Below are 121,896 nucleotides of genomic sequence, written 5' to 3'. Positions count from 1 at the left end.
CACTAAAATATCATTCTCAGTCAGTTATTTATTATGTGTTTACAGCGCCCTCTGTGGTTGCTTCAAGTAATGCACTTTAGAAACGGCTTTATTTTGAAACAACTTTATTGAACAGGAAGTCGGCTCAAGGAAAGCAAGTGAGCAAAAAGAAGGGAAACATATCGGCACACAGTTTATGGTGTCCTGTTGGAAAAAATACTGTCCACTTCTTCGGTTTATGGTTGTATCGCCGGTATGTACTTAAAGTATAAATTGCATCTTTGTTTTTTGTACAATATGTTGCCGCTAATGCAGTATTTGGCTGTAAAGCTAGTCCTTTTGTTAAGCTAGTTACCCGCGATTTTGGAGGTCGTCTGGGATAGCATCAGTAGTAGTTTAAAAAGTTTACATAATTAGACATATGCTATGTAGTAGCATTGTGGTATATAAATGCATATTATGCTGCACATATGTATGTCATGACTGTATTTTTTGTCTTGTTTTTAGTTTTACCCTTTTGAATATCAGTAAACCTGTTGACAACGCTCATCGGTCTTCAGAGTGGTGATATAAGAAAGGTGTTAACGCCCCTGCATCAGACATGCACCCATAACGGCACAAACATAATGTCAACCACATACAAAACGTAGATATAGTGTTACTGTTTGGTTTGAGATCAGCTACTACACATAATATAAATAATATCTTTAATTTGAGCGTTATAATAATAAAATAATTGCCAAACCTGTATAAAGATTGGTAATCCTGGTTCCTCAGGGAGTTCATACAGCAAATGTCATCCAGATTGATTAACATCTTGAGGAGGGTTTAAGGAACAGACACCCACACACACACTTTCATCATTCTAGTAAGCTGTATAATATACAGGCGCAGGCTACATCTGAGGAAAGCCATGATGTTCCTCCAGTATGCAGGATCATCACTGCGCATACATACATCTCTCTGTGTTGAACATGTTGGACTTCATGAGCACATTCAGGGCAAAATTCGAACTTTTATACAGAACATGTTAAACTTGAGCATTGGACCAAAATGTAGTGAACGTCTTCATGCTCAAACAGTAATTAGTACTTTAAAAATACCACAACCTGGGGTTTCCCAGGAGAACACTGAACTGTAACAAGATGAATAACAAGTCACTTGAATGAGTGAGGAAACGTTTCCCCCACTGAAAACGCTGCGTCCCGATGAACAGAATCAACCTTTGGAGATTTACTTACCTGGATGATTGAGCGAGCATCCAGACGTACCTTACTGATGTTTTTAGACTGAGCGGCCTCCTGCCTTACCTCTCTGTTTTAATAAGCATTATTAACACTACAGTTTGGTTCAGAACTTGTTGTACAAGTAGAAACACTTTGGACAACAAAGCACCAGAAGAAAGACCTTAAACAATATTAATATTTAATGAATATTAAATTGACTATTACTTACATAGTGCTTTTCTATTCTAGCTGAGTACTTAAGGCATTTTTTCCATAGCCTCAATTCATTCACAGGGCACTTTGTTTTATGCCTTAAGCATTATTTACCCAAGAATACTTCTGCACGTGGAATGGAGGAACATCACTGAGTGCTCCGATTACCACTGGGACCACTGTTACCTTCAGCTTCCACATCTTCTCGAGCTCTTCTCTGAGCCCTTGGTACATCTCCAGCTTCTCATGTTTCTTCGTGCTGATGTTGCTGTTATTCAGAATCACTACGGCCGTCTTCTTCTGCTTGTCTGTCACTACTATGTCCGGTTGGTTAGCCACCACTATTTTGTCCGTCTGTATCTGGAAGTCCCACAGGATCTTAGCTCATTCATGCTCCGTCACCTATTTTGACCTGGGGACTTCCAGGCCATATTCGGCACAGATGTTCCTGTACACTATGCCGGTCACTTGGTTATGGCGTTCCATGTATGCCCTGCCTGCTAGCATCTTGCACCCTGCAGTTATGTGCTGGATTGTCTCCGGGGCATCTTTACACAGCCTGCACCTGGGGTCTTACCTGGTGTGATAGACCCCAGCCTCTATGGATCTTGTGCTCAGAGCTTGTTCCTGTGCTGCCATGATTAGTGCCTCTGTGCTGTCTTTTAGTTCAGCTTTGTCCAGCCACTGGTAGGACTTCTGGATATCAGCCACTTCCTCTATCTGCTGGTGGTACATACCGTGCAGGGGCCTGTCCTTCCATGATGGTTCCTCCTCTTCCTCCTCTTTCCTGGTTTCTGCTGCCTGAGGTATTCAGTGAGCACGCGGACGGTTATGTGGATATTCGTTGTCTTATCCTGGACTGTAGTACTGACACTCACTAGTCCCGGCCTCCTTCCTTCCACTTAGCGTACAGCTTCAGGGTGCTGGACTTGGGTTGAAACCCTCCATCAGTGGTCAGGAGCTTCCTGGTCTTGATGTCAGTGGCTTCCTGTAGAACTGTACCTCTGTAGTTACTTGGTGGTTGCAGCTTTCCTCGCAGCGTCTTCGTGGCTTCCATTTGCCTGTGGGATTCCCAGATGCTTGTGGATTCAGGCCTATGCAGAACAGCAATCAGGAATCGATAAGGGATTTGTTTGCAAAAATGGCAAACAATTCCAAGGAATTGAAACAGTGGGAACCGGTTCTCAACAAGAACCGGTTTTCGATACCCATCCCTAGTCCTGTTGATCTTGTACAGTTCTAGGCATTCCAGGATCCAGGGGCATCGAGTCATAGGCCGTCTTGTAATCAATCCAGGTAGTGCACAGGTTGGTCAGCCTAGTCTTGCAGTCTCAGGTGACTGGTTTGTCTACCAGTAGCTGGTGTATATGTCTATTCATATTCATCCATTCGCTATGATGCCTGACAGGAGTTTACATGTGGTACTAAGGCACGTTAATGGTCAGGTAGTTGGATGGGATTGGTCTCTTCTGGGGGTCCTTTGGATCAGGACTGTCCGCCCTTAGGTTAGCCATTCTTGTCAATTAGCAGCTGGTTCATTTGTGCTGCCAGACGCTCATGGAGTGCAGTCAGCTTCTTCAGCCGGTAGGCGTGAACCACGTGGGGCCCTGGTGCTGTCCAACTCTTCATACTGGAGACCCTTTCTTGGATATTTGCCACTGTGATGGTTACTGGACCGTGTTCAGGGAGGTCGCTGTGGTCTGTCTTGGATGTAGACATCCAGTATTGCTCAGTCTCCAGCCTTGGTGGTGCTGTTCTCATATTGTTCCCCTGCCACTGAGAGTACACCCTGGCTGGTTCTGTGGAGACTGCTTGGCAGTTTCCAAAGCCTCAGGTATGGACAGCTTCCTGTACTCCTTAGGCACCTCCTTCATTGCACTTTTCTGCAGCTCTGATAGTTGGCTAACCTCCCTCCATGCTAACTTGATCTTGGCCTCTAGTCGTCTTCTCCATGTTGTTCCTGCTCCTTGTGGCTCCTTGTGGCTTTTCAACTGATTTCTTCTGCTGTAGTGTAGATCAGCTGGTTATTCTCTGTATTGGTCACGGTAGGTATCACCCGTAGTGCTGCATTCACATAATCTAGTAGATCTTCTGAGGGCACTTCACGTAGTCTTGGTAACCGGTTACGGAGGATCCAGGTTTCAAGCTTCGCCATGATCCTATCTTTCAGGTCAGTTCCTCTCACACTCAATGATCCTTCTTCCATCACACTTGGGGCTTGGTACCCAATCTCTGGTGGGGGTGATGAAATCTCCCCCCTGACCTGCTTCCCTTGCCGGAGCATTTGTGTTGTACCGTGTCAGTCTCTAGCTGTGAGAGCTGTTCCTTCTTCCAAATGTTGAAACACTGAGCCACTTGTTGTTACGTCCAGCACGGCCAAATTCATCCACCACACCACATCATCACCGGCCATTTTCCAGGCCATTAACCTGCTTCACCTGCGCTGCCGCCGCCTTCCACTTGGCCGGCCTCCTGAAATGTTCTGTCACCTTTGGCGCTGCTGCTTTTCACGCAGTCGGCCCCCTGAACTGTTTCTTCCTGGACTCCTGTGCTGTCAACCTCCGGGTTGGCCCCCTGAGCAACTCTGTTATAGACTGTTGTGCCGTCAGCCTGCAGTCCTGCCCCATGAACTGTTTGTAAACTGTTTCCTGAGCTCCAGTGTTTTTTGTGAATATTCTGTTTTGGGCTATTTCATGAGCTCCAATGCTCCTTGTGGATTTTTTTTTTTAAATTTTAGACTCTAATACTTGTTTAAGTGTTGTTATTTTCCTCTGAGTTACTGATTTGACTGAAACACCAACCTTCCAGCCATTGCTATAAGCTTACGTTTGGACTCTTCAGTTATTAAATCGTCACTTTTGTTTCACCCTTGGTGTCTTACGTTTGCACCTACACACTCAGTCCTGACACTACATATGAACGTTTGGTGCCTAACTGTGGAAATCTGAGATATGCATTATTGAAATTGTACTTGTTTTTTCTTAAGACAGTCCGGGGTGTTCACTTGTTTGGAATATGTGTGATTCATTGAATGTAAACCTTTTCAGAATGCACTTGTACTTCTTTACACCTAAAGACATACAAATTATGTTGTTTTTCATTTAGGTTGCTAAGTATTTCACTTAAGTTTGACATTATTGGCCAATTCTGTGTTAGAAGTAGCAGGATTTTAGCTAGCTAGTTTCTACCTAAAGTCTTTCTAATAAACTAAAATGTACAGCTCTGTACTTTGGACGTAAACAGAAGTGGAAAACTAAATAACAGCAATGTTTTGAGAGTTAGTGAAGTTAGTCTACCATATGATCTGCAACCTGGTTGGTAGTTATAGATAATAATATTACAACTCCACTATTCATTCACTCTCACATTCACACACTGGTGGAGGCAGCTACAGTTGTAGCCACAGCTGCCCTGGGGCAGACTGACAGAAGCGAGGCTGCCATATCGCGCCATCGGCCCCTCTGGCCAACACCAGTAGGCGGTAGGTAAAGTGTCTTGCCCAAGGACACAACGACCAGGACAGAGAGCCCGGGGATCGAACTGGCGACCTTCCGGTTACAGATGTGCTTCCCAACCCCCTGAGCCACAGTCGCCCATGAGAGCTTTGTTTAGGTTAATATTGTCATGATCCAGTGTTTTTATCCAGTGGTTTGGGTTTTCATTTCTGTTATTCAGTGTTTTGTTTGATGCTTAGTTTGTAACAGTGTGGATTATTTGACTCTGTTTTCATCTGCCTTATGTATTTGCTGCTTCTACCTAAATGAAGATCAGTTTTCAGTCTGCTTAATCTGAGTCTGCATCTTTTTATGTAAATTAGCACAGAGAAGATGGCAGATGAGGGTGTAACGTCCTCATCATTCTAGGGCAGAAATAATATAACAAAAATGAACCAACCTTCAGCCAGCACATAGTATGAGATAAGCCCATTCAGAACACAAGGCCATTGATATGTTGCTGCATGGTTCGGATTGCTTGCTGTGACAAAGCCTTAATGTCCACACCAACATCTTAGTTGGCCCAGGAGTGAATGTTCCCTGAAGTGTGCAGCTATAGTTATACCACGACACTCTAAAACTGATTTTATTCATGCTGCACATCAATAGTGAAAAAGCTCAGGAGGATTTTTCATTATTATTAAGTAAAACAAGATAGTGTGCAGGCAAACATAGTGTTTGCTTCTGAAACACATTTTCTAGTGTCCCAAATTGAAAAGGCCTCTATGCCTACAGCAGATCATGCGTCTTTCATTTGCTTTTCATGCCTTTGAGTTTGTACCATGTTTACACTTGGATCACAGCTTCAGGCTTCATTACACTTACCTGCTTTAGCAGCTGTGAGCATGTAACAATGTAGCGTTTCTCCCAGCTGAAGACACAAGCTCACAGGAGGTGTAGTGAAGCACCTCCTCGGTGTTGTGGGGATCCAAGATGAATGGGAGGTTTGACCCAGTGAAGCTTCATTGACCTCCACCCACGAAGAACAATGCAATCAATATGCTGAGTCTGAGAAAATGCACAGTGACATCATGTTTTGACCAGGAAAGCCCCACCCCCCAATCCCCCACCCTGGAGTTATGACAAGAAGTAAATGGCATAATGATTCTTTAGACAAGGCCAGCAGTGTTGTGAAATATTTCCACGCTTGCACTCATCAGTTCCCACTGGAATCCTTTCAGAGGGGGGATTCCTCAGGCAGAGGGGGGGAAAATGTCACACAGGCCCATATCAAACAGTAAGCAATTGTGGACACTCTCAGCTTTTCCAGATCTAATCTGTTCCAGTTCTGCAACAAATGTAGACGTTTTGCAGAACTACAAACCATACGAAGTGAATCAAAGCAAAATGGTTTCAGAAACATTCGTCTAATTTAAATATTTGAAACAGCTGAGAGGAAAAGGTTCCTGGAAACGTCTCCTGTAAAACAGCTGCATAGGCCCAGAGTTGCATCACGGACCTGGAATTTTGGTGTCAAAACCTTTTGTGGGAGTGCGTGTTTGGTGACAAGTCTAGACGAGCCCTCGGGGTGTTTGATTGACCCAACAGTGTCTGTGACGGCATTTAAGTGCCAAAAACAGGGGCAGCATAAACCATGTGTGCGTTTTGGTGCCTTTTAGATGATTTTATTGACGTAAATGACAAATGATATGACCCCGTGTGTGCTTGGTGATCTTGTAAATTTGTGCTTCAGTTTTGGACAGTAAAATTTGAATATTTTATTGTGTAAAATTATTACTACTCTATTGAGCCTTCCCAAACCAAAGAAATCAGTCCAGTGAGAGAGCAAGGAAAATATTCAGAAAAATAACAGCAGTTGTTTAATTTTCTAGTAAACATGGTATGGTAAAAATCCCACAAGTTATTTTCATTTCTAACAAGAGACTATTGTAATCATAAGAACTACACCAAAGTGTTTGCAGTCCCTCTGTGCTCTAACAACAGTAAAATCAGCTTCATGTGAATTACCAGCCAACCCTTTGGGTGGATGTACGGCAGGTTTTACAGCAACATGTACTCACTGCCAACTTTTACTCCATTGTAGAACTGGAAGTGTAGAAGCCTGATGGCTGTGGACACACGTGCTTCTTTGGTATTAACAACCAGGGTGTGAACACACATTGTTTTGGACATCAGAGAGTGTTGCCAGGGTTAACATGTGGATTAAATCTCAATAGCATCGTGTGTCAGTGCATTTACGGTCGATTTATCTGCAGTTCTGACTCAAAGCAGCCCTACAGTATTAGCAGTGTGGTCAAAATGCCTCCATTTCTTTCCCACCACAGGAGACAGCCATTCACACTTCCACATCCTTACATCTATAGTCAGTTTAGATGTATTCATTAACCTGTTGGATTGCATGTTGGACTGTAAGAGGAAACCCACACACAGAACGGTTTGGTGGTCGGGGTTTTCTCTGGGTTATACTTTTATGTCACAGTATCAAGCACCTTGTTGCTGTGAATTGACTTGATATAAATGAAACAGAATTTGGCCTTCTCTTAGGTTTGCGTCTGGGTATACAAAGCACCTAACTGTAACCCAATTTGAAATCAAAGTGCCACAGAACCGGGCAGATGTGAAGAAGTTAACAACATTTGTAGGCAACTACTAGAAGGATGCTCATGCTTCCTTTAGGATGAATCGTAGTAACTTTGGGAGCTAAACCTATGGTTAACTTTGGTTTACAACTAAATGCATGAATGTCATGTCCAGAGATGGTAACGCGTTACTGTAATCCGATTACTTTTTTCAAGTAACGAGTAAAGTAAGGGATTACTATTGCAAAAACGGTAATTAGATTACCGTTACTTTCCCGTAGGAACGCTGCGTTACTGCGTTACTAAAACCGTGATTTTTTTGCGAGAATGTCTCATGACAGTGACGTAAGCGAGTGCGACGTTCGTGACAACAGCTGTGTGCAGATCAACAATGGATCATATATCGAGTGCAGAGAGAGTATGAGCGTGCAGCGTTTAAAGCGTGGAAGTACTGACCTTACTTTGAGTTTGATTCCATAAAAAGTGACAAAAACATTAGTGTCCGTTGTGCGTGGGAAGAAAACTTCTTTTTACAGCTAAAAAAACCCCTAAACTTCCGAGCAAGCACCGAGTAGCTACGACGTAATGGGAAACTCACAGAGAAACTCGCGGATTCTTCCACTGACCGCTGCACACCTGCACCAGGATAAACCTCCGCCTACCCCACTCCTGCTTTACAGGTGAAAATAGAGCAACAGGACCGCTAGTCTTTGACTTTATTTATTTTCTGCTGTGTTTTACTTGCATCTATTTGAAAGACTGAGTGTAAACACACAAAATATTTTATTTTATGTGCTGGAATGTGCAGAAAATAGGTTTAAATGTTAAACTAATTTCTTCCAGTCAGAGAATGTTGCAGATAATTAAATGTTTGCTTGATGCATAAAGTTAAAAGATTAAAACTAATAAAACAAGTTTTAAAAAGAGACTTTTCCATTTGATTACATTTTGTATGATGATTATGCAGAAAAAGTAGAATTGGGCTGAAAGATCTATCACTTTATCACCTATTCAGGTTGTAAATCGTGTTTTTAAAAAGTAACTAAGTAATTAATTACTTTTGAAAATAAGTAATCAGTAAAGTAACGGGATTACTTTTTGGGGAAGTAATCAGTAATTAGTTACTGATTACTTTTTTCAAGTAACTTGACCAACACTGGTCATGTCAGGTCCCATTTATCTGCATAGCACTATTCAGATCAAGGCGCTTTACAATGTGCTGGAAAGAGACAGTTAACACATTTAAAATATATTAATGTGCATATACATATATACAAATATATAAACAAGACTAGAGTTATATATTGTGGTCACGGATACATTTTTATTTTCAATTTAATTGCATCAATGGGGAAACTGATAAAGTGGATAAAGATGTGAAGCATTTAGTGGAGACTGAAGGGGCGAGCTGGAGGGAGGGAGACGAAAGAAGGAAAACTATTTCATACAGTTTATTATTGCTGCAACACAATTTCCCCACAGGGATCATTTGTTTCCTCTTGCATCAACAGATTAAACTGTGGTCCCAGAAAGAAGCAGATGATTGATGTCCTTTCATTGCTCAGTGTTCTTGAGCTGTCTTTACCGCAGATCAGTAGAGCTGCTCAACATCCAGCTGCCTTAAATAGCTAATGGCAGGTGAAAAACACTGCAGCGCTTTTTTCCTGTGGTGGTGAGAGGTCATGTGAAACACTGTCCCCAGGGCCTGTGGGAAGCACTCACATGTTTTCCAATATAATCTTGTAGATGAGGCGGATCTTCCAATGTGCTAAACATAAACATCCTCATTGAATGGATTCCAAAACTGCACACACTCTGTCTTTTGAAGAGTCTGATGACATATTCAAGGCCATGAAATTACATTGTTTACTGTACTGTGTAATAACATCTGTGTATGGACACGTTTTTTGGACAAAGACAAGTGAAAACTTACAAAAACCAAGCCGGACAGTGTGTTTCAATTCAGCTGTATTTATGTAGCACCAACTCACTACAGTTGTCTCAAGGTGCTTTATATTGTATTATACAGTAAGGTAAAGAATTACAAGTATTGCAGTCAAGGCTCTGTGTGTCTGGGCAGCACGGTGGCACGGTGGTTAGCACTGTTGACCCCTCCTTTTTGATCTCTGTTTAATTTTCCTTATCCTCCTGATCTGCTCTCCAAGTGGCAATGTACTAATTACCTACGATCGGCAAACACTTTTGAATTTTCGATCTTTTCACCACTATGGACCGGATCCATGTTGGAATATAGCTGATTCAATTCAATTCAATTCAATTCAATTTTATTTATATAGCGCCAAATCACAACAAAAGTCACCTCAAGGTGCTTCATAGATACAGAGAAAAACCCAACAATCATATGACCCCCTATGAGCAGCACTTTGGCGACAGTGGGAAGGAAAAACTCCCTTTTAACAGGAAGAAACCTCCGGCAGAACCAGGCTCAGGGAGGGGCGGGGCCATCTGCTGCGACCGGTTGGGGTGAGAGAAGGAAGACAGGATAAAGACATGCTGTGGAAGAGAGACAGAGGTTAATAACAGAGGTGAGAGAGATGCCACTTCGCCCCGGATGGATTTTTCCACCAGCACACATGTCTTGCCTCTACCCTTCCCGTACAAGAAACGCTTCAGGAAGTGGGGTAAACAGAGTGGTATTCGTGTACGTTTTAAGGCTTACCTTAAAGCACGGGCCGTGGCTAATCTACATGCTACCATGGAAATCCTGCAACATCCTCCCACTTGCCGGGACCGATTCTTTGTTAGATTGGTCACCCATCAATGGATCCGCCTGTCAGACTACAGGTTAACTCCGCCTTCCCTGTGGCCTGTCTGCCTATCCGGACCTGGATAAGGACTTTTTGGGGTGGCGTACACTGCAGCAACCTAAGCTGATTGAGCCGTGCTCCAAGTAAAAACACGGCGCCCTTGACCTGGATGGCGCAACTAAACATGAGGTTGCTGGTGAATAAGACTTTAGTTCTGAAGGATTTTTTCCTCACCTCTGGGCTGGATGCGTTGTTTCTGACGGAGACCTCGATGCGCCCTGTTGAGTCGCTCTCCTTCTCTGAGCTCCTGACTGTGTCTTTTTTTAGTTCACCCAGACCCACTGGTAAAGGTGGAGGTCTAGCCTCGGTTATTAAACATAAACTTAAAGTTTATGTTCTCTGTGAACAATTTTTAAATAACTTCACAGATAAAATTTGATCTTTAAAAGCCTTAAACCCCTTAGTGAGGAGCCCTGCCCCTACCTTAGGATGCCCATCGACTTTTCATCAGTTTGAGCTGGTGTCACTTCCCACACTTAAGCGTATAATCGATCAACTGAGAAATACTAACTCTGTCCATGATATCCTCCCATCTCGCTTTGTCAGGAATGAACTTATCACTGTCCTCCGGCTGCGTCCCGACAGTCTTTAAACATGCGGTAGTACGGAGGATCTGATATCCTCGTGTTGGTGTTGTTCCCAGATCATCATGAAAATGTTGTTCCAGGTTCAACATTGCAAGTGACCAATCACATTATTGTGACGTTATTCTTTTGCGCGCCAACCCATTCGTGCATTTATGAAATTCCAATGTTGCAAGGACAATATCAATTCTGCTTAGCGTTTATTAAAGGGTCAGGGTTAGGGTCAGGGTTAGGGTCCGTTGATCGGCGGACAAAGGCGGTTTCTCGCAGCTTAAGTACAGTTTTTTGTTTTACGCCGGTTTTTCCCGAAGTCGCAAAAGTATGACATCACAACATTCTGATTGGTCACTTGCAATGTTGATCCTGGAACAACCTTTAGTGTGATGATCTGGGAACAATACCAACACGAGGATATCAGATCGTGCCGGTAGTACAGCCTGTTCTAAAAAAAGTAATCTTGATCATAACGACCTTCTAAATTACCGGCCGATTTCCAAACTTCCATTCTTGTCTAAAGCATTGGAGAAAATAGTCCTCTCACAGATGCAGGCCTACTTGGATCCAAATAATAAACCATGCCATAGCACTGAAACTGTGCTGCCTAAACCTAAGTCCTAAACGACCTTCTCTTATTTGCTGACTCAGGGTGCTCTACAGTCTTAGTTTTATTGGACTTGACTTCTGCGTTTGATATGGTGGACCATAATATCCTCCTATCGAGGCTTGGACATACACCAGACATAAGGGGTAGTGCCCTTAACTGGTTTAGATCGTATGTATCGGATAGGTCTTACTCCGTCACCATCGGTGGCTGCTCTTCCTCTATTGCTGTGGTGTCCCCCAGGGATCTGTGTTGGGCCCTATGTTGTTTTCATTGTGTGTGCTGCCCTTAGGCTCTATCTTTGAGAAGTGTAATATCTCTTATCACTTTTATGCTGATGATATTCAGATTTACTTTCGGATGACTAATGGCATTTCGTCGTCATTACACTGTCTATTAGAGTGCTTGAGAGAGGTCAAAGATTGGCTCTCCGATAACTCTCTTATATTGAACGAGTAGAAATTGTGCTGTTCGACAACCATACTTCACGGGGCCAATTTGCTGACACTCTTGGACCCCTTGCCGCCTTTCTTTCTGGCACTTAGGTGTTCTCTTTGACAGCTCCTTTAAGTTTGACAAGCAAGTATCCTCTGTAGTTAAATCTAGTTTCTACCAACTGCGTCAAATCTCCAAGGCCAAGCACTACATACCACACAAGGACCTTGAGAAACGTATCCATGCTTTTGTGGCCTCTAGATTAGACGACTGTAATTCCCTTTACTTTGGTCTCCACCCTTCTTATAGATTGCAGCTTGTCCACAACACTGTGGCACATCTTCTGACTGGAACCACAAGGTTTGCCTCTATCAGCCCAGTCCTTGCTGACCTGCACTGCCTCCCTGTCAAATACCGAATTGAGTTTAAAATTTTGTGGCTTACCTTTAAAATCATTTACAATACTGCGCCGTGCTACCTCACTGAACTCCTTAGTCCATATACCCCTGGGAGAGCCCTAAGATCATCAGGACAATTACTCTTGGTTCAGCCTGGATCCCGGTAAAGACCAGAGGCGACCGTGCTTTTGCCCCGGCAGCCTTGAGCCTCTGGAACAATCTTCCTGCTGCTATTCGCGCCTCTGATTCTGTCTAATTATTTAAATCTCAGTTAAAAACTTACCTGTTTGACCGAGTGTTTTCAGTTAGTTAGTGCACATCCCCTATATTTTACACTTATGTTATTTATCTTCTACTAATGTTTCACTGTATAAATACCCCACCTTATATTTATGAATACCTATTAATGTTATCTTCTAAACTTTAATGTTTTATTTCTCATTTTGTCTGTACTTTTTGGGGGGTTTTTGTACTCTGTTATAGCCTTTTATCTTATATCTTATGTTTTAACCTTGTAGTGAAGCACTTTGGTGTACCTTCGGTTTTAAATGTGCTATATAAATAAAGTTGTATTGTATAATCCAGTGGTATTTCATGGGTGAAATACCAGCGCTTGTCCACTGAGATCTAAAGATTTACATGAATTAAAATATTCCAAAGGGATCTCTTCTTTCTTTTCAAGCAGCATTCTGCTGTAAAGCTTCTCGCCTGTGGGAATCAGTCTGTCCAAAGTACTGCTTATGGCTGTCCTCTGTGTGACTAGGATTTCACTGGTATCTGTAGCATGATGTTGATCATGGGTGAGTATGTGCCAGAAAACTAAATGTGGTAGCTTTGCTTTGACTCTGACTCAAGCGCTTCCTCTCTCCCTACTTTCCTGTTTCCTCTTCAGATCTAATAAAGGTGGAAGCCCCTCCCCCCAACAAGAAAGGATGAAAGCACAGACCTAAGAGGCTGTGAGGCAGGCAGCCTCTTATTAATATTTGATATACTTCATCTCAGCTTGCCTTTCTGTAAGTCACCGTCCACCAATAACATAACCTGTGTACAGAGTATTTCTGTTGTTTCACAACTCCAGTTAAGACTGTTTTTATTACTTGGATGTGAGATCCAATCTTTAGATTTAAAACTATGTAAATATGTATGATTCCTGGTGAGACTCTAAGATGTAGGAATGTGTATAAAATGAGTTTCCACGATACTTTTGGACTATTGAACAAGTCTGAACTTCCTACAAATCATGTTCGGTCTTTGGTGCTGTACAGAAGCAACATTACAAAACATAGAAACTCCCAGTGACGGTGTTTTGTTCAGCTAAATGCTATGTTGTGCATTTAGCCATATCATCAGCTCAGCTTCAGTTTTCTTTACCAGATATAAATGTTACCAAACAGCTCTGTATATAATCTGTATGCAAATGAAAAGTAACATGTGCTCCTGAGGGCCACAAACTCTCCTCTGCTCTATCAGGTCCCAAGCGAAGGTGAAAGTGAAGCCAGATGCAGTGCAGACTTTATGAATTCCTTCTCCACCTGCACTCTGTTCAGGTTAAATCAGTATGATGTGGTGATAAAAGCACCTTAAATCCACTGAGTAATGTCGAGCTGACTTCTCACGCATGACTTTAGTTTTAGTAACTTACCTTTTGAATTATTATCTTAGCTGATAACAGCTAGGGGTATACTGCCTCATGTTGCTGCCTGCAGGACATCTCTGATTGCACCATTATAAAATAAAAAATAAAAATGAAATCCTGTCGATGTCCTGTCCAGACATCTTTGCATGCACTTCCTCTTGTCTCTGCAGTGCTCACATAAAGTCTCTGAATCTTTGGTATAATCTTGTGTAGGTCGACCTCATGCTATCAAAAGAACTGTGAGTCACTACAGGATTAACACAAGACCTCTGCATGCATTTGGATGCCATAGTCTCTTTTGTACAAGCCAACTCTGAGTAGGTTTTGTGGTGCATTATCCTGCAGGGGGGGGGGGGGCTTCTGATTTCAGGAAGTGCTGTTTCCATAGAGGAAGGTTTGTTTGTTCTCTCTCGGTGTGTGATATGTGTCCACATGATTGCTAGGAAACAATGTTTCCAAGCAGAGCATTTTAACAAGATGATCTGTATCGTTCGCTCTCAGTGGGTTTAATATTGTGTCTGAATGCTTCACTCGTATCAGAGTAAAAGGAAGCAGCCTCTTGGTGACTAGCAAAACATGTGCTAGTCTCTCAGACAGATTAGCAAACTTTCTCAAATAATGGCTCAAATGCTTCGCAGCTGCTCATATTTTGGTGATGTTTTGCACATAAATCACTATCTTGCAGAGAAAGTACGTCACTATTTGTGGAGGATTTCTGAATTTCAAATCTATCAGGTTCTTGCTGGAAGCTTAATGTAAATAGTTACTGTGAATTTCTGTGACAGTGGCACGTTTGAGGTTTTTGCCAGTTTATCAGAGTTAATTGCTGTATTACTGTAACTGCCAGCTCAGTGCCATGCTAATATGAGTGATAGCCAACTGTCATTTTATTGCCATCTCGATTGACCAAAGTTGCTCTGAAGATGTTACCTGCCTGTGAGTAGCTGCCCACCTGGTCCTCTCCCCACCTTCTCAGCAACCAAAGGCAATAAGTAATTTTGGTCGTCCATTAATCTCCAACTGCTGTTTTACCTTTTTGCTGCAGTAAAAACAGCTCACAGCCAAAAAAAAAAATACTTAAAGTAAAAGTAAAATATAAGTTCTAAACTACAGAGAAAAGTAGACACTCCCAAAACAACCATAACCACATACTGGAGGATATATGTGTCTGTCTGCCTACGTTTACTTTACTGTTGACATTTTAAAAAATCCATATTGAATAACTTTATTCCCCAACCCGAATCTATGAAGCTTGGAACAAAAGATAAGACATGAAGCCTTCAACAGTGAGACTAAAAATACTATACACATACTGTATATACATATATCTACATCCATATATACACCCAATCATAAAATCACAGAACACAGAAACCACATAGGGTAAATGGTCAGTATTTGTAAAGTGCTTTACTTGATCCTAAGGACTCCAAAGCGCTTTACACAATCATCCACACATTCACACACTGGTGATGGCAGCTACATTGTAGCCACAGCCACCCTGGGGCGCACTGACAGAGGCGAGGCTGCCGGACACTGGCGCCACCGGGCCCTCTGACCACCACCAGTAGGCAACGGGTGAAGTGTCTTGCCCAAGGACACAACGACCGAGACTGTCGGAGCCGGGGCTCGAACCGGCAACCTTCCGATTACAAGACGAACTCCCAACTCTTGAGCCACGATCGCCCCATGGTGCAATAAAGTGCTGCAAGTGCAAGTCCGGGCTCAAGTGTGTCGCTCATAATGAATGTTAACTTTTAAAGGATAACAAATAACATTAAAGTTACTGCATGGTACAGTTAAAATCACACTGTTCAGCCCCTCAGTTCATCCTCTCTCTGACACAAAGTGCTTTAGTTCCCTCCCCTCTCCCATTAAGCCTTCTTTCTTCTGATTTGTTATCTCTCTTAAACAGGTGGTTTGATCAGCAGGTGGGCTAATGTGCTCTGTCTACCTGAGAGCACCAGGTTAGGAACCTGCTCTGAAGTTATACAGAGAGAGAGAAAAACAAATAGTCTGAGACGCGCTACAGAGAGGAGTCTGTAGCTCACAGAAATTCCCTGTACATCCACTGAGCTTGTTATTTGGAAGTTTTAGCCATGCTTAATATTGTGGCACACAGAGAAATCAGAAGCTTGTAGCCTGCTGTTCAACCCCAAGCCAACAGGGGGAGCTCTGTATTAAACACTTAGTGGCGTTACAATGTGCTTCAAGTGTCAATAACAGCATAACAGAACTCACTTATGGTACTGCATTTCTATAAAACAATAACTGTCAGTGACTTTGTATCGTAGTATAAACACAACATTGAAGATATCAGTTAAAAGTAACGTGACCATAAACAATCAAACAAGAACATCTAAACAGCAGCACGTGTCCCAAGTCATGATGGGAGAGAACTAGCTGCTCCCCCAACACGCCACAATATGAATATTCACAACAGTATGTATGTAAGAGTTTACTACAGTAGATAAGGAGAAGCACAAAAGGTTCATTTAATTTGTAAATGTGTCGTTACAAGCTCTAACTTGGAATAATGTTGGTATCCTGTGGCGATTTCAGACAGTCCTGATTCAAAGTGTTCACATCTATAATAATGAGCATCATTTCAGATTTTTATGTCTATGTTACCCATAAACTCTTGTACTTTGGGATAGTTTACAACACTTGGTTTGGATTTCATTTTCACGCTTTAACAGCTTGAACCACAGCTCTGTTGGCGCAGGACTAACAGGCCTCTCGATGCTGCTGCCATGTTCCAGCAGCCCTGTTCCCACCAATTAACCCAGTGGAAAGGAGGAAAAACACCACAGGGTCAAATCATGAACATGCTGCGCGTGATCATATAAACTCCATCAGCTGTTTTCAGCCCATTGTTGAGCTTCAGACCTTCAACATGGTAACCAGACAGCAGTCATATCAACTATAATGCCATTGTAACATACAAACCAAGGCTCGTAACTATGACAGAAGAAAAACACGTCACCCCACCTCTCCAGCCCCCCTACCAACCACAAACACACCCAGAGAGCAGCGCTCGGCTCCTTAGCAACAGTGGAGTAGGACTACAGCAACACGCCTGCTCCTAAAATCAGCGTTTGGGTGTGGATGCATACTCAGAGGAACATTACAAAATGGGATTTCATTCAACACTGCAGTATGTGGTTCCTCAGGGAGACGTGCTGAAAGGCTTGAATTAGAGCAGGTAAGAGCAGAACTTTTATCATAGTTAGAAAGTTGCTGAAAGACAGTCTAATGAACTGTAACTCTAACCACACACACATGCTTCTTGTTAAAATGCTGTAGATAACCCCGCAAGTCCAAGTCACTGAAACCAAAGGGCCAAATCTGTTCCAGAGGTGCATGCCGTCTGTTTTATTTTAAAATCCAAGAGGCTGTTAAAGCAGGCTTGAACAGCTGGCCAGGATTGTCCCAGGTTAGAAACAAACGTTTGTCAGGTCTCCTTATATAAATGGTTATTCTCTAATCAGTCTGCTGCTGACCACAAAATGCAGCGTTATCTAGATAGTGTCAGCTCACAGTCTTTTCACGATTCTTTATTTTGCGAGATAAAGACTCCACATTATTAAAGAGAGGATCATCCACTATTAGCAAGCACCTGGGAAAAGTGGGGAGGGAGAACAGGAAGTCTGCATGACCTAGGGTGAGGGAGGGGCACCCAACTGTTACATGTGGTTGTGATTAGTAATATTTTATTTCTCTTAGGACCAGAGTTAGATACAGAAACAGAAGGGTTACACACTGAACAACACGACAAAGAGGACAGAAAGTACTGAAGCTTTATTTCTTCGTCTCGGCTTCTTCCATCGAAGCCTGGCCTCCTCCTCTGTCACACCAACTCTCTGAATGTCCTCCTTCATTCATGAACCTTTGCTGAGGTCTTCCTCTTCTCCTCCTGCCTCGCTGCTCCATATTCAACATGTACATGGAGTATTGTCTACTTTATCCTCCATCCCTCTTCTGCACATGTCCAAACCATCTCAACCTTACCTCTCTAACTTGACCTTGACATCTTTAAATCTGCAACCTCCAGCTGTCTCCTGTCACTGCAGCCTTGTAAAGCTTACTTTCATTCCTTTTTCTTTCACTTCTGCTGCTTTTGCTGTCACAAATCATCCCTAACGCTTGTTTTCACCCACTCCACCATCCCTGCACTGTCTGTCACTTGTCTTGTCCATTGCTTTGACACCGGGCATTAAGCTGATCTGAAACAAACAAACATGCACAAAATGAACTAAATACCACATTGGATTTTAATTACAAGAACAATCACAAAAACAGTCCAAATGTGATTTAAAGACTCAGTTTAATTCAGTTTAATTCATTTGGATTCATGCAGTGCCAAATCACAACTGTTGCCTAAACGTGGTTTATATTGGAGGGTAAAGACCGTGCAGTAATACAGAGAAGCACAATGGCCAGAGCCAGCAGCTGGTTTTGATACGGGCGACATGGGCAGTTGCTCAGGGCGGCGTCGTGGTGGGGGCGGCATCCAACAAACACCCAAACAAAGACAGATACATCCATCGAGCCCTCCCTGTTTAGAATTATTTTTATCCCAGAGGTTGTGGGTTGACCCTGAGGTGATGCACACTCCTGAGTGTATTTTTGTATTCGCTCCTCTCAGTCATGAGGTTTGAATGGATGTAGGCTGACTCTAGGAGAACAGACCTCTGATTAACTGCCACCAGAGATGGGCAGTAACGCGTTACTTGTAACGCGTTACTGTAATCCGATTACTTTTTTCAAGTAACGAGTAAAGTAAGGGATTACTATTGCAAAAACGGTAATTAGATTACCGTTACTTTCCCGTAGGAACGCTGCGTTACTGCGTTACTAAAACCGTGATTTTTTTGCGAGAATGTCTCATGACAGTGACGTAAGCGAGTGCGACGTGCGTGACAACAGCTGTGTGCAGATCAACAATGGATCATATATCGAGTGCAGAGAGAGTATGAGCGTGCAGCGTTTAAAGCGTGGAAGTACTGACCTTACTTTGAGTTTGATTCCATAAAAAGTGACAAAAACATTAGTGTCCGTTGTGCGTGGGAAGAAAACTTCTTTTTACAGCGAAAAAACCCCTAAACTTCCAAACAAGCACCGAGTAGCTACGACGTAATGGGAAACTCACAGAGAAACTCGCGGATTCTTCCACTGACCGCTGCACACCTGCACCAGGGTAAACCTCCGCCTACCCCACTCCTGCTTTACAGGTGAAAATAGAGCAACAGGACCGCTAGTCTTTGACTTTATTTATTTTCTGCTGTGTTTTACTTGCATCTATTTGAAAAACTGAGTGTAAACACACAAAATATTTTATTTTATGAGCTGGAATGTGCAGAAAATAGGTTTAAATGTTAAACTAATTTCTTCCAGTCAGAGAATGTTGCAGATAATTAAATTTTTGCTTGATGCATAAAGTTAAAAGATTAAAACTAATAAAACAAGTTTTAAAAAGAGACTTTTCCATTTGATTACATTTTGTATGATGATTATGCAGAAAAAGTAGAATTGGGCTGAAAGATCTATCACTTTATCACCTATTCAGGTTGTAAATCGTGTTTTTAAAAAGTAACTAAGTAATTAATTACTTTTGAAAATAAGTAATCAGTAAAGTAACGGGATTACTTTTTGGGGGAAGTAATCAGTAATTAGTTACTGATTACTTTTTTCAAGTAACTTGACCAACACTGACTACCACACTAGCTAAAGGTTTTGATTTTAATTCTTTCTTCAGTCTGAGAAAACATACCAGGCGCATATATCCATATGCAAGCAAATTGATATCATGACAAAAAGCAACACTGTGAATTAGTGAAGGAGTAAAAGACTTTGCATTCTTTAAAAGAAGCATAAGAGTAACTAAACTGATAATCAGCCATTAGAAAATAAATCAGTATCTATTTGTATTTTCCATTTAGATCCTATAGTGAACATAAAAACTGCTGAATTTGCTGTTGTGTTGTCAGTCATGTGTTATGATACATTTCATATTTTGGTTCACAGACTGTTGAATTTCATATATCAACACGTCATCTTGGCTGATTTTGGAAATTTTTACAGTTTTGTGGGAATTTTACACAAATGTTTTGTTACCAAAAAATTAAGTTTATTTGAAAATAATGTGCAGGTGGAGCAGTAATGGTTGCAGTCTCGATTTTATACTAGTACTCACCACCAAATAAAGAAACAAACACACAAAAACGAGTTGTTTAGTGTGCACAGGAAACCAAAATAAAATGTTTTTTTTATTTTATTTATGACTTTCTGCATTGCTGAGACTTTAGATGAATAATTAAAAAAATATTAATTAATGTGGTACAGATGTCCCAGGCCCTGTGCACCGCCTACAGACTTCCTGTATGCAGAGTAAGAAATATCCAGGCCAGGCCATGTGGTTGACACATTATGTTGTAACATGTAAACCATGGTTTTACTCTGAGAATGCAGATTTTTTATATATATCTTTATAGATATATGTATATATATGTTTCAGCTCCTACTAAGTTCAGTGCAGATTCTTAGAAGTTTTTTTTTCATGTAACTCCTTAATTTCATGAGAATTGCAAGGCCCATAAAAGTGCTTAATGTAATAGTGTTCAAAAACAGACCCAGTGAAGGTACATTTGATGCTTACTTCCAGTGTCCTGTCTGTCTTTGCGTGTTTGCTGACAGATGAATGACAGCAGCACTGTGACAGAGGTGAAAGCATGAACGACCACAGTGAGCAAAGAAGAAACTTTAAGTCCAAATCCTTTCAAGCGGGTACAGGACTCCACCTCCTTCCACCAAGACTGAGGACGTCTACTGGCACGTGGCTTTCGTCCAGAGACTCTGAGCGTTTGGGCCTCCAAGGTGTGTAGTATCAGTTTTAAAATATTGTGGATCATATACAAGCGCTCACATGGCCTCACTCCATGGTATCTAGCAGTTCTGCGTCCCATGCTGCTAACTTTATTTCTCAGTACCTTCCAGTAATTATAAATTCCTGCTTGGCTTGTACATTCTCAGTCACAGCCCCAAAACTCTGGAAGCTCCTCCCTCTTCAGATTAGCCCCTCCCTCTTCAGATTAGCCACTCCCTCTTCAGATTAGCCACTCCCTCTTCATATTAGCTCCTCCCTCTTCAGATTAGCTCCTCCCTCTTCAGATTAGCTACCTCACTATCAGTCTTCAGTTCCCAACTGAAAACATACTTCTCTTCATTAGGTTGTTCAGCTTCAGACCAGCTTTAACGTAACGTGTCATTTTCTGCAGTGCTTATCTTTTACTTTTATTATTTTGTTATTATTGACTATCATTTATATATTATATTAGTTACTATATTTTTATTCAATTTTTATTTTTATTCCATTTTCTTTGTAAATTATTTATATTGGGGTTTTTTTGTTTTGTTTTTTTTACTCATGGTGCAGGACCTTGGTCCAGTCTTGACAACATGCTGTGATTGCAGTCAGTGTTACACAGACCAGTCCCAGTGGAAAGATAAATATTCCTGTGAAATCATATTCCATACGTCACATGTTGTAATGTTTTATCACAGTGTTTTATTTGACTTCAAGGAACAAAGCTGATCCACGAAAGTTCCACCTGTTACAGACTTAACTGGCAACATTGTTGCTGCCTGATACCACAGCACACCTTCAGTTGTGATTAACAGTAAAGTTTTCTTTCTTTTCACTTTAGTTCACTTTTTAAAAGTTGGAGCTTCCACTTAAGAAGGCACTCACAAGATATTTATGTCAATGTGGAATATGATGCTGCCATCTCCAGGGTCTCCCTTTTCATTAACATGCCTATAAAGCCTGTATTGGTGGTGCATGCAAGGAAAAGACAAGTGTAAATGTCAGGAGAATAAAAACTGTCTTGTTTTGTGATGTATGGAGTTATTCCCATTTGTTTTTATAAATATTGTATATAATATGATGAAGATTAATTTTCCAATTTTCTGTGACAGTGCAGGGGTACTGCTGCCCCCTCCTGCAGAGGCCCAGCAGTGGAAGGGTGCTCCCACAGAGCAGAGGGGGAGGAGATGAGAAACTGTTCAGCAGCATCAGGCTGAGGCTGGAAAGCAGAGCAAAACCAGCATCGAGGTCCAAAACTGGGAGCAGACCTGAGATGACCTCACAAAGTGGAGCTCCCACTGTGGGCCAAAGCAACGATCCAGTCGATGGAAGAACAGGTGAATGAATCCAAAAGCACGTCCAGTGTTAATGACACTAACAATGTGTTTTCAGCTTTCACTCCACAGCAGGCACACAGCCTTCATTACATTTGCTTAATTCTAGTGATTCTACACTAGATCCACAAATATGTTTGTTTAACAGGCCACAAAGATGAAAAATGCTCCACACAACTCGATTTATTCTCACTTACACTTTGGTTTGAATATAAATATTTTTGAAAAGTTATTATTTCTTTAATTTTGCCTTGGCTCCATCATTATAAGATAACATGGGCCTATGTCCTGCAGTATGTGCTGCTGTTTATTTATTTTTCTAATAGGAAAAGTGAAATCAGTTCTTATGTTTTTAGTACAAAAGGACGACTGACTAATTAATCATCCGTGATGCAAACCAATACAATGCATAATGCAAATATAGAAAGCCAAGGTGAAGCCACACGTGTAACATGGTCATTGGCACTAAAAGCACAGTGAATATAAAGATGGGAAAATGTTGTTTTTCCACTGAATTGCTTGGAAGTTACACACAGCTTAAAATGACTTGCAGTCCTATTTGTGTGTACTTTCCTTTTAAATGCAGACATGTTGCACAGCTTAACATCACACTATTTAAAATGACTTATATTACAGTTATTTCTTCTTTCCTGTAAGATAAATATGAAATATGAAAATTTCACTGTTGTTTCAAATAAAACACATTAAAATCCCTTTAAATTCTCGGGGAGTTTGTATCATTTGGTCATGTGACATATTACAAAGCGCAATCCTATAGTTCAGTCACACTAAAGTACAAATAGGATTGCAACCAGCAAAAATGTGTGATACATTCAAGTGTTCATATTCAGTATTTAAGTGCAGTGAGCGCCACAGTCAGACGGCGATCGCTGTCCTGCCTTGCTACTGATGCTAAAAATTTCTGTTTCAACTTATGCTGAACTGAATTTAAGTAGTTAAGGGATCTCTGTGTTTGCAGAAATAAAAATAAGATATGTTTAGTTTTTTTTCCATATCATTAAAAACATTATTAAAAACATCTCATTCACAGCTTGAGTCCATTCAGTCCCACATCAACAGCAGACTGATTCTGTCTCATTGATACCAATCAAGACAGAAACAGCCTCTTCAAATTCATCCATCCCATAGGCTCAGGCTTCAGTTAACCTCCCTCTGTTCGTAACAATGTTACCATTTGGATCAATCAATTATAAAAGTTCTTAAACGAAAATGTCAAAATGAATCATTTGAAATGTAACCTCATGGTTTTAAAAATGTGATTTTTAAGCAAACTCAAGCTCGACCCCAGTAAATGCTCTTTGAAGTAAGACGTAGATGTCATTCAGATTCATGTAGAGGTATTTAAGAAACGTCTTTGATGTTCAGCTTTGACAAATTCTGTAGTTTGATGAAAATCAAGCAGATGTGATTTGGGGATTTGATAAAACAAACACAATATCGTCTTTATTATTGAGAACTATCTTCATGTGTACGTTTAGTAATGATGGCTGAAGCTGCTGTTTTTCACACTGCTAACCACTTAAAAGAGCTTTTTGATCAACACACATGCACACAAACACAACAGCTTCCATCTGCCTGTAAATCTCTATAATCATATCCAGACAACATGAATTCTTCTTCTGGCTTTGGAGAGAAACAGATGTTTGTGGTGACTTAAGTAAATAATCTCATTTCATTTCCAGCTGACATGAAAGTCTCTGTTTTGCATTCTTTCTCTATTATTCTATTGGCGTTGCTGTATTTGGATTAATGGATGTTTTTGCTGCAGTTTGGGTAATTGCCTTTTGGATATCCTCTAGTGATGAGCAGACACAGTTGTTCAGATGTAGTCATGCCCAATCTATCACCCAGATCAAGCGCTAAATGACATCTGCAGTGTAGATGTGTCTAAGTTCAAAGCTGCGTGTCTTAGAGTGATAAACTCTTTGAAACATACTCTGCAGAGAGCTCGAGCACCCACTGCGACAGCGAGAGGCCGGCTCGACACACGCGTCCTGCTTCCACAAAGGTTTCAGAGCTCCATCTATACCTGCCGTCATCACTGTGTGAAGATGAGAAGCAGGACGCAGACGGACGGGAGATGAGGTAAGAGCACAGAGGCTGTTCTAGGAAACGATGAATCTGCATCACTTTCAGCTTTGTTTGGGATAAACAATTTGTAGTTTTCACCCTCCTTTCCCAAACAGGTCTCAGAAGTGATGTCAGCACGAGGGTGGGGAGACGAAAACTATTTTCCCAAGCAATTAGAGCAACTGCAGTGCATGGAAACTCATGTCCGCTGGGCCTGAATGGGATTTGTTACATGGCATTATTCCATGCAACAAAGAAGGGAAAAGGATGAAGTTACAGGATGTTTTATAAAAAGAAGCTCTGTAAAATACCAGTGCAGTGACAGAGGGAGACCCTGGGATTCACTGGGACTGTGTTTATCAAGCATGTACAACTTTGTCTTGTTTCTCAGAGCCAACAGCAGTAATCCCACACAGCCGGGTGTAAGCAGGACGACTGCATATTATTCCCATCAGTGTGTTCAGGAGAGCTGATAATGGACCACGACAGAGCTGTGCTTATATAACATGAAGCTGCATCACAGGAGGGTGTACGCAGAATTTAACCATTAAGAACATCTTATTTATTTCAGTTTCTTCTTATTTATATTCTTGTTCTTGAGGAAGGAAAATCTCAACCCAGTGGCTGGTAACATGCTGCCCCCTGCTGCCCCCTGCTGCTGGGAATGTTTATTACAATTCTCAAAGGATCATCAGTAAAAAACAAAAACTTCCGAAAGTAACGATGTACCATTACATCCTAGCTAGAGACGTTTTATTCCCGGTGTGGTGAAGATCAGTGACAAACTAGAAAACAAAACATTAGTTAGCTTTTAAAAATAGTCTAAAACATCTCGTAGGAACAGCTCAGGTACTCCAGCATACGCACAAAAACATATGTACCACGCACACTTATCATACTGGTTCAAACTGGGACATATTCGTTGTGTTTCCTTGCAGGAATTTATCAGAGGAGACCAGCGGTGAAGAACGTGAGGTCAAACTAACCATCTCACACATGTCACACACCAGTGAAGACGAGTCGAATCCAGGACTCAGCAGCATCACAGACACCAACTGATCACAGCCTCCTGAGCCAGTTTAACCCCGAAAGAATCACCACATGACCAGCACACACAAACACACAAACACACCTAATGAGGTGGTGCAGTTTCTCCTCAGAATATATATCAACGCTCTGCTCTGAGCCGGACGACCTCTGATGGACGACGGCGTTGATGCAGCGACACTTGAGAAAACGTCAGACTAATGAGATCTCTGTGGACAGCTGACATGCCAGATGTTAGTGGAGCAGGAGTGTTGTTTCAAAATAAAACCTGGACAAATGACAGCTGTAGCAACAAACTAGAAAAACAAACCACAACCAAAGACTTGAGTTTATTAGAGCGACAGAAACACAGAGTTCACTGAAGTCATGTGACGAGCTGATCAAGCACTCCCAGACTGCAAACAGTCAGTTTGAAGGCCGTGTTGCTCAGGTGTGTTCACCTGTAACTACACCTACATACGTTTGTCAGTGACTTTTGTTACGCTCCACATTCAGCTTTTCTTCCATCCACACGGATGTTGGACTTTTATCAGTTTTAGGATTCATGATTATTCAGTTCACCTGATTATGTGTTTTGTGTTGTAAGAACTGAGAATCAATGAATAGAAAGAAGAATTTGTGTATTATTTTGTTAAAGACGTTTGTTTCTTAGTATATAAAACAAATAACTCATTTATTTTACTTATATTTATATATTTATAATAACTATGTGTGATTTTTCTGCGTCAGCTGTCCTTCTGGAAACAAATGATCCAAAGGCACCAGTACACAGTCCATAGCTGTCTGCTGACAGGCAGTCCACTATCAGCTGCAGCTGCTGCTGTTGGTTATTGTTGTCACTGTTCTAACTTTAAGGCTTTATAAACCCAAGTGGCCAAGTTACAGGTTATTGCTGTACTTTAGTCTTAACATGAGAGCCAATAGGGACTCAGTGATGTGTCAGAAAACAATGAAAACAATGCTTCTCTGAAGCAGCAGCCTTCTGTCAGGACCAGCAGGATGTTCGATGCCTGATCATTCATTACCCACATAACCTCAAAGTCATTTCTTTCATTACAGCTGAAACAGCGTCTGTCAAGTTTCTTGACTGTTTGCATCCATCCTGTACATTACTGCCATCTCGTGGCTCAATAAAAAGGCATTTTCACATCATATTTACAAATCTCTCGATTGACTGAATATTCTCCGTTTAAAGTCCCAGTTATTCCAGCAGCAGTGGAACATGAACGAGCTGGAGTTACTTTTCTTTTTCGTTTGATTTGTTAATTGTACAAAGAAAAGCTTCTTGGTTAAAGTTAAAGTTCTTTTAAGGTGACAGTGTGTTATTGCTATCGTCACTGCTGGTTGTTAGTTAGTGTTTTTATTAAGGATTGAACAAATCAACTGTAGAGTCTGACTTGTTCTGTAAGAGCTGTGTGATTGTTCTCGTTGTGCTCTAAGCACACTGCAGAAACGAGCCAGGCTGAGGCGAGCTGCAGTGTCCGTCGTCCTGCGTGCAATCTGTCGCATCTGTGTCGTGTCTTCCTGCCGGCCTCCTGTCGGCAAACAGGTAGCAGATGATGCACCACACACTGTGCTCTGGAGAGATCTGGGCACCGCTGCTGCTGCGAAAGGGTCTCAGTGCACAGGAGCCTGTGAGCAGAAGAAGAACAGCTGGGAGCGACTCACGTCAAGTATTTAGAGCAGACGAGAGCCTGAGCTCTGGGCTCACGGGGATTACTGGAAACTTGTTTATATGAACATCTACGTTCCCCTCTCTCCGACAGAAGATGGGAAGAAACTATTAACTTTTTTCAAACAAAACTTTGCACATTAAATGAAAATTAAATGAGCATGGCCTGATGTTTGGACTGTTACTTGTATACAGTCTCACTATCTGCTTTGCATCACTTTGAAGAGTATTTAAAAGTAGAATGGGAGGCAGAGCCTTCAGTTTTCAGGCCCCTCTTCTGTGGAACCAGCTTCCAGTTTGGATTCAGGAGACAGACACTATCTCTACTTTCAAGATTAGGCTTCAAACTTTCCTTTTTGCTAAAGCATATAGTTAGGGCTGGACCAGGTGACCCTGAATCCTCCCTTAGTTATGCTGCAATAGATGTAGGCTGCCGGGGATTCCCATGATGCATTGAATCATATCTGTTATTAACCTCTGTCTCTCTTCCACAGCATGTCTTTATCCTGTCTTCCTTCTCTCACACCAACCAATCACAGCAGATGGCCCCGCCCCTCCCTGAGCCTGGTTCTGCTGGAGGTTTCTTCCTGTTAAAAGGGAGTTTTTCCTTCCCACTGTCGCCAAAGTGCTTGCTCATAGAGGGTCATATGATTGTTGGGTTTTTCTCTGTATCTATGAAGCGCCTTGAGGCGACTTTTGTTGTGATTTGGCGCTATATAAATAAAACTGAATTGAATTGAACTTTCATCTTGAACAGTCGTGGACTTTGTGACATCATCACTAAATGATGTTGTTTTGAATCCGAGCAACACTTTCATGCTTCTGCTGAGGACATGATGATAAAATGTAACAACATACTTCATTTTGTTGCATTTTATAAGTTGTTAGGTTTGGATTACTTATTGGACTTAAACCATTACCAAGGAGGAAGTATGCAGCTGCACTGAAGGAGAGGATGATGAGGAAGATGGTGCCTACACCCAGGTCTCCCACGGCACAGGCATTTGGACAAGCACAGAGGCTCTCCACCCAGATCTGCAGGGGCTCCCTGCTGCTCAGGCTCTGCTCTTGTTTGACAGACGTGGACTGATTTGGATTACAGTGGTAATGCACGACTGTCATTGGGACCTTGTTGTGAGCTGAGACAGAAGCTGAGACAGAGAAGAAGAGGAGGAGGAGGTTGGCTGTATGGCAGCACAGTAACAAACGTCTGTATATGTTGGATTAGTGTGTTAGTGAGGCTCACCAAAGTAGGAGACAGACAGCAGCTTGAGTGTGTCGTTGTAGTAGAACTCGTTCCCTTCATGGTTTCCATAGTTGATATACCGGCTGATGTGTCCGAGCCTGAGATCCCTGTTCACAGAGACAGCAGAGGGAGTGAGGTGACTGTACATTTGTAAAGCAGAAAAACTGGGATTGTTTTCTTCTAGTGATAAAATAATCTCAAATTCTCTGTTTTAAAAGCATATTTAATAAAATGAATGTTTTCAGGATCACAGTTTTAGATTCTGAGCATCCTCACACTCTTTGCTGGTGTTTTGTTTAAGTATGAATTCAGTTGGAGGAGTTTAAACGTGTCGTGCATGAATTATGATTTTAAAACTTCATTTTTTTAAACATGTACTTTTCAAAGAGTTTACTACATGTTGGACACTGATGTGTATGGAGTGACACATCAGTGTCCAATGTAGTGGTAGCGCTGCAGAGATGATATCTCTCGACAGGCCGGGAACGCCTTGGTGTTCCCCGGACAAGCCGGAGGAGGTGTGGAGAGGGAAGTCTGGGCTTCTCTGCTTAGGCTGCAACCTGCAGCCCTGCTCTGGATAAGAGGAAGAAGATGAGATTTCACTGTGGTTTTCATTCTTTATTAGTGTTTTCAAAGATTTTACCATTTTTAGATACTAACTTTAACTGCTTGTCATATAACATGTTAGTGAGTAAAGTAAAGAACTACTTTCACCTCTCATTGTTAGTACTTTGAGCTTCTGCACTTTACAACTTTACACAACACTCACAGCAATCGACTGAAACACTTCACCTCTAACCTGACAACATTTATTTATAACCCACTTACCTTCATCACAAATGACCAAACATCACTTTAGAGGATTTAGAGGAAACAGGTTGTTTAAATGATCAGATGGAGACTTTTGTGAATTCAGTAAAAAAAAGAAAATGACGCTGTCACATCAAACCCAAAGAGGCAACAATTAGTCTACAACTGCATATTTTCAGTGGCGAGAAAAACACATCCCATCAGAGCTGCGGGTTCAAAGGGGCTAAGATATAAAGAAACGAGGGGTGGTGAGAATTTTGCACAGTATTGTACATTCATCCCCCGACTGAAGGAAAGAGATGACTTCTATAAGAAACATCACTCAGTAAATTCCTCTAACTGGGCTGGTTCTTCAGCCACGGGCCTTTTTACTCCCAAACACCAAGAACACACACAGCGCTGTGATCTCAGTCAGCAGCTGCACAGCCTCTCGAGTCACGACGTGGTGTAGATGTCAGGCGGAGCGCTGGGGACACACTCCCCCAATATTTAGAACACATGCATATACAACAGTCCTCAGTGAGGAACAGGAGGATGTGATGAGCAGTGTTTGGAGAGTTTTGCAAGGTTCTTTCAGCTATTAAAACACATTTACTATAGCTGAACATTCAGAGTCAGCTCAATGCGTAACCATCTCTGGAAGGATGAAAACACAAAACAGCACAACAGAGTCAAACATGTTTACAAAATAGGACAATCAGGATAAAATTACCAAGAAGCCTGCAGAGATTTTTTAAAGCAATCCAGAACAGAAGCCTCACAGCAGTATTTTCCAGTTTATGTCAGCCAGTGCTCATTTTGTTTGAGCTTTAAAGACATCGATACTGATGTTGGAAAAGGTCAAATGGTGCATTAACAACTAGAATCTGGGAAACTTGGTGTCTTACAGTTAAAATATCCCGTGCAAGACGTGTAAGGCATCCTTGAGTGCTCCAGAGAAAACCTACGCTCACATTCACAAAGCAGGTCTACAAACTATGGAAGAAAGATGTTTAGTAGGGATGCAACGATACCAATTTTTTCAAACTGATACGATACCGATACAGCACGGTGGCACGGTGGCACGGTGGGGCAGCACGGTGGCACGGTGGTTAGCACTGTTGCCGCACAGCAAGAAGGTCCTGAGTTCAATTCCAACATCAGGCCGGGGTCTTTCTGTGTGGAGTTTGCATGTTCTCCCCGTGTTTGCGTGGGTTCTCTCCGGGTACTCCGGCTTCCTCCCACCGTCCAAAGACATGCAGCTTGTGGGGATAGGTTAATTGGAAAATCCAAATTGTCACTAGGTGTGAACGTGCGAATGAATGTGAGTGCGAATGGTTGTCTGTCCCTGTGTGTTAGCCCTGCGACAGACTGGCGACCTGTCCAGGGTGTACCCCGCCTCTCGCCCTATGACAGCTGGGATAGGCTCCAGCGCCCCCCGCGACCCTGAAAAAGGAGAAGCGGAAGCGAATGGATGGATGGACGATACCGATACTTGGATCTGAGTACTTGCCGATACAGAGTACAAAACCGATACTTCTACCACACACACACACAAATGCAATGAATTGGAAGACAGGTTTTATTTTATTCTCTGCCGATAAAAAATAATATCTTAATAAAAATGACCACAAAAAAATGTCAAGTGAAAAATAAGCACTTCTGTTAAATTATTGCAGAGTCTCCACATTGTAATTTAACAAAATATCACTGAACTATTGTCTCGAGCTTTTAGAATAATAAATAAACACTTCTGTTTGGAATAAAATAAATACAAATTAGGTTTGAGAATAAAATAAACTTTTAAATTGTTGCAGAGTGTCCATATTATAAACAAACAAACAAAATAATTAAAGTATTTGGCATTGACGAACGAACTCCTCATCAGTGCACTGTGCCGTTAAACCGAGGACTGACATCGCGCACACTGCTTGTCTTTACCTCTTCAGAAAGTTTTGACACCATTATCTCCCTGATGTGTGGGCGGCTGAGAAGTATCCAAATAAAAAATCCAAAAAAAAAATGTTTTCCATGACCGGCATTGGCTGGTCATCCAGAGCGATAAAATGAGTCGAGCCTCTGTTATTTTAACTGCCCGTGGATTTTCTCTTGACATTTTTCTTCGCTTTTCCAAAACCTGAGTTAAAGTTGGCTGTTCCACACTGCTGACATTTTGTTTAGCCTAGCTACAGCAGCCTCCAGTTTCTCTTTTATATCTGGAGCCGCCAGTCTCACTCGTCTAACCCTGTGAGTGTTTAGCGCGGGATGTCCCCCTAGTGGCCAATCTAAAAAACTACAACAGAAATGACAAGCCACCCTCTGACTAATGAAATAAGTTGGTATTGGTTCATGGTATCGGTTAACTTTTACGAGTATGAGTACACACACATTTTACAGTATCGGCCCCGAGGTTAATTATGGAGTTCCACAGGGTTCAGTGCTAGGACCAATTCTGTTTACATTATACATGCTTCCCCTAGGCAGCATCATTAGAAGACATAGCATACATTTTCACTGCTATGCAGATGACACCCAGCTCTATCTGTCCATAAAGCCAGATAACACACACCAATTAGTTAAACTGCAGGAATGTCTTAAAGACATAAAGACTTGGATGGCCACTAACTTTCTGCTTCTTAACTCAGATAAAACTGAGGTCATTGTACTCGGCGCTGAAAAGCTTAGAAATATGGTATCTAACCAGATTCTTACTCTGGATGGCATTACCTTGGCCTCCAGTAACACTGTGAGGAACCTTGGAGTCATTTTTGACCAGGATATGTCCTTCAACGCACATATTAAACAAATATGTAAGACTGCATTCTTCCATTTGCGCAACATCTCTAAAATTAGAAATATCCTGTCTCAGAGTGACGCTGAAAAACTAGTTCATGCATTTATTACTTCCAGGCTGGACTACTGCAATTCATTATTATCAGGAAGTCCAAAAAACTCACTGAAAAGCCTTCAGTTAATCCAAAATGCTGCAGCAAGAGTCCTGACAGGGACTAGAAAGAGAGAGCATATTTCTCCTGTTTTGGCTTCCTGTTAAATCCAGAATTGAATTCAAAATCCTGCTCCTCACATACAAGGTCTTAAATAATCAGGCCCCATCTTATCTTAATGACCTTGTAGTACCATATCACCCTATTAGAGCACTTCGCTCCCGCTCTGCAGGCCTACTTGTTGTTCCTAGAGTATTTAAAAGTAGAATGGGAGGCAGAGCCTTCAGTTTTCAGGCCCCTCTTCTGTGGAACCAGCTTCCAGTTTGGATTCAGGAGACAGACACTATCTCTACTTTTAAGATTAGGCTTCAAACTTTCCTTTTTGCTAAAGCATATAGTTAGGGCTGGACCAGGTGACCCTGAATCCTCCCTTAGTTATGCTGCAATAGATGTAGGCTGCCGGGGATTCCCATGATGCATTGAGTTTTTCCTTTCCAGTCACCTTTCTCACTCACTATGTGTTAATAGACCTCTCTGTATTGAATCATATCTGTTATTAATCTCTGTCTCTCTTCCACAGCATGTCTTTTATCCTGTCTTCCTTCTCTCACCCCAACCGGTCGCAGCAGATGGCCCCGCCCCTCCCTGAGCCTGGTTCTGCCGGAGGTTTCTTCCTGTTAAAAGGGAGTTTTTCCTTCCCACTGTCGCCAAAGTGCTGCTCATAGGGGGTCATATGATTGTTGGGTTTTTCTCTGTATCTATGAAGCGCCTTGAGGCGACTTTTGTTGTGATTTGGCGCTATATAAATAAAATTGAATTGAATTGATACCCCATACCAGTATCGGTATCAGTGCATCCCTATGTTTAACATTTAATGTTTTTCTTAAAAAGTCTGAAAACTCAACAAGCTGTGAGCCACGGCCTTGTTTTTGTGTTTCCTTTACATAAATCAAGAAGTTTCCTTCAAAAATGACTGCAGAGTAAAGGAAACGAAGTGTCTACAGTTCAACATTTCCTGGGATCGGATGCCAACACAGAGTACAAAGAGCCTTAATCAATGGTGGAAACACTGGAGTTTATCGAAATGTTCACCACAGGTTAAAACAGTCAGGTGAGAACTGTTCACAGCTCAGATTCACAGAGAGACGTGCTGAGGCAAATACAGTCTCTACAGTTGGTGTGACATAAATCTACATGCTCGTTATAGCAATGCGTCTGTTCTACCTGACAATGAGGCATGCTGCGACACCAGTGCAGTCACTTCCTGTGAAGTCATCCGGCAGAGAGAAATGCTGGCAGGGGCTGAAGGACAGGAGGACCTCTGTGTCCACACCGCCTGCTGCCACGGGCTTCAAACGACCCAGGAAGCCGTCTGCGTCTTCCATAGCCTTCAGGTTTATAACTCCGCTGCCGTTCTCCATGATGCATTTGCAGCTGTTGACTCTGAAGCAGCCTGCCTTCTTAGCAGATCTCCCGTGAGAGGAGGCAGTCGGGCAAAACAGGCCCAAACAAACAGATAGTGTGAGGAAGACGGCGTTAGGGATCATACTGGCGGTGTGAGCTGCAGCAGTGGACAGCGGCGAGTTATGTGCTGTGAGGCACCTCAAGTGTAGCTGACAGTATGGTGAGGGTAGAAAAGTAATTAGAGTAAAGGTGATTACCATTCCTCACATTCTCTCTAAGCTCAGATTAATGCCCCTCATACACAGACAAGCCTGGAGTCCTCATGAGGAATCCCATCATCACACATTAAAACCATTTATGTAGACCAGCACTGATACAACGTGTACTTTACAGGACCTGTGAAGGTGTCCTGGCTTCAGGAGATTAGCACCAATTAGTACTATTACAGGTGATAATTATTAATATTGTGGGCTCTTTACGGTATAAAGCGTGATTTGGTTCTATATACATACGATTTAACTGAATTAAACTGAACCTGTGAACAAGGTGGAGCTTCTATAGAGGTACAGTTTGGATCTGTCAATCAAACACATCCAACAGATGCTGAGATCGATATGAAGAGCTCGTCTTCATGTTCCTCAAACCCTTCCCGAATGTTTTCAGTACAGCAGGGTGTGTTATCCTCCTGAAAGAGGCTGCTTGCAAAGGGAACATCACTGCCATCGTGAGATAGTTGTTTAGATAAGCTGTACGTGTAAAGTCACATCAGCATGAAAGACAGAACCCAAAGTACATGAAGCAGGCGGTCCAGGAGCTGCATGTCATCATTTTTGCCTTTTGTATTAATTCTGTACTTCAGTCTGATATGAGTTGGTGATTGACTTTTCAGATCTATTTAAATGTGCGTGTGTGTTTGTTTGTACCAGAAATCATCACGTTGCCCTAAAAAACACAAAGTTAAATGGTTGTATAACTTTAAATAGTTTAAGTTCATATATTGAGGCACTGTTTGCTGACTAATGGTTTACATGTATGTCCCCAAACATCGTGTACCAGCTCCTGTTGTGAAAAACATGTTATTGGCTGCAGTGAGACTTCCAGCGTTGTGCCAGTTAACCCAGCACCACCACTGAGCTGCTGTTGGCAGACATGATCTGATATTAAGCAGATGTTGACTAAGTTGTTCGTAGTTGCCACAGTGCCTTTGAAATAAAGACAAATTCACAGCACGAGTCATTCAGTATTTGGGTGTTACTGCCCTGACTGTGCTGCCCTCTAGTGGTGTTTTTGGCTATACACAGGTCATTAGATTGATACACACAAAATGTCCCTTTGAATTGCTGCTGAAATTAACTTCAGGTATCTCCTTTTTGAAGCCCCCCCCCCCCCCCCCCCCCCCAAAAAAAAAACCCCATTGGGTTCAAAATCAGATCCCCCACCCCCCCATTTAAACAAGCCCACTATGCAAGTCCTTAGAACTTAGTCCTTAGAGCTCCACAGCAGAGTTCAAATGAGGAGCAGAGCCTACTTTTATTTTTAAGAGGCTCCAGACAAAACCTGATCCCTCTGACTGTAACTGACACTAAAGAGCAACGTTACTGTAACACAGAAACATGGTTCATGTATGTGTTTACGTGTTTAAGGAGAAACAACACAAACAGTACGTTCCACAGATTTTATTTTGCTACTAGAAAATGCCTCTAAGCTTTGACAGCATATTTGCGGACTGAGTAGAGGAGGTCTTTCTTCTGCTGTTTCTTGGTGCGCAGGCTCTCTTCGTGCTTGTTGAGCCGGCGGCGCAGAGCTCTGGTCTTCTTGGGTCTCAGATCCAGAGGCTTGTACTTCTTGCCCTGCAAAAACAGTTATGTTTCAGTCAAGCTAAAAAGCAGAAATCACAATCAAAAATGAATCTGCAAGCATGGATGTGTCACGTTTTAGAGAGCAAAGTGTTTTGTGTGAGGGTTCACTGCAAACACAAGAACTCAGCATGGCTGCATTAATGCATCAGAGCATCACACTGTGATTACACTAAAACCTTACAACATGTAACAGTGAACAAAGACTGACACAGGAGAAGTTTCTAAATGTTATTCTGGCTCATGTCAGCTTTTATACCCTGTGCTTAAAACAAACAAACAAAGACCCACTATTACACACCTCTTTTATCTTAAAGCCTGGAATAAATGGAAAAAAGGCAGTAATCTTGTTGTTAATAACAGTGATTACTTGTTTTAGTCAAACGACCGATTAGCTATTATAAATTTAATTGATGTTGGTGGAAGCAAACTTTATTTTATCAAATTGAAGTAACAAAAACATTTAATTAACTTGTAATTCTTACTGGTACAAAGAGCAGGCTCATCACAGCCTTGTTTAGACTTCTTACTTGTTAATAGGGGTGGGGGAAAAAATGGATACTGTGTAGCATCGTGATATTTTGTTTGCTAATAATGTATGGATACAGGGACAGCAGAAATCGATATTTTGTTACAAAAAAGGTTTTTGTGCTCTGACTTCAGAGCATGTTGATCCTTTTTCTGAGCAAGAATCCTGACATTCCTTCACTGTCCAAATGTGTTTAACTTGTTTATGGCAGCAATAAACATGACAGTTTACTTATTTTAATTTAAGACATGTTTTATTTTAATTAAGTTTAAAACTTTTTTATTTAATGTAAAATTATATTTTGTTTTAATTGACTTTCAAATTCTTCAGTTGCTGAAGGGGCTGCATAGTTTTCATAAACTGCATAGTTCAGAATAGCTATAATTGTACCAGATGGTTGATTCAGTTAAGTTGGACTAGACTGTAATACAAACCGTTCAGTTTGTCAACAATCAAACTGAAATGAGAGAAAGACTGAGTGTGAGACTTTGATATTAGAGAAAATGAATATTGATAAAGTTTACCTTTATGTACAGAATCTGAATATCGCAAAATATTTTAAAAAATTGCAACAATATCGTATCGTGAGTTGTATGGTGATTCCCACCTCTACTTGTTAATATCAAATACAGTCACAAGTAATTTTGGTAATCAGCTGCGATGCATCAGCAAGAACCGAAGGAGAAGCGTTTGAAGCAGGCAGATGTGTGTGTTTAACATGGGAACATCTGGAGGGGCTCACCTTGTAGAACTTCCTCAGATTCTCCTTCTGTGTCTGGTTGATTACAGTCAGGACTCTGGCGATGGACTTGCGAACAACACGGCTGTGAAGAGTAAACAGCAAAGTCAGCCGTGCAACCACTTAGGAAAGTGTCCAAGACAAGAGCACATTAGCTGTTTTAATGTACTTAAAAAAAAACTGCAATGATTCTAACAAATGTCTTGTTGTGTATGTATTTCAGGTCAGGCAACAAAAACAGTGAACCACACATCAATATACAAACAAGCGTTTAAAATACTGGACCAAAGTCAATGTTAAGGCAAAAATGAAGACTTAAAGACAAATCTGTGGGTCTTTAAACAATCATTTCTGGTTATATTGTTTCTTCATTTGTTCTTCTTAGCTTTAAGTCATTGTTCATATTCACTCAGGTATTTCAACTACACATTTTAATAGGATATTGCTTCCTAAACACATTAAAAGGGACACGGCCAACAAATCAGCCAGAGCTAAAAGTCTGAGCAGTCACATGTTACTCAAATGACTCAACATCCATGTAAACCTCTGTTAAACTATATGCAAGTTTCTTTAGATGGGGTTACCTATAGCAAAGAAATGTATCCCCAGGACAACTCAGTGTGTGCCAACTCTGAACTTGCTGACTTTATGGTCATTACTTATTCAGTACTTCTTCAAGTGTCAGCAGTGAGCCATGGAATCCAAACCTATTAGCCTATTAGCCAGATTAACCCAGCGAAACAACAGCGAAACATTACAGCTGTGGTTGGGAAAGTATTTACTCGAGTGCTATCAGATGTTAAGTGACATCCCATGCATCCCTGACTACAAGTATCTACCTGACCGGTTAAGGATCATCTGGGTTGGTTTGGTTCAGTAGGATTTATGTATTTATGCTCAGTACTCACATCTTGGAGAGTTTGGAAGCAGCTCCACCAGTAACCTTGGCCACTCGCAGCTGGGACAACTCATTTTTCAGGTCGTCGAGCTGCTTCAGCAGCTCCTCCTTCTTCTTGCCCCGCAGATCTCTTGCCTTGATTTTGGCCTGAATGACAGAAAACAAGCAAACACGTTGTAAGGAGAGCATGGGCATCTAACACGCCATCAGCTCGGCTAACACGCACAACGCAAGACTATCTAACATTATCATCCGTACGTTACACATTCGCATTACTTAGGGGCAACAGTCAAGCTATTTGCTACCAGTATTAACAAGGATACGTTATTTGTACCAAATGCTTCGGTTCAACTACGCAGCAGCTACTTGTCGCTATTTTCTCCACTAGCTTCAGGTTAGCAACTCAGCTGAGCGGCGCTGGTCGGTACGAGCGCTCCGTAATAACTCATTTTATTCTATTCTGGTAGCAGCCTGCCTGTCAACATACGCACTAACAAGTACCCAAGAAGCTTATGAACGCATATAGCACGAAACAGACGGGTTTCTGCGGCTCTTAAAGACCAAAATTTGGCAGTTAGTCGAAGAGTGAAGTGTCCCCCACCATGTTCCTTTTCGCTGCTCCGTCGGAAAGGCCGGACGCACCGCGTGCTCACAAGAAGCCGTTTCCGGAGATTTTTTTCTTCGTCATTTCAGTTTCTCACCGTGCAAACAGCGCCACCGTGGCGTGGAGGACTGAACAACAAACCCACCCACGCAGTACAATCGCTTCCACTGGAACACCCTAAACAGGTACAAACAAATGAAAAGAGACACTTTTATATAACTTTGATATAATCACAGACCAAATGAAGCCGCTAAACCAAAAAAGTACAACTGTATTATTGTCATTTCCTGATCTCAGGACATGGGACGTGTGCAAAAAACTTTGCATATCAGAGTTATATCGCCACAGTGGTGTCAGAAGTGTGCGGAAAAATCAGGTAACGTTGATTTTCTAGCCAAATGTGCAGAATTTGAAACAAATGCTGGGCTGTAGGCAGGTGCTGTTTTTCAAACCCAACTAAACAGCCAAACTACTTCACACAGACAGCTCTAGACTACGTGATCCTTTAATTTACCTTTACGTTTATCTTTCTTGTTTACTGCTAGAAAAAAACCCTGACACATCGACCAAAACATATCAGCTTTCCCTGGTATAACTCCTAAACCATTATCTGCATGGTCATCAGGGGCACCTCCAGACCTTTTTCATAAGGCTGGCCATATGGGGGCCACTAAAAATATTGGTGTGTCACACCAAAAACAGAATTTCCAGTTTTATTACACTGTAGTCAAATATAGGTTACTTGAAAAATATGGCAAAAAAGGGAGAAAGAATTATGTGCCTGGTTAATTTTCTATTAAAGTTGAAATCACTGAAAACGGGTACATATGAAAACCAAATAATAATAAATAACAGTTAATGCTTCAGCTCATTGCAAGATCTTCTCCTCTCTCTTGTGTGTAAGTGTATTAGGATTGTTACAAACATAGGACAGTCTTGCTGGGGGGGGTGTCAATCTGAATGGGGTCTGGATAATTTTAGATGACCTTTCCTGGAGTGTGAACACCTCCGAGCTGCTGAAAAAGGCCCAACAGAGACTGTACTTCCTGAGAATTCTCAGGAGGAATAACATCACACAGAGACTGCTGGTGTCCTTCTACAGAGCCACCATTGAGAGTGTTCTAACCTACTGCATATGTATTTGGTACTCTAGCTGCACAGGGGCTCAGAGGAAAGCACTCCAAGGGATCATTAACACCACCCAAAAGATCACTGGCTGCCCTCTCCCCACACTGGAAGTTCTACACAACGTCCACTGTTTTAAAAAGGCCCAAAACATCATAAAAGACGCCTCACATCCTGGCCACTCCCTGTTTGAACTGTTGCCCTCAGGCAGACGGTACAGGGCAATTAGCGGAAGGACTAATAGACTCAAACACAGATGTTATCCAACTGCAATAACACATCTGAATGCTACAAAAAAAATGTCCATCACGCCACTCTTGCATTAATCTATGCACGGTCTGAAGCATGTATGTGGAAATGTATGTGAATGTTTTACTGTTACGTCTTATTAGTATTTTAAGTATTCTATCTATTTTATTTATTGAATTTTATTGTTTTATTTATATTTTGATATTGCTAGGGATGATGCAATGATCGGGGAACATTCTTAATTTCGTTGTACCTGTGACAATGACAATAAAGTTTCTGATTCTGATTCAAAAATAGGCACTGTGAATCCACCTTAGCTTATAAATTGTGGACACAGACTTCTAATCTGTGTGGGTTTGCATTTTTCTTTTCCAATTTCCATTTTCTTTAAAGGGGAAACAAACGAGCAGAAAAAACACTGAAGCTTCATAAGTTCAAACCATCACTGCAGTTTTTCTAGGGTCCACTTCTGCTGCCGCTAAAAGGAAGTCAGACCACGAAGTGTCCCATTTTAAAATGCCAGTTTTACAGCATTGGAAAGCCTTTGGATTAACACCCCATAACACATAGTTTTTGTTTTTTCATAAATTGGTTATTGGAATACAGATATAACAGTTAGCAGCATGCTAACAACTGTAGCTACAAGGATCACAGAACTGGAGATATTTTAATGGATTATCAGACCTTCCCAAAGTGTGAGGCCCGCCCCCTAGGGGAGGCGCAGAGCCATTGCGGGGGGCGCGGAATGAAAGAGGGGGGGAGGGACAAAACGCTTGGACACTGCTAGCACGGGCGCCCACAGAAACGCAAAGCAGGACATGAAGCATAGCTGAATATGTTTCCAAACCAACTTCATTCTAAGACAAAGACTAGAAAATATGGTGAAGCAAATCTGCCCTTTGGCTTCACCTGCACAAGTGCCGAGGTAGGTCTCCCCTGCGCTGGGCTGTTCAAATCACAGACTAACAGGATCCAACAGCTGTTTATGTTTTTAAACCTATTTTGCACAGAGAGGCATTTTTGAAAAATGTATTGATAGCAATGTTGAACATTATTACACATGAAAAAAACAACTACACGTAAAATAATCACAGCGTGACGCCTCTGCCTTTCTAAATGGAGGGACAGTAACTGTGTGTAAAACCAGTATTTTGTCTCTATCTGCCATTCTGCAACTCATCTCATGTAAACAATAAGGTGGCCACAGCGTGACGTGAAAAAAGGCACATACCTTTGACGTTTGTCCACACGTAAACGCAAAAAAGGAGTTTTAAAAAATCTCAGTTTTCTCTGATTTGAAACGTCGTTTACGTGGACGAAACAGCTGCGTTTTCAAAAATCCCCGTGTAGGTGTGGACGTAGAGTTAGTAGTTTATTTTATTACTACCTGTAATTTATTGCAGATTACTTGTATTTGCTTAATTGTTCACTAAATGTTTGAGGTGTGAAAGAAAACGCAATGGAGCAAAATAAGGGTGTGTGTGGTTGGAGGATGTGTTAGTGTGTGTGTGCGCGCGTGCACGCGCGAGAAGGGGGGGGGGCGCGAACATTTTTCTTGTAAAACAAGGGGGGCCCAGCAAAAAAAGTTGGGGAACCTCTGGGTTATCTGATGGATTTTATCTGGTCTGGTACAGATCAGCTTTTTCTTCAGTTTTGGTGAGGAAAGTTTTGTATTTCATTATCGTTTTACTTGTTTAGTGTTAATGTGTCTATAAAAAATGGTGAGGCCTCATAATAATAATAATAAACCAATGGGTGATATCATGGTGGCCACAGTTTGCAACACGTAAGAGTGTTTTATGATCTAAATAAAGTGGTCACAGCTGTTGAAAAGCCAATGTGAATAACCAGACCAACGCACAACACCGGTTCCACCAACTTTCACACAACAAACACGTCTTTCTGAATGACTTTGAGCTACACTGTACCAGTGGTGCCTCCCAGAGTCACAGAATAAAACAGTCATAGAAACATCACTGAGTCATTAAAAACAACAGGCAGAAAAGCTCGTTGAGTGTTTAACACAGCAGAATCAACCAGGTTCAAAAGTGCATTCGTCATTTCTTTGATTCTCAGAGTATAAAAGCTGACGGAGTGTCCATAACCACGTCAGTCTGCTACCTGTAATAATAAAACATGATGGCAAATCTGCATTCAAAGATGTCCTCTTGCTTTCTCTATATACAAACAGATAAAACTTCAAATCACATGACCGACACTCAGGACAAGACACGGTTATGGACAGTGTGCCGAGCTGGGGCAGAAACATGTATGGGCTCAGCTCTATGGTAACCATAAATATAAACGGATCACTGTTGACATTCACTGATTTATAAAGTTTTCAATGCATACAGTATGTACAGATTTCTCTTTATAAACAGCCAAGTGGAATGTAGTTTGATTTACATCAGCAAAGGCAGGTGAAGGCAGAGCTTTTCATCATTTACAGAGCATTCACCTTTTTATCACATACAGCTGTGGTCAGGAGTTTGGACTTCAGTGATTTCTTTCAGCCGTTCTTTTTCCAGGGTGGACTGCTTATACAGTATGTGTCTTTAACAACTTAAAAAAAAAACAAGAAGAAGAATTGGGTGTTATTTTGTATTGTTGGGTATTATTATTTTTTATTTTGAATTGTCTCCAAAGGGCTTCATGTCAAGTTTGCAGACGTCTATTTTGGGGCGGGGTCTTCTTTCTCGGTCAGCACTCTCTCGGTCCATGGCGATGTAAAACTCACTTCATTGTGGATGCTGTTATTAGCAGCTGTTATTAGCAGCTGTTAGCAGTTCATAGCAGACCCGACCCTCAGGTTGCTCCTGAACATCCTAACCAGTTGTGTCTCATTTCAGAATGACAGCTCGACTCTTCTTCCAGACATCGGTGAGGTGGTGAGACACTGGAATAACTTGTACTTATGTACAATTGTTGAACTGATGATCTTGAAAAGTGTAGTTGTTTAGGAATGGGTCCAATGGACGTTCCCAACTTGTGTAAATTCACAGTTCTCCTTCTGCGACTTCCCATTGTTCTTAGTAATGAATGATGCAGTGAGTGCTGTCAAACAAAAACTTTATGCTGACAGAGAGAAACTAACAATTTTAGTCAATAACAATCACCAACAGAGTGCGTGTGTGCATGTGTGTTTGAGCCTGACTGTATCCTTGTCAACATGTACGATGTTTCAGTGTTTACAATGATTCAGCCCTGGGAAAAAAACTAGTTCAAAGAAATACAAACCCTAAATGACTTCACATTCATTCACACGATGAATGTATGAAAACTTTGACCACAGTTGTATAATTTCAGTTGAATTTATATACAGCCTATATTTTTCACACTGGTGTTAAAGGAGAGAGAAAAGCAGCCCGTAGAGATCAGAGTGTATCAAACAGCTTTCACATCAGTCTTCTTTCCCGGGCTGCCTCTGCCAATCAGAATGTGACTGCACCACACTGTGGCACATATTGGTATTACATCTTTAATCCACCACAGTACAGAGAGCAACTACAGTTCAACATGCATGGAAGCTGGAGAAAGGTCAGCACTGCCATCTATTAGGAACATGTAGGATTATGATGATCATATTGGGCATTAATCACAGCCTTGATTTCTTTGATTGTTGAGTCCCAAAGTGTGGTTAGTTGCAGCCTAGACAGCAAAGCAGGTACTGCAGGTGGACCACAGGTCATTAATTCACCTTTAAAGTGTCATTAAAAATGTTCAACAAATTATTAAAATTAAATTAAAAATAAATAAATAAAATAAAAGTATTGATTAATTAGAGAGATTTCTATATTCATCAATTTTTGAACTGGTTGTGTTTTATTTCTCGGTCTCTGAGTGACTCAGTTGACCAAAAACCTCGTCGGTGGCAGAGAATTGGAAGAAAAACTATTAATGGAGGATCAACAGCAAGAGAAGCAAAATGAATCCACTAAACCCAAACACCTGGTCCCAGATCTGCTCTGCTCGGGGACAAAAGACACCGTGTTGATTAAAGGTTTGTGTGACCCACAGAAGACTTTCAGATTCCAATGCAGCATTTTTCAATGTGAGAACAGCTGGTCCTTTAACACCAGTGTGAACCATTTATATACCATTAAATAAACTCACTGTACAGGTCAGTAAAGTGACCCGTTTTCATTAAATAAGCCCTCTGTGATTTAAAATGAAGTGATAAACAAGTTAACCAGAAACGAGACAACCCCAAAAACAGAGCGTTACTCCTGTGTGATGTCTCACATAGTAACTCACTTTTTGCTGACAAAAAACCATCAGATTAGTGTCATATGATTGAAGAAAAATCAAAAACGTCATTTTAAAAATCACCACTGATTATGAGTAAGCCTTCGTCCCTAAATGATGATGCGCAGCCCCCCCTTTGTCCTCACATCAGCACCTCCCACAGAGCCAGGGGAGAACTGGGAGGCTGGAGTCCTGCTCAGTGATGGGAGCTAGACAGGAAGGAGGTGCTCTGTCTTTTCCTCAGTCTCTCCATCACTTCAGCTCTTTCTGCTGTAAAATCAGCTCCAATGAGCTGATCCTGAGATAGAAGGGCGGACGATTCCCTTTGGAGAAGGCTTCGATCCAAACCAGGACATCTACAACACAGACATGGTAATCATTAGCACAGGCCGAGTATAAGGCAGCAAAGGTGAAGACATGATAATACACGTGATGACATTTGGCTGTATCGGGACTGGGACAGGGACTACCGCAGACTGTACAGAAGAGATGGAGGTAGCTGCCATGTGACCAGTCCCTCAGTCCAGTGAGTCCGGAAAGGTTTTCCCACAGAGATTTGTACTAGGGTGGGTTTTTATAATCGATTCATCGATTAAAATCGATTCTGGCTTGGATAACGTGAAATCGATTCATTAAAATCCTGAATCGATTTTTTAATATAAATTTATTTTGCCCGAAACGCCAGAATCTCAGGTGAAACCTCACAAAATTTTAACAACCACCAAACATTTAAAACAGTAAATGAGAGCAGGAACACGGATTCTGCACAAAGACGTAAACACAAAGCTCGGACCCGCCGACGGTTCAGAATCAGTGAGATGTGACTTTCTAACCCGACGGCACGGACACGGTCGGGCTGAAAGCCGACAGCTCGCTGATTCTGATGTTTTGGCGGGTCGAGCTTTGTGTTTACGCCCTTTTTGCGCTGATTCTAAAGCTGTTAGTTTGATTTCTCTCCAAACAATATTGACTGAACCAGCAACAAAAGAAGATCCAAACTACGCTTCACATAAACATCGTCATGAATTCACTCTGACTTTTACTGTTTTGCTTCAACCAGGATAAAAATCACACTTCATGCACAGCTCTCTCTCTCTTTTTTTTTCCCCTTTTACTTACTTCCAAAAATAAAGCCTCATTTCTGCCGTTCAATACTGAACAAATTTAAACTTTTTATAATTTTATAATTTTATAATTATGCAAAATGCAAAACGCTGTGTCTCTAATAAAACCGCTGTAACGTCAGAGGTAATTTCTGACTGTCAAAATTTCCCAGATTTTATATCGAATCGTGGATCGAATCAATTCTATAAATCAGTGACGATACCCAGCCCTAATTTGTACAGATGTCTTTTTGCAAAGAATCCGCCCACCTTGTACTCCAGAGTCTGCTTCAGCATGTCCTCTTCTTCTCGAGTGAAGTTCAGCAGCACAGATACAGCTCTTATCAGCTGGTATGCCTATCAGAGCAAAACAAGCAGCGCTTCAGTCTGAGTGTGCAGCTCAGCCAGGCTCCGTCATGCAGTCAACACAAACCAGACTCCTGCAGAGCCACACGTTACCTCTGCCTCTCTGGATGACATGAACTTGAGGACGACGTGCTTCAGATACTCAAAATTAATTTCTCTTGAGTCGTTGAGGTCCGAGGTGTTGGTCACTGTGGTGTTGGAGGTCGGGGGACTCGGGGTGGATGCAGGTGCAGGGTCAGGACAAACTCTCTCCGGTTTTTCTGCTCTGCTTTCAGGCAGCTTCTCCCTCGCTTCAGCTTCGGACTCAGGTTTTAATTTCTACAGAGCACGAAGAGAGAAAAGCACTTACAGAATCAAATCATTCTGCGTTTACACCTGATAAGCAGCCAGAATCCAACCAATAACAAATTTGACAATTAAGAAAAAACGTGATTGTTTTAGGTTACAGCAGCAGTACAGGTTTGTTTCTGTGGAACCTGAGGCCTGTATGACACAGGATTCTGGCTTATCCAAGCACCTTCAGGGCTCACGCCTGACTAATTTGCTGTAATAACTTGTTCTGTGAAGCTAACGCTGGAGAAGTCATTCTTCACTCTCAAACCCTTAAACAGCACCGAGTCTGCAGCTGAGAGACTGAAACCTAAAACAGGCTGGAGCAGGTTATGTTCAGAGCTCTGTATTAACAATCATCTGGACGTCGTTTGTTTACAGAATGTTTACAGTGCACGATCCTCAGCTGGGCTACGTTCTGTGTGCACAGCCTAAGGCTACGTTCACTCTGCAGGTCTTGATGCTCAATTCCGATTTTTTGATCAAATCCGATTTTCTTGTCTGCTCGTTCACACTACAAATAAAATGTTCACGTTTCTCCAACGTTGTCTTTCCAACAGTTTCACGGGATGGCCAGGAAGCGTTCACGATGTCTTCTCCGGCGCTGATAATTGGCGTCTGTCTTGTGTCAGTGACGTAAAAGACGGATTTAATGCGATGTGACCATCAAACAGCAGCTTTCTAAAACATCAGATATGTATCGGATTCAGGACCACATACGAAAGTGACCCAGAAAATATCGGATTTGTGCCGTTCACACTGTCACACCATGATCGGATAGATGGTCGCAGAGGGTCAGAAAAGTCGGATTTGATGCGCTTTCGCCTGCAGTGTGAACGTAGCCTAAGTGTGCTCTACCTAAACATCTGAATGAAGCAATGTCACATGACCGACGTGTTTTACTCCAGTGATTTGGAAAATGTATAAAATGTTATAATTCATTCTGATCTGCTGGGACAGTAAGCTTTAACGCCACACTTCACTTCAGACATATTTCACACTTTTTATGGCAACAACTGATTTTACATTAATGGCAATTTTATGACAATAGAAAAGATGAACATTCATTGTCTTACTAGTTCTTTCTGCAAAGTCCTCTTCAGTTCTGCCAGTCTCTGCTGCAGCTGCTTTATGGTCTGCAAACATCATCAGAGAGTTTTATGTGTGGAGGTGAGTTCACCTTCATGCATGTAGTTGTTTTCATTCATAGCTCGAGGACCAAATGTGAATTGCCAAAAAGCCTCTGACCCTGTTCTTGTCGCTGAGCTCTTGCTCCAGCTCTCTGTTGACTTTCTGGATGTGATCCAGGTCGTCCACGGTCACGCTGCCGTTCTGATCCTCCTCACAGACGACACTGTGACTGTGAAGCTGCTCGGTCAGGGTTTCCACCTCTACTTCCAGGTAGGAGATCTAGACAGTTCACACCAAGCATGGACTGTTAATTCAGTCTGATTACAGCACGCAGTCCGTCTCAGTTTAACAAGAAATCCCATCAAGATAAAATCGTTCGTGAGTGTGAATGCCTGGATCACCTGCACACTGATCACATATAAAATACAGCACAAGTATGTTCAAAGATGTCTGAGCGTGTGCAGGTGCTGACCCGAGCCTGGCAGCTGTCCAGCTGCTGAGTCTGTGTGAGCAGCTCCTCCTTCAGGCTGCTGAGCTGGGAGTCTTTGTCCAGCTCCACCTGCTGCAGCTGGGCTCTCAGCCGCTCAGCCTCCTCCTGCACCTCCACCAGGGATGCCTGTCGCCCCTGCACCTCTGCAACGCAAACACAACATTTTGGAGACATAAAGAGCTTTAAACTCTTGTTCTAAAGCTCTTTATTAAGCGCCGTCTCTTTAAAGATCTTTAGTGCACACGCGTGTACCATTCTGGAGCGATCTGATGTCGTCCTCTCTGAGTGCTAGCTTCTCAGTGACAGCGGTCACTTCCTGCTGTGAGCTCTGTAGAGCCGCACTCAGCTCTGCAACCTGACATCAAGCACAACACACACAAACAGTGAGGTGATGAACACACAGAGTTATTTCAGCAGAGCCTAGGTTTGAGTTTATCCCCTGACCTGTGTTTGCAGGCCCTCCTTCTGTCGTCTGGTTTCTTCCAGAGCTTTGGCAATTTCTGTGCTTAGCGTCTGTCGGCTGTTTAGCTCCACCTGGGAAACACAGACAGACCACAAATGTGGGCTACGAATAACCTCTGCTCACTTCAAAAATCGTTAAATAAACTTTAAAGTTTTATTTTTCGTCTGACAGAGTGAAAAACCTGCAGCATTAAACAAATGATTACAACTTATGACTCAAGATGCACTAACAAGGCAAATGTGCCAAAGAATGTGAACACTGCTAATATTAGTGATTAATATACGGAGTAACAGGGTGAGCAGTAAGCCTGCGCTTCTCCAGAGCAGCTGCCATATTAGTAATTATACACCAGATATATATCAGAAACACACAAAGTGCTGCTTCACTGCGTTTCCAACAATCCACACTCGATTTCTATCAAGCCAAAGATAATAATAAAATGAAATGTTAATGAACATTCGGACTAGGCTCAGAGTTTTGGTAGATTAACAGGCTCAGGTGTCCAAACCAGCCACCAGCCTGTGAGCCTGCACGGCCTCTTACTGCTGAGGGGGAAAAGAAACCTCACATTTATTCAGCGAAGATGAAATAACGTGAACTGCTCCATCATGAAGAATATGGAGGTTTCGAACCAACAGGAATAAGCTGTTTGTTGTAAAACGTTTTCTGGATTGGACCATTTCTGTGGTTGTTCAGCTTCTTTGTCCCAGTAGTTTTCATTTGTCCCCCACAATTATCCCTGTTTAAATGAAATGAATAAACCAACCCAGCAGTGTGTTGTGGTTCTTACCCTGCACTGCTCCAGTTCTTCTGTCCGCTGCTTCAGAACAGAGTCCACCTCATCCATCTGCTTGTCCAGATCAGCCTGCCACATGTGCGCATCACAACAAGTACTGATTAAGGCTTGATGAATATATCGTTTTTACTAAGGGTGGGGGAAAAATGGATACTGTGTAGCATGGTGATATTTTGTTTGCTAATAATGTATGGATACAGGGACAGCAGAAATGGATATTTTGTTACAAAAAGGTTTTTGTGCTCTGACTTCAGAGCATGTTGATCCTTTTTCTGAGCAAGAATCCTGACATTCCTTCACTGTCCAAATGTGTTTAACTTGTTTTTGGCAGCAATAAACATGACAGTTTACTTATTTTAATTTAAGACATGTTTTATTTTAATGAAGTTTAAAACTTTTTTATTTAATGTAAAATTATATTTTGTTTTAATTTACTTTCAAATTCTTCAGTTGCTGAAGGGGCTGCATAGTTTTCATAAACTGCATAGTTCAGAATAGCTATAATTGTACCAGATGGTTGATTCAGTTAAGTTGGACTAGACTGTAATACAAACCGTTCAGTTTGTCAACAATCAAACTGAAATGAGAGAAAGACTGAGTGTGAGACTTTGATATTAGAGAAAATGAATATTGATAAAGTTTACCTTTATGTACAGAATCTGAATATCGCAAAATATTTTTAAAAATTGCAATAATATCGTATCGTGGGATGTATGGTGATTCCCACCTCTAGTTTTTACGAGAGTGATTTCTTTATTTTCCCATGAATAAGTTTGCTAATAATGTTGGTTGAATCTAAGAGAGGCAGTCAACAGAAAAAAGAACAGCTGTTTCAACTGCACCCTCCTCAGAGTGCGATTCATTTCAAAATGTCGCACAATGGTGGGAAGGGAAACAAAGAGAAACGGGCTTTTTTCCACTCTAAAAACGTCACTTAAAAAGTTCAAAATCAAGTCTTTCATCTCAATAAATGATTAATCCAGAAAGTAGCTATAGCAACACTAAAACAAACAATAAAATAAAATATTCCCTCCAGACAAAACTTTGCTCCGCCCATCAAAAGTCTGCGCCTGAGTGAATATATCCCACGTCGTCAGTTATTGGACTGCCGGCTGGAAACCTCATTACAGATTAATCCCTCTTTTGGAAACTCCATATGAAAAACATCCATGTTCAGTCTGGGTCTGCAGGTACAGATCGGACACTGGTTTATCAAACAGAGTAAAAACAAACGGCACTGAGGAAACGTACCAGCCTGTTCTGTAGCGTCTGTTTGTCCTTCTGTAAAGAGGCGACACAGTCCTCCAGGCGGCTCATCTTCTCCTGACTCTGCTGCTCTAACAAAGACAGCTGCTGGTCCAGAAAGGCTTTCTCTGCACTCCGCTCTCCTTGCTGAGCACACGGACAAAAGTATGTTTGGACATGCACTCTTTACCTTCACTGCAATCATGTTCAAAGTCCATGTTTTTCCTCCAAGAAACAGAAAACTGAGCACAAACATGATCAGACTTTGAAAGAGCACACTGCTGCCCACTGTGGGAAATATCAGGCTCCTTTCTAAAGGCTCAAACTGTGCTTGGAGTGGCACTCACCAGTTTCTCCATGTTCTGCTGCTTCTCTGCGAGCTGCTGCTGTGCACTGCTCAGCCTCTCACTGCTCTCCACAACCTGCTGCTCCAGCTGAGCAATCTGAAAACCACAGTTCAATCAATATGAATGAATACTCATCGAGGCTTCATCATACCAAATGTCACCATGTAAAGTCTTTTCAATTTCACTTTGCAATCTCAGGTTAGAATCCTTTTATCGTGTATTATTCCTCGGAGCCGGTGTTTGTTGTCTTGTAGCTTACTTGTGTGTCTGTCCTCTCTCTGTAGGCCCTGGACGAGTCGTCTTTGTGTCGCAGAAGAGTCTGCAGCTCAGTAATCGTGACGCTCATCCTCGACACCTAAGGCCACAAAAACACAACACTTAAGTTTGTTTTTTTTATATCTCCTTTTGTTCAAAGTAACCTGAGGAATGAAAACAGGAGTAAATAAACATGCAGCTGTTTTAGAGTGATGCTGAAAAACTAGTTCATGCATTTATTACTTCCAGGCTGGACGACTGTAATTCATTATTATCAGGAAGTCCTAAAAACTACCTGAAAAGCCTTCAGCTAATCCAAAATGCTGCAGCAAGAGTCCTGACAGGGACTAGAAAGAGAGAGCATATTTCTCCTGTTTTGGCTTCCCTTCATTGGCTTCCTGTTAAATCCAGAATTGAATTCAAAATCCTGCTCCTCACATACAAGGTCTTAAATAATCAGGCCCCATCTTATCTTAATGACCTTGTAGTACCATATTACCCTATTAGAGCACTTCGCTCCCGCTCTGCAGGCCTACTTGTTGTTCCTAGAGTATTTAAAAGTAGAATGGGAGGGAGAGCCTTCAGTTTTCAGGGCCCTCTTCTGTGGAACCAGCTTCCAGTTTGGATTCGGGAGACAGACACTATCTCTACTTTTAAGATTAGGCTTAAAACTTTCCTTTTTGCTAAAGCATATAGTTAGGGCTGGACCAGGTGACCCTGAATCCTCCCTTAGTTATGCTGCAATAGATGTAGGCTGCCGGGGGATTCCCATGATGCATTGAGTTTTTCCTTTCCAGTCACCTTTCTCACTCACTATGTATTAACAGACCTCTCTGTATTGAATCATATCTGTTATTAATCTCTGTCTCTCTTCCACAGCATGTCTTTATCCTGTCTTCCTTCTCTCACACCAACCAATCACAGCAGATGGCCCCGCCCCTCCCTGAGCCTGGTTCTGCTGGAGGTTTCTTCCTGTTAAAAGGGAGTTTTTCCTTCCCACTGTCGCCAAAGTGCTGCTCATAGGGGGTCATATGATTGTTGGGTTTTTCTCTGTATCTATGAAGCGCCTTGAGGCGACTTTTGTTGTGATTTGGCGCTATATAAATAAAATTGAATTGAATTGAATTGAATTTTGAAAAGAGGAAAACGCCACAAAGCAACAGAAATAAAGAAAAACAACTTCATAACTAAAGTAAGAAGTTAAATGGGAACATTTTAAAAAACACAGCTTACACTGTTAGCTTCGATCTTATGTTCCCTCTAAGGTGACACACTGCTGACTACATCAGACTATTACATTACATTTATTTACACAGGGGATGTGTATTTGGCCCCATACGATGTTCTCCATCGCGTATGAATGTGCTGTTTTACCTGAGCCTCCAGAGAGCTGACGGTATCAGCGTGGTCTGTCCGGACAGCCAGCAGCTCTGCTCTCGTCCCGTCCAGACTTTGCTCCAGACTAGACTTCTGCAAAGACAACAAAAAAATGAATAAACTTATATTTGTGCTTTAATTTCTTTTTCTCATTAGGAAACCTGACTATAAAGACATCTGTGGGCTCATGAAACACAACAACTCCTCAGTGATGTCAACTGCCAGCCATGCGCTGCTGTCATAAAGTAGACTTGTTCTTCACCTCCTGCAGCAGCTCCTGTAGGTGCTCATCCTGGCTCAGGTTCCCCTGCAGTCGTCTCTCCAACGACGTTACCTTCTTCTGAAGCTCCACCAACAAGCGCTCCTTGTCCTCCACCGTCACAGCCGCCTGATGATGGAGCAACAAGCCAACGACAGGTGAAGAACATTTGGTTTAAAAGACTGAAACTGCATTTGAAACAAACTAATGTGAAACATTATAAAAGAAGATTCAATTTGTTTACACGTCAACAACAACGTAAACGTGGAACAATAACAGGTTTTTGGGTGTTTTGTGAATTTAAAATAAGTTTGTCGAAGCATTTTTGCAGGAACGAACAGCCTGAAGTCTTCTTGGACTCCAACTGAGCCGCTCCAGAATTTTCCCTGAGTCACGCAGCTGATCGTGCTTCAGGTTGTTGCCTTAAACACCGAGCAAAGGTTTTCCTGCAGGATGACATGTTTTTGCATCCATGTTTCCCTCCGCTCCAACTGGTGTCCCAGTTTGTGTCACATGTACACAACCCCACAGCATCATGTTGCCACTACTAGGTTGTGCTGTGCGTAGAGCAGGGCGATATGACCAAAAATATTTATCACGATATACATTTGAAAATTTGTGATAACGATATAACTGACAATATAATTGACACAAAATACTTTACAACTCCTCAACTTTATTAGTGCAAAAAAACCCTTCACTTAAACAAGCAGCTGTTTTTTATCTGCATTAAAGTTATATAAAAATGTAACAGTGCAAATGCAAATTGCTCGCTGACAGTTTAACCAAAAGGCATTTCCAGTGGAAACTGGCCGACATATCCTCAGCATAACCATGTATAATATCCACAACACTTAAAAAGAGGTTATACACACACAATACGGTAATATTATGTTGAAGCACAGTACGTATCACTCCGCGAGGCTCCGCCTACGATAGCCGTAATGCTCCAACAATCCATCAAGCGGTGCGGCTTCGTAGCTTAGCAAAGTCGTCCTGAAACATTTGACAGATTTTTGAGCGCCGTGTACATAAAATCGTTTCGAGGTCAGTAAACACAACCAGAGTTCATACATAAGGCACACGGGATTATAAGGGGCTCTGTCGACTTTCAGAAAAATCAAAGGATTGATTTTAAGTGTGCCGTATTTTCCAAACAACACAGTAATAACGACGGCCCGCTAGCATGCGCTACCAAAAATAGTGCTTTGTTGTGTATCTGACGGACGAAAGCTAAACCAGTTCCACACCAGTGAAGCTGCAGCATTTTTACAAACCAGTTCAGGTTCATCGTTTCATTCAACGATCCACTTTCGCTCTTCTCATTCTGCGTCGCCGGCACGCATTTTCGGCCATGTGCGTATGAAAACAAAGGCACTGCTAATGCGCGTTTCCCCATATTCTATCGCGATATTTCATTTTCTTATCGCTGCCCAACATTATACCGGTATTACCGTGAACGGTATGATATGGCCCAGCCCTAGCTGAGCATTTACTTTATGCCACACATACTGGTTGAAACTCTTTCATCACACCAGAACGCTGTGCATCTCATAGATACTAAAGAAGCTTCTCAGTCTTCAGGGAACTTGAAGAAGTCCGCTCGCTCTCATAGATGGATTTCGGCACCTTTTGACAAACTGTGCTGGAAGTCTTAGTGAAGAAAAGATTTTTCTGGTTTCTTCACTGTCCGATTGGCGCAGTGACGCACTAACAGCTGTGCTGCTGTTTATTTAGATGGATAGTCCAGGTTTATATTATTTTTAGTAAATAAAAATTAGTCCTGTTTTTGCTTTTCCACTGTAAAATGATGACGTACAAAACGAGTATGAACTATGAGCCAAAATGCAGAGGGTTGGAAAAATGATAAAATATTATTTAAGCCCAGTTAGACACAGACTGTGGATGTTTAGCTGCAGGGCGTTACATTTCTACTGCCCTCATGTTCTGACCTTTTGCTGCTGCAGCTTCAGAGCATCATGTTCTGTCTGTAATTCATGGAGGGACTTCTCCAACGTGGAAACCATACTCTGTGACTGAAAACAAAGGCAACAAACAAGTGAATAAGCAGTTTTGGAGAGGATGGTAGTGCAGTGTGCTCAGTGCTGACCTTCTGGAAGTCTTCAGAGACCTGCTGGATGACTGACTGCAGCTCCTGGCATCGTCCCTCTAGCTCGCCGACCTTCTTGTCAGCCTCCTCTCTGAGCAGCAGCAGCTCTTCTCTACATGGAGCCAATAAATGCTCTTTAAATTACAGCGTCATGTCACAAAATAAATCAGTCCCACAACAAATCCAAGCTCACTTCTAGAACAAGCAACTAAAAATGCTGACTCGCTCCACAGAAACCGAATGTTTCCATACCGCTCGATCTCCAGCTCAGAGTTGAGTCTGCAGCTCTCCTCGTGCTGCCGTTCCAGAGTCTGGAGCTTCCCCCGAGCCTCGGCCAGCCCTCGCTTTGCCGACTGAATATCAGCCTCCTTACGCTGAAGGTCCCGCTCTTGCTGGCTCAGCAGTTCTTCCTTCCTCAGCAACTGAGAAACAGAATCAACCATCATACATCGTAAAGTGTTTTCAAACCAATGTAGAGACTCGCCAGTCCTGCACTAAGGTACAATCAATGTACGACTACATAACTGCCATTTTTCCTTAATCGCAAAATGTCAGGAAGAAGCTGGCACACCACATGTACGCACCATGTGCTTAACTTTAGCGAGCTCCTGCTGCTGAAAGCCCTCCAGTTCATCCAGGTCGTCCCTTTTTTGAAAGAGTGCTAAGCTTTGCTCCATCGTCTCCTCTAGCCGAGCTGACAGGGCAGCCTTCTCCTAAACAAACACACCTTTGAGGTAAATGTCGTTTCTCACATGCACCATTTATTGGATTCATGCAGGTGTACAGCATCTTAAGATTATGGATACGACCCCAGTTCACTGATGGCCTCACCAAGAGCTCAAATACCAATACACTACCCCTCCTGGCTGGCTGCACTCCTGTCAGGACCGGGCCCACCTCTATAACTGGCAGAGAGTCAAAGCAAGCTCCTGCAGGAAGCCTGCACTGCGTAGTAACCTTCCAAGTTTCATTTCTTAGGTTACATGTGAGGATATGGTGTAGGGTTACGAGTGACTTCTGGTTACATCATAAGTCACAATGCAGATTTCCTGCTGCAGTAATTCAAACATTAGAGGGAAATTATCCCCTTCAAAAGGGCGGGACTTTCACCTGCTCTGTAGATGCTGTAGACACACCCAACTGGTAAAACCTAGCAAATGTGTGGGTAAGACAGTTATGCAGAAACCTCTTAGAAACTCCCTTTAAGAGAAACCATGAGGCTGCCAGACACCTGCTAGTAAAAGCAAAGGGCAGCTGCTCCTGCTATCCAAGGGAAAGACGATGTTTAGACACCTCGTGTGGTTTAGTCCAGGACACAGGTAACTGGTCCTCGTCTAAAACCCAGAGTCCTGTCCAGGTGAACCTACAATGCATGGACTGGACACAAGGTATGCAACATAAAACCAACATGGCAGGCTGTAATAGTGGCCAAATACACCTTGAAGGTGTAGAATCTTCTACCTGAAGAAATGATGGGATCACGGCCATGAAGCACTGAAATGGGATGGCCTATGATTCAAATACGTTACTTATGCTCATACAGAGTCCTGTGAGACTACGCTCTAGAACAGCGGTCTCCAACCTTTTTTGCGCCACGGACCGGTTTATGCCCGACAATATTTTCATGGACCGGCCTTTAAGGTGTCGCGGATAAATACAACAAAATAAAACTAGTACCGGTACCAAAAAAAAAGAAGATTTATTCATAACACACGTGAAAAGACCCAGGAAAACCGAGTAAAGGATAAAAACGATAACAAAATAACGCTGAAAACCGATAAAAACCCTGAAAACTATACATTTCACACCTGAGCCTCAACTCTCGCGGCCCGGTACCAAACGACTCACGGACCGGTACCGGTCCGAGGCCCGGGGATTGGGGACCGCTGATCTAGCACACAGAAGCTATAGCCATGATTAGCGTTTAGGCTATGAGTGTTACAAACAGTTAAACCACCAGGTTAAACTGAGAAGAATATTAGTGTTTTTCAGTTAACTTGGAGTAAAAAGTAATTGTACTTTTTTTAAAAAGATGTATTTCTTCCTGATAGAAATGCCAGTGGCACCTTAGCATCAGCATCAGCATCAGAACAGCACTGCTGCCTCTCGTGAGCCAATTTACAACTGAAATACTGAGAACAAAGAAGCAGTGGCAGAGTCGTGCACTCCAATCTGTTTAGCTATGGCCCAATAGTATAGTTGTCACCAAGAGGTGTTTGAATAACATCTGAGGCTATGACTCTATTATATAACACTGCTCTGGCCACTCCTGACACGAGTGTAAAGGAGCCGGTATGATGGTATTTGAGATTTTGTTGAGGTCACGCAGCCGGCGTCCCCGCAGTGAAACAAGACAAATACCATGAAAGAACCAATTGTAAAGGTCTCCAGTATTACTGTGCAGCTTCTTTTCCCCCCACAAGGAAAATTTCTCCTTTATCTTCTTTGTGATGGGATATACACCAAACGTTGCACATTGTTAGCAATAACTCAGCATATTACAAAGGGGTGACCAAGAAGACAGAACCCATGTTTAAAATAAAGTAATGGTATTCCAGTAGGAATGTAATGACTCTGAGGAATATGAGTGTTAAAGAATGATAATCTGCCCAACTGCTGGTGTGATGTTTCTGTTATTTAAATATTTGTGCCAGTGAAACAAAGAATTCTTCTTCATTTCTAAAACAAATCTGACCAGTTTAACATTTATTCCAATCAGTGAACAGCACAGAAATATCAGCTCCCCAAACAAACTGCTGGGCTTTATCATTCTTGACCTGAAACAACTGCTCCCATAAACCCACCAGAGAAGTGTTTACTGAGGTCAAACAGACAAGAAGCCAAGGTCACGTTTGCCATAGATCTTTACAACTGGACTTTTTCCTCTACTAGAGCGAAGAAGTTACCGCCATCAAGCCACGAGAAAGAATGCAGGCTAAGGTAATTCTGCACTGGGTCCAACCTTTAAACCTACACACCACGTCCATCTTGTGTGTGGGGAGATTTTGCAATCTTCAAATTAAAGAATTATATTTGTTCTATGTGTTTTAAAAGAAATGTAACTTACTTTGTCTGAATTGGCCATTTTCTCCATCCACTCCTGCAGGAGGAGGATAGAAAGTGTTCAGAACAAATCAGACCTCTACAATAAGTGAGACAGAACGCATCTTTACCTGATCTTTTTTCTCCAACGCTAAAGCCATCCCCTCTGCCATTTTGGCTCTGCTGACCTGATGAGAGTCATTCTGTTCCTGAAGTTTCTTTATGGATGCTGAGCAGTGAGAGAGGGAGAAAGAGACAGACAGACAGGACACAGAAAGGTTTGTATGCACCAAGCAGAACAGAAGTGTTAAACAGCACAGAGAGCGGCGCCGTTAGTAGCTGTGAAAAGTTGGAGTCAGTTTAACAAGTGTGTTCATCCCAGAAGCAAAAACAGGCAGAGACGAGCAACACATGGCAGAAACAGAAAGGTAGTAAAGATCCTAACACCACATCTGTGCAGAACAAAACAAACCCACCCTGAAGAAATGACGTCGTCTAGACCAGCGGTCTCCAACCTTTTTTGTGCCACGGACCGGTTTATGCCCGACAATATTTTCACGGACCGGCCTTTAAGGTGTCGCGGATAAATACAACAAAATAAAACTAGTACCAAAAAAAGAAGATTTATTCATAACACACGTGAAAAGACCCAGGAAAACCGAGTAAACGATAAAAACGATAACAAAATAACGCTGAAAACTATACATTTCACACCTGAGCCTCAACTCTCGCGGCCCGGTACCAAACGACTCACGGACCGGTACCGGTCCGAGGCCCGGGGGTTGGGGACCGCTGGTCTAGACTAAAAGCTTAGAACCCCTAGAAACTGTTCAACTCACATTACTACAACACAAGACAAATAATCTTAGAGCAGCAAGTCCATCTTACTATGAAGGAAAACTACGAAGTAAGCAGGGGGACGGCAGAGAGGCCGCTTTAAATCGAGAGGTTTCAGGGAGAACTTTGAGAGAATAGCTGATAGTTTTAGTGCTAAAGATGAAATGTTTCACTCCTTAAGGATGTTGTTGACTGGATGTGCCAATAAGCTCTCATCTAACCAGTTCCTCATTTGCCACACGATCCCTGGTGCTACTGTCAGAAGGTTTGCATCACTTATCTCCCTGAACTAATCCATTATTTTTGTGAGGGTCAGATATCCTTGTGTTTTCAAAAAAGACGTTTACCTAACGTTTAGGCAAAGTTCAGAGATTTGTCAATATTATAGTACTATATATTAAATGTATTTTATTTTATCCATTCACTCTGCTTTTAATTTGAATGGTTAGTTGCTGCAAGCCAGCTCCGTTGCTTTGCATCTCATGTTTTCCTACCAACTGGTTGGTGGCCATGTTGCTGTTGTGGTTGTCCTCAATATCATTTCGGAGGATTCTCCAAATCTACCATCCTTGATAGCAGCTGGGCTCAGTGGATTCTGTTCTAGTCTTGAGATCTGCTGTGAGCACGAGGGTCGCTTTACCTGAATGTGCACGACCCTCATGAAGGCTGCAGAGCAGAACAAGGGATAAAATCAGCAGCTGCAATCCAAGATGCTGAGGTTGGAGTGTGTTCAAAGGTAGAGACGGGACAAACTGAAGTGTTTCAGATTAACTGAGTCAGTTTGCTAAAGCAGGTGGCCAAAAAGTTTAACATTTAAAGATTTGGCAAATCACCTGTTACTAAACTTAAAAAAAGAGGTTCAGCCAGTGTGTGTTTAATGCTCGAGGCTTTTAGTGTGAACATAACATTTGCATACTCCAATATATTTAGCTTTGCTTGTATTACAGCAGGTATAGAAACTTTGTTTGCATCTGCTACACACAGACCAAGTTCCCAAATCTTCCTCTCTAAACAAAGTGGAAAAATTCTATTGCTACACTTACTGAGTCACAAGCAAGTTGGTCTTGTTGTTCAATCCAACCGTGCATTCGGGTAGGGTTTAGGGGTGGGGGAAAAAAATCGATACTGTGTAACATCGTGATATTTTTTTTGCTAATAATGTATCGATACAGGGACAGCAGAAATTGATATTTTGTTACAAAAAACGTTTTTGTGGAATGGAACATTCTGGAACTTCAGAGCATGTTGATCCTTTTTCTGAGCAAGAATCCTGACATTCCTTCACTGTCCAAATGTGTTTAACTTGTTTATGGCAGCAATAAACATGACAGTTTACTTATTTTAATTTAAGACATGTTTTATTTTAATTAATTATTAATTATTAATTAATAATTATTATATTTTGTTTTAATTTACTTTCAAATTCTTCAGTTGCTGAAGGGGCTGCATAGTTTTCATAAACTGCATAGTTCAGAATAGCTATAATTGTACCAGATGGTTGATTCAGTTAAGTTGGACTAGACTGTAATACAAACCGTTCAGTTTGTCAACAATAAAACTGAAATGAGAGAAAGACTGAGTGTGAGACTTTGATATTAGAGAAAATGAATATTGATAAAGTTTACCTTTATGTGCAGAATCTGAATATCGCAAAATATTTTAAAAAATTGCAATAATATCGTATCGTGTGTTAAGTATTGTGATGATATCGTATCGTGGGATGTATGGTGATTCCCACCTCTAGTAGGGTTTTGATATTTCTCACCAGCCCCGTTTTTAGTTCATCACAGTGAATACAGTAACTTAAAACAATGTCAGAGACACAGCCCAACAAACGAGTATATAAATATATAGGTGGCTGTACCAGGTTTAATAGACCAGGATGTAGCAAATGTTGGGTGTGTGCCATTATTATAACAAACATTCAAACACTGTGAGTGAGAGCTTTGGTTTTATTAGTCTGCCTTTGGAGCTGCTGCTATATTTTCTGGCAAATTTGAGAAACCACTTAGCAAAAGCGAACAAACTGAGAGCAAAGTGACAGACGAAGCATGGCTCTGGAATCAGCGCTCTGAACACTGCATACCAGTGGTTTGAAAAAAAGCCCAATCCTACTTTGGATTAAAAGAAAAGAAAAAGCACTTCCACAGCAACCCTCTACAGATAATAGCATCTGGAAGCCTGAACCATCTCTGTGAGTGATAATGTGTCAGGTAATGTTTAGTACAGCTGACAGACAGGAAACAGAAAGGAAGCTAATTGGGAGGAGAGTAGAGGTACGTACAATCCTGATGCCTTTCTAATGCAATTTCAAGCTTCTCCTTGGTCTTCTGCATAATTCGCAGCTGCTCAGCATAGTCTAGTGTTGGGAAGTAGGGTGATAGGGTGGGGTATCAACAATACACACACACAAAGAAGGAGAAAGATGACAGTTAAGAGAGAAGCAGGAGAGGAGGTGAACAGAAGGAGTGGGGGAAAACAAAAGGGAGAACATGGTTGAGAAATAATGGAAGGTAAAAATACTGATGATTTGCTTATCTGAGAAAACCATAATGGTTTAAAGGCTGCGTGAGAAGCTGCCACCTTTAACCTTTTTCTAGGGATTGAAAGTCATTAAAGCTACCTAAAGGAAAAAGATGCCATTATTCTGAGAAGAAAAGAAGTAGTCAAAGGAGCTTGCAAAGAAAAGCGTCTGGACTTCTTTAAGCTGCTTGAAGACGTTTCACCTTCATCCGAGAAGCTTCTTCAGTTCTAAGGTCAAATGGTGGAGAGTCCCAGATTTAAACCCAGTGGGAGTTTCCCCCCACAGAGGGACAAAAGGACCCCCTGATGATCCTCTAATCACATGAGCCAAGGTGTGAAACTGGGTGTGGGTCCCAATCAGCCAGAGTTTCAGGTGAGTTCATTGTGAAACCTGGCCCCACCCTATCATGCGATTTCCTCAGGTCGGATGGCCCAGGATGTGAGTGGGCGTTAAGGCCGTACCTTTTGGGAGGAACACCCTTCAACTGGTGCGGGAGCATGAAAGGGAATCAAGGAAACTAGCGGATTATAGGAACCATCTCCGTTTCAACCTAAGATGCAGACAAAGCAGAGCCTGCGCCTTGGATCCACTCTCACGGGATACAGAGCAGACTTGATTCTACAGAGAGCACAAAATCAGCTTCTAAGTGAAAGGATAAGACAGGTCCATTTCACTATAGATGCCCTCCAGATCAAGATCAGCCAGACTCTGCAGGAACTGGAAACCCGTCTACCCTCTCCAATCTTAGAAGAGGTTTACAAGTTTGTGGACAAGGCTCAGCGGGCCCAATACTCGAAAGGAAAAGAAAGACAATGCAGGAAATTTCACACCTTGCTTTCAAAAACACACACTCCTCATTCTGAATCTGAACCTACACAACCCAGAGAAGAAAACACACCTGAAGACAGTCAGGAGAAATGGGTAAAGAACTTTTCAGACCGGAATCTCACTGAACCTGAAAAGAGAGTATTAGCCAAAGGACTCAATTTTGCCATTTCTCCACAACAGTTGCCCATAGTGGACCTCATCACAGCCACAGAATCGGCCATACGGATTAATAAATTATCACAGACAGAAGCAGAGCAAATCAGGATGAAAGTCTCAGCCACCCTCTCCAGTGCCAAAGTCCCTCCGTCCAACCTCACAATACAGGAAAAGAAGGCCGTCGCTTCCCTGAGCAAAGACCACAACATCACTGTTTTACCAGCGGATAAGGGAAGATGCACCGTGGTCCTAAACACTACAGATTACCACACAAAGATCACTACTCTCCTCAGTGACAACAATACCTACGAAGCCTTAAAGCGAGACCCCACCAGCAGTTACAAAAAGAAAGTTATAGCTTGCCTTCAAGACTTGGAAAAGGACAGAATCATTGACCGCCTTACATATCACCGCCTTTACCCAGGGGATGCCATTCCCTGCATTTACGGACTTCCTAAAATCCACAAGGAAGCTGTCCCACTCAGACCCATAGTCAGTAGCATAAACTCAGCCACTTATAACACTGCAAAACACCTTGCTACCATCCTTGCTCCTCTCGTGGGGAACACCCCACACCACATCAAGAACTCCACCGACTTCACTGACAAGGTCCAGAAACTTACCCTGGATCCAGATGAAACCATGGTGTCCTTTGATGTAGTCTCTCTCTTCACGTGCATACCCACCACGGAGGCAGTGGAGACTGTCAGAAAACGACTACAAGAAGACAGCTCCTTGGAGGACAGGACCAACTTCACACCCGATCAGATTTGCACACTGTTAGACCTCTGCCTCACCACTACATATTTAAATACAACGAAGGCTATTACAGACAAAAACATGGCTGTGCCATGGGCTCCCCCGTGTCACCTCTTGTAGCCAACCTTTACATGGAGGAAGTGGAAAGGAAGGCTCTTGGCTCTTTCAAAGGGAGAGTACCCAGCCACTGGTACAGATATGTAGACGACACCTGGGTCAAAATCAAGACACAAGAAGTGAATCCTTCACTGCGCACATCAACGCTGTGGACAAAAACATCAAGTTCACCAGGGAAGACACAAAGGATGACTGTTTGCCTTTCCTGGACTGCGCTGTGCACGTTGAAGAGAACGGCAACCTCAACATCGAAGTTTACCGGAAGCCCACACACACGGACCAGTACCTCCTCTTTGACTCCCATCACCCTCTGGAACACAAACTTGGAGTAATTAGGACCCTACACCACCGGGCAGAACATGTTCCCTCTAAGCCTGAAGGGAAAAAGAAGGAACACACACATGTAAAGGAAGCACTCAAAACGTGCGGCTATCCTAAATGGGCATTCTTAAAGTCAGCAAAGAGGCACAGAAAAGAAGATCAGACACCAGCGAGGGAGGATAAGAAGGACAGACACAACAACATTGTCATCCCCTATGTAGCCGGTGTATCAGAGAAACTCAGGAGAGTTTTCTCCAAGCATGACATCCTGGTGTACTTCAGACCCAGCAACACACTCAGACAAAAACTGGTCCACCCGAAAGACAAAACGCCAAAACACAGACTTAACAACGTGGTGTTTGCTGTACAGCAGTGAGGAATGCCCAGACCTCTACATCGGAGAGACCAAACAGCCACTTCACAAGCGCATGGCACAACACAGAAGAGCCACCTCCACAGGACAAGACTCAGCTGTCCATCTGCATCTAAAGGTCAAAGGTCACTCTTTCGAGGACGCCAATGTTCACATGTTGGACAGAGAGGACAGATGGTTTGAAAGAGGAGTGAAAGAAGCATCTATGTCCACTGTGAGCGACCATCTTTGAACAGAGGCGGTGGTTTACGACACCAACTCTCTGCCATCTATAATCCAGTTTTGAGTTCCCTCCCAGACGCCTTAACGCCCACTCACATCCTGGGCCATCTGACCTCAGGAAATCACATGATAAGGTGGGGCCAGGTTTCACAATGAACTCATCCGAAACTCTGGCTGATTGGGACCCACACCCAGTTCCACACCTTGGCTCAGGCGATTAGAGGATCATCAGGGGGTCCTTTTGTCCCTCTGTGGGGGGAAACTCCCACTAGGTTTATATCTGGGACTCTCCACCATTTGACCTTAGAACTGAAGAAGCTTCTCTGATGAGAGGTGAAACGTCTTCAAGTAACTTAAAGAAGTCCAGACGCTTTTCTTTGCAAGCTCCTTTGACTACGATGACCTGGATGACTGAGAACCTTCACAGAACAAAGAAGTAGTTCAATATTTATTTACAACAGAAAAACAAGCCACACACAGTTAAATACTAAAAATAATATTCACACTGAGACATTAACACAATCCCTTCATGGCCATCAGTCTGTGCACTGCAGCAGAGAAATCAGCTGCTCTGCTTTAAACTGGCCTATTAGGCTCTTCCTCATCTTCTGTCATATGTGTCACATATTAAGGTCAATGCATGTACGCGTAATCCCTGAGAGCCAAACAGCTTTGAAAAATCCGTTTCAGCCCCGCCCACCTGCTACTCAAACCTGTTTGCCATTTGATTGAAATGGGATTAAGCACAGACTTTTGCCTTAGTCATATACTTCACAGGCTCACAGTAACTCCAGGATTCATGCTGCCCAGCTGTGACACTGTGCAGTAACAGTCGTGCTGTGGGGCTCATAAACATGAAGCATTCACACTCTATTACCAAGACCATAAAAAGTCTAAATGCATGTTTGTATATATGATTTTCTTGTTTCCATGGTTTCCCCTGGCTGAAAGGCCTCAGTCTCATGCAGCTAATCCTCAAATTACCTCTACTCATTATAATTCTATATTTAACTTGTGTGAGATAAAACTGAAATCATTAACATGTTCTCAGATTATTATAATTATTATCAGTTAAGACAGGGTGCACTTGCATTTAAATTGAACTCAGATTGCTCCTAAAACTGCATCACTTCAGCTGCTTACACTACTCTTGTACATCATACCTGACAGCTTGGCCTCCAGCCTCCGGATCTGATCATTTCTTCTGAGGAGCTGGGCAGGAAGGTCATCCCTGGAGCTGCTGCCATCAGATGCCTGAAAATAAATACAATAATAAAATAAAAATCAGACATACAGACGTTTATAGAAGTGGAACTGGTCAATGCATTGGTCCATTCATCAAGTGCTTCACAACAAAATAATGTTAGAACATAAAAACAAAAAGTTACACAAATACAAGTTTAAAAAGATGAGTTTTAGCTGTTCCTTTAGTGTGATCAGCGAGTCTACAGATGCCAGGCTCAGAGGGAGAGTGTGCAGAGGCCTGGACCCTGGTGCAAAAGCTCCGCCTCCTTTAGGTCTCAGCCTAGTGTGATGGTCAACTGGTTCTGATCACATGACCCCAGTGACCTGCCGGAGACGCATGGATGTGAGGGTTTTCTTATGCACACTGGTGTGTGTCCATGCAGAGCTCTACAGCAGCGGTCCCCAACTTGTTTTGCGCCACAGACCGGTTTATGCCCGACAATATTTTCATGGACCGGCCTTTAAGGTGTCGCGGATAAATACAACAAAATAAAACTAGTACCAGTACCGAAAAAAAGAAGATTTATTCATAACACACGTGAAAAGACCCAGGAACACAGAGTAAACGATAAAAACAATAACAAAATAACGCTGAAAACCGATAAAACCCCTGAAAACTATACATCTGACAACTGAGCCTCAACTCTCGCGGCCCGGTACCAAACGACTCACGGACCGGTACGAGGCCCGGGGGTTGGGGACTGCTGCTCTAGAGGTCAAAACCAGAATCTTAAAGTGGCTCTGAAGTTAATGGGAACCAGTATAAGTAAACCAGCAGTGAAATTGGACAACTTTGTCTAAGTCTCACAGTAACGCTCTGAACATCCAGTAACAGGTTCCCAGGAGGTTTTGCTGAGACAGCTAGCTAATAATTATCCGGACAAAATAAAGTAAAAGCATGAATGACAAGGTCAGAGTGTGACACCAATACTGCCAAGCATAACTTGGTAATATTTCTTAAATGACAGAGGCGAGAACAAACCAGATTGTTAACATCAGTATCCAAAGTTAAAAGTAACACCAACATTCCTGATAGAAGTTTTAACAAAGAGCAGCGAGTTTCCGTGACCTTCAACACAACTCTCACAGTGGGACAGATATGGACTGTTTAGTCTTCATTAAGTTTAAAACATGGTCAGTTGTCTAACTTAATAGAATGTAAGCACTATGCAGGATTTGAAACTTGAGGCTTAAAACAGATACATCTACATAGTAGTTATATCTAGACACATTACATGATACACCATAGGCAAGTGGAAGAGGACCTGTAGCAAAGCCGGTGCCATCACACAAGTCTGTGTGTAGTATCTGACTACAACAGGTACTGAACAAATGCTGACTGGCTGAAAAGTGGGCTCACCATGAGGGAGAGAAACAGGATAAAGCACCAAAGGTGAAAAACACCCTGAGAAGCATGGTATGACTTTAATGGTTTCATACTTTTTACATCACTACAAAGAAGACAAACAAACAAGATTAGTCCACATGTTTTTGACACGGCCCGCTGGTGTCAGTTAACAGCTACAACATGTAGATGACGTTCTGCAAAGCTCTGCATATGCTCTGGAGCGTGTCCTGACATAAACTCTCCAAGCCTCTGGAGCTCTACTGCAGGGATGATGCAGTCATTTGCGATATACCAAAGCACACCTGCATCCATGTCCGCACGAAAAGGCCTCTACGCTATCTGACATGTCATCAATTCTTCTTGTAACTGTATTTTCAAACAAAGACAATACTGACACTAGCATCTCAGTGTACCAGGACATCTACACTGTTATTGGTAGGGATGGGTGCCATGATGGCACCGGTTCTGACATAAACAGTAGTAACCAGACCGAAAAGCAGCGCACATTTCGGTGCTTTTTTTTTCCTGAGCTGTGATACACTTTAGATTCTAACCAATCATTTTACGTTTCCGAGGATAGTAGGCGGGTCCAGGTACGTACGTTCTTTTAGAGCAGAGCTACAGATTAAAAAGGCGAAGCGGTCAAAGTCTGGCTGTACTTCACAGCAAAAGATGCAAACTCAGCAGCTGCAACAAGTGCTTTAAGCTGATACTGTGATGCTGTCAAAGGAGGTAACACCTCAAATCTGATGAAACACCTGGCGACGCATAGCGTTTTTTTAAAAGTCGAGAAATGCGCCGTATTTGATAGCTTGCTGCGAGACCTCACACCGAGCACATCTACTGCGGGTGTGGTGCCTGTTATCGACCCGGAGTTAGCAACATCCCCCAAAAACCCGAAGAGGAGAGTCCTGGCCCCTAGCCCTGCCAGTGTAGCAGAAATGATGAGGATGATGATGCAGCAGCAGCCGTTCTTCTCTGCGTGAGTAGCTTAATGTTGTTCGTGTGTAATTTACGTTGAGTAGGCTAACCACGTTATTACATTAATGCATGTAAGGTGAACTAGCAAACATCATCATAGCTACATGCGGCTGTCTTCTTGTTTGATGGCAGATACTCCCTTCACCCTGGACAAAAAGGCTAAAATGACCAAAGAAAAAGTGGAAAACAGTTAAACATGAGAGGTTTTTGGACAAAGTTTGTGTTTTTTCCATTGTTTAAGCTGCTTCCAGCCAAGAGTGATACCATATATGCCCCATAGCTGCAGAAAAGGCTAACATTGTTATCTTTTTACAACAAAACAGCTGAACATGAGAGGTTTTTGGACAAAGTTTGTGTTCTCCATTCTTTAAGCACCGGTTTGAGCACCAGCACCGTTTCAAAAGTACCAGTTTGGCACCGGTATCAGATAAAACATAAACGATACCCATCCCTAGTTATTGGAGAGTGTTGCCGTTATTGTGTTTCTAGTTTTATTTTACTGTTTTGCCATCAAGTCAGTGTTTTATTAACATAGACTTTGCCACAATGGTCAGACCATCGCAGACCCCTCGAGTCTTGACGTCTATAGGTCAGGCCCAGTGCCTTTCAAAGTAGGCTAGCTTTCTAACAGAAGGCCTGATTGGTTTCCAAGTCCCTCTTTAGCCTGTGGCACCAAGACAGCATTAGCCAACTCCCGACAGCACAGTTTATCCTACTTTTTGTGTAGTTGTAGATTGTAGTAATGATGTATTGTCATAAAATATGGCGGTGGCTGGACTTGACTCAGCATGCCATCTGAGAACCAGTGTTTTAAATCATGGAAAGATGTTCTGCTGGGTCACATGACAAATGCTGGTCAGCTGCAAGAAAGCTCTAACAAAATAAACTGGATGACAGAAAAATACATGTGCCAGCAGAAAGAGTTGTGCAGACAAGCCGACCAGGGTGTGCAGCTATGCTACTATGTTTGTTATACTACAAACCAAAAACACAAAGTAACATATCAGCCGGCTGTAACGCGACTAAGCAACTTCACTAAATTATTTAGTCAGCTGTAACTGAGCCTCAGGAGTCTGGCTTCCTCTCTCTCTCTCGAGAGCTACTTATTAGAGCTGCTAACAGAGCTTTAACACTGAGATGGATCTGATTACCAAACTATAATGGAAGCAATTGTCTTTAAAAAGTTGTTCTTAAATAAGGAAAACAGTCAAGTACAATAACATAATATACACAGCATTGCATTAAATGTGTTGGTCTTAAGACTGGACTCAAATATGATCATGAAGACACACAATCAGTACAAAAGAGCCCATCTCCACTCTACCATCACCTTTACTATAGGCATGCTGGCAGACTGTTTACTTAGCCTGGCAGGGTGAAGGACACTGTCTCAGCTGAACTCTGGACACACACACACATACACGGATACACACTCATCCCCCCTCCCTTCCCAAACGCCTTCGATGCTTGTTCCCTCCTGGAGAACACGGCGGGTCTGAGCCCAGTGCTGGAAAAATAGCTGCAGGGCAGGATGGCTGCTGCGTTTGCTTGGGATTACTCCTCACCCCCTACCCACCCCAGTGGCTTGTCACATGCTCCATAATGTTGTGCTGTGGACATCTATGTGCTTTCTGTGCAGAGGAGGTTCTGTTCTCATGCTGTCCTCCCAGGAGCCCAGCATGAGTACAGGTCTCTTTTTCACTCTTGGAATTTCCCATTGTAGTGTGCATTTCAGTGTTTTTCTGTAATACTACCGATCCCTGACCTGTCTCCCCATGTGATGGGCACAACTTGCATGTGGCACATAAAGGTCTGATTGATTGATTGATTGATTGATTTCCATCAAAACTAAGGCCTGCTACCCAGGAATGGCTCTGCTGACAGCCACAGAGGATAACTAATTTACCAGGGCCACAGTGTTTAGCATCAACAGGAGCTGCCAGAGAAGCACAGTAAGGCCTTCATATCTGAGCTTTGACACTGACAATTTACACGCATACACAATCCCACTAGTAGATCCACAACTGCAGAAAGCAAAAACAGGAACAACAAATAAGTGAAATACAATATGAAACTAAAAAATAAGCATGAGTCAACATGAGAAAAACTGAGATCAAAAGCATAAAGAAACAATGTGAAATGCATTTACTTTGTTGCTGATACAATACTTCTCAATCATCTGTGTTAAATGGTCATTTAATATTTAATGCAAAGCAGCACTCCAAGGACCTGTGAACACGTTAGAGTAATATAGGAAAACATATTGCAAACTGTTACTGAGTGACCACCCAGAGATGAATGTTTTCTGTCATGTTAAAGCAAAAAGAACAAGTGTGAAGTCTACTCTTCCTTTTTTCTATTAATAATCTTGGTTTATGTTAGTAACCAAACTGTCAAAACTCTAAAGCACTTACAAAGTCATCCCCGGAGTCTGCTCCCACTGAGGTGATGGATTCCTTGCTGATGGTACGGGGTATGCGAACACCACTCCGAGGTGCTGTGGCGGCCTCCTCTGCAATCTTCTTTTTCAGTTTAGCAAACATATTCTTCTTTCAGTTTCTCTTCTTGGGTGCAGTTCAGTTTCTTCACCCAGTGCTCAGAGTTTAAGGCTCCCTGCTGTGTCGCCTCAGACAGCACCACTTCCTTATGCAGTAACACCTGAAAGAGGTTCCTGATAGTACTTCCATACTGCTACATCTACAAAATGAGAAAATAAAGTTATTAAATATCCAGGAAGAAGCTTAGTGCACAACATGTGACTGTGGTATGAGATGTTAGGAAATCACAACAGGGAAGGATATGTAATGTGTTATTTGTGTGTTTAACATGGAGACTGTAGACATTCTTCAGAAGCCCAAGCTTGACTGTCACATTGCTGTAATGAGTCCAGAACAAGATCCACAGTTTTGGCATCATGTGGTAGACGTGCTGGACTCATATCTATGGCGGGCAAAATGCTGGCGGTTTCATTTGGCTACACTACAGCCCACTAACAGCCCTGTTTGACAAACTTTTACTGGCAGTAAAACAGACAGATGGCACGGGGAAGCCAGCATGGTTCCAACAGTAGTCCAATCATTTTGGTTACTCCGAGAAGACCACAGGTTTCTGTGTGGTTCCTGTTGCAAGTGCACCAGCCCTTTGAACGTTTGTGTCATTGATGTGGCTTTTCTTGCAGCTCTGAAAACCTTACAGTTACTCATCACAATAACTGTGCCTGACTCTGGGCAGTTCCTAACCAAATCAGTCCCCCTGGCCTGGCTCCAGAGTATCCTACCCTACTCAACCCAACAGCTAAAGAACGAGTTTAGTCGCAAACTGCAGCAAAGACAAACCTGGGGTTAAATTAATTAAGGGGAAAAACAAAGTACGACATGAGAGTCTATTCTGACAGACTGCTAGCCATCTAGCTCTTCTAACCATAACAATAAGAGTTAACATTACCACCGGTGGTGCTAGCTGACGTTACACTGCCCGTACACTGAAGTCGCCTTCCTCTTACCATTTTCACTTCGATTGAAAGTCACTTCGTGTGGTTCTCGAGGCGGAAATGCTTTTTGCTCTCTACAAACACTGAAAGGAAGGCTGGAGCCGTGGCAGTCCGTAATATGACCTGTAGACTCTGTGTTTCCAACGGGATGCTAGCCAGTGCTAGTCAGCGAGCTACAGCTCATACAGGAGACTTTACACGTAATCACCCAGATGACTGAAGACGTCACGATTAGCCCTCTGCTCATTGGATAGAGGGAGTTAGAGGTGGGGAAGTGCAGCGCCCCCTGTAGGCACCAAGAGCAATCACAATTACAATCAGAAGCGGGGGATTCCCGGTGGCTTTGAGAGAGACGCTCAATAAAAAATAAATAAATTATATATATATATATATATATATATATACATATTTTTTTCTTTTTTTTTATTTTATTGAGCGTCTGTCTCAAAGCCATATATATATATATATATATATGTATATATATATATATATATATATATATATATATATATATATATATATATATATATATATATATATATATAAATAAAAGTATTGTATACAAAATTACTGTCATAACCGCCGATTAGATTGCGTATAGATTGCGATAGCCACTGTAAGTCTTAGAAAAATAAATACCAGTGAATACCCTGAGATTTGCTGCCCTGTATTAGTACGGAAAGTCTAGGGTTCAGAGTATATGCATTAAATAAATAGACAAAAATAAATAAATAAATCAGTTATTCAATTACTTTAGCAGTCATTAAAATTCCGATTGGTTATGAACTGTGAAGTTCATAAGTTTAACCCCACAGGGCTTAAATCTGGGACCATTTCACCCTTGAACTGAAGAAGCTTCTGGGATGAGAGGTGAAACGTCTTCAAGCGACTTAAAGAAGTCCAGACGCTTTTCTTTCCAAGCTCCTTAGACTACAATGACCTGGATGACTGAGAACCTTCAAAGACGACTGTGAAGTATTATTTATTCATTCTTTAATCCTTTACATTTATTTCTGTAAAATGTTAACACTGACACATTAAGTGAATAGCACTGATTATTTCCCCATCATGGCGGTTAGAGGGTGGGATACATTAGGGAGCAACTGAACAGTTTGTCCTCACACTTGATGTGTTGGAAACAGGGAAATGGTGTAAGGATTTGAAGTTTGAAAAGTGCCAAATTCTGATTGCAGATGAGCACACATCAGAGCATCTCCAAAACTGTTTATGTGCTACAATTCTCAGCAATAAGAAGATAATGACATCCCACAGCCCCGTTTACACAGAAAAACCATCATTTCTTTATTCTGTGTCAATGCAGCAAAGGCTGCAGCCCTTTAGTTAGCACTGCATAAAAGTAGCAAGCATAAATTAACATTTCTGGCAGATTTTAAATGCAACTTTTCATACAGCTAAATATATCGGAAGCTCAGGCAAAGTTATTTAACATGATGGGCCACATACAGTCCACTTTACCTTGTGTGGGCCGGACCTGTGAAACTCTCCTGTCTGTGTAAAGAAGTTGAACCTCACAGCGCAGTTTCAACAGTACGTCTCAGTTTTTCCAGATGATAAAGAAACTGCTTTGCTAAAGGAAGAAATCCATCAGCTCAACCTTTTGGGTTTAATTGTAAGACATGAATGTGCATAAAAACAGTCTTCTGGCCAGAGTTGGTGTCATTTAAAAGCATGAAACTCAAAATGCTGTAACTTTTACAACACCTGTGTGTTCATGCACTCAGTATAAAATGAATTGTAACACAGTGCCTGAGTTTTGGTTTTTCTTTTACTTAAATAAATGACACAATATCCAGGATATACCATAAATAGCACTAATACCAAAGATGTTAAGCTCATGAGTGCAGATGAACCGAGCGGTCATTCTTGGCTCTTCTTCCAAGCAGCAACATTAAATCAGAATTTTTTGGACTTCTTTATTTAAAGCAACACACAGAAAAAAATATAATTACAAGAGCAGATTGTTGAAAGTTTGGGTACCATGGATTTAACAATACTGATATTTCCAACAAGATAGGAAAGAATACATTTGATTTAATACATCAACTCTCTGGTTTACATATTTATTCATTTATGATATCACACGAGGAGGACACCTCTTTTGAAACTTGGTTGGACAGATACAACGTTTCCGTTTGTGCAGTGCGTGCTCCTCTGACACGCAGCTGTATTTACATAAGAAACTACAATAGAAGAGTCTTTAGGACACTGCGCACAGTTTGCTTAGCAGTGACAACTTATGTTGATTTATAAATATGAATATTTTACAGGGGTTAGCCAACTTTCTTCTTTTCTGTTACACACCAGCAGTGTGACACTGCTCAGCGAGCCTCCTTTGCTGTACTGGTTTAAGCTGCAGAATAATGGTATTAAATGCACAGAGTGGGAGTAGCAATTGACAGTTGGCAGCAAAAATGCACTGTAGATACTCTAAACGTATTAAATGTATATGGGCTCTCAAGTGCTGATGCAGCTGTCCCCGTCAGCACTGTGCGCTGCACAAATGCCTGCGTTTGAGCTTTGACCTGCTTACAGGAAATAAGGTGTTGTTGTTCGGGGCGGGATGACTCTTTCAGAGTCGGGCACTGCTCTGAACAGTTTGGGCTCTCTCGTGTTAGCGTCTTTGAAGACCATGATGGAGGCTATGTTGCCACAGCGGTAGCAGTAGTTGGGAGCTGACCACACAGTTACCAGCTTCTCATCGAACATGAATTTGTAGCCCTCATGGACGAGTTGATGAGCCCTGCAGATCAGCTTCAGGTTGTTGATGTGGACGAACTGCAGTTTTTTAAAAGAAAGAAACGAGAGAAGAAAAGGAGGAAAAAATGATTACAAGCCCAAAACAAGGCTGCAGTAATGCTGTGCTGCTGCCATGAACTAGTTCAAGTGAGAGGTTGATTTTGAAGGGAATTTTCTCCAAACACAGTGTGTCATAGTAAGAGAGGTCGAAGGAGTTACTGAAACATGTTATTTACACCTATACAAACAGGTAAACAGTGTTTCACTTCAGCTGTTCACATGATATCGCTCTCCTCATGTTCACTACATCATTTACATAAAGTTGAATTTAACGCGTCTCTGGCACGTTGTTAGTTTTACAAGTACTTCAAATACAGGAGTACATGTTCATCCAGCTACGGTGGCCTGCTGATACACCAAGTCTGGATCCCAGTTAACCTCAGACTGGTCACAGTTTGTGTCAGCAGAGTCCCGTGGCTTTGAAGAGGCCAAGGGTGACAGCTCATTATGAATAAAGTTTAGCAGCTGACCATACTGCTGTGGATCAGCTTGATCTCTGCCATTTGTGAGGGGAAGGGAGTATAGGTAAAGCGTAGCTTGGGGCCTGCTACAGTTTGAATGTAGCAAGAGGATAAAATCGTAATCTGACTCCAGCTGTGGCAATAGTAATCGACTGCATATTTTCACAGCTATCATTTTACACCTAAAAACACATTTTCATGTAGCAGGACATTTATTACATCAACATCATCAAAAGTAATCAAGTATAACAAACCAACCTCATTTGTGACCTTAGCACCAAAAAGCCAACCAGCTCCTCTGGGGCTGATGGCCCAGGTATCCACATCTTCAGGGTCTGACCACACCAAATCACAAAAAGCTCCTTTGTGAGGGATTTCCTGGTTCCGCTCAATGGTTCGAATTTGGTCCAGGGTCTTTATGTCTGGAGAGAGGCCTCCATGGACACACAGGATTTGCTCGTCCATCAGCTGAAAGAAAACAAGCCGAGAAGAACAGTTTGGAATCACAGAAGCATTATAGGTCATACTTCTGAGACTTTACACGAGCACAGAATAACGTGCGAGCCAGTGTTCACCGTCATGTGGCGCCTGAAGCACCCAAACACAAGAATTTAACATTTCAACTACTCAAGTTGAAGAGTTGCAGTTCTGACATGGAGAGCAACCGTGTGTGACAGGCTGACTTCCATCGAGTGTTTAGAGCGACCCGAGTGCTGCGAGCTGTGCATGGCTGCACTTAACACGGACATCAAAGATAAAGACATTTTTTAAAAAGTTGTGAAATACTAAACCTGGTTACTCAGGTCTCACAGTGACTAAGGGTGACTTTCAGAGTTTAAAAGACTCCTTGGTGGTTAACGACAGCAAAGTATGAACTTCCACGTCATCAGGGAGGTGACACTGTTGGCTAAGAAAAACGTTCTCAGCAGAACATTCGCAAACATTTGCTGTTTGATCTTTTTCTAAAGTTGGGTTGCTCTGAGTTTTCACCCCTGGTTTCATTTTTTGTTTTGCATTACCTCTCTTGTCTGTCTTAGTTTAATCTAGCGTTTCACTGCATCTTCATCTCTCTGTTAGGCGTTTGCCTGGTTTGTTGCTTCCTGTTTTATTTTGACAGTCTGTCTCTGGTCCATTTGATGTAGTTTTGCTTGTCTTGTCTCACTGTCTGACTTGTTTCAGCCGTGGTCTGCACCTCTAACCTCTCCCTTTGGTATCTTGTGATAACTGCACATCATTTTAGTGTGCACAGCTGCTGATGCAGACTTTTTGGCTTCACTTCTGGAGAGCCGTCATTCCCTACATACAATCCCTTTGAAAGCATAAGCAGCTGTCATGTACCTGGAAAGATGTAACAACAGTACAAATTACATTAACAGTGTAATACTCACAGCTGCCACTGTTAACATGTCAAAGACTTTGGTGCAATAACGCCAGGCATTAGCATTCCCATACTTGGTCTGGCACTCATCTGTAAGAATAAAAAAGAGAAATGTAAAAAATGTTTGTAATCATGTCTGATTTTGGTTCCACTTCTCACGTGTTCACCACTTTGTGTTGGTCTTTCACGTGGAATTCCAATAACATTGATTCATGTTTGTGGCTGTAATGTGACAAAATGTGGGAAAGTTCAAGGGGGCTGAATACTTTTGCAAGCCACTGTATTTATACAGCACCAAATCACAACAATGGTTGCCTCAAGGTGCTATATAAATAAAATTCAACTGAATTTTTCCCAAAAGTCCTGAGGATCACCAAGATCAGGGCAAATGTGAGACGAGCTGTTGTGTTCTTTCTGGTCAGCAGTGGTTTGTCTTGGATGCCATTTCTGCAAAATCTCTTCTCACTGCAGTTGTATCACGCACACTGAGCTAACCTGAGGCGAGTGAGGCCTGCAGTTCTGTAGATGATGCTGTGGGTTCTTTTGTGACCTTCTGGTCATTGATGTGCTCTTGGAGTAATTTTGGGAGGTCTGCCACTGTTCACCACTGAAGTTTTCTCAATTTGTGGATAATGGTGCTCGTGGTTTGCCTTAGTTTGCTTTGTAACCATTTCCAGTCTGATGTCAGCCTGGAATCAGGCCTGGGTGTGACTGTACTCACCTTTCCATAAAGGTGGATAATAAGAGCAATGACTTTTTCACACAGGGACAGGTGCGTTTGGATTGTCAATAAATAAAACCAGTTTAACAATTGGGTTGTCTTTGTCTAATATAAACATTAGCTTGATCTTAAACATTTAATGTGACAAATATGCAAAAATATTATATCAGGAAGGGAGAAAAATGCTTTTTCAAAGTACTGCGCATGTCATATAAACTAAATATTGTGAAAAAACAGCTTTAAAAAATATTTTGTTTTTTGTTTGATTTTTTTGGTCCTATTTCAACACAATCTATTTGTTAGTTCTATATTATTATTATTATTTCATTTGTTGTTTTCCAAAGTAAAAAAAGGGGCTGCTCCTCATCAGCTGTGAATCAAAACTCACCATAAAAGCCGTAAACTTGGGTGATCTGCCTGCTCTCATGGTTTCCACGCAGAAGAGTGATGCGGTCAGGCCATTTGGCCTTCAGCACTAGCAGATAGGTGAACGTCTCCAAGCTGTAATACCCTCGGTCGACGAAGTCCCCCTACAGATGACGGAGGTATATTACAGACACTGTGCCAACATACCTGTTAAACAGAACCAATTAAGAAAGCTGCTTCTACAAATGTGTTCCAAACTTAATAAAAGAAACAAACCATGAAGATGTAATTTGTGTCTGGAACCTGGCCACCAGTTCGGAAGAGTTCACAAAGATCATAAAACTAGAACACAGACAGACACTCGGTATTTATTTAAAACCCAGACCAACATTAAAAAAGGTGAAAACTATGTTAAGAGTCAGTGTAAACATGTTGCTTAGAAACATCAGTGATCAGGGTGTTTCGAGACTCCATTTTTACCTGTCCATGTATGTCCCCACACACTGTTACAGGAGTGGAGACGGGCTGCACGTTGGACTCCTCCAGCAGAAGATCACACACGTAGTCACATAACCTCTGTACAGATCACAGCATAACAGACAGAAACAGAAGCCACTCACTGTTTGTAAATAAGACCAATTTCATAATAGAAGTATGAATCTAAAGCATTTCCTAAGCGACTGGGAAGTTCAACTACTTTCATTCTGCCTGAGCTCTGTTAACCAAGTGGTGTTCAAGAATAGTTCAAGCTTTTTGGCACATGCTAATGCTCTTCCTTGGATATTTGCTGCCTTTTGTTACTGTTTCAGTCACTGCTTTAATAATGTTGACATCTGGCCTCTGAGGAGGTAAATTGTAAATGGTCTGATTCTTTTATAGTACTTTTCTTCTCTCCTGGAGGACTCAAAGTGCTCTATACAACATGCCACATTCTAGCCACATTTTCTAGCTACTATTTACACACGATCATACGCCGGTGGATGAAACTGGGGGTTAATATCTTGTCCAAGGATATTTGCAGATTAGGAGCAGCCAGGGATCGAACCACCAGTAGATGACCTGCTCTACCACCTGACCTACAGTCATAACTGATAGATGGAAAATCCACAGTGAAACACTAAGTGTAGCAATGCGCTGGGAATTGTTCACACTGAAAAATAAAGTTGTTGCCAATTACATGTTTACATCTAATGAGACGTGCTAATCAAATGTGTAATTTGTTCAAAAAAGTAACCAATGTCAAAATACAAACTCTGAAAGACCTTCAGAAAGCTTGGACAACTATTGCTCAAGACCACTTAAAATAAAATTACAAGAAAGACTAAAAAATAAATAAAAAACAGCACAGGAGATCATTCTTGTACTCGCTGAATCTCTCCCTGTAGAGGAGCAAATTTAACCAAAGTATCCGGGTTCTGATTGTACTTGTGCGACTGAGCCTTTAGCTTGTCAAGCTAAATTCTTGCAGTGTTGTCTCATTTACAAGAGACACCTGTTCCTGTTTTTCAGTTCAGCCAATCTGAGGCACATTCGTGCAGCTAAATCTTCGGTTGGTGGGACATGAGATAAGCCGTATTGTTCACAGTATTGCCAGAGTATAATTGTGTATTTAATAAAATATTTATAATTTGTGTCCCCGTAACCTTTTAAGTATCATCATGTAAAGTATCGTGACACTACGCTGGATCGATTTTTTCCTCTGCCCCTAGGTGACGTGTCACCAAAAACGTATTTGTAGCCAGTCACTTACAGTAACTGAAAGACTGTCTCCTTTAAATTCAGATCTTGATAATAACTTTGAGTGCACATTAATTATTGTTTCCTTTCACAAACCGCTGATCAGCTTGACTAGTCTCCCGGTTTCACAATGACTTTCACCAACTAGAACAACCATGAAACTGTCACTGGCTACGGGGGAGTGTAAATGAGTTTGAAACCAACCAAGACTGAGTACAGCTTCACACCGGTGAGAAAAACCCAGCGGTCAGCCCATATGATAACAGCTAGCAGCAACGGCTCACTGCTGATATTGTGGTACCTTCAGAAAAATAACAATCCCTCAGGCCACTGTCGCTCCTGCTCCCATACCATCTCAGAGGATGTTACTAAACTTTAACTGTGCCATGACAGCTAAGATACATTATTATTTTACTGTCTGAGAGATTGAAATCAACAGACTAGCATCACTAGCTAGCTATAGCTAATTCTGCTATTCCAACAGACAGCAGGAGAGAGTGCGCCGTTATTATCAGCCCACAACACGGATTCAGCAGAAACACGTCAAGAAAGTCACATTTACCTTCAGATCGTTTTCTGGGAGGTATTTACACTGCTTTGCAATCTCTGCATATTTATCCAGATCTAGAGGCGCCATTGTACCCAGACAGTTATATACGTCACTTCCTGCAACACTTGCGAGGAGTGTTTTCCTCTCTAACGTCATTTCAAAGTCGTCACAAACCGAAATATGATATGACTGCAGCTCTGTTACTTTAAACCAGGGGTGTCAAACTCATTTGCACAGGGGGCCAAAACTCAAGGCACACTTTAAACAAGATAAACATTCATTGAACAAACTAAAACAATGTTGTTGTTGTTTTAAAAAAAAAAAATATATATATATATATATATAAATATGAATAAAAACTGACAGAAATATTATTCCAGAATAAATAAACTTAGAAAAAATAAACTTTAATTTTAAATATTTTGTTCTCTATAAAATATATCCTGTCAAAATTATCCAAGTTAGAAATATGAAAATGCTGCCAAAACTCCCAGAAAAAATACATGAAAATTGTGCGTCTAAGTAAACGCTAAAATAACAACAAATCAAAACAATGAGATTTTGTTGCTATTATGACAGTTTATAAAACATAAAATAAACTTAAAATATTTTGCTCTTCATAAAAATATCTCCTGATACAAATTGAAAATATAAACACGATGCAAAAAAACAAACTGGAAATATAAATAAAATTTCTGCTTTTCCGCAAAAGTGAAAAAACAAACAAACAACAACAACAACAACAAATCATAACATTCAGTTTTCTTGGCTCTCATGCCACTTGAGCTGGATGCTTGGCATCTTTTTATGGCAACAAGTTCGTTTACGTTTGGTGTGAGGTCTTTGTTGTAGAGATTCTCAGGATGGACTGCAGGTGTTCATCGGTGAGACGACTCCTGTGTGCTGTTTTGTTAATCTTCAACACTAAAAACAGCTTCTCACACAGATATGTGCTACCAAACATACACAAGGTTTGAGCCGCATGTAGACGGAGCTGGGGCATTGCTTCAGGAATGGAATGAATAAACTGTGCCCTTCAGCGTCGTACTTTGCCTTGAGTGTCCCATTATACTGCAGCTCAATCAGCTCCATCTGAATCTGCACGGGTGCAGTTTCCATGTCAACTGTAAATGGGTTGCAAAGCAGCTCGAAATTCTCTTTTTGCGCTTCAAAGTCACCAAAGCGCCGTGCGAACTCAGTGCGCTCAGCTTATCAGCAAGGTGCGCATTTGGGAACACTGTTGCGCTGACTTGGTTCAACATTACTTGGCAAAAGGGAAAGTGAGGCAAGTTGCACTGGTGCATTTGTGACTCCCATAAGAGCAGCTTCACTTGAAATGCCTTCACTGCATCATGCCATGTCCATGAACTGACAGGTTTCCTTGCTGAGCTCAAAAACTCTATTGAGAACTTTTCCCCAACTCAGCCAACGGACCTCTGTATGATAATGTAACAAGTGTCACCTGGCAGTTTGTTGCTCTCTGCCAGGTGATTGACTGAAGAGCTGTGAAAAGGTAGTGGGTGTGTGGGGTGAAGTCAGCGCTCTTCCGCGGAAAAAAACAGAGGCAATTAATTCACTCGGGTGCGAGTGGGTATACTGTCGGTAAGAGACTTTTGCCATTTTTGTTTGGATCATTTGCTATTGTATGTGCCTATTTTTAATGTGTCGTTGGACTTTTTTAGTGTGACCACGAATTTTAATAGAAGAATTGATCAAGCCCTAGATCGACTGCACGCAGGGAAACTGATCAATATTGTAGGTATATTGAGTGTTTGTTTTAACTTCATGATTTTGAATGGTTTCATAAAATTGATATTTTATTGGGTAATATTTTAATCGATAATGTTGTTTGTGTTTTTCAGCTGTGCTGTCTCTGCTGTCCTTTTTTCGTTCTTTTGATTGATGTGTAATTTTGTTTTGGTTAGTCCGTCCAGCCGTAAAGGCGGTTATTGATCTTTATCTCCCAGATCGCAGGCCATGCATAGCACTGATTCCCAGCTGCGCTGAGACCCGAATTGTTTGCAGTGTGCCACGATTGCAGTGTCGCTAAGCGGGGTGTGACGGGTTGCAGTGTTGTTATTTTCACACAGTTTGTGTGGTAAGTCTCATGTGCAGCTGGGATATCAGCAGGATGTATTGTAAGTCCTGTCTGGAAATAACTGGGAATTTGTATGTCTAATTGATGTAATAAATAAATTATCAATTTATTTCTTTGCCCCGTTTACTCATACCTTGTCCTTGGTCAGATTTTGGCTTTGTTACGTACAGGATTCAAGGGAGTGGCCATTTTGTTTTGTTATTTTATAAGGACAGCAGGGACATGTTTGTAAGATTGGAGCGAAGGAGCAGCCAGGTCTCGATCGCCATCATGGAGGGAAGCGAGCAACAAACAATGGCCCAACGTATACAGGAGTTGGAGAATGAACTTAGAGACTTGAAAACGGCATCTGTGGGTACAGAGAGGCCCTCTACAGAGACTGTGAGACCCAATCCTGTGGTATATGTTCAACAGGATAGAAAGTTGCCAGGGAAGTTGGGCAATATGGGCTCATTGACTCTAGATGAGTGGATTGAGCAAATGAGAGACTTTGTGCGCACGAGAGGCAGAACAGAAAAAGAGCAAGCTCAAATTATTTTGAACCATTTAGAGGGTACTGCACGCACTGAGATAAAGTTTTTACCAAAGGAACAGAAAGAAAATGTTGAGAAAATTTTTTGATACACTGAAAGAAACGTACAGCTGCTTAGATTCTCACTTTTCTTTGCAACGCAGATTTTTCAATCATAAACAATTAGAAGGTGAGTCCTTAATTGACTTTTCTCATTCTCTGATGGCTTTAATGGACCAGATTATTAAAACAGATGAGGAAGCCGCAAGAAAAGATTCAAAAGATCTGTGTGATCAATTTTGTGATGGTGTTAGAGATCTGACATTGAGGATCAGGCTGAGAGATTTGATTAATGCCAATCCACAGTGGACGATTTGTGAGGCGAGAGCCGATGCGACCAGGTGGATGGCACAGTATGAGAATCAGCCTTTTAGGTCTAGACATAATCAGTCTGTTTCAGTCGCTGCAGATATGCAAGCTTCTTGTGAAAGTGTAGATTCTAGAACATCAGAATATGCTGAGTTGGTGTCCCTTTTTAAAGCCCAACAGACACAATTAGAGTTGGTCATTAAGGCATTAAACCCACAGGTTGTGGCTGCTTCTAGCAATCACACTTCTCGACGTAGAAGAACGGTGAATGGTAAACCAATTTGTTTTAGGTGTGAGCAAATTGGACATATTGCCCGATTTTGCCCGACATTACCCAATTCTGATGGAAATCAGCATGAAAAAGCAGCTAGGGCTGATGGCCAAACTACTAGGGTGGTGGAAAACTAGTACCCACCAGTGCACAGAGCCACACACTGGTGGGAGGGTTGCAAGGCTCTAATAATGTAGAACTCAGTCATCTAGTTGGTGAATGCTTGGAAGGGGAGGTTGGTTTGGGTGGGGTTATTCTCTCATGTTTGCTGGACACAGGGTCCATGGTCACAACAATCGCAGAAAGCTCTTTTAAAAATAACTTTTCTCATCTCAGTGATGAAAAGCTTAAAGACTGTGGTTGGTTGGGACTTAAAGCAGCTAATGGCCTACAAATTCCTTATTCTGGCTATATTGAGTTGGATGTTACAATCCTGGGAATTCACCTACCTCGTCGAGGGGTGTTGATTGTGGGAGATCCAACAGATAACCACATGGCACAGAAAAAGACATCTGTACCTGGTGTGTTAGGAATGAATGTATTGAACCCCCTGTACTCTGAATTGTGTAAACAATATGGTTCTGACCTCTGGGAGGCTCCAGTTTTGAAGATTGCGCCACATGGTTGGAGAAGAGCATTGAGATACTGCCAAATGATGGAGGCCATGGCAAATTCTCCTGAACCCCATCGTGTTAGAGTACAGGGTAAGAAGTCTTTCTGTGTTCCAGCTGGAACGCAAAGTTATGTTCCTGTTACCTGTCCAAAGATGCCTGTGAATACACCCATTGACCTCTTGATTGAACCCCTCGGGCCTGATGATGGTTTTCTCCCGGAAGGCCTATTGGTGTCTCCTTCATTGGTAAAGGGAGAAGGAGGGGAGGCTTTTGTTCCAGTTACTAATGTGAGTAAAACTGATGTTTGGTTGACACCTCGTCGGGTGATTGCGACAGTTCAACTGGCCAGTGTGCTAGCAGAGGGTAATTCTGAAATACAGTTCTCTGTAAATTCACAGTGTTGTACAGCTTATATTTCCAGTCATACAATGGCAGACAATACAGCGGAATTGGATCTGCCTGAACTTGAAAATCTTGAGGAGAGCGAGAAACGGCAAGCAAAAGTTTTATTGCAGAAGTATAGTGGCGTGTTTGCCAAGAATGAGTTGGATGTTGGTTGTAGTAAATTGATCACTCATGAAATTCCTTTGATAGATGAAACACCAGTGCGACAACCATACAGGCGAATCCCTCCGTCTCAGTATGAACTGGCAAGGGATCATATCAAACAGCTGCTGCAAGCTCCCATCATCAGAGAAAGTAGTAGTCTGTATTCATCCCCAATAGTTCTTGTTCAAAAGAAGGATGGAAGTCTACGCATGTGTGTCGATTATAGACAGTTAAACACCAAGACCAGAAAGGATGCATTTCCTCTGCCAAGGATTGAAGAATCCTTGGATGCTTTGACTGGTGCTCAGTGGTTTTCCACTTTGGATCTGGCTAGTGGTTATAATCAGGTGGAAATGGCTGAGAAGGATAAGATTAAAACTGCATTTTGTACCCCATTTGTTTTTTTTTGTTTTTTTGAGTTCAACCACATGCCTTTTGGTTTGCGTAATGCAGCCAGTACATTTCAGCGCCTGATGGAGCGTTTGTTTGGAAATTGCAGACAGCAGTCGGTGCTTTTGTATTTGGATGATGTGATTGTTTTTTCATCCTCCGTGCAACAGCATTTGGAACGGTTGGAAGAAATATTCTCTCGTCTGGATAAAGAGGGGCTTAAAGTGAAACTTTCAAAGTGCCAGTTTTTCCAGAGGCAAGTGAAGTATTTGGGGCATGTGGTGTCTGCCGAAGGAGTTTATACTGATCCAGATAAAATAGCTGCAGTGCGGGATTGGAAAACGTCCAGCAATCTAGCAGAACTGCGTTCCTTTTTTAGGATTTGCTAGTTATTATAGGAGATTCATAGCTGGTTTTTCACGCATGGCTGCTCCCTTGCATAGGCTGGTCTCTACACTCCTCCCTCCAGGTAGAAAAGGTAGGACCCCCCCCCCCAAAAAGCGTTATTGGATTCTTGGGATTTAACGTGTGAGCAAAGTTTTCATCAGCTCAAGGCTGCCCTAGTTTCTGCACCAGTGCTTGCTTTTGCTGATTTTCAGAAGCCATTTACGTTGGAAGTAGATGCAAGCTATGGGGGGTAAGTTGCGGCCAATAGCTTTTGCCAGTCGGAGCTTAAAGCCTACAGAGCGGAATATGAGGAATTATAGTTCCATGAAGCTTGAGCTTGTAGCTCTCAAGTGGGCAGTCACTGAGAAGCTTAGGGAGTATCTTTTGGGTCATCGTTGCACTGTATTTACAGATAATAACCCACTAAGCCATTTGTCCACGGCAAAGCTAGGTGCCACAGAACAGAAGTGGGCATCAGAGCTGGCCGCTTTTGATTTGACCATAAAATACCGGCCTGGGGCTCAGAATGCTAATGCAGACGCACTGTCCCGCCTACATGGAACTGTAATGGAATTGGATGGTCCGTTATCTAATGATATTGGAGTGCAGTGTGAGATGATTCCCAGTGTTCAGGCAGAGATAAGTGTTTTACCTGGTTGTTCTTTCTCTGATCTCTGTAGGTTACAGAAACAAGACCCTGTGATTGGTCCTTAAAGTATTGGGAGGTGGCCAGGTTGCCAGATTCAAAGGAAAGAGATGGTCTTGGTAAGGGTTCGAGGGAATTGGGCCGTCAATGGGGCGGATGAAACAAAGGGAGTCTGTGTTGTATCGCTGCACTCATAATCCTGATGGAGTGAGGGAGGTTGACCAGCTGTTGTTGCCGCAGTGTTTACAGAGCCGCGTCCTTCGTTTACTCCACGATGAGCATGGCCATCAAGGGGTTGAGCGTACACTGCAGTTGGTGCGCTCGCAATATTATTGGCCGCACATGTATGCAGATATTGAGAGATGGCGCAGAGATTGTGAAAGGTGTGTTCTTTCTAACGCTGTTGTGCCAAAGATTAAAACCTTTATGGGTAGTATTTCAGCATCTCGGCCTCAGGAAATTTTGGCAATTGATTTTACAGTACTTGAACCCTCAACTGATGGTAAAGAGAATATTTTGATAATGACTGACATCTTTTCTAAATATACTCAGACTGTCCCTACGAAAGATCAGCGAGCCAGTACAGTGGCAGAGGCTTTAGTGAAGCATTGGTTTCATTTATTTGGGCCTCCAAGTCACATACATTCTGATCAGGGGCGAAATTTTGAAAGTGCTTTGGTGCAACAGCTGTGTAAGATTTATAAGATAGGGTGTCGTCCGACTCTTCTCTATCATCCACAAGGTAATGGTCAATGTGAACGATTTAATCGTACACTTCATGACTTGCTGCATGCCCTGCCACCTGAACAAAAGCGCCGGTGGCCCCGGCATCTCTCCCAAGTCACATGTGCGTATAACACCACAGTACATCAGTCAACTGGTATGACTCCATATTATTTGATGTTCAAGCAAGAGCCATGGTTGCCAGTGGATTTTTGGTTGGGTGCTGGCAGTGAAGTTGATGAGGACGTCACTCTTGAAGAGTGGGTACAGGAACACGAAAAGTCCTTGGCTGCTGCATATGATGTTGTGCAGCAACGGTTAGAAAGGAGAAGGGTTCAGAGAGATTTGAATTCCTCTAAATGTGCTAGTCCTGGTTTGGAGCAGGGCGATTTGGTGTATATGAGAAACCACTCTGTAAGAGGTCGCAATAAGATTCAAGATTTTTGGGATCCGACGGCCTTTCAATTCGTGCGACCTCCTGGTCATGGCGTAGTATATTCAGTCGCTCCTGCTGGGAACACTGGTCCACTTCGACAAGTACATCGAACTGAGTTGAGAAACATTCCAATCAGGGAATTGGATGGAGACCAAGATAGTGGTCTACAAATGTCAAAAAAGGATGATCTAACTCGAATGTTGGCCACAAATAACAGTATGGTTGATGAAGTGGAACAGATGTTTAGAGAACAGGGAGATGGAGGCGATTCTGCAGTGTTGAAGGAAGGGACGTTCAATTCAATTCAATTCAATTTTATTTATATAGCGCCAAATCACAACAAAAATCGCCTCAAGGCACTTCATAGATACAGAGAAAAACCCAACAATCATATGACCCCCTATGAGCAAGCACTTTGGCGACAGTGGGAAGGAAAAACTCCCTTTTAACAGGAAGAAACCTCCGGCAGAACCAGGCTCAGGGAGGGGCGGCCATCTGCTGCGACCGGTTGGGGTGAGAGAAGGAAAACAGGATAAAAGACATGCTGTGGAAGAGAGACAGAGATTAATAACAGATATGATTCAATGCAGAGAAGTCTATTAATACATAGTGAGTGAGAAAGGTGACTGGAAAGGAAAAACTCAATGCATCATGGGAATCCCCCGGCAGCCTACGTCTATTGCAGCATAACTAAGGGAGGATTCAGGGTCACCTGGTCCAGCCCTAACTATGTGCTTTAGCAAAAAGGAAAGTTTGAAACCTAATCTTAAAAGTAGAGATAGTGTCTGTCTCCCAAATCCAAACTGGAAGCTGGTTCCACAGAAGAGGGGCCTGAAAACTGAAACAAACTACTCTAGGAACAACAAGAAGGCCTGCAGAGCGAGTTGGGGACCTTTCTAACCGTGCATACAATACACAAACATAACAATGGGGAGACAGGTCAGAAGAGGCAGCGTAGATAAAACAATGAAATGTATAACACAAGAAGGCAGTCGAGGAGGAAAATGAAATGCTGCTAATCCTGATCAATGATGGGGGATGACAATGAGAAGAGAAAAGACATGATGGGGTGGAACCGCATCCCAGGCGCGCAAATGAAAGTAGAAAATACCCGGACCGGGCAGCCTGGCCACCCTTTGTTTGGGTGGACCTCCCCCAGGCTCCAAAAGCCTGGCCAGCCCACGTGATGGGGTGGCACCGCCCCCAGGCGTATGAACGAAAACAGAAAAAACATACACAGGGCCACCTGTCCACCCTTTATTTGGGTGTACCTCTCCCAGGCTCTGAAAGCCTGGCCAGCCCTCCTGATTGATTGAAGCTTTTATTTTCACTTGCAGTTGCCTGCAGTGAAATGGGACCTTTCTGACCGTGCATACAATACACATGCATAACAATGGGGAGACCGGTCAGAAGAGGCAGCATAGATAAAACAATGAAATGTATAACACAAGAAGGCAGTCGAGGAGGAAAATGAAATGCTGCTAATCCTGATCAATGATGGGGGATGACAATGAGAAAAGAAACGACATGATGGGGTGGCACCGCCCCCCAGGCGTATAAATGATAACAAAAGAAAAAAAAACCCCGGACTGGACCGCCTGGCCACCCTTTATTAGGGTGGACCTCCCCCAGGTTTCAAAAGCCACCCCAATTAAATGCTGCTAATCCTGATCAATGATGGGGGATGACAATGAGAAGCGAAACGACATGATGGGGTGGAACTTTAATGACACTCCCGGAACATCAGCTTCTGTTTTATGGGAAGCAGGGAAAGCTGTGATGAGAGGTAAAATAATTTCTTTCTCATCACATAAAAAGAAAACAAAAATATTCAGGAATTGGAAAAAAACATCAAATCACTAGAAGAAGCCTACGCGTTCCACCAAGATCAGGAAACATTGAACAAAATACGCAAAACAAAACTAGAATTAAATGAGATAATTGATAGAAAAACAAAATTCTTAGTACAAAGACTACGCTTACAAAATTATGAACATAGTAATAAATCCGGTCAATTTCTAGCAAACCAGCTAAAAATAAATAAAGAAAAAACAACTATATGTGCTGTTCAAGATTCATCTGGGAACACAATATATGAACCGAAACAAATAAACAACATTTTCAGGGATTTCTATAAAACGTTGTATTCACCACAAATAAACCCATCTAAAAAGGAAATTGATCAATTTTTAGACAACATAACTCTCCCAAAATTATTAGAAGCTCAAGCAATGGCACTGGATTCGCCACTGACATCAGGTGAACTCCAGGAAGCCCTGATAAGTATGTCCAATAATAAGGCTCCAGGTCCAGACGGCTTTCCTGCAGAATTCTACAAAGAATTCTGGACGATTCTAGCACCAGTTTTTTACAGAACGTTGTTAGAAATCAAAGAAAAGGGCAGACTTCCATCAAATATGAATTCTGCAAACATTAATCTCCTGCTAAAACCAGGCAAAGACCCTGTATATCCCTCAAGCTATCGTCCAATATCCCTTATTAATGTAGACCTCAAAATAATCTGCAAAGCTCTCTCGAAGAGACTAGAGAAAATAACCCCCCTCTTAATTCATCCTGACCAAACTGGTTTCATAAAAGGTAGGCACTCATCAACAAATACACGTAGATTACTTAATTTGATAGACTACTCATACAGTAAAAACCTTGAAACTACAATATTTTCCTTAGATGCAGAAAAAGCGTTTGACAGAGTTAACTGGAAATTTCTATTTGCAACTTTACACAAATTTGGTTTTGGATCTTCTTTCATCAACTGGTTAAAAATATTATATAATTCCCCAACAGCTTGTGTCAGAACAAATGACCAGACATCCTCCAGCTTATGTCTCCTGAGGGGCACCAGGCAGGGATGCCCACTCTCCCCTTCACTGTTTGCAATTTTTATCGAACCACTAGCAGCAGCAATTAGACAGAATTCAGCAATTAAGGGCATAAAATGCAAGAACGTGGAACATAAAATCAGCCTTTATGCTGATGATGTGTTACTCTTTCTCCAAAATTCACAAACCAATATCTCTGGGGTGATTGAATTGATAAACTCTTTTGCAAGAATATCAGATTACTCAATTAACTGGTCAAAATCTACAGTCCTTCCTATTAATTGCTGCTTCCATAATTCCTCTTCTACTCCACTGCAATCGGGAAATATAAAATATTTAGGTATTAATATTTCTCCCAAGCTTGCAGATCTAACTAAATTAAACCATACCCCACTTTTAAAGAAAGTAGAAGGTGATCTGGCTAGATGGAAATGTCTACCCATATCACTCATGGGAAGGGTTGCTGCTATAAAAATGATGGTATTACCAAAAATAAATTATTTATTCTCAATGATCCCAACTAAACCGCCGCAAGATTGGTTCAGATCTCTAGATTCATATATGTCCAAATTCCTTTGGAAAAATAAGCCCCCACGTATAAGCTTAAAAACACTACAAAAGACCAAGGATAAAGGAGGATTAGAACTACCTAACTAACTAACTTTCAGCACTACTTCTTAGCCAACAGGCTTCAGTTTATCTCAGGATGGCTAAAACATACCCTTTTAGATGAACCTTGGCTAGATGTAGAACAAGCACTTTGCAATAATCTAGAGATTTCAGATCTACCATTTATCAGCTCAAACATCCAACGACATGAATGCTTCAAAAGCATCAACATCAGCTCTTCTCTGACAGCATGGTGGGAGTTTCTGAAGTTGACAGAGTCTTCATTAATCCCATGCAAACGTACACCTATCTGGAACAACCCTGACATATTACAAAACAATAATATGATAAACTTTTCAGATTGGAATGGTAAAGGAATCAAATATGTAGAACATATACTAGAAGGAACAGAATTTATTTCATTTGACAGACTAGTTACACAATATGGGATCAACAAGAAAAGATTTTTAGAATATCAACAAATTAAATCCATAATAAAAAAGAAATTTAAACCGGGTCAAGTTGAACTACAAACACCACCAAGTGTGGTTCAATTTTTTACTCTTAAAACCCCCAAATTACTATCCAAAATATACAGAATGCTTTCTAAAATAGATGAATCAATATCACTTCCTATTGCAAAATGGGAAGCGGATTTATCAGTTAACTTAGACCAAAACTTCTGGTCTCAGATTTGCTTAAAAACCTTTCATCTAATCAAAAATCCCAGTCTTCAATTAATTCTATACAAAATACTACATAGAGTGCACTATACAGGTCATCGGATGTTCAAGATGGGCTTTGCATCTACCAACAACTGCTCACACTGCCAAACCAATTCACCGGACAATTATATCCATGCTCTTTGGTTCTGTCCACCAGTTCAGAAGTTTTGGCGCGAGATATGTGAAGACTTATCAAAGTGTCTGAAATGTAACATTCCAACTTCCCCCTTAGTGTGTTTTTTGGGCAGCTTAGATAATGTCACTTCAGAAAAGAATATAGCCCATATGGTTTTCACTGCCCTATGCATCGCCAAGAAAACAGTCCTCATGAACTGGAAAAATAAAAACAATCTTAATTCTAACCAATATAGAAATTATCTATTAGATTACATTAGTCTTGATACAGCCTCTGCCACCACATCAGATCAATCGCTCTGGGCTCCTCTGATCAGCTCCATCACCTAGTGGGGGTGGGGGGGTCATATTTTGGTCTCGCCTTCACTGTTGTGATTGGTGTGGGGGTAGGGTCAGGCTTAGGGCATCGGGGGGCTCCTCGGGAGCATCTTCCTTGGGGGGCTCAACCCGGGGTAGCGGTCATGGCCAATTAGGGGCTCTGTTGGCTCTTGGGTGACGGTTTCCTCGTAGCTACGTGCAGCGGGGCTAGGGGAGGGTCTGTGCTGACGGACGGGGGTTACTGACCTGGTAGCCTGGCTGCCCCTGGGTGGGTCCGGGACGGGCGTGAGGTTCTGGGGGCGCTCCGGCTCTGGCCTGGGGCCCTGGCCGGGCCTCGGGGGCCTGGGTCCTGGTTGGTGTGTTGCCGGGGTTGTGGGCCGGTGGGTATATGGGGGCCCGCCACTGGCGCGGGGTGCCGCCGGTGCGCCGAGCCACCTGGGGGGCTCTTCAACTGGTGGGGGGGGGGGGGGGGGGTTGTCACATCTTGCAGGAGCTTTCCTCTCTCAGGAACTCTCTCTGCAAGAGGGGGAGATACAGGAGAGGTGGAGGAAGATCTCAGCCTGGGCGTCTATTGTCTTATGTAGTCTGGAAGATGAGTGGATGATGGGGTGGGTGCAGTTTTCTCTGTGGTGGGGTTGGGTGGACTGCCCCGGGCTCTGTGGGGCCGGGCGGCGCCGCTGCGCTGGGCCCCGGTTCGGATGGGCCTGGGCCCCCCTTCCCTGGCGGGTCGCGGAGTATGGGGGTGCCTACTGGGGTCAGCGGGGGAGCTGGCCCCAGGGAGGGGTCAATTGCCCCTCCCTTCCTTCCCTCCCCATCTCCAGCTGCCTCCCTCTTCCCGCTCCACCACAACCACCCACACATGCAGGGCCTTGGAGTGGGGGTGTGTCACCAGGGTGCAGAGGGGGTAACCCCCCCCTCTGTCCCCTTCTGGCTGCCTCTGCCTCAATTTTATCCCGCAACTTAGACATTCACATTACTCACACTCTCATTACACATACATATAGGATCTTGGGGGTGGGCACGCTACACGGAATCTCAATTACCATCAGGGTGTACACCTCACCCCTGGCGTCGTTGCCCACCTCTCAATTTTAAATACACGTAGACATTGAGGGCTAGCAGGAGGGACTATGCGCTTACCTGCTGCTCTCTGGCAGGTAGCTCCATGCCCTCCTGGGTTTTAAATGCACCTTAGAACACACATACATCAACACTACAATGAGCGGGTGGAGGGAGGTTAGGAGTCTTCTCTCACCCTCGTTCTCTGCAGTCTGCTGGAGCAGGGGGGCTAGGAGGAGGAGTTGGCCGTCCGACTGGGGTCCGGAATGTGGGGCCTCCCTGCTGCTGCGGAGTCGGGGCGGTCTGCTTCTCCCCACCGCAGGGAAAAAGGGTAACACAACCTGGGTCTGGGTGCAGTTCCCCCCCCCCAGGGGCAAGGGTACCTAGACCCGGTTTGTAGAGTACGCTTGGGGAGTGTGATTGTGTGTACAGCGTCTCTTTATGTCTGTCTCCACGTTGGTTAAGTGTGGAGTAAGTGCATATGAGAGCATGAGGGTGGGAATGGATGTTTGTATCTGTGTGTGCCTGTATGTCTGTGTCCATATGTCAGGTTGGGTATCAGACGCCACCTCTCTGAGGACAGCTCAGGCCCTCCAAGGTTTGGAGGCCTATCTCCCCCCACCACTTCCCCTGCCGGGGGCGGACTCCCTCAGACATCGGTGCGTTGGTGGTTCTTTGTGTCCGGGGGTGGGCGTCCGGGTGCACACCGGCTCACTCCTTGGCGGCTGCTTATCGGGGCCTGGAGCCTGGGGCTCGCTTGGGCCACTTCGGAGGTGGGGTGCCCCCGGCCTCTCGGCCTGGGGCTCGGTCACTCAGGCACAGCTGGCTGCCGGCGGAGCTCACGGGCACGTCGCTGCAACCCCCCCTGGCTTCTGCTCCGTGGCTGCTGGGTGACCCCTCATCTGGGACTCTCCTCAGCTCTTTCTGGGACAGTGGCACGGCTGCCCCTCTGTTGGTCTTCCTTGGTCTCTTGTGTTCTGGGGGCCTCTGGATGTCTGGGGTTTTGATCTCCTCCATACCTGCTTCATGCCCTGGAGGACGGGGCAGTGGCCCCCCACACCCTCTAGCAGATCATTACATGAGGGAACCTTTTAAGAAAACAAGCGCGTCCATGCTCACAGGTGTACACACGGGTGATCACACACACAAACGACACCCTTTTTGGCTCCTACCTCAATGCACACTGTGCTGTCGATCTTACGTGCTGCACAATAATGTTTAATATTTAGTATTTACTGTCATATTCCCATATATCATTGTGATGTTGTTTATTGTATTACTCTCGTTTTCTTCTGCTTGTTTTCTTTTTTCTTTCTCAACAGGTGATCCAGGTGATCGATACATGTATTTTTTTTTTTTTTTTTTTTTTTTTTTTTTTTTTTTTTTGCTTATTCTGTTTTTTGCCCTTCTCCCCCGTCCCTCTTCTCAACTGTTTTTCTTTCCCTCTTTCTTTCTCCCTTTTCTTTCCCCCAGTCAAGTCTGTCCCGTATTCAGCAAGTGAAAATAAAATAAAGAATAAAAGGTGAATCAAATGGACCATTACGGCAAAGCTGGGATGGTCAATTTGGTAAAGAAAATCCGTTGGGCATCTTTCTTCGCCTTTAGACAATAATTCTGATGGCAAAAGAGCCAAACGGGACAGGCAAAAAAAAAAAAAAAAAAAAAAAAAAATGATGGGGTGGAACCGCATCCCAGGCGCGCAAATGAAAGTAGAAAATACCCGGACCGGGCCGCTTGGCCACCCTTTATTTGGGTGGACCTCCCCCGGCTCCAAAAGCCTGGCCAGCCCACGTGATGGGGTGTCACCGCCCCCCAGGCGTATAAATGATAACGAAAGAAAAAAATCCCCGGACCGGGCCGCCTGGCCACCCTTTATTAGGGTGGACCTCCCCCAGGCTCCGAAAGCCTGACCAGCCCAAGTGATGGGGTGGCACCGCCCCCCAGGCGTATAAATGATAACAAAAGAAAAAAAACCCCGGACCGGGCCGCCTGGCCACCCTTTATTTGGGTGGATCTCCACCAAATAAAGGGTGCTCCAAAAAGCCTGGCCAGCCTACGTGATGGGGTGGCACCGCCCCCCAGGCGTATAAATGATAAAAGAAAAAAAAAAACCCCGGATCGGGCTGCCTGTCCACCCTTTATTAGGGTGGACCTCCCCCAGGCTCCGAAAGCCTGGCCAGCCCACGTGATGGGGTGGCACTGCCCCCCAGACGTATAAATGATAACAAAAGAAAAAAAAACCCCGGACCGGACCGCCTGGCCACCCTTTATTAGGGTGGACCTCCCCCAGGCTTCAAAAGCCACCTCAATTAAATGCTGCTAATCCTAATCAATGATGGGGGATGACAGTGAGAAGCGAAACGACATGATGGGGTGGAACCGCATCCCAGGCGCGCAAATGAAAGTAGAAAATACCCGGACCGGGCCGCTTGGCCACCCTTTATTTGGGTGGACCTCCCCCAGGCTCCAAAAGCCTGGCCAGCCCACGTGATGGGGTGGCATCGCCCCCCAAGCGCATAAATGATAACAAAAGAAAAAAAAAAACAAGGACCAGGCTACCTGGCTACCCTTTATTAGGGTGGACCTCCCCCAGGCTCCGAAAGCCTGGCCAGCCCACGTGATGGGGTGGCACAGCCCCCCAGGCGTATGAACGAAAACAGAAAAAACACACACAGGGCCACCTGTCCACCCTTTATTTGGGTGTACCTCTCCCAGGCTCTGAAAGCCTGGCCAGCCCTCCTGATTGATTGAAGCTTTTATTTTCACTTGCAGTTGCCTGCAGTGAAATGGGACCTTTCTGACCGTGCATACAATACAGAAGCATAACAATGGGGAGACAGGTCAGAAGAGGCAGCATAGATAAAATAATGACATGTATAACACAAGAAGGCAGTCGAGGAGGAAAATGAAATGCTGCTAATCCTGATCAATGATGGGGGATGACAATGAGAAGAGAAACGACATGATGGGGTGGAACCGCATCCCAGGTGCACAAATGAAAGTAGAAAATACCCGGACCAGGCCGCCTGGCCACCCTTTATTAGGGTGGACCTCCCCCAGGCTCCGAAAGCCTGGCCAGCCCACGTGATGGGGTGGCACCGCCCCCCAGGCGTATGAACGAAAACAGAAAAAACACACACAGGGCCACCTGTCCACCCTTTATTTGGGTGGATCTCCCCCAAATAAAGGGTGCTCCAAAAAGCCTGGCCAGCCCACGTGATGGGGTGGCACCGCCCCCCAGGCTTATAAATGATAACAAAAGAAAAAAAAACCCCAGACCGGGCTGCCTGGCCACCCTTTATTAGGGTGGACCTCCCCCAGGATCCGAAAGCCTGGCCAGCCCACGTGATGGGATGGCACTGCCCCCCAAGCGTATAAATGATAACAAAAGAAAAAAAACCCCCGGACCGGGCCGCCTGGCCACCCTTTATTAGGGTGGACCTCCCCCAGGCTCCGAAAGCCTGGTCAGCCCACGTGATGGGGTGGCACTGCCCCCCAGACGTATAAATGATAACAAAAGAAAAAAAAACCCCGGACCGGACTGCCTGGCCACCCTTTATTAGGGTGGACTTCCCCCAGGATTCAAAAGCCACCCCAATTAAATGCTGCTAATCCTGATCAATGATCGGGGATGACAATGAGAAGCGAAACGACATGATGGGGTGGAACCGCATCCCAGGCGCGCAAATGAAAGTAGAAAATACCCGGACCGGGCCGCTTGGCTACCCTTTATTTGGGTGGACCTCCCCCAGGCTCCGAAAGCCTGGCCAGCCCACGTGATGGGGTGGCACCTCCCCACAGGCGTATGAACGAAAACAGAAAAAACACACACAGGGCCACCTGTCCACCCTTTATTTGGGTGTACCTCTCCCAGGCTCTGAAAGCCTGGCCAGCCCTCCTGATTGATTGAAGCTTTTATTTTCACTTGCAGTTGCCTGCAGTGAAATGGGACCTTTCTGACCGTGCATACAATACAGAAGCATAACAATGGGGAGACAGGTCAGAAGAGGCAGCATAGATAAAATAATGAAATGTATAAAACAAGAAGGCAGTCGAGGAGGAAAATGAAATGCTGCTAATCCTGATCAATGATGGGGGATGACAATGAGAAGAGAAACGACATGATGGGGTGGAACCGCATCCCAGGCGCGCAAATGAAAGTAGAAAATACCCGGACCGGGCCGCCTGGCCACCCTTTATTTGGGTGGATCTCCCCCAAATAAAGGGTGCTCCAAAAAGCCTGGCCAACCTACGTGATGGGGTGGCACCGCCCCCCAGGCGTATAAATGATAAAAGAAAAAAAAAAAACCCCGGATCGGGCTGCCTGTCCACCCTTTATTAGGGTGGACCTCCCCCAGGCTCCGAAAGCCTGGCCAGCCCACGTGACGGGGTGGCACTGCCCCCCAGACGTATAAATGATAACAAAAGAAAAAAAAACCCCGGACCGGGCCGCCTGGCCACCCTTTATTAGGGTGGACCTCCCCCAGGCTCCGAAAGCCTGGCCAGCCCAAGTGATGGGGTGGCACTGCCCCCCAGACGTATAAATGATAACAAAAGAAAAAAAAACCCCGGACCGGACCGCCTGGCCACCCTTTATTAGGGTGGACCTCCCCCAGGCTTCAAAAGCCACCCCAATTAAATGCTGCTAATCCTGATCAATGATGGGGGATGACAATGAGAAGCGAAACGACATGATGGGGTGGAACCGCATCCCAGGCGCGCAAATGAAAGTAGAAAAAACCCGGACCGGGCCGCCTGGCCACCCTTTATTTGGGTGGACCTCCCCCGGCTCCAAAAGCCTGGCCAGCCCACGTGATGGGGTTTCACCGCCCCCCAGGCGTATAAATGATAACAAAAGAAAAAAAAAAAACCCAGACCGGGCTGCCTGGCCACCCTTTATTAGGGTGGACCTCCCCCAGGCTCCGAAAGGTTTGCCAGCCCACGTGATGGGGTGGCACCGCCCCCCAGGCGTATGAACGAAAACAGAAAAAACACACACAGGGCCACCTGTCCACCCTTTATTTGGGTGTACCTCTCCCAGGCTCTGAAAGCCTGGCCAGCCCTCCTGATTGATTGAAGCTTTTATTTTCACTTGCAGTTGCCTGCAGTGAAATGGGACCTTTCTGACCGTGCATACAATACAGAAGCATAACAATGGGGAGACAGGTCAGAAGAGGCAGCATAGATAAAATAATGAAATGTATAACACAAGAAGGCAGTCGAGGAGGAAAATGAAATGCTGCTAATCCTGATCAATGATGGGGGATGACAATGAGAAGAGAAACGACATGATGGGGTGGAACCGCATCACAGGCGCGCAAATGAAAGTAGAAAATACCCGGACCGGGCCGCCTGGCCACCCTTTATTTGGGTGGATCTCCCCCAAATAAAGGGTGCTCCAAAAAGCCTGGCCAACCTACGTGATGGGGTGGCACCGCCCCCCAGGCGTATAAATGATAAAAGAAAAAAAAACCCCCGGATCGGGCTGCCTGTCCACCCTTTATTTGGGTGGACCTCCCCCAGGCTCCGAAAGCCTGGCCAGCCCACGTGATGGGGTGGCACCGCCCCCCAGACGTATAAATGATAACAAAAGAAAAAAAAACCCCGGACCGGGCCGCCTGGCCACCCTTTATTAGGGTGGACCTCCCCCGGGCTCCGAAAGCCTGGCCAGCCCACGTGATGGGGTGGCACTGCCCCCCAGACGTATAAATGATAACAAAAGAAAAAAAAACCCCGGACCGGACCGCCTGGCCACCCTTTATTAGGGTGGACCTCCCCCAGGCTTCAAAAGCCACCCCAATTAAATGCTGCTAATCCTGATCAATGATGGGGGATGACAATGAGAAGCGAAACGACATGATGGGGTGGAACCGCATTCCAGGCGCGCAAATGAAAGTAGAAAATACCCGGACCGGGCCGCTTGGCCACCCTTTATTTGGGTGGACCTCCCCCAGGCTCCAAAAGCCTGGCCAGCCCACGTGATGGGGTGGCATCGCCCCCCAAGTGCATAAATGATAACAAAAGAAAAAAAAAACAAGGACCGGGCTGCCTGGCCACCCTTTATTAGGGTGGACCTCCCCCAGGCTCCGAAAGCCTGGCCAGCCCACGTGATGGGGTGGCACCGCCCCCCAGGTGTATGAACGAAAACAGAAAAAACACACACAGGGCCACCTGTCCACCCTTTATTTGGGTGTACCTCTCCCAGGCTCTGAAAGCCTGGCCAGCCCTCCTGATTGATTGAAGCTTTTATTTTCACTTGCAGTTGCCTGCAGTGAAATGGGACCTTTCTGACCGTGCATACAATACAGAAGCATAACAATGGGGAGACAGGTCAGAAGAAGCAGCATAGATAAAACAATGAAATGTATAAAACAAGAAGGCAGTCGAGGAGGAAAATGAAATGCTGCTAATCCTGATCAATGATGGGGGATGACAATGAGAGGAGAAACGACATGATGGGGTGGAACCGCATCCCAGGCGCGCAAATGAAAGTAGAAAATACCCGGACCGGGCCGCTTGGCCACCCTTTATTTGGGTGGACCTCCCCCAGGCTCCAAAAGCCTGGCCAGCCCACGTGATGGGGTGGCATTGCCCCCCAAGCGCATAAATGATAACAAAAGAAAAAAAAAACAAGGACCGGGCTGCCTGTCCACCCTTTATTAGGGTGGACCTCCCCCAGGCTCCGAAAGCCTGGCCAGCCCACGTGATGGGGTGGCACCTCCCCCCAGGCGTATAAATGATAACAAAAGAAAAAACCCCGGACCGGGTCGCCTGGCCACCCTTTATTAGGGTGGACCTCCCCCAGGCTCCGAAAGCCTGGCCAGCCCACGTGATGGGGTGGCACCGCCCCCCAGGCGTATGAACGAAAACAGAAAAAACACACACAGGGCCACCTGTCCACCCTTTATTTGGGTGTACCTCTCCCAGGCTCTGAAAGCCTGGCCAGCCCTCCTGATTGATTGAAGCTTTTGTTTTCACTTGCAGTTGCCTGCAGTGAAATGGGACCTTTCTGAACGTGCATACAATACAGAAGCATAACAATGGGGAGACAGGTCAGAAGAGGCAGCATAGATAAAACAATGAAATGTATAACACAAGAAGGCAGTCGAGGAGGAAAATGAAATGCTGCTAATCCTGATCAATGATGGGGGATGACAATGAGAAGAGAAACGACATGATGGGGTGGAACCGCATCCCAGGCGCGCAAATGAAAGTAGAAAATACCCGGACCGGGCCGCCTGGCCACCCTTTATTTGGGTGGACCTTCCCCAGGCTCCGAAAGCCTGGCCAGCCCACGTGATGGGGTGGCACCGCCCCCCAGGCGTATAAATGATAAGAAAAGAAAAAAAAAACCCCGGACCGGGCTGCCTGGCCACCCTTTATTAGGGTGGACTTCCCCCAGTCTTCAAAAGCCACCCCAATTAAATGCTGCTAATCCTGATCAATGATGGGGGATGACAATGAGAAGCAAAACGACATGATGGGGTGGAACCGCATCCCAGGCGCGCAAATGAAAGTAGAAAATACCCGGACCGGGCCGCTTGGCTACCCTTTATTTGGGTGGACCTCCCCCAGGCTCCAAAAAGCCTGGCCAGCCCACGTGATGGGGTGTCACCGCCCCCCAGGCGTAGAAATGATAACAAAAGAAAAAAAAAAAAACCCGGACCGGGCTGCCTGGCCACCCTTTATTAGGGTGGACCTCCCCCAGACTCCGAAAGCCTGGCCAGCCCACGTGATGGGGTGGCACCGCCCCCAGGCGTATGAACGAAAACAGAAAAAACACACACAGTGCCACCTGTCCACCCTTTATTTTGGTGTACCTCTCCCAGGCTCTGAAAGCCTGGCCAGCCCACGTTATTTATTGAAGCTTTTTTTTGTCACTTGCAGTTGCCTGCAGTGAAATGGGACCTTTCTGACCGTGCATACAATACACAAGCATAACAATGGGGAGACAGGTCAGAAGAGGCAGCATAGATAAAACAATGAAATGTATAACACAAAAAGGCAGTCGAGGAGGAAAATGAAATGCTGCTAATCCTGATCAATGATGGGGGATGACAATGAGAGGAGAAACGACATGATGGGGTGGAACCGCATTCCAGGCGCGCAAATGAAAGTAGAAAATACCCGGACCGGGCCACCTGGCCACCCTTTATTTGGGTGGACCTCCCCCAGGCTCCGAAAGCCTGGCCAGCCCACGTGATGGGGTGTCACGGCCCCCCAGGCGTATAAATGATAACGAAAGAAAAAAAACCCCGGACCGGACCGCCTGGCCACCCTTTATTAGGGTGGACCTCCCCCAGGCTTCAAAAGCCACCCCAATTAAATGCTGCTAATCCTGATCAATGATGGGGGATGACAATGAGAAGCGAAACGACATGATGGGGTGGAACCGCATCCCAGGCGCGCAAATGAAAGTAGAAAATACCCGGACCGGGCCGCTTGGCCACCCTTTATTTGGGTGGACCTCCCCCAGGCTCCAAAAGCCTGGCCAGCCCACGTGATGGGGTGGCATCGCCCCCCAAGCGCATAAATGATAACAAAAGAAAAAAAAAACAAGGACCGGGCTGCCTGGCCACCCTTTATTAGGGTGGACCTCCCCCAGGCTCCGAAAGCCTGGCCAGCCCATGTGATGGGGTGGCACCGCCCCCCAGGCGTATGAACGAAAACAGAAAAAACACACACAGGGCCACCTGTCCACCCTTTATTTGGGTGTACCTCTCCCAGGCTCTGAAAGCCTGGCCAGCCCTCCTGATTGATTGAAGCTTTTATTTTCACTTGCAGTTGCCTGCAGTGAAATGGGACCTTTCTGACCGTGCATACAATACAGAAGCATAACAATGGGGAGACAGGTCAGAAGAGGCAGCATAGATAAAACAATGAAATGTATAAAACAAGAAGGCAGTCGAGGAGGAAAATGAAATGCTGCTAATCCTGATCAATGATGGGGGATGACAATGAGAGGAGAAACGACATGATGGGGTGGAACCGCATCCCAGGCGCGCAAATGAAAGTAGAAAATACCCGGACCGGGCCGCCTGGCCACCCTTTATTTGGGTGGATCTCCCCCAAATAAAGGGTGCTCCAAAAAGCCTGGCCAGACTACGTGATGGGGTGGCACCGCCCCCCAGGCGTATAAATGATAAAAGAAAAAAAAAAACCCCGGATCGGGCTGCCTGTCCACCCTTAATTAGGGTGGACCTCCCCCAGGCTCCGGAAGCCTGGCCAGCCCACGTGATGGGGTGGCACTGCCCCCCAGACGTATAAATGATAACAAAAGAAAATAAAAACCCGGACCGGACCGCCTGGCCACCCTTTATTAGGGTGGACCTCCCCCAGGCTTCAAAAGTCACCCCAATTAAATGCTGCTAATCCTGATCAATGATGGGGGATGACAATGAGAAGCGAAACGACATGATGGGGTGGAACCGCATTCCAGGCGCGCAAATGAAAGTAGAAAATACCCGGACCGGGCCGCTTGGCCACCCTTTATTTGGGTGGACCTCCCCCAGGCTCCAAAAGCGTGGCCAGCCCACGTGATGGGGTGGCATCGCCCCCCAAGTGCATAAATGATAACAAAAGAAAAAAAAAACAAGGACCGGGCTGCCTGGCCACCCTTTATTAGGGTGGACCTCCCCCAGGCTCCGAAAGCCTGGCCAGCCCACGTGATGGGGTGGCACCGCCCCCCAGGTGTATGAACGAAAACAGAAAAAACACACACAGGGCCACCTGTCCACCCTTTATTTGGGTGTACCTCTCCCAGGCTCTGAAAGCCTGGCCAGCCCTCCTGATTGATTGAAGCTTTTATTTTCACTTGCAGTTGCCTGCAGTGAAATGGGACCTTTCTGACCGTGCATACAATACAGAAGCATAACAATGGGGAGACAGGTCAGAAGAAGCAGCATAGATAAAACAATGAAATGTATAAAACAAGAAGGCAGTCGAGGAGGAAAATGAAATGCTGCTAATCCTGATCAATGATGGGGGATGACAATGAGAGGAGAAACGACATGATGGGGTGGAACCGCATCCCAGGCGCGCAAATGAAAGTAGAAAATACCCGGACCGGGCCGCTTGGCCACCCTTTATTTGGGTGGACCTCCCCCAGGCTCCAAAAGCCTGGCCAGCCCACGTGATGGGGTGGCATTGCCCCCCAAGCGCATAAATGATAACAAAAGAAAAAAAAAACAAGGACCGGGCTGCCTGTCCACCCTTTATTAGGGTGGACCTCCCCCAGGCTCCGAAAGCCTGGCCAGCCCACGTGATGGGGTGGCACCTCCCCCCAGGCGTATAAATGATAACAAAAGAAAAAACCCCGGACCGGGTCGCCTGGCCACCCTTTATTAGGGTGGACCTCCCCCAGGCTCCGAAAGCCTGGCCAGCCCACGTGATGGGGTGGCACCGCCCCCCAGGCGTATGAACGAAAACAGAAAAAACACACACAGGGCCACCTGTCCACCCTTTATTTGGGTGTACCTCTCCCAGGCTCTGAAAGCCTGGCCAGCCCTCCTGATTGATTGAAGCTTTTGTTTTCAATTGCAGTTGCCTGCAGTGAAATGGGACCTTTCTGAACGTGCATACAATACAGAAGCATAACAATGGGGAGACAGGTCAGAAGAGGCAGCATAGATAAAACAATGAAATGTATAACACAAGAAGGCAGTCGAGGAGGAAAATGAAATGCTGCTAATCCTGATCAATGATGGGGGATGACAATGAGAAGAGAAACGACATGATGGGGTGGAACCGCATCCCAGGCGCGCAAATGAAAGTAGAAAATACCCAGACCGGGCCGCCTGGCCACCCTTTATTTGGGTGGACCTTCCCCAGGCTCCGAAAGCCTGGCCAGCCCACGTGATGGGGTGGCAACGCCCCCCAGGCGTATAAATGATAAGAAAAGAAAAAAAAAACCCCGGACCGGGCTGCCTGGCCACCCTTTATTAGGGTGGACTTCCCCCAGGCTTCAAAAGCCACCCCAATTAAATGCTGCTAATCCTGATCAATGATGGGGGATGACAATGAGAAGCAAAACGACATGATGGGGTGGAACCGCATCCCAGGCGCGCAAATGAAAGTAGAAAATACCCGGACCGGGCCGCTTGGCTACCCTTTATTTGGGTGGACCTCCCCCAGGCTCCAAAAAGCCTGGCCAGCCCACGTGATGGGGTGTCACCGCCCCCCAGGCGTAGAAATGATAACAAAAGAAAAAAAAAAAAACCCGGACCGGGCTGCCTGGCCACCCTTTATTAGGGTGGACCTCCCCCAGACTCCGAAAGCCTGGCCAGCCCACGTGATGGGGTGGCACCGCCCCCAGGCGTATGAACGAAAACAGAAAAAACACACACAGGGCCACCTGTCCACCCTTTATTTTGGTGTACCTCTCCCAGGCTCTGAAAGCCTGGCCAGCCCACGTTATTTATTGAAGCTTTTTTTTGTCACTTGCAGTTGCCTGCAGTGAAATGGGACCTTTCTGACCGTGCATACAATACACAAGCATAACAATGGGGAGACAGGTCAGAAGAGGCAGCATAGATAAAACAATGAAATGTATAACACAAAAAGGCAGTCGAGGAGGAAAATGAAATGCTGCTAATCCTGATCAATGATGGGGGATGACAATGAGAGGAGAAACGACATGATGGGGTGGAACCGCATTCCAGGCGCGCAAATGAAAGTAGAAAATACCCGGACCGGGCCACCTGGCCACCCTTTATTTGGGTGGACCTCCCCCAGGCTCCGAAAGCCTGGCCAGCCCACGTGATGGGGTGTCACGGCCCCCCAGGCGTATAAATGATAACGAAAGAAAAAAAACCCCGGACCGGACCGCCTGGCCACCCTTTATTAGGGTGGACCTCCCCCAGGCTTCAAAAGCCACCCCAATTAAATGCTGCTAATCCTGATCAATGATGGGGGATGACAATGAGAAGCGAAACGACATGATGGGGTGGAACCGCATCCCAGGCGCGCAAATGAAAGTAGAAAATACCCGGACCGGGCCGCTTGGCCACCCTTTATTTGGGTGGACCTCCCCCAGGCTCCAAAAGCCTGGCCAGCCCACGTGATGGGGTGGCATCGCCCCCCAAGCGCATAAATGATAACAAAAGAAAAAAAAAACAAGGACCGGGCTGCCTGGCCACCCTTTATTAGGGTGGACCTCCCCCAGGCTCCGAAAGCCTGGCCAGCCCATGTGATGGGGTGGCACCGCCCCCCAGGCGTATGAACGAAAACAGAAAAAACACACACAGGGCCACCTGTCCACCCTTTATTTGGGTGTACCTCTCCCAGGCTCTGAAAGCCTGGCCAGCCCTCCTGATTGATTGAAGCTTTTATTTTCACTTGCAGTTGCCTGCAGTGAAATGGGACCTTTCTGACCGTGCATACAATACACAAGCATAACAATGGGGAGACAGGTCAGAAGAGGCAGCATAGATAAAACAATGAAATGTATAAAACAAGAAGGCAGTCGAGGAGGAAAATGAAATGCTGCTAATCCTGATCAATGATGGGGGATGACAATGAGAGGAGAAACGACATGATGGGGTGGAACCGCATCCCAGGCGCGCAAATGAAAGTAGAAAATACCCGGACCGGGCCGCCTGGCCACCCTTTATTTGGGTGGATCTCCCCCAAATAAAGGGTGCTCCAAAAAGCCTGGCCAGACTACGTGATGGGGTGGCACCGCCCCCCAGGCGTATAAATGATAAAAGAAAAAAAAAAACCCCGGATCGGGCTGCCTGTCCACCCTTAATTAGGGTGGACCTCCCCCAGGCTCCGGAAGCCTGGCCAGCCCACGTGATGGGGTGGCACTGCCCCCCAGACGTATAAATGATAACAAAAGAAAATAAAAACCCGGACCGGACCGCCTGGCCACCCTTTATTAGGGTGGACCTCCCCCAGGCTTCAAAAGTCACCCCAATTAAATGCTGCTAATCCTGATCAATGATGGGGGATGACAATGAGAAGCGAAACGACATGATGGGGTGGAACCGCATTCCAGGCGCGCAAATGAAAGTAGAAAATACCCGGACCGGGCCGCTTGGCCACCCTTTATTTGGGTGGACCTCCCCCAGGCTCCAAAAGCCTGGCCAGCCCACGTGATGGGGTGGCATCGCCCCCCAAGTGCATAAATGATAACAAAAGAAAAAAAAAACAAGGACCGGGCTGCCTGGCCACCCTTTATTAGGGTGGACCTCCCCCAGGCTCCGAAAGCCTGGCCAGCCCACGTGATGGGGTGGCACCGCCCCCCAGGTGTATGAACGAAAACAGAAAAAACACACACAGGGCCACCTGTCCACCCTTTATTTGGGTGTACCTCTCCCAGGCTCTGAAAGCCTGGCCAGCCCTCCTGATTGATTGAAGCTTTTATTTTCACTTGCAGTTGCCTGCAGTGAAATGGGACCTTTCTGACCGTGCATACAATACAGAAGCATAACAATGGGGAGACAGGTCAGAAGAAGCAGCATAGATAAAACAATGAAATGTATAAAACAAGAAGGCAGTCGAGGAGGAAAATGAAATGCTGCTAATCCTGATCAATGATGGGGGATGACAATGAGAGGAGAAACGACATGATGGGGTGGAACCGCATCCCAGGCGCGCAAATGAAAGTAGAAAATACCCGGACCGGGCCGCTTGGCCACCCTTTATTTGGGTGGACCTCCCCCAGGCTCCAAAAGCCTGGCCAGCCCACGTGATGGGGTGGCATCGCCCCCCAAGCGCATAAATGATAACAAAAGAAAAAACCCCGGACCGGGTCGCCTGGCCACCCTTTATTAGGGTGGACCTCCCCCAGGCTCCGAAAGCCTGGCCAGCCCACGTGATGGGGTGGCACCGCCCCCCAGGCGTATGAACGAAAACAGAAAAAACACACACAGGGCCACCTGTCCACCCTTTATTTGGGTGTACCTCTCCCAGGCTCTGAAAGCCTGGCCAGCCCTCCTGATTGATTGAAGCTTTTGTTTTCACTTGCAGTTGCCTGCAGTGAAATGGGACCTTTCTGACCGTGCATACAATACAGAAGCATAACAATGGGGAGACAGGTCAGAAGAGGCAGCATAGATAAAACAATGAAATGTATAACACAAGAAGGCAGTCGAGGAGGAAAATGAAATGCTGCTAATCCTGATCAATGATGGGGGATGACAATGAGAAGAGAAACGACATGATGGGGTGGAACCGCATCCCAGGCGCGCAAATGAAAGTTGAAAATACCCGGACCGGGCCGCCTGGCCACCCTTTATTTGGGTGGACCTTCCCCAGGCTCCGAAAGCCTGGCCAGCCCACGTGATGGGGTGGCAACGCCCCCCAGGCGTATAAATGATAAGAAAAGAAAAAAAAAACCCAGGACTGGGCTGCCTGGCCACCCTTTATTAGGGTGGACTTCCCCCAGGCTTCAAAAGCCACCCCAATTAAATGCTGCTAATCCTGATCAATGATGGGGGATGACAATGAGAAGCAAAACGACATGATGGGGTGGAACCGCATCCCAGGCGCGCAAATGAAAGTAGAAAATACCCGGACCGGGCCGCTTGGCTACCCTTTATTTGGGTGGACCTCCCCCAGGCTCCAAAAAGCCTGGCCAGCCCACGTGATGGGGTGTCACCGCCCCCCAGGCGTAGAAATGATAACAAAAGAAAAAAAAAAAAACCCGGACCGGGCTGCCTGGCCACCCTTTATTAGGGTGGACCTCCCCCAGACTCCGAAAGCCTGGCCAGCCCACGTGATGGGGTGGCACCGCCCCCAGGCGTATGAACGAAAACAGAAAAAACACACACAGGGCCACCTGTCCACCCTTTATTTTGGTGTACCTCTCCCAGGCTCTGAAAGCCTGGCCAGCCCACGTTATTTATTGAAGCTTTTTTTTGTCACTTGCAGTTGCCTGCAGTGAAATGGGACCTTTCTGACCGTGCATACAATACACAAGCATAACAATGGGGAGACAGGTCAGAAGAGGCAGCATAGATAAAACAATGAAATGTATAACACAAAAAGGCAGTCGAGGAGGAAAATGAAATGCTGCTAATCCTGATCAATGATGGGGGATGACAATGAGAGGAGAAACGACATGATGGGGTGGAACCGCATTCCAGGCGCGCAAATGAAAGTAGAAAATACCCGGACCGGGCCACCTGGCCACCCTTTATTTGGGTGGACCTCCCCCAGGCTCCGAAAGCCTGGCCAGCCCACGTGATGGGGTGTCACCGCCCCCCAGGCGTATAAATGATAACGAAAGAAAAAAAACCCCGGACCGGACCGCCTGGCCACCCTTTATTAGGGTGGACCTCCCCCAGGCTTCAAAAGCCACCCCAATTAAATGCTGCTAATCCTGATCAATGATGGGGGATGACAATGAGAAGCGAAACGACATGATGGGGTGGAACCGCATCCCAGGCGCGCAAATGAAAGTAGAAAATACCCGGACCGGGCCGCTTGGCTACCCTTTATTTGGGTGGACCTCCCCCAGGCTCCAAAAGCCTGGCCAGCCCACGTGATGGGGTGGCATCGCCCCCCAAGCGCATAAATGATAACAAAAGAAAAAAAAAACAAGGACCGGGCTGCCTGGCCACCCTTTATTAGGGTGGACCTCCCCCAGGCTCCGAAAGCCTGGCCAGCCCATGTGATGGGGTGGCACCGCCCCCCAGGCGTATGAACGAAAACAGAAAAAACACACACAGGGCCACCTGTCCACCCTTTATTTGGGTGTACCTCTCCCAGGCTCTGAAAGCCTGGCCAGCCCTCCTGATTGATTGAAGCTTTTATTTTCACTTGCAGTTGCCTGCAGTGAAATGGGACCTTTCTGACCGTGCATACAATACAGAAGCATAACAATGGGGAGACAGGTCAGAAGAGGCAGCATAGATAAAACAATGAAATGTATAAAACAAGAAGGCAGTCGAGGAGGAAAATGAAATGCTGCTAATCCTGATCAATGATGGGGGATGACAATGAGAGGAGAAACGACATGATGGGGTGGAACCGCATCCCAGGCGCGCAAATGAAAGTAGAAAATACCCGGACCGGGCCGCCTGGCCACCCTTTATTTGGGTGGATCTCCCCCAAATAAAGGGTGCTCCAAAAAGCCTGGCCAGACTACGTGATGGGGTGGCACCGCCCCCCAGGCGTATAAATGATAAAAGAAAAAAAAAAACCCCGGATCGGGCTGCCTGTCCAACCTTAATTAGGGTGGACCTCCCCCAGGCTCCGGAAGCCTGGCCAGCCCACGTGATGGGGTGGCACTGCCCCCCAGACGTATAAATGATAACAAAAGAAAATAAAAACCCGGACCGGACCGCCTGGCCACCCTTTATTAGGGTGGACCTCCCCCAGGCTTCAAAAGTCACCCCAATTAAATGCTGCTAATCCTGATCAATGATGGGGGATGACAATGAGAAGCGAAACGACATGATGGGGTGGAACCGCATTCCAGGCGCGCAAATGAAAGTAGAAAATACCCGGACCGGGCCGCTTGGCCACCCTTTATTTGGGTGGACCTCCCCCAGGCTCCAAAAGCCTGGCCAGCCCACGTGATGGGGTGGCATCGCCCCCCAAGTGCATAAATGATAACAAAAGAAAAAAAAAACAAGGACCGGGCTGCCTGGCCACCCTTTATTAGGGTGGACCTCCCCCAGGCTCCGAAAGCCTGGCCAGCCCACGTGATGGGGTGGCACCGCCCCCCAGGTGTATGAACGAAAACAGAAAAAACACACACAGGGCCACCTGTCCACCCTTTATTTGGGTGTACCTCTCCCAGGCTCTGAAAGCCTGGCCAGCCCTCCTGATTGATTGAAGCTTTTATTTTCACTTGCAGTTGCCTGCAGTGAAATGGGACCTTTCTGACCGTGCATACAATACAGAAGCATAACAATGGGGAGACAGGTCAGAAGAAGCAGCATAGATAAAACAATGAAATGTATAAAACAAGAAGGCAGTCGAGGAGGAAAATGAAATGCTGCTAATCCTGATCAATGATGGGGGATGACAATGAGAGGAGAAACGACATGATGGGGTGGAACCGCATCCCAGGCGCGCAAATGAAAGTAGAAAATACCCGGACCGGGCCGCTTGGCCACCCTTTATTTGGGTGGACCTCCCCCAGGCTCCAAAAGCCTGGCCAGCCCACGTGATGGGGTGGCATCGCCCCCCAAGCGCATAAATGATAACAAAAGAAAAAAAAAACAAGGACCGGGCTGCCTGTCCACCCTTTATTAGGGTGGACCTCCCCCAGGCTCCGAAAGCCTGGCCAGCCCACGTGATGGGGTGGCACCGCCCCCCAGGCGTATGAACGAAAACAGAAAAAACACACACAGGGCCACCTGTCCACCCTTTATTTGGGTGTACCTCTCCCAGGCTCTGAAAGCCTGGCCAGCCCTCCTGATTGATTGAAGCTTTTTTTTTCACTTGCAGTTGCCTGCAGTGAAATGGGACCTTTCTGACCGTGCATACAATACAGAAGCATAACAATGGGGAGACAGGTCAGAAGAGGCAGCATAGATAAAACAATGAAATGTATAACACAAGAAGGCAGTCGAGGAGGAAAATGAAATGCTGCTAATCCTGATCAATGATGGGGGATGACAATGAGAAGAGAAACGACATGATGGGGTGGAACCGCATCCCAGGCGCGCAAATGAAAGTAGAAAATACCCGGACCGGGCCGCCTGGCCACCCTTTATTTGGGTGGACCTTCCCCAGGCTCCGAAAGCCTGGCCAGCCCACGTGATGGGGTGGCAACGCCCCCCAGGCGTATAAATGATAAGAAAAGAAAAAAAAACCCCGGACCGGGCTGCCTGGCCACCCTTTATTAGGGTGGACTTCCCCCAGGCTTCAAAAGCCACCCCAATTAAATGCTGCTAATCCTGATCAATGATGGGGGATGACAATGAGAAGCAAAACGACATGATGGGGTGGAACCGCATCCCAGGCGCGCAAATGAAAGTAGAAAATACCCGGACCGGGCCACCTGGCCACCCTCGCGATGGGGGTGTCAAAGAGTAGGCAATAAGTGGGATACACACACACACACACACACACACACACAGAAACACACATACAGAAATACACCAAAACACAAACTCACACGCATGCACACACACATACACAAGCCCATTCAACTATGTTAGTGAGAACCCTCATTGACATAATGTTTTCCCCTCCCCTTAACCTAACCCTAACCATGAAGAATGAATGCCTAACCCTTACCCTAAACCTAACCATAACCTACTGGAAACCCTTACACTAAAACCTCATTTTGAGCCTCAAAAACACCTTTAAAGGCCTTCAAATTTGTGAGGACCGGGTTTTGTGTCCTAACAAGTGACTGTTGGTTCTCACAACTATAGTAGAATGCAGATTTTGGTCCTCACAAATATAGTTAGACAGGAACCGGGACACACACACTCTCTCTCTCTCTCTCTCTCTCTCTCTCACACACACACACACACACACACACACACACACACACACACACACACACACACACAGGGGACAGAGATGATACAGGAAATGTCAAATGTGAGATCCTGCTTAGCAGCGTGAACCAAAACTTACTGGAAATATTTACATGTGATCAACCGTCCATAATTGCAAAACTGTAAAATCTCTCAAATCATTTCAGGAAGTTGCCCCTAAGCTCCAAACCCAAATTCCTGTTTAACAGGCAATTTGTTCTTTACACTAGTTTGTTCCTTGATTGTAAAATCTGGTATTTTTGCAAATTTGGCTCAGTGGGAAAACCCACAGCCAGGAGACCATTTATTGACTTTGCCCACAAACAATCTTATGGAATATTAATAAATATCAATAAAGATTTCTGTCAGAGCAAAATCTCTCTCTCTCTCTGTCTTAAGTATTTGCTCCTAACCACATCCTAACCTAGCAGTCATATATAGCCTTTAATTAATCCTGCAATTTTTACCTGATAGCTTAAAACGGCAACACATGAGCAGATTCACTGAGTAATCAGAAAAGTTTAGCATGAATCTGGACATTAGATTTACGCTCGAAGTTTTAAGCTTATCGGATATCACTTGGTAGAAGCTCCTTACCGTTTGAAGAAATCTGCTGTCCTCTTTTGCTTGCATCTTTTTTTTTCCATCCGAGACTGAAGTTATTCCATGTTAAGTAGTTTTTCTCCGTGAGGAACACAGCAACTCATCTTACCCCTGGGCACCAGGGACTCGAGCTCCGGATCTCAGCAGAAAAGTGCCAACAAAAGATGCAGATTCCTCCAAGTATCAGTTTGACACACTTCTGTCCTCTGTGTCCTCTGTGACGTCACATCTGGAGCGCTAACGCCTCTGCGTAACCATGGTTACAGGGGGACGCTTTGGAGCTCTCCTGCTCAACAGCAAAAGATTTCAGGTTAATATATAAATACTCCAGCTTTAAAAACAAGTAAAAGAAATATACTGTATATGTGTATAGTGTACCGCGTAAGAGTTCATTTTCTGGTTAGTTAAAAGATGACCGATGGCAGCCAAACTGACGTGAGTTGTTGACGATACGTCGAGCTGTCGATAAGCTGCCTTTGTGCTCTTGTGTACTGTTAGCCTTGTTTCGCTGGCGTTAGCGAAGCTGCTTTGAACTGGATGTAACATTGTTGAACTCTAATGCTCAATGGATAAACTCTCGATGCGACGATGTGAGAATGTAATTGTAACCCTGTGTTAATGCTGCCGTTTGATATTGTGTAATAACCAGCACATAACCAGCACATATGCTCTTGCTGAGTGAAAATACAAAAGATTTCAGGTCTGGGTTTAGCCCCAGTGTTTTAAGATCCCAGCAACGTTCGTTTTTATGCCCACAGTTTTAAAAGATGATAGGTTTCTGGGTGCTGACTCAGGGGGACCACTTTAGCTCACTGAAACCTTAATGCCATTTTAGTTTAAAACATTAAACTGGACACATTTTGAAACAGAGCTATGCTGGACATAAGCAACTGTGTCAGTGTGAAGCCCTGCATATTTTAAGGTTTACAATAAACTCCAGCTCTTACTGAATCTGTAACGTTGCCTTGATCGTCCTACATCATTTTAAAATGCTTTCTTTTTTAAATACTTTGTGTTGTTAGATGAGTTTTGTGTCACTGTGCACAGAGAAAAACTCACCTGATGTAGTGGTAAGGCCATGTTCACCACTAGATGGAGACAACCTGACACAGGTATTTTCTATACGCACTAAATTTCACACTGAAAAGCCTTGCTGGAAGGTTTTTTTTTCCATAGAAAATAAAGAAAAGATGTCTTGAGGTCTTTCCAGTGTTTTCAAAATGTGTTTTTCAGATACACATCAAAACTTCACACAGAGAAACACACACACAAAACAACAAAATATATCAAATTACATGCACGTCTCATTCATTTTTTGAGAATCTCCCCACTTTTAGTTTTCATGGAAAATAACTTGAGTTATTCATGACATGATATCATTTCAGATAACTTTGTCAGGTCAGTAAATAGCTGCCACATAAATATAAATCATACATGTGTAATATAGAAAAAAGCAAAAACAGTTGTGCTGTTAGTTCATAATAAATGGGTAGGGGTGCATAGTCAGTAAAAGTCACCAAGGCTCTGCAGAGCTCCAAACCTCCTCTGCCACAAACAGAAGCATCAAAAATGTGCGCTGGGAGCTTCATGGCATGATTTCTACAGACAAGCAAATCTATATGTATGTGGCCAAGAACCTTAGTCCATGTAGGGCATCGTAGCACAGTTTTCACTTGTGTCAGTTAGGTCAGCTAGTGAGACGGCAGAGAGGGCAGCCTCTTCATTATTTTATTGTAGAGTGACAGGAAGTGCCTATGAGCTTCTAATCAGGCAGAAGTATTGACAGAAAATATATCAAAGGAAATACATTGATGAAAATCAAAGAACTATTTATGTGATGTTTGATTTTCCTGAGAACTGATTGGCTGTGATGACTCCTTCAAGTACTACATGCTACTTTGTCCTGCTAGTTAAGCCTGCTGTCTGTTCTCAGGCCTCCGCCTGCTTCACTGGCCTACATCCATCACCAGAGGGCTCCACTGACCTGCCTGCTGACATCAGACCACACCCCTGTGTCATGTGACCTGGCTGGAGTAGCAAAGCTGGACTCAGACCTGGCTCAGGCAAGTTCAAAGGCAGTTGTGGTAGAGAGAGCAGGGAGTATAGTAAAGCACTGGAAGGATGAGGTGGAAACAGGAAGCGTGTAGATTCAGTGGACTTGGCATCGTCCATGACCCTATCCTGACTTAGCTGCTCCTCTTCCACACTTCTGAATCCAAGCTGGGGGGCTCCAGGCTGTCAGCCTGCTGCCTCATAATCAGAGCAAACCTGAATAAACACCTCTGCTGCTTCCAAACAGCCTCTGAAAATCTGCCTTTTGTTTATTCCCTCCCACATTCTCGCCCTTGCCGTCAGGCTTCTCATCATGGCTATCGGTCATATTGATGCTATCGGTCTCCATGCTCTCTTTACTGGCGTCTTCACACCTGCACATTCCTGAATCTAGATTCTGGAGCCTAAATTGATCAGTGTTGAGTCTCTCAGATTTCTCATAGTCTCAAATCACCTGCACTGGCTCACTGTAGCTGCTGGTAGGAGGTGATTACACTCTGTTTCATTTGGTTCCAGTTCAGATTAAGGACAACACATGGAAAGACAGAAACAACAAATGTCTGAAAAATATTTACTGTTAGAAAACATTCAGTGAAAACAATATTGATTTTTCTGTTTGGCAAACGTCAAATCTGAGTCCCCAAAAGCCAATCAGACAATAGAGTTGGTATAAACAGAGAGGAGATGAAGCTTCTTTTAGACAGAGGAATGAAAATATTTAGATTCACTTAAAAGGATAATTCTCTATTTTTAGCACTTTCCACTTTCTTGCCATTAAACTATAATTAGCTTTAATTTCACTTCAAATACATGAACTCAGAAAAATAAGAGTGTGATTCTGGCAAAAGATTAAAAATGCTACATTTTAGGGTTTAAAATCCCAGCTCACTGACCCCTCTGTCGCTTTACTGAACTGCAGTATATGTGCTTCACTATTTGGACTACATTGCATTGTACAGGTAGACTATGATTGTATCTGTGGGGCTTAAAAACGATGGCATTTGTTCACACACTCATAGGGCTGGTCTGGACACATTAACTGGCGCTGTAAGGATTGAGAAAAAACAGTATTAATCCCTTTTTGGTGCACATTATGACAGCTGGGATTTATGTATTGTGTATATTATGTGTTGAGGTTTTCTCTTTGCGACTGACGTCCTTACTGGCAGTGAGATTTGTATTGAGCGTGCAGTGTAGAGTGATCAGACACATGTGCTGTTCCACAAACGGGATGTTTTTATTGTAGTCACTGCAGCAAGTGAGATCTGTGAGAAATAAACCAGGAGAGGTGGAGGGAAAAGATCAAACAACAGGTCTTAGAGTCAAAGATACAATCTGAATGAAGAGAACAAAAGGCTAACTGTGTGGAAGGCTGAGATACTCGTCACTTCTGTGAGTATTTTCCCAAAAGTCTCGGGGATCATTGAAATGTTTTCTGGCAAAACTGAGAGCAGCCTTTGTTCATTTTGCTCAGCAGGGGTTTCCATCTTAGAGTGGGGGAACCCTAAAATCAGCTGTAGTGGCTCTTTGTAGATTGACACAACTGAAATCAACAAGGTGTAAGGAGGTATTTCATGAGCTGACCTGGCTGATTTCCACCCTCTACACTGACCGTCTTTTTTTCTACATTTAAGCATCATCAGCTAAAATTCATATTCATCTCTGTTACACTTGATGTAACAGACCACGAGCACCACAGCCATTGTGCATCAGTCGCACGCAGTTCTTTACTGTAAACTAACCTGATAATCCTGCACTAACCTGCAGAGGGTTTTCATGTGGTCTTTAAATAACACAGTTAGTCTAAGTTAGCTTTGCAGCGTGTTTCACAATATGAGAACATGAAGAAATTAATGTAAGCTTTAAATTGACATCAAATCCCACTGAGCAGTCCTTACCTTTAAATATAAGCTCTCCTCTTCCTGTCCTGTATTCTTTGTCCACCTCTGAGTGAAGTTATCTCAAACTTGCTTCTGTCCCTGTGAAATACAGCAGCTGGACTTTTAGCTATCAACACACTGTGAGACAAACTGCACAAAAACAGTTTGTGTGTTTGCTGATGTTTGTTGAGCTGATAGAAACGTTGCATTTGAAATGACCTTTATGCTTAGGGCTTGTTAGATGCTGACGTATGGCAACCACAACTTATGGACACCTGCAGTCGTTCCAGAGCTGTGCCAAAAAAACAAAACCACACAGCGGGCCCACTTGGACCTGTTACTATGGCACACATGATCTCTTTTTACACTATGTCCCCTGGTGATTATTTGAAAGAGGACTGAAGGCTCACAGTGACAGAAACAATAACTCCCTGCAAATGTGTTAAACCAAAAGTAACGAGAAGATTTAAGCAGTCCAAAGTACAGATATGTGTTGAAAAGGAAAAAAACGACTCCAGTAAAGCACAGATGCCTGATAATTCTACGTTAGTACAGTAGAATACAAAGTATTTGTACTTTGTTACTTCCCCCTTGTGATGAACCTTAACTGAGGCGAGTGAGTCGTGCAGCTCTTTGGATGTTCTGGGCTGGATGAGTCGTGGCTGGATGGCCGGCCACTCCTTTTTGACCACTGTTCCATGTTTTCCATTTGTGGATAATGGCTCTCCCTGTGGTTTGGTAGAGTCCCATAGCTTTAGACATGGCTTTATAACCTGACCGACAAATCTCAAATGTGAATTTCTTACAGATTACAGAAAAAAGTCCTGACAGCTCGTTGCTCAAACTGCAGTTTTTTCCTTTTGTTTTTTAAACTGTAGTCGTAAAAAAACTGACATTTCTGTGGTAAAAAGTGAAAAACAAACTTTTTTGTCATTTAATTGTTGTTTGCTTGATGACTTTGTGCAGTATGAAAGGCAATAAAGGAGGTTTTTATTACTAGGAAAAGCTGTAAAACTTTAAAACACAGTTTAAAGTCCAAAATTCATGCTTGTGCTTGTTATTAATGACTTCAAGCGAGCATTCAGGCCTGTGAGACTCATTTAGACACTCAGACAGTGAGCCATGGCTCTGTGGTACACGCAGACCTCTATTCAAAGACCCTTTGTATATGTTTGGAGCTGTAATAGCACTCGATATTTGCCTTTTCCATTACTGCCAGGGCCTCGACACAAACTGTTTACATTGTATGATCATCAGTTAAAAGTTTAAGTGCAGTCGTCTTAATTTACAGGAAGTGTCCAACAGACAGACAGGATATGATGTGAATATAATGGAGCAGTGAAGTTGGAAATGATTTTGTGATTTATTTTTTGTGAATGGGTCATCAGACAAAGTTTTTAAGACAGCCTGATAATAATAAATGACAAGAGAAGTATTAAGTAGTAAATGCATAAACAAGCTTTTCAGTGTCACTATGAAGCAGGATGCTTCTAATTTCAGAGATATTACAGAAATGTAAGAAAGCTGTCCTACATATTTGTTTAATGTGCACCTTGAAGCACATATCCTGATCAAAAGACTTCAAGATTACAGATAATATTTAGCTGTAAAAACATTAAAATTATGTGTAACAGCTGGGGGAAGTACAAAGGAAGGCTTCAGTCACCCCAGGCTCCCTCACGGCTCTGAGAAAAATGGGTCGCACACAAACTCATTTCTTGTACCTCTTGGCTCATATCAGCAAATTTCACTCCTGCTGGCACTGAATAACAAGTTTCTTCTGCACTGATTTAAAGTCAAATTCAGAGTCACAAAGCCAATTAAAGTTGGTATGCTGTGGTTGGGGGTGGGGAGTAGTGAGCAGGGTGTGTGGAGGAGGTGTGAAGTGGCTGAGGTGGAACAGCAGCATGGGGGGTGGGTGAGTCTGCAGACGATGTTTAAGACTGTCTCCTGGATGAATCAAACCTGTTAAAGAAGTGATTCAGTTCATTTGCCCACCTCACATCACCCCCGGGCAGAGAGATGTGTGTGGACTGTGGGAGAAAGCCAGAGATCCCTAAGAAAACAACCCACAAAGGCAAAGGAGAATCTTCCTGTGAGGTGATAGTGTTAACCACTGAACCACATAGTTTGTCATCCACAAATTATTGGACATGATGTGATCTAATGGGGATAATCTATTCAGCAACATAATGAGTCCAGTTGCATCTTCTGTGGTGATACATCTCCAGACCTTTACTGCTGCCTTGTTGTGGTGTCACTCTGCCTTTGGTCTTCAGCAAGGGGAATGCAGCTCAGGACATCATCTAACCTTTCGAGCTTGTTCTATCAAAATGCTATAAAAGTTACATAATTCTAAAAACAATTCTGACTAATTAAACCTGTATATTATAGGATGGACAGACTTATAACACTCAGACTCAGATACTGATGTTGTTGAACCTGTTCAAAAAATGTCAGTTTCAACTGTGCAATTATGCTTAATTACCATGGCAACCAGCAGCAGCTTCACTGAAATGAATCTTCCCACAGTGACAGTGAGCTGCAGTGGTGCTTAAACTAGATTTGGGCAAAGCTACAAAATTAGATGCTCATTAAGTTTTTTAATGACAAATCTTTTTAGAATTATTTATTTTAAACTTTATGAACTTATTTATTCAGAGAAATGCCTTAAGGGCAACACATCCACCATCAGGTCTTTCTGTGTGGAGTTTGCGTGGCTTCCTCCCACAGTCCAAAGACATGCAGTTTGTGGGGATAGGTTAATTGATTGATCCGAATTGCCCATAGGTGTGAATGTGAGTGTGAATGGTTGTCTGTCGCTGTGTGTTGGCCCTGTGACAGACTGGCGACCTGTCCAGGGTGTACCCCGCCTCTCGCCCTATGACAGCTGGGATAGGCTCCAGCGCCCCCACGACCCTGAAAAGGATAAGCGGAAGCGAATGGATGGATGGATAATTGAAATTAATTGAACTGCCTATCGATCCCGCTTATTGGTTCCACTTGCACTTGAATAGCTGATTTTAGTTTGTATGTCAGAGGATAGTGGTGTAATCTACAGTGTAGATAATATGGACAAATAAACTAACAGGCAGGCATAACAGGTAACGGAACACACAGTGAAATCTGAGGGTGAGCAGACGTTAACGACTCGACACTGACACAGAGAAACACAGGGCTTAAATACACAGATGGCAGTAATCAAGGGATGAGAGACAGGAGGGGAACACACCTGGGAGAAATCACAGCTGACGAGACAGGGGAAACGTAAACTGAGTACACTCACAAAAGACACAGACCTTCACAATAAAACAGGAAACTCAGACACCGGGAACCAGACAAGACGCTGAACTGAACAGACAGATTCACAAACAGATGGGGTGACACCATAGACAGAGATACAGACGCAGACTCAGAGGCAGACCGAAGAGAACTCAAATAATAATCATAACAATAAACTAGAAAATGATAATAATAAACTTAAAGCGCTGGGTCACCGACCCAGGACCATGACAGTTTCACCTCTAATCCGAGAAGCTTCTTCAGTTCTAAGGTCAAATGGTGGAGAGTCCCAGATTTAAACCTGGTGGGAGTTTCCCCCCACAGAGGGACAAAAGGACCCCCTGATGATCCTCTAATCACCTGAGCCAAGGTGTGAAACTGGGTGTGGGTCCCAATCAGCCAGGGTTTCGGATGAGCTCGTTGTGAAACCTGGCCCCACCTTATCATGTGATTTCCTGAGGTCAGATGTCCCAGGATGTGAGTGGGCGTTAAGGCGTCTGGGAGGGAACTCAAAACTGGATTATAGATGGCAGAGAGTTGGTGTCGTAAACCACCGCCTCTGTTCAAAGATGGTCGCTCACAGTGGACATAGATGCTTCTTTCACTCCTCTTTCAAACCATCTGTCCTCTCTGTCCAAAATGTGAACATTGGCATCCTCAAAAGAGTGACCTTTGACCTTTAGATGCAGATGGACAGCTGAGTCTTGTCCTGTGGAGGTGGCTCTTCTGTGTTGTGCCATGCGCTTGTGAAGTGGCTGTTTGGTCTCTCCGATGTAGAGGTCTGGGCATTCCTCGCTGCTGTACAGCAAACACCACATTGTTAAGTCTGTGTTTTGGAGTTTTGTCTTTCGGGTGAACCAGTTTGTGTCTGAGTGTGTTGTTGGGTCTGAAATGCACCGGGATGTCATGCTTGGAGAAAACTGAGTTTTTCTGATACACCGGCTACAGAGGGGATGACAATGTTGTTGCGTCTGTCCTTCTTATCCTCCCTCGCTGCTGTGACACCATTGAGCTGCTGAAACTGGACTTCCTCCAACTCGTCAGCCTCCTTGGTCAGTTGCAGATGAGTGCTTTTATCTCCGGGCCCACCCCCACCTGTGGCAGAGGGATAGGCTGTTTCAGCCGGCTGCTCAGCCTTAACACCTGGCTTTCCTCCGCCTGTGTCTCCCACGGTGTGGGTTTTATTAACAATTTTGATGCCTTCTGGGAGAGGAGGCATCTTTTTGGGGCAGATGGGCTCTACCTCAACGCCTGGGGACACCGTTTGCTGTCCGCCAATTTGGCATTTGGTGTACAGCACTCCCGCACACCGCCCTGTCACTACCCCAAACCGACATTACCTGCTGATCTGTCCGCCACTGACTGATGTCCCCCTGGTCCCAGCTCCTATATTTGTTCCACTTTTAACAGTAATACACAAAACTCTGGACTTGGACCTCTCTCTCCCACAGTCAACACAATACCTGTCATAATCACAAACAGAGAGCAACAGAATTATCATAAATCCAGTAACTCCAAAAACATTAATAACCTCCGGCCTCTTCAAAAATGTCAACATCCATGAAACATGGCTGGGTTTGGATGCATCAGTTGTTCTCACTGAGACCTCCCCACCAAATTTGAATTTCTCTTTTTCTATTAGAAGTGGTAAGAGAGGTGGTGGGACTGCATCTTTAACCAACAACACACTCACCAAACACATTTTATTTGATCATTTTACCACTTTCGAATTCCATGCTATTGTTTTTAGCAGCCCTCCAGTTTTATCTGTCACAATTTATAGAGCACCTAAAGACAGTGCTGCTTTTATCAAGGAATTCTCAGAATTTTTAACAAACATACATTCAAAATATAATATGATAATTTTAACCGGTGATTTTAACCTGCACATAGATAATCCTTCTGACCCTGCATCAAAACAATTCTTAAACATTCTTCACTGTTTGGATTTTACCTTTCTAACCTCTGAAGTGGCTGCAAATTATACCAGGGCTTTAGACAAATGCTCCCCTGTGATTTTATTTTTAATCATTTTATCAGCAAACTGAAGAAAAGCCTTGACTCCATTGCTCCACTCACCACCAAAAAGATTAACGTAAAACATGCATCACCCTGGAGAAACGAAGAAGTCAAAAAACAAGAAATTGCAGGGCAGCAGAAAGGAGATGGAGGAAAAATAAAAATGGAATCAACCATCACCCATTAGGGTGAACCATATTTTGCGAGCAACTTAAAATTTACAATAATACACTAAGGAATTCAAGAAATTCATACTTTGTCAAAATAATCAGTAATAACAAAAATAATCCCAAGGTCCTCTTTTCCACCATAGATCATTTATTTAACCCTGATTTTAACAAAGAACCCCACAGACTCGCTCTGTGAGCAGTTTGCACCACTTCAGGGGAAAAGTCAGCGCCATCAGATCTGATATTTTATCTTCTCGCGATATGATTTTAAACACACCTGAGGGCTCGATTGTACCCAAGGAGACACTGGACAGCTTTGTCCTGGTTAATGCTGAGAACCTTAAGAAAGTTTTCTCCACAGTGAGACCCACCACATGTCTTTTAGATCCAATCCCTTCTTTACTCTTTAAAACACTTTATGGATTTTTTTGAAGCTGAGCTTTTATATATGATGAATTGCTCTCTTCAGTTGGGTGTCTTCCCTGCTGCCTTTAAAACGGCGGTGCTGAGGCCCCTTCTGAAGAAGAGCAATTTGGATTGTAATGATTTTAATACAGACCTGTATCCAACTTACTATTTTTAAGTAAAATTTTAGAAAAACTTGTTTTTACTCAGATTAATGACTTTCTGAGTGATAGACAGATCCTGGAGATATTCCAGTCTGGATTTAAGGTGAACCACAGCACAGAGACGGCTCTCCTAAAGGTTTAAATGATCTTAGATGTAACTGGGACTCCCAAAAGCTCTCAGTCCTGGTGCTGCTGGATCTAAGTGCAGCCTTTGATACAGTAGACCACGCTATTCTTTTAAACAGACTGAAACACATGGTGGGCCTCTCTGGTGCTGTGCACAACTGGTTCACTTCCTGTCTCTCAGACAGAACTTTCATGGTGAGTATGGATACATGCTCCTCTAAGATCCATAGAATGACATGTGGTGTGCCTCAAGGGTCGGTTTTAGGCCCTGTACTTTTTAATTTATATATGCTCATCATCAGGAGGCATGGAGTGAATGTCCACAGTTACGCTGACGACGCTCAGCTGTACATCTCCGTGTCTCCTGATGACACCAGACCAATGGATGCCCTTTTTAACTGTATTTTAGATATAAGATCTTGGATGGCAGAAAACGTTTTACAGCTTAACCAGGACAAAACTGAAGTTTTAATCGTCGGTCCTGAGGCTCAGAGAGAGAAACTCTTGTCTAAGTTACAGGCATCTTCACTATGTCCTTCGCTACAAGTGAAAAACCTGGGTGTTGTTTTTGACTCTGAGCTTGGTTTTATCCCACATATTAAACATGTAACCAAAATGGGATTTGATCATCTAAAGAATATAGCCAGAGTCCGCCCTATTCTCTCACGGGCCAACACGGAGATGCTGATGCTTTTATTACCAGTCGCATTGATTACTGCTCTGCTCTCTGGTCTCCCCAAAAAGAATATTTCACCTTTACAACTTTTACAAAACTCTGCAGCTCGTGAGCTGACGAAGACCAGAGGGCGGGCCTACATTACACCGGTTTTAGAATCGCTGCACTGGCTCCCCGTGTGTTTCAGGGTCGATTTTAAAGTTCTTTTTGTCATGGTCCTGGGTCATTTTGACCCAGCGTTTTGTGTTTCCTTGAAGTTCATTTTTGTGCCTTGTGTTTATTCTGATTGTGTACTAGTTTAGGGTTGAACCTGAAGTTTGGTGTATATTCAGCCCTACCTGTGTCGGTCCTCGGTGCTCTGTTCATGTCCCCGTGTTGTGTTGTAAATCAGTCTGTGTGTTTCCTGCTTTACTTTGAAGGCTCGTGTTCTGGATTTCCTGTTCTATTCTGAAGGTCTGTGTCTGTTGTCATTGTGTTCAGCTTGTGTCCTCCAGTCATCATGTGTATTCAGATCAGCTGTTCTTCCCTCCCGTGTGCGATTACCCGATTACCTTGTGTGTGTGTGTGTATATATAGTGGGTGTCGGTCTGTGTTCGTTGTCGGCTCGTCTGCGTTCTATGGTGTTTCGTTCCTGTCTCTGCGTCTCTCTGCCCCACACCCCTTTTGTATGCTCTCAGGTTTGTTATTTAGTTCTCCCAGTTTAGGTTTCTTCAGTTATTTGTCATGCCTCACTGCTTGCTTGCCACTATCCCACCTTGTAAATAAACGTCACACTCTTCATCAGTCAGCTGCCTGCATTCTGGGTCCTTTTCATTCCACAACACGACTGCTGCCCCAGCCGTGACACTTATTGGTTTTTAAATGTCTTAATGGTCTTGGGCCTTCTTATCTCTCAGATCTGCTTTTACCATATGAACCCTCGCGGACTCTGAGGTCCTCTGGTACTGGCCTTTTGACTGTTCCCAAAGTCAGGACACATACTCACGAAGAGGCAGCGTTTCAGTGGTATGGTCCTCGTCTGTGGAACAGCCTGCCGGAGGAGCTCAGAGAACGTACATGTTTTTAAGAACAAGACTCACCTTTTTAATTTAGCTTTCACCTAACGTTTATTGATTTTATGCTTATTCATTTTTTATCTTCTTACTCTATTTATATTGTATCCCATTCTTATTTATTTTATCTTTTTACCCTGCATATATCCTATTGGGTCATATCTCCAGTGTTTCCTCGGAGGAGGCTCTCTGCACCGGGGCTGTGATCGACCACTGATGACATA

At 43.8% G+C, this 121,896-nt stretch overlaps 5 protein-coding genes, 1 long non-coding RNA gene and 2 pseudogenes across 9 annotated transcripts in view; 2 read left to right on the top strand and 6 right to left on the bottom strand.

Moving 5' to 3' along the window:
- Nucleotides 1-1,517: 1,517 nt before the first annotated feature.
- LOC148100124 (uncharacterized) lies at nt 1,518-2,233 on the bottom strand (annotated as a pseudogene).
- Nucleotides 2,234-17,010: 14,777 nt separating this feature from the next.
- On the top strand, nt 17,011-25,895 carry LOC148100123 (uncharacterized). 2 transcript variants are annotated; one of them, XM_087848637.1, is made up of 5 exons: nt 17,011-17,139; nt 20,631-20,810; nt 21,912-22,136; nt 24,098-24,239; nt 25,163-25,895. In XM_087848637.1, exons 2-5 carry the CDS (start codon nt 20,666-20,668, stop codon nt 25,281-25,283), a joined length of 633 nt encoding a protein of 210 aa, XP_087704763.1. In that variant the 5' UTR covers nt 17,011-17,139; nt 20,631-20,665; the 3' UTR covers nt 25,284-25,895. The 2 variants fall into 2 exon arrangements, with proteins under 2 accessions (XP_087704763.1, XP_087704764.1); XM_087848638.1 differs by lacking the exon at nt 17,011-17,139 and having other exon boundaries at nt 20,594-20,810.
- Nucleotides 25,896-26,706: 811 nt separating this feature from the next.
- Nucleotides 26,707-33,470, bottom strand: LOC118455084 (uncharacterized). Its single transcript, XM_087848809.1, has 4 exons — nt 33,148-33,470; nt 28,190-28,296; nt 27,864-28,082; nt 26,707-26,903 (listed from the first exon to the last, which is right to left on the bottom strand). Exons 1-4 carry the CDS (start codon nt 33,468-33,470, stop codon nt 26,707-26,709), a joined length of 846 nt encoding a protein of 281 aa, XP_087704935.1.
- A 1,518-nt stretch (nt 33,471-34,988) lies between these two features.
- Nucleotides 34,989-38,063, bottom strand: rpl35 (ribosomal protein L35). The gene is made up of 4 exons (XM_006802537.3): nt 37,951-38,063; nt 37,360-37,496; nt 36,455-36,536; nt 34,989-35,177 (listed from the first exon to the last, which is right to left on the bottom strand). Exons 1-4 carry the CDS (start codon nt 37,951-37,953, stop codon nt 35,028-35,030), a joined length of 372 nt encoding a protein of 123 aa, XP_006802600.1. The 5' UTR covers nt 37,954-38,063; the 3' UTR covers nt 34,989-35,027.
- A 3,251-nt stretch (nt 38,064-41,314) lies between these two features.
- golga1 (golgin A1) lies at nt 41,315-70,290 on the bottom strand. 3 transcript variants are annotated; one of them, XM_087848865.1, is made up of 24 exons: nt 70,100-70,290; nt 69,012-69,294; nt 64,187-64,277; nt 60,008-60,082; nt 57,018-57,115; nt 56,912-56,944; nt 54,429-54,557; nt 54,097-54,266; nt 53,845-53,956; nt 53,687-53,770; nt 51,738-51,863; nt 51,473-51,568; nt 50,103-50,198; nt 49,844-49,939; nt 49,503-49,643; nt 48,246-48,320; nt 47,437-47,526; nt 47,245-47,347; nt 46,975-47,135; nt 46,620-46,781; nt 46,448-46,507; nt 45,135-45,359; nt 44,946-45,032; nt 41,315-43,928 (listed from the first exon to the last, which is right to left on the bottom strand). In XM_087848865.1, the coding sequence occupies exons 2-24, from the start codon at nt 69,138-69,140 to the stop codon at nt 43,851-43,853; spliced, it is 2,517 nt and encodes an 838-aa protein (XP_087704991.1). In that variant the 5' UTR covers nt 69,141-69,294; nt 70,100-70,290; the 3' UTR covers nt 41,315-43,850. The 3 variants fall into 3 exon arrangements, with proteins under 3 accessions (XP_087704991.1, XP_087704993.1, XP_087704992.1); XM_087848867.1 differs by lacking the exon at nt 54,429-54,557; XM_087848866.1 differs by lacking the exon at nt 60,008-60,082.
- Nucleotides 70,291-71,874: 1,584 nt separating this feature from the next.
- On the bottom strand, nt 71,875-78,279 carry LOC102784428 (serine/threonine-protein phosphatase 6 catalytic subunit). The gene is made up of 7 exons (XM_087848864.1): nt 78,130-78,279; nt 76,311-76,406; nt 76,107-76,172; nt 75,853-75,994; nt 74,754-74,833; nt 73,624-73,833; nt 71,875-72,883 (listed from the first exon to the last, which is right to left on the bottom strand). The coding sequence occupies exons 1-7, from the start codon at nt 78,271-78,273 to the stop codon at nt 72,635-72,637; spliced, it is 987 nt and encodes a 328-aa protein (XP_087704990.1). The 5' UTR covers nt 78,274-78,279; the 3' UTR covers nt 71,875-72,634.
- Nucleotides 78,280-111,775: 33,496 nt separating this feature from the next.
- Nucleotides 111,776-118,279, bottom strand: LOC148100122 (uncharacterized; annotated as a pseudogene).
- A 2,954-nt stretch (nt 118,280-121,233) lies between these two features.
- LOC148100121 (uncharacterized) overlaps nt 121,234-121,896 on the top strand; it is a 2,243-nt gene continuing 1,580 nt past the window's right edge. The window contains exon 1 of the long non-coding RNA XR_015719826.1: nt 121,234-121,896. This exon is cut by the window's right edge and continues 27 nt beyond it. This is a non-coding gene — a long non-coding RNA (uncharacterized LOC148100121).

The sequence above is a fragment of the Neolamprologus brichardi genome, chromosome 12 (assembly GCF_056152115.1).
Source record: "Neolamprologus brichardi isolate AB-2024 chromosome 12, ASM5615211v1, whole genome shotgun sequence".
Classification (NCBI taxonomy): domain Eukaryota; kingdom Metazoa; phylum Chordata; class Actinopteri; order Cichliformes; family Cichlidae; genus Neolamprologus; species Neolamprologus brichardi.
The sequence above is the reverse complement of the archived record's forward strand: the minus strand, read 5'-3'. Positions and strand labels throughout refer to the sequence as shown.

Excerpts from the sequence above, each read along its gene's own strand:
- rpl35 (XM_006802537.3), bottom strand. Across the intron at positions 36,537-37,359 it reads GCTTCCAAACTCTCCAAGAT|CCGTGTTGTTCGCAAGTCCA; the intron begins GTGAGTACTGAG and ends TACTCTTCACAG. Across the intron at positions 35,178-36,454 it reads ATCTGAGGAAGTTCTACAAG|GGCAAGAAGTACAAGCCTCT; the intron begins GTGAGCCCCTCC and ends CTGTTTTTGCAG.
- LOC118455084 (XM_087848809.1), bottom strand. The coding sequence starts at position 33,470 with ATGATCCCTAACGCCGTCTTCCTCACACTATCTGTTTGTTTGGGCCTG. Across the intron at positions 28,297-33,147 it reads GCAGCATGCCTCATTGTCAG|GGATCTCAGGCTCGGACACA; the intron begins GTAGAACAGACG and ends CTCTGTGAACAG. Across the intron at positions 28,083-28,189 it reads GCTGTCTGTCTCCTACTTTG|CTCACAACAAGGTCCCAATG; the intron begins GTGAGCCTCACT and ends CTTCTGTCTCAG.
- golga1 (XM_087848865.1), bottom strand. The coding sequence starts at position 69,140 with ATGTTTGCTAAACTGAAAAAGAAGATTGCAGAGGAGGCCGCCACAGCA. Across the intron at positions 47,527-48,245 it reads AAGAACTGGAGCAGTGCAGG|GTGGAGCTAAACAGCCGACA; the intron begins GTAAGAACCACA and ends TGTGTTTCCCAG. Across the intron at positions 45,360-46,447 it reads GGACTTTGCAGAAAGAACTA|AAATTAAAACCTGAGTCCGA; the intron begins GTAAGACAATGA and ends CGTGCTCTGTAG.
- LOC102784428 (XM_087848864.1), bottom strand. The coding sequence starts at position 78,273 with ATGACGTTAGAGAGGAAAACACTCCTCGCAAGTGTTGCAGGAAGTGAC. Across the intron at positions 74,834-75,852 it reads CCAAGTTTACGGCTTTTATG|ATGAGTGCCAGACCAAGTAT; the intron begins GTGAGTTTTGAT and ends TTATTCTTACAG. Across the intron at positions 72,884-73,623 it reads GTGCTAAGGTCACAAATGAG|TTCGTCCACATCAACAACCT; the intron begins GTTGGTTTGTTA and ends AAAAAACTGCAG.
- LOC148100123 (XM_087848637.1), top strand. The coding sequence starts at position 20,666 with ATGAACGACCACAGTGAGCAAAGAAGAAACTTTAAGTCCAAATCCTTT. Across the intron at positions 22,137-24,097 it reads TCCAGTCGATGGAAGAACAG|AGAGCTCGAGCACCCACTGC; the intron begins GTGAATGAATCC and ends CATACTCTGCAG. Across the intron at positions 24,240-25,162 it reads GCAGACGGACGGGAGATGAG|GAATTTATCAGAGGAGACCA; the intron begins GTAAGAGCACAG and ends GTTTCCTTGCAG.